The 144179-nt window shown below is 44.4% G+C and overlaps 2 protein-coding genes and 1 long non-coding RNA gene across 9 annotated transcripts in view; 1 reads left to right on the top strand and 2 right to left on the bottom strand.

Annotated features, from left to right (window-relative positions):
• Positions 1-3624, bottom strand: part of ARID1A (AT-rich interaction domain 1A) — a 78791-nt gene extending 75167 nt beyond the window's left edge. Inside the window, exon 1 of the mRNA XM_073317971.1 lies at positions 1904-3624. Within this exon, the coding sequence (XP_073174072.1) occupies positions 1904-3037 (1134 nt within the window). The 5' untranslated portion in view covers positions 3038-3624. The remainder of the gene's footprint in view (positions 1-1903) is intronic.
• Positions 3625-64904: 61280 nt separating this feature from the next.
• RPS6KA1 (ribosomal protein S6 kinase A1) lies at positions 64905-134990 on the bottom strand. Of its 7 annotated transcripts, XM_073317374.1 has the most exons (23): positions 134781-134990; positions 124413-124457; positions 90895-90948; positions 82919-83035; positions 79625-79706; positions 79223-79303; positions 78048-78127; positions 77352-77458; positions 76028-76065; positions 75761-75903; positions 75120-75190; positions 74607-74695; positions 74308-74372; positions 72991-73093; positions 72504-72631; positions 71345-71470; positions 70739-70828; positions 69819-69977; positions 69422-69583; positions 68574-68650; positions 68297-68414; positions 67759-67896; positions 64905-67363 (listed from the first exon to the last, which is right to left on the bottom strand). In XM_073317374.1, the coding sequence occupies exons 1-23, from the start codon at positions 134841-134843 to the stop codon at positions 67241-67243; spliced, it is 2259 nt and encodes a 752-aa protein (XP_073173475.1). In that variant the 5' UTR covers positions 134844-134990; the 3' UTR covers positions 64905-67240. The 7 variants fall into 7 exon arrangements, with proteins under 7 accessions (XP_073173475.1, XP_073173478.1, XP_073173476.1 ...); XM_073317377.1 differs by lacking the exon at positions 90895-90948; XM_073317375.1 differs by lacking the exon at positions 124413-124457.
• On the top strand, positions 134051-141003 carry LOC140900299 (uncharacterized). Its single transcript, XR_012155607.1, has 3 exons — positions 134051-134115; positions 139348-139482; positions 140308-141003. It is a non-coding gene; the product is annotated as an uncharacterized lncRNA (long non-coding RNA).
• Positions 141004-144179: the final 3176 nt, after the last annotated feature.

The following is a 144179-nucleotide window of genomic DNA, read 5'->3' as shown; positions in this document are numbered from 1 at the left end:
TTACACATTCAGATCTAAGACATGTAAACACAGCATAACAGATTATCTGCAAACTCTGATTAAGAACAGATATGAACAGAATGTTAGCATCACTGTCCCAATGTCCAAAATGTCTGACTTGCATGTAGCTGAAAGTGCAAGAGCACATTTGTATTGCTGGCATTAGTTACATTTCCAGCCAATTAACAAAAATATTCATTTACAGACTCTTTTATCCTGCTCCCACTTCTCTCCAAAAAGTAGGAATTTACAATATAGTCAGGCCCAACAGTTCCAGGCATTTGATGTTTAATGTCACTATAATAAACAAACAATTGTTCCTTCTGAACTTAAGTAAAATTAATATAGTGATTAAAAAAAATAAGTCTTGAAGCATAGGTAAGGAGTTAGGCCAGGCCTGTACTTTAAGAGAAAACTCAATATGAAAAAAAAAAGTGTTAATCAATAATTCACCATTTCTACTGCTGCAGCTACAAATGCTTTTTAAAAGGTTTCTAACATACCCCATAAAAGCTCCACATTTACTATCTGATAACGGACCCAGCCAATTTCAATTCTGAAATGGGTCAAAATTAGTCAGGAATAAATGCATCCTTAGATTCCATCAAAGAAATCCTTTATACCAATGGGAAAGTCACATAACCAAAACAAACAGCACGTCCATTGTACAGAGAACCCCTGCTACTGTTCCGACAACACTGAATCTATTCCAGGCTGTATAAAACATAACAAGCAAAATAAAATCCAAGGTACAAACAAAATGCCATTCCCCTTCTCTTTTGTTTCAGGCACAATGCAACAAGGGCAGCCTGTCTGGAACTCTGCTCCTGCTGATACAGTATTGCTACTGAACTTCCTCAAGGTCACAGCCAATTTCAGCTGTGGAATAAAAAGGCAGATAGTGGCAGTGGTGGTTTGGGTTATGGATGGCAGAAAAGCAGAGTGTAAAAGTTTATGAGCTCATCAGGATTGTTGTACCATTACATCAGAGGCAATTATAAATGGCCAAGAGCAGGAGATGGGGAGCCAATCAGATCACAGATAGGATGTCAACCTAAGACCAACTGTCTCCTGGCTTTGACAGAAGGATTTTACCTCCATAATTCAAATCCCAAACCAAAGCAATCTGCACTTACTACTCCAATCACTGAACTGTTTACCAGCACTTCCAGGGAGAGGCCCAAGCCACTGGGCTAACCAAGAGACTGCTCAGGAAAATGGCCACAGCTAACCTGGGCAAGCTGCAGCTGCCCAAAACAGGTCACTTCCCACCTTCCTACCCCCAGGGAAGTGCAAAGGCCCCCTCACTTGGAGCAAGAAGAGGGAGGAAGAGCCTAATGGGGGCAAATGTGTAAGTGCTGCTCTGCAGAGCTCCCACTACCTCTACTGATCGCACCCCTTCCCATGCCCAACAACCAGGAGCTCAACTACCCACCTCCACCCCAGGCACACACGCACCATAGTGCCAGGCCCTTCCTCCACCCAGGGGCTCCCTCCAGCTCCCCCCTAGAGCCCCCACGGCAGGCAGGGGGAGTGGGAAGGAGAAGGCACCGCTCTGGAAGCCTCGCACAAAGGCTGGAAGGGGAGGAAGAGAAGGCAGAGAGGCAGCCATTTTAGAGAGAGAAAGACACAGACAATGGCAGCTCCCCAGCAGTGTGGGTCCAAGTGGGGGAGGGAACCCGCCGGAAATTCGCCCACCCCGTCACCCCCCTCCATCGCCCCACGTGCCCCCATCCCTGCCCCTCATGGGTACCCCTCTCCTGCCCTTGCCCCCATTGTCCCCGGCCCCCACAGCCACCCCACGTGCGCCCAGCCCCTGCCCCTAACCCCAGCCCCTGCCCCCCCACCCACCCACCGGCCCGCCCCTGCCCCCACACACATCCCCCCCATGCCAAGCGCTCACCTGCTGGGTCCTAGCGAGCGGCTGTCCCCCGCCAGCGCTGCTGCTCCCGGGGCTCATGGGCGCATGGTGGCTCCTTTGTTGGCCCCCTCCTGCGGCCGTGGCCCAGGCCTGGCTATTGCCCCCGCCGTACTGGGAGGCCATGTCCGCGGCCGGGCCCTTGGCGGCGGCTCCCCCGTCCTGGGGCCCGCTGCTGTAGTCGCCCCCGGGGTAGCCCTGGTAGCCGCGGGCTGAGCTGGGGGAGGTAAGCAGCTGGTTGAGGGTGGGGGTCGCGGTGGGCTGCGGGGTGGCGCCCCCTCCTCCTGCTGCCCCGCCGGCGGCCGAGGGCCCCATGGCCCCGAAGCGCTGCTGCTGCTGCTGGAAGGCGGCGGGGGATTTGGCCCCGGCGGCCGCTTGCGCGGGGCTCTGCGCGCTGCCCCGGGGGGAGCTCAGGGCGTAGGCCTGGGGGGGAGGCGGGTAGGCGCCGGCGCTGCGCCCGGCCGCCGCCGCCGTGTAGTAGGAGTTGTACTGGTGGTTGGGGAAGCCGTGCTCGGCGCCGCCATGCGAGTTCTGGGGAGGGGGCGGCCCCGGGGGGGCCCCCGCCGGCCCCGGGTAGGGCTGCTCCAGGCCCCCGCTCTGCAGCGCTGCCATGCCAGTGCTTTGTTGTCCGCCATGTTGGTGGAAGGCAGCCGCGGCGGCGGCAGCGACGGCAGCCGCCTGGGCTCCCCGGCCGTAGGGCGGCCCGAAGCCGTAGGCTGGCGGGGCCAAGGCGGCCGGGTGGGAAGGGGGAGGCTGCTGCGGCGGCGGCGGCTGCGGCGCCCCCACCCCGTCGCTGCTGCCGCCGCCGCCGGGCGGCTCCGGGAGGTTATTGTTCAGGGTGGCGGCGGCAGCGGCGGGCCTGGGGCCCGCGTTCCCGTTCGAGCTCTTCAGGTCGGGCTCGGCCCCGGCGTCCCCTCCGTTGCTCTCGGCCCCGTCCTGCAGCTCCTTCCCCGGGGGGCCCTCGCTCTCCGCCTGCTTCTCGCCGCCGCGCTCCGCCACCGCCTCGCCCCCCGCCTCCTCCGGGGGACAATCCCGCTGCTGCGCCTCCGCTTTCTTCAGCTCGGCTGGAGCCGGGGCGCCCAGGCTGCTGGCGGCGGCGGGGGCGACCTGAGCAGCCATGATCCCCCCTCCCCACCTAGCCACCCTCCCCGGACCCCTGCCCCCGAGCTGCTCCCCTGCCTGGCCGGCCGGCGGGAGGCCTCGCTGCTCTGCTGCTCCCCGCTCAGGCGGCGGCGGGCTCTTCAGGGCAGCGGGGGCTCATTCCCCCCGGCCTGGCTGGCGAGGCGGGGAGGGCTCCGCTGGGCTGGGCTCCCCGGGGCCTGGCCCCGCTGTGCCTCCTCGGTTGCAGCCGGCGGAGAAAGGGGAGGAGGGATCGGGGGGAGAGGAGGAGGAGGGGGTGGGGGGGACCCGGGACGGGGCTCCCGGCGTGGGAGAGGCAAGAGGGAGGGGGGTACGGCGGGCGAGCGGACCCCGTCCCTGGAGCCGGGCGGTGCGGCGGCGGGGCCGGACTAGGCGAGCCGAGCAGCAGCTCCCGACTCTCGTCCGCCGAGTCCTGCTCACTCCGACACGAGGCTCAGCACTGCCATTTTACCCAGCGCCGCGGCGGCCTGCCAAACCCGGAGCGGAGCCCGGCCCGGACTGGAGCCTCCCCCCTTCACAAAGGAGGAGCAGGCAGGCCCCGGACGCTTGCAACTCAGCAAGGCTGAGGCCGCTGCCGCACGGAAAATCCGCAGCGGATCCCGCGGAGCCGAGCCCAACCTTCAGCCACAAAAGGAAGCTCCCCTGCTGGGAAACACGGAGCGGATTTCAGCCTGGGCGAAGCGGACTGCCGGCTCGTTCTTCAGAAGACCCGCACCAGAGTGCTCCTCTCCCCCCCTGCACTACTGCCCGGCGCATAAAAAGATACCCGCAACCACCAGAAGCTGATATCCATCCATGCTAAAGGAGAACAAGTAGAAGTTCACTAAGCATAGGTCTGGGAGCTAGGACTCCTGGGTTCTTTTCTAACTGTGGAAGGCAGGAGGGCTGGGTTTGCTCCCAGAACTGGGATATTATGCTGGCCACAGGACCAGGCATGGATCTGAGAGCCTGGAATACAGGAACATGCAGGCTGGTTCTGTCCAGTGGCCCGTTCCATCCAAGATCCTGTCTGCAACACTGGCTAGTTCCAGATGCTTTAGTGGAAGGTACAAGAACTCTAAATTGGATAATTATGGAATAAGCTGCCCTGAGGGAAGTGTCTTCCTTACCCTCTGGGAGTGTGGGCTAAAGAAAGGTTCGGCAAATGACTCTAGCTACCAAGCAGTATAATGCACTGCAATTTTTATAGGGGAACATGGAAAGAGACCCTTATTACTTAGGATGCCTAATACTATCCATTTTAAGTGTCTTTCAACTTTTTGGGGAAATTTTTACACTGCATTGTTTGCAGCAGGCCTGTGAAGTTTAGCTAGGAGAAAGTCCCTGGGGCTATATAAATGCCTTTTCTTGGTCCCAGGATTTTCCATTCAAATTTACCTGTTGTAAACTGTTAAAAATTGCCATTTCCTGGCTGTTGTCTGTGTTCCTCTGGAAAATGTTGGCTATATGCCAAAATAATAACTGAACATAAACATGCTAAACTCAGGGGCTCACACTATTGCCAAAGCAGCAGGCAGTGCACTGGGAACAGCTGGGAGCTGCTAGGGGATTGGGCAGGGAGAGAGAGAGAGAGAGAGCCAAGCCAAGCTCACCACCTGACTACATACCCTTCAGTCCAAACACATGGTTCTAGTGTCCTGCCTCATTCCCATCACCTTCTCTGGGGGCATCACCCAGAGCAGGACTCCCCCAACTCCCAAGAGATGGGTTGAAACCTGGTCAGGCTCCCCTCATAACTACACTAGACCCAGTATGGGTCTGAGCAGCATATGTCCCCTGCTCCAGAGGACCACAGGGAGTAAGGGTCCTTCTGGTGATGACGGGAGAAGAGAGAGAGCTGAGTCAGGCCAGGCTCCCTGTAAATGCAGCATATTGTACCAGCAGGCCATCAGCATAGTTAGTCCTGTAACTCAAGTGATATAAATCTGTACTATGGTCCAAAAGTTCTCTCCTCCCCCCTTAAAAAACCCTTAGGAGTCATGCAAAAATATATTAAAAGAAAGTTATTTACATTGCAACGTCAAGCAGTTGGAAGTTAGGAAATGTCAGATTTGGAGTTGCTCATTCATGGAGTTGCTGTTCTGCCTCCTGGTATGTATGCATTGATACACTCCAATTATATGATCACAATATTTTTTCCACAGGATCCCTACCTCATTCAGACAACAGGCTGGATAGACAAGGAATTGAATTAAGATTGCAGGGATTACTGTAAATCTAACACTTCCTATATTTCAATTGCTTGACTTTGCAACCTAAATAACTTTCTTTTAATATAGGTTTTGTGTGTGTAATACATATAAAATTATGCAATTTTCTTCTTGGCTTTAAGTGGTGCAAGTTACACTATTTTATATCACAATCCTTCCCATCAGCATCCTTTGTCTTTATGTGATCTACTTTATAACCTGCTACCATTGATGATTAACTGGAGTAAAAAAGGCCCTTGTATTGGAAACCCTTTAGGACAGGGCCCATCTCTTTGAAGCACCATGTACACCTACAACAAATGCAGAAATAGGTAACAGACCATCACATGACACTGGGCAAATCATAACCTGTTTCCCCCATCTGTGAAACAGGAATACTACTAAATGTGCCCAACATCTGTGTGAGAAAAATAATGTTTGCAAAGGACTCTGAAGCCTCTTTAATGTGAGGATCTCAACAGTGCAAAATATTATGGCTAACTAATTAGTCTCACTTTATATTAGTGCTTGCTACACTATTTTTCAGTTTGGATCTTGATTCCACACATTGGGCCTGGAGAGAGCAAGAAGTACAGAGGGCTACCCATTGTTCTAATAGTGTAGTTAGCTAAGAAGCCCAGAGGTGGAGAAGGCACTGGACTTTTTACTTCTGCTGTAACTTATCTTTCATTATGTGAATGTTGCATCTACTGTTTTCTGATATCATCAAGTTCTATAACCCAGTCACCATCCTGTCAGTATATTAGGCAGAAGTTTCCTCCTTCTTCCCCCACTGACACAATTTTTTTTTGGTAAAGGGGAAGATTTACGAAATATATAGAACTTTATATATAAACACTACCATAAGAAAACCATGTCTATAGAATGCTTGAAGGAGCAGAGGGAAGGTGATGAGATACAGTCTTTCAATGCTAGAACATCAGTTCAAAACAAGTACAGGGCAGTAATGACCCATAGAGATTACCAGCTGTTATGCTTTGAGGGTGTCTATGAAATGGATTGGTGGTCTCAACCATTTCTTAAGGGTCCACTTCACAAAAAACGCTATCACAGTTAGCATCCTTGATAGCAATGAGATAGGGAGGCCAAGTTTAGGACCGTGAGCAGAGCAGCACCTGAAAAACTGGTCACTGCTAGTACTGTGTATGTTTTACAAGAAACAGAAAATTTCAGTGTACAATACCATCAATCCAGGAATAAAATTCAATACAAAAATTAGAATCTATATGTTTAAATTCTAAACAACATAATATGCACAGCAGGTGCTAAAAAACAGAAGGGACTCCAAAGTAATAAGCTGGAGTAGAAGTTAGCACAAGTCAATGTGTAGCTAAATTCAGAATGTATTCCAGAGCAACAAATGGCATTACAGGCTCTCTAACCAAGGCAGCGTTGCCATTTTTCAGTAGAATGTATAACACAGAGTAGATTCTACCTCAGCAAATTGGCCTAGAAAAAGAGAGGTTTTTTCCCCCTCTCTCTCTAGAATTGTACTGAGAGTTGTAATAGGATCATACATAATGATAGCTACATTTAGTATTTGTTTAGTAGTAGCCTCCGAAAAGCCCCTCTCAGGATTGGGGCCTCAACATGCTAGGTGCTACACAAACATATAGGAAGACACAATCCTTGCTAAAACTTTATAATCCAGCCTGAAACAAAAATGGTCATATTCTAGAGCCAGAAACTGGATTGGAGTCACAGTCACAAGATGCAGTTTACCAACTGCCACACAGTTCTGAAGCAATTTCTGAGGCCTTAATTTGGGCTGGATTCCAAAAATCCCCAGTATTTCCCCCCTGCCCACTCAGAGGCCTATCACAAAATGTTTCCTCCAGCAGAGAGGGGTTGGGCATGTCTTTATATGTTTGCCCTATGAACATCACTTTACAAAAACTGTACAAAAAGAGTAAAGGAAACCAACAGAAATACCTGGGTTGTTGAGTACACTACATGGTAGTGTACTCAACACAAGAGACCTTTGTAGTGCTCAATAAAATGCAGTGGGCTTTAAAAACTATGGAAAATTCTAGATTAGAAAATTGATCTGAGTGCTCTTCACAAAGAACCCCCTGTTACTTGATCAAGCACTGTTGTCCAGAAGGAGACTTGGTTTTGGAGCAGATTCTCCTTCAGCAAACCAAGCTAGATTCTCACACAAAGGCGACCCCGAGGTTTTACCAAGCTCTATGGTGGGCTGTAAAATCCAAAAAAGATTAAAGAGCAGCAAAACAGACAGGATATCCCTTTCAAAGATGTTAAAGTGGGGGAAGCGAGAATCTAACAAATTCTGAATTGTTTGGGCACCTAGAAAAATAGAATGGAAAAGGCGCTACCATTTTATCCAAAACCCTCTTGGGCTACAAAATCCTGAGTGTTATAATCTCCCAGAAACCAGATTAGAGTCTGCCTCATGAAATTAAACCTTGACATCTCATTGGACCCCTTTAGAGGCTATCAAATATAGTCCAGGAGCCTAAATGTCAGTCTAGAGGCTCCCCCATCCAAATTTGTCCTACAGTTTTTCACCCTGTTGGAATCTTCTTCAAAGAATACTGTGGCACACTGAAACCTGGAGCTGATTGGAATGTGGAAACTAGAATGGATTCCGTTTACAATAAGGAGATACTCATTTTACCAAGAAGTTTGTGAAACCTGAAGCAATTCCAGAATCTGTCTCTCAGAAAAGAGGCCCTGTGGTTTTATTAAATACTGAAGCACTCTATGAAACCCAAACTATTAGATTTGGAAAATAGAGAGCAGAATTCTTCCAACATTTCTACCCAAGACCTAAGAATCCTTGTGGTTCTGTGTTGTGACTCTCAGCCAAAGAGAACTGGATAAGACTTTCTTTGAAACATGTCAACTCTCCTCCTTTATTGACCTGAGGGATCATTGCTATGTTATGTGAGGCACTTTTTTCCCTGCCCCCCTACCTTCTGTGCTGAGCATATTTCCTCCACTGCCATACCAGCTCCTAGCAGCTCAGATAGTGAGATACCACAGGATGGGAATCCAACTCAGGTCTCCCACATGGTAGTGCAGGCCACCACCACTAGGCTGGCTCTTATTAAGTAAAGTCTCCTTCATGAAGGTGGCCTTGCCATTTAACCTAGTACCAAGGCAGTTTAGGAAACCTGGTATAGATTAGAATGCTAGAAACAGGAGTAGTCTCCCTAATAAAAGAGGCTCTGCCAACTGTGTGATGGCAAATATGGACTGAATTGTTGACATAGAAACCGAACTAAAGTGTCTCCCTCTCTCTCTCTCTTATACACACACACACACACACACTTACTTTTCTTATTATCCCTGGCCCCTTAAACAAGCTATAAACATGGACTGGATTATTACTTCAGGGACTGGATAGAGTTTCTGCAATAAAGTGTTAACTACTGCATCCAAGCTGGAATGAAAGAGCTGAGCAGAAACATACAAATTGGAGAATGAAGATGCTCTTCCATTTTACTGGGATGCACAATATACTGAGATATCTGGACTGGACCAAAAATAAGAAACCAATCTATTCTAATTCATACAGTACATTTCAAAATATGGAACGGAAATAGCAAAAGTGATCTACTGTACATTAGAGTGCCTATGTGGTTACTGACCAATTTTTCTAAAGAAATGTTAAGTTTTCTGGAAACACATTTCCATTTATTAGCTCCACTATAATGTTGTATAGTCTATCTAGCTTCAGCATACTTACTGCAGTTTCATAGCAGCTAAGTATGAATATTATTTATGGATTATTATTTATTTTGTGTATGTGAACAATCTACTGGGTACTGTACAAGACAAAGACTTTTGCAATCCTTGTTTAGGTTCTTTAAATGTAATATCAAGATATTGTATTAGTCCCACTCAAACACTGCCACAATGGCAAAGAGGCACACAGTGAGAGATCACTACAGAAAAAACTGAAGTGGAGTTTGAGCATAAGGTAACTCTGTCAATTTACTGAGCACACCAGCAAAGTTCAAACGCAGGAGTGGATTTTTAAATTGGATTTGCTATTTCTTTAAAAGTTAGCAAGAAGAAAGGAAGAAAGGAAGAGGAAAGGTAGTGAGTTAAGGTTTCAGACACACTGCTGAAGTCTGGTGTTAAGGTTTGACAGACCTGAAAAAACTTTAGGATGCCTTTTAAGAGAGGAAAGTGGACTCAAGTCTGAGTCAAGGAAATCCATTATTTTACCAGCCCTAACCAGGAGCTGTAAAATATGAACTGGAGTTTCATACACGAAGGGGGAATGGAGCCTACACTATAGTCAAGAGATCTTTTCCCTGGCAAACCTCTCAACCTGATGGGGCTCAAAACAGGAGGAAAATATGAAGTGGAGTAGAAAAATAAGAGCTTTAAACAATGTAGAATTTGTTTAAGCTAAACAAACAACATTGTCTTTGCCCTCTATTTCACACATTTGTGATTTTAGAGTAGTAAGATAATAGCAAGTTTCTGTGTGCATCTGACACAGAGATATTTAGGCCTAAAATGAGGACAAAGTGGGGAAAGCACCTCTGTCTTCTTATTCAATGTATGAGTAACGTTAAAAAGATTAGCGGATTGGAACTATGAATACGTAACTCCAGACCAGAATTGGTAGATGATCAGATGCTGGACAGAATTCTGGTCAGCATCTAACAGTTAAGTGCTATAAAAGAACAAATGCATCTATTTTATACACACTTATATATTTACAAACACAGAGACTACAGCCTCTTCAACGTACCAGTTTCTCGTGCTGAATATTCTTTTAGAGAAGGAAGTGTAAAGCTTTTAATAAAAAAACATGGACTGGAGTTTCATAAAACCACTGCACTGGATCAGGAACATAACTGTATCATTTCTGCTGAGTCCCACTAGAAATTTGTAGCCAACTCTAGTTGACAGAAGCAAAAAACATATTACAATAGAAACCCACTTACAAATAGTTTAGAAATCCTTTTAAAACTCCAAGACAGAGAAGAACTTTGGGCCTGTATTCTCCTATTTAAGCAAAACTATTATTGGATTTCAAGCACTTGGAACCGCAATGTTACACACAAACACAAATGAGATCACAAATTAGTTAGCCTTCATAAGAAAAGCTACTGGCGGTGAACAAGTCTGTTCATCTGTGTTTCTTTTACTGATGTTCTCCTTTTTCAGTGGGGTGTAAAAAATATGTTTACACTTTTGAGCAGCAAAGTGTATTTTTGGGGAAGTTTGAGTGGTGGAGTCACGACTGCAGTAAAGGATTTTGCAGAAAGAAAGAAAGACACTCAGAAAAAGGGTTTTATACCCCTTCATGAAGCTCTTGCACTGCCATTTTACTGAGATAGGGAGGGAGAGAGGACAGACAGCGCTTGCTATGAAGTTTCTCACAGCAATTCTGGAATGGATCTGGAATGGAGTCTTTTGTTCAAACGCAAGTTCAGTATGAGAGAGAGTTGGAGTGAGATGAAAAACAGAGAGAGAGGGAAAGAGAGAGAGATGAGAAATAAAATGGAGGGAAGCAAGCAGATAGGAGACACAGATTATGTAGAAATGGGGTTACTTAAAAAAAACAACCCAGTAAGTTTGATCACTCCACTGTACTCCACAGAACAGCATTTATAGAAAAAGTTAAAAGTCCCTATCCTCAGGCACAAAATCCACCAATGGGAATAAGTGAGAGACCCAAGGAAAAGTATTAGTACACCGGAAGTGGAATTTTTCAAGGGGTTCATGCCCTTTAGTGTTCTGATTGTCAAGATTGTAGTCACTTGCTCAGAAAAGAGTGCCTCCTACAGTCACCAGGAAAAGTGGCCTAAAAAGTAAAGTAAGAATAGCTGCTACAGAAGATCAGTCACACTCCACTAAGCAAACTAATGACAAGACAGAAAATCTTCTATGAAGAGTTATAGTAGTTCCCCAGATTATCACTTTCTCTCCTAAAGTTTAATATGAACTGAAGACCAGATTAAAATGTATGGAGTTGGGCTAACTCTGGTTCCCATCCCCCAAACAACTGTTGAAGCATCCTGTATTAAATAGCTATGACCCCAGGTTGAATGGGGAGATCAGGAGACAATGAGAGAATAAACATCACACACACACACACTTAATGCTTAGACTCCCACAACACATACTGTACTAACATAAGCAAATCTTTTGCATTCCAATATACATTCTTCACTCACACAACACACATGCTGTTTACATGTATACTCAGAATGCCAAAAACCATTACAGTGAAACTTGCCTTAATTAACCCTCAAAAGACTGACAAAAATTGATCATTTAAGGGAGGTGGTCTAATAAAGTTCAAGCAGAACTGTACTCAGCTTATTATGGGATACTTTGAAGCAGATTCTTAAAACAGAAGGTTGTCTGATGTATGTGGCCTCTTGCACAAGTTTCAAAGTATATAATATGCCCTAAAAATATCAATACTGTGTTACTTGAATAAAATGAAAAGGATAGAAGACATCCATCCTTTACCGTCTCTCAACAAAAACTAGGGGGGCGGGGCATGAACATACTACATACATATTTATAAAATGGACAGGATTTGTTGGCAACAAGAAGAAAGCCAAGGAAAGTGTGGGCCCCTGACTGAATGAGGGAGGCAACCTAGTGACAGAGGATGTGGAAAAAGCTAATGTACTCAATGCTTTTTTTGCCTCTGTTTTCACTAACAAGGTCAGCTCCCAGACTGCTGCGCTGGGCATCACAAAATGGGGAAGAGATGGCCAGCCCTCTGTGGAGATAGAGGTGGTTAGGGACTATTTAGAAAAGCTGGACGTGCACAAGTCCATGGGGCCAGACGAGTTGCATCCGAGAGTGCTGAAGGAATTGGCGGCTGTGATTGCAGAGCCATTGGCCATTATCTTTGAAAACTCGTGGCGAACCGGGGAAGTCCCGGATGACTGGAAAAAGGCTAATGTAGTGCCAATCTTTAAAAAAGGGAAGGAGGATCCTGGGAACTACAGGCCAGTCAGCCTCACCTCAGTCCCTGGAAAAATCATGGAGCAGGTCCTCAAAGAATCAATCCTGAAGCACTTGCATGAGAGGAAAGTGATCAGGAACAGCCAGCATGGTTTCACCAAGGGAAGGTCATGCCTGACTAATCTAATTGCCTTTTATGATGAGATTACTGGTTCTGTGGATGAAGGGAAAGCAGTGGATGTATTGTTTCTTGACTTTAGCAAAGCTTTTGACACGGTCTCCCACAGTATTCTTGTCAGCAAGTTAAGGAAGTATGGGCTGGATGAATGCACTATAAGGTGGGTAGAAAGCTGGCTAGATTGTCGGGCTCAACGGGTAGTGATCAATGGCTCCATGTCTAGTTGGCAGCCGGTATCAAGTGGAGTGCCCCAGGGGTCGGTCCTGGGGCCGGTTTTGTTCAATATCTTCATAAATGATCTGGAGGATGGTGTGGATTGCACTCTCAGCAAATTTGCGGATGATACTAAACTGGGAGGAGTGGTAGATATGCTGGAGGGGAGGGATAGGATACAGAAGGACCTAGACAAATTGGAGGATTGGGCCAAAAGAAATCTGATGAGGTTCAATAAGGATAAGTGCAGGGTCCTGCACTTAGGACGGAAGAACCCAATGCACAGCTACAGACTAGGGACCGAATGGCTAGGCAGCAGTTCTGCGGAAAAGGACCTAGGGGTGACAGTGGACGAGAAGCTGGATATGAGTCAGCAGTGTGCCCTTGTTGCCAAGAAGGCCAATGGCATTTTGGGATGTATAAGTAGGGGCATAGCGAGCAGATCGAGGGACGTGATCATTCCCCTCTATTCGACATTGGTGAGGCCTCATCTGGAGTACTGTGTCCAGTTTTGGGCCCCACACTACAAGAAGGATGCGGAAAAATTGGAGAGAGTCCAGCGAAGGGCAACAAAAATGATTAGGGGTCTGGAACACATGACTTATGAGGAGAGGCTGAGGGAGCTGGGATTGTTTAGCCTGTAGAAGAGAAGAATGAGGGAGGATTTGATAGCTGCTTTCAACTACCTGAAAGGGGGTTCCAAAGAGGATGGCTCTAGACTGTTCTCAATGGTAGCAGATGACAGAACGAGGAGTAATGGTCTCAAGTTGCAGTGGGGGAGGTTTAGATTGGATATTAGGAAAAACTTTTTCACTAAGAGGGTGGTGAAACACTGGAATGCGTTACCTAGGGAGGTGGTAGAATCTCCTTCCTTAGAGGTTTTTAAGGTCAGGCTTGACAAAGCCCTGGCTGGGATGATTTAACTGGGAATTGGTCCTGCTTCGAGCAGGGGGTTGGACTAGATGACCTTCTGGGGTCCCTTCCAACCCTGATATTCTATGATTCTATGATTGCCACACTGACAGTTCAACAGGATACAATGTGGGGGATCCAAGTTAAATATTTAAACTTGCTCTTCCACTCAGGCCATCAGAAACTAAAAGCCCTAGTTGGGAGAGAATGCTTCATACTGCTCAGACTTCTGATACAACCTCTATGCGTGTTTCAGTAGTGAAGTCCAATGGGTCCTCAGCTGAAGGAACAAGTCAGTTGCTGCCCTACAATGGCTTGTGGGTTGGGAAATAAAAAGCAAAATGGAAGAAGAAAAATCATCAGGGAAATCGGAGTGGCTAGTGAGAATTATTCTGAACTGAATAGTTAGGAGTCATACCCACAGTGTTTGGATCCTATTATAAAATGGCTATTTTAAAGTTTGGAAAAACATACTACTCTGTAGGATGTGCAATTATAGTATCATACGCACAATTTTCAGGTGCTGGAGAAATCTAAGTCTGGATTTTCAAAAGACCTCAGCGTACAACATACTGAATTTTTCTGAAAATCTGTTTATTCTGGTGTCTAAGTGGGAGCTGAGTTCTTTTGAACATCTGTCCCCTAGTTTTCAACGTCATACTTCTCACCTGAGGCATGTATAGTGCTTCTGCTAACAAGTTTATAATCCTTATCAGCTATTTAGATTTGTCTTAATACATAACAATTAAATAATAAAATTACTTGTGTTGAGGGAACATTCAACAATCAATATTTAGGTTCCCACCATTTCATCTTCACTGCTTTGTCTTCTGGAATATTTAATACAACTGCGTTGCCATTGGGGGCCTCTAAAAATGCCTGTTACATTTGATAGGAAAATGGCATGAGGCATCAAATAGGAATTTTTATTCTCTGTCACAGTTTTATATTAGCATTACTTCTTACATGCTTGTGGGTAATTAATAGCTTAAGAGGGTGTTAAATGAAGATTAAAAATAAAATCTCTTCTTCATATTCAGTTTCTCTATTCTAAAACACTGTTCATCTCTGACACAACAGTTTTCAATAAATAAAAGGTTGTTACAAGGAGGAGGGAGAAAAATTGTTCTTATTAACCTCTGAGGCTAGGACAAGAAGCAATGGGCTTAAATTGCAGCAAGGGCGGTTTAGGTTGGACATTAGCAAAAACTTCCTAACTGTCGGAGTGGTTAAGCACTGGACTAAATTGCCCAGGGAGATTGTGGAATCTCCATCATTGGGGATTTTTAAGAGGAGGTTGGACAAACACCTGTCAGGGATGGTCCAGATAATACTTAGTCCTGCCTTGAGTGCAGGGGACTGGACTAGATGACCTCTCGAGGTCCCTTCCAGTTCTATGATTCTATGATCATGTGTGTTAGTATGGGGATAAATGTGATGTCAAAAACCAAAAATTCTGACTGGTTTACATGAACAGGAGAAAAATATTCTTAGAAACTAGACATGTTCATTAACATGTCACTTAATATAATCCTTATTTAATGATGGTGAATTAAAAATATCTTTTTTACTTTAATAATTTAAAGTATAAAGTATATATAATATTAGTGCTGCCTTGAGTTAATACTTAGTCCTGCCTTGAGTGCAGGGGACTGGACTAGATGACCTCTCGTGGTCCCTTCCAGTTCTATGAAAGTATATACAGAAGCCCTGACTTGCTGTAGAGGCTTTTTTTTTAAAAAGGGGCCCAGATGCTGGTCAGGATTAAGGTTACACCAAACATTGTATACTGCCATTTTTTAATCAGAATGAAGCAGACAGAAAATATGGACAAGGAACTAGGAGGAATGGAGTATGATTGATTGTGAACTGCACACCCTGCATTAACCCTCTAGGGGAGAGTGCTTGGATTAGGTGAAAGAAAGAAAGAAAGCAGTCACAACTTTACATAGAAAATTCTCTAAATTTTAATTATAATTATTTTAATTAAATATCTGTCAGAGTTTCTGTTTTAAACCCTGTTTTTCAAAAGGGATAAAATTCAGCTGTAAAAATTCGCTGTGGATTCACAGGTCTCAATTCTGCAAGGCACAGAACACACTGGCCCAATTCAGTATCGCACATAAGTACATATTTAATTTTATGCAAGAAAGTCCCATTGCTGTTAAAAGACTCATACTTAATATTAAGCACGCACTTTGTTGGACTGAGGCCAGCTTGCTCAGCACTTTCCAAGATCGAATCCATAGCAAAAGTATACAAGTTCCCAGCTGGGAAGAGAATAAAAATCTGTGCATCCACAAACATACACAGAGAGAAATTAACATCAAATACCTTCTGTGGGGAAGGGGACAGAAGTCTTTTGAAAAGTCTTATCTTTAACAGACATCCAGTTCACATATATGGGTAAAGTGGAACCATTTTAAAGTAAAGTCACTCTATATGGTGCATAACTATCCTCAGGTACAATCTGTATATTGCAACAAATAATTAGGAACTTTTATGCTCATATTCTATATAGGATTCTACTATACCCATGGTCATTGAGAGTAGAATATACTGTTACACTACCTGTATCATGGTCTTTGTACTATGAAAGACTTTTATTAAAAGGTTGATTAAAAAAAATTAAGATAATAATCCAGATGTACTTCCTAAAACATAGGAAGAACACAAATAAATTGTTGAATATCTATTCTACTTCCAGAAAACTCAAGAGCTGTAATATTGTAAATAATGTTTCTGAGTTTCAAAGAGTAAAAGGAAAGTAAAAGTGATTATTGTGTGGTTTATTAATACAAAATTGAGATATGAAATATTTCAGATCAGTAAAAGAACAGGTGTGTAGATCAGCCTTGCAAAACCCTCAGTAAAAAGGAATCCGTTCAGGTACAAAAATTTACTTTCTCACCTTTTAATATAATGATGATTGCAATGAAATATATATATATATGATCCTTAACTCATCTACACAAAATATTTTTTTTAAAGAAGCATTTTAAAGCCTTGATCCTATAATCTAATGCATGTGGGTAGCCCCATAAGGAGCCATGGGAATAAAACCGAGCTATGCAGAGCTTGGGACAGCTGATGTTCCCACATTGCCACCAGGAGGTCATCCAAAACCATCTTGAAGGAGCACTGTGGAGCTTAGGTACCACAGGAAGTACTGCCCAAATGGTGGGAAGTGACAGCACTCTGTGGCCTTCTGATTGCCCCGTGCTCACTATTTAACCCTGGAGGGTGCCGCAGGGTGTTGTCTGGGCAATCACACAGACTTCTGGCCTACTACAATGCCTCGCCTTGCCTCCTGCTCTCCAGCCTCTGACCCAAGCCTGACTTTAACCCTTAATTGTGCCTCCTGGTTCCTGCCAGGTAACTACCTCTAATCTCTGACTCTGGCCTAACCTGGACTCTTGCCTATTGATCCCGGCTCTAGTGATTACTCTGATCCCAGCTTGATGACTATTGTAGACACCAATCCACCTGTGACTGCTAGGACAGACTGCCTATGCCCTGGTCCTTTACAGGACCTTTACACCTGTGTGGAGTCCCAATGAAGTTTTTGGGACTCTGCATAGGGGTCAACTTGCAGAGATTTGATTGCAGGATAGGAACCCTAAAAGCATAAGGACATTTTTAAACTTTAGTGCCTAAAGTTAGATCCTGACTTTATCCTAACCTACATAAAAATTGCTTGATTCTCAAACGTTCTAAAAACCTACAGCTCCCATTGACTTTATTGGGACTGTTCAAACTCAGCACTTTTAAAAACCAAGCCATTTGTATGCAGCTGCCTAAATATGAATGTTAGGAGTCTCACTGTACAATTTTGACAGAAGTGTTTCTCTGCGGGAACTGATAACATTGCAAGCACCTGCAGCAAAGCAAAGCTACTGGTTAGAGATATCAGCTTTTCAGGAAAAGTAGAACCCTGAACTCAAGATTTGCTGAATAAATAGGAAGAATTGATTTTCAAATATTTTGTTTTTTTAAGAGAGAAAATATTTTATATACTGTATCCAGTAAAAAATTATCAAACCTTTTGCTTAAAAAAACCCTTGAAGCTAAATGTATTTATATTTGCAGTCTATATAGATACCCTTGCTGGTTTGCAACTTGAATCCCTTTTCAACCAATTTACTTCTAAACAATGATTGAATATGGGGGAGAAGTGAAGTTGCTACATTCCAACTTTCACTAAATATCTATATCTATATATTCTTTCAACTGGCAACAGTGAAAAGTGGGAGGAAGGCATAACCACCTATACTCCACCCCTCACTTTAAGCACTGCTTTTAAAAGATAACACTAACCCTCCTAACCATTGTCTCTCAATGCCAGGAAGTCCTTTGAAAAAGCAACTGACAGTAATATAGTTCCTCTCAGTAACACACACTGTGGGTCACTGCCATAGTAATATTTGGTTCTACCATTCATAGCCTCTCATTGCTGCAAGTGTCTGGCAGGGCAATGCTAGATTAGTTTATTTACCATTGATGATTTTGCTCCTGAAATGCTTCTACAGGGTCTTCTTCAAATTCAGGGCTGTCAGAATTACCTATATTATAGTCAGTAACAATGTTCTCTAACCCAGTAATATCCAGAACTGGACAGATGATAAAGAAAATACAGCCACTGACTAGTAAAAAAAGTCACATTTAAATTAATTTCACTGAACTCCTCCAAATGGAATGATTATGCTAGATCAAAATACAGTATATTCTTCTGGCTATCTTCTTTGTTGAAGAACAAGGATATGACCTTTTTAAACAGTGTTTTGGGGGTTTCAGAATTAAAGGCCTAAGAAGATCCAGAATGACCAACAGTATTTCACCCTCGTCCTGCTTTCTCTTCACTAAGCATGCCATCATATTGTTCTTCCTTGGTACAGAGTCATACTTTCTTTATTTTGCGCTTCCTTTCCCAGGTGTGCAGCCACCTTGTTCTCTCATACACAAAATCTCTCTCTCTCTCTCTGCAACTCAGAAAGCATAAATCAGTAGATTTACTTAGAAGTAAACTTCAGTGCTATATTATACATATACACAGTTTTAAGATTCATGGTGTATTTAGACAAAGTTTACAAGTACATACAGTTAAAAAAAGCTAAGATATTTTAAAATCATTTCCACTTTTTTCTTTCCTACAAAGACCAGAGTTCAAGATTCTGGATTTCCACTGATACACTTAATGACATCACTGACATAAACACTTATTGATGTAAATCTCATCCTCCCATTCCCCTACCCTCCTATTGTCTATTTGCTTATTATGTTTTTGTCTGTTCTTAGACTGTAAATTCTTCAGGATATATACTATATTTTTTATATATTCTGTAAAGAATCTAGGATACTTTTACAATGTATAACAAATAATAGTAAATAATGCCTGAATCAGCATGAGGAATAAGAGCTCCTTAGGGGTCAGTGATCAGCTGTTGCAGTGTGTTGTAATGATTCACTGCTAGTTATCAGCAGTTACAGAAGAAAAACAAAACCCAATCTCAGCTATTGGCAGGTAAAAGGCTTCTCAATAAAACCTTTAAAAAGAGGATTTCATGCTGGATCAAAATTGAATGATACAGTATGCTTTTTTCACAAACAGCTTTGATCATTAACAAATAGGGGCAGAACATGTTTGTAAAACATGCAAAGTGAAGAGACAGAATTGTGTTGAGACAAAAGAAAGTCCCCCCCCCATACTTACTATAAAAGTCCAATCATAAGGAACAGAGTCACCTAACATTAGCTCTCCTTCAGTATGCATCCACAATCATGATGGACAATTCATCACAGTGATATTTCAAGATTAGTTTTCTGGGACAAGTCATACCTATATAATAAGATTCCTCTTTGTATCACTCTGAAGCCTAAAATGTCTGTTGAATCAGTGTGTAGCAATGAAAGCAACTACAAGCATGACTGAGAGCTCTTTTTGTTCAGAATATCACAAGGATGAATCATCACTCGGTTTCATGGTTTGTTACCATCCAATTTTTAAGTTCTCAACCATTTTGAATTTACACCCATGCAGTATATAGCAATAGCAAGGCATGTATTGATGCCATGCCAAGAGTCCTAGATCATTGTGATATCATTGATATCAGAGATAACTCAAACACCACTCTAACTCTACAGTTAATTTGTATGCACCAATTTCATTGGTTGTATGAGAAAGTGCACAAACGGTGGATTATGCAGCCCAACTGTCACCCACACAATTTGTAAGGGACTGGGGCATAGGCAGCCTGGCCTAGCAGTCACTGCTGGGCTGGTGTCCACTAATCAAGGACAGCCACAAGGCAGTAGTCAGTGACCAGGAATCAGTGTAAGTCACTGGAGCCAGGCTTGATAGGCAAGTATCAGGGCCAGAGAAAGGCTGGTATCAGAGCTGGAGATCAGAGTTAGTTACCAGGCTGGAATCAGGAGGCAAGAATCAGGGTCAGAGTCAGACTCAGGACAGAGACTGGAGGTGCAGAGAGCAAGGTGAAGTCTGGAGTTGCAACAAGACAGAAGTCTGCATGTTGCTCAGAAAACTTCATGGGGCACTCTCTGGAGTTAAACAGTGAGCATGTGCCAATCAGAAGGCCACAGGGTCGTGTCGCTATGGTCCCTTTGAGCAGTACCTCTTGGGGCACCTAGTCTCCACAGTGCTCCTTGGATATGGCGCTGCATGGCCTCCTGGTGGTGATGTGGGAACAGCTGCTATCCCATTCTCCACAAACCAGAGTTCTAGTCCTATGGATTCTTACATTACTCAACCCCTTCAGGTGGCATCCTTCCTCTGGGTTGGCACTGGGCCTGGTTTGTCTGGATGGTCTTGATGAAAGCTTTTTACCAGGTCAGAGGCATAGCAGGTTCCCAGGAGTGCTCTTCCAGACCATAGCCCTCACAATCTTTGAGGTAGTACAGTCTCTCCCTCTGCAGTTTAGAGTCAAGGACAGCATCGACTATGTATTCCTTATGCCATTGGACCTGGACCAGCAGGGGCAGCTGTTGGGACCACTCAGGAAAGGGGTCTTCCTTGTAAGGCTTCAGAAGGGATAGAATGAAATGAATGAAAGACAGGATGTATCTTAAGGGATCTGAGGGAGCTACAATTTGAAGGTGATGGTTGATTTCCTGACAAATCTGGAATGGTCTGAGGAACTGGTGGTCTAGCTTTTAGGATGGTCTGTTCATACAGAGGTGTTCTGCGGCAAGCCAGACTTTTTTGCCTACTGTTAGAGCTGGGTCTTCCTCGCGTTGACAGTCTGTGTAGTGCTTGTAGTCCTTTTTCATATCTTCAAGGAGATCCTTAAGCTCCTTATGGATATGATGAATTCACTGGATCCAGTCAGTGGCTGCTGGGTTTAGGGAGACTGCCAGCAAGGCCAGGTCTAAAGTGAGGGTGGTACCCGTAATTTGCAAAAATTTGCAAAAAAAAGTGACTCTGCCCCATGGAGGCATGGCTGGTGTTGTTGTATGAGAGCTCGGCATAAGGCAGGAGGGACAACGAGTTATCTTGATGATAGCTGACAAAACATCTTCAGTTTTGCTCTAGTACTTAGTTCACCTTCTCTGTCTGCCCATCTGTCTGGGGGTGGTATGTGGAGGAGGTAAAAGCACAAACATCCAGTAACCAGAGAGTTTCATGCCCAAAGCGTGAGACAAACTGTGGGCCTTGGTCCAAGGTGATATGGTTGGAAGTCCATGAAGACTGATAATATGCACCAGCAGATGAGCTGTTGTTTCAGCATAGGGCAGGCAATCACAGGGATGAAGTGTGATATTTTGGTCATTTGGTCTACAACTGTCAAGACCACTGTGTGGCTGTCAGATTTGAGAACTTCACTATGAAATCAAGGTGATTGAGGCCCAGGGTCTAGGGTGGGGTACTAGAGTTCTGAGGGACTTAGCACAGGGAATCCTGGTGCATAAACACAGGTCAGAAGTGTCAACGTAGTGCTGGACTTTGGTTCATATATGGGGTCACCAGAAGAAACAGGAAACCGTGCAGAATGTCTGAAGGTGGCCATAATGGTCCGCCAATGGGCTGTCATGGCAGAGGTGAAGCACTTCTAAACAGGGGTACCCCGGCGGAACATATATGTGCCCATCAAGTTATATGGCCTTGTCTTGTGTGGAGCTTTGCATTTTGGTTCTGGCTCTTAATTCCTTGGTCTGTTCTGTCACCTCCTAGGCTAACAGATTACCCATGAAGCAGATCGGATTAGCTCAATCTGATCTTGGTGTATTGTGGCACTAAGGAAGTTGCGAGATTTTAGGAGACAGGATGATTCTTGGTGAGGTTCCTCACCCTCTTGGTAGTATTCTCCCTTCCAGCATAAGGCATTGGCTTCCTCATTACCAAGCAATACATGATGATGAAATAGAACTAAGAGAAGAATATTGCCTACCTGAGCTGTCTTTGGTTCAAGGCGCAAGCCTTACGCAGATATTAGAGGTTCTTACGATCAGAGAATACTTGCATCTGATTTCAGGCTCCCTTGAGGTGAAGGCACCACTTTTCAAAGGCTGATTTAATTGTAAGCAGTTCTCTATCTAATATTTCACAATTCCATTCAGCAGGGGTGAGTACTGGGGAGTAGTAAGCGGAGGGGTGCAGCACTTCCTGTGGCCCATGACTCAGAGAGTCTGAATCCAATGCAGGCATTTCCACTATAAATGCCTGGACCGAGTCAGGATGTGCTAAATCAGGAGCAGTGGTGAAAGTGGCCTTGAGCTGTTTGAAGGCAAGGTGAAAGCTTCAGGCACCCAAACAAATTCAACACCCTTACTGAGGAAGTTTGTCATGGGGACTATTTGCACTGAGAAGCCTGAAATGAACCATTGGGAAAAATCTGTAAAGCCCAGGAAGAGCTGCAAGTCCTGGGGGGACCTGGGCACTGCACAGCTGGAGATGGCATCCACCTTCTGGAGGGTCCATCTTAATGTCCTCTTGGGAAAGGCTATAACCCAATAATTCTGTAGAGGATTGGTCAAAGGTACATTTTTCATATTCAGTTTCACATACAGGCTGTGCTTCCAGTCTTTCCAGGATGGAACAAACCCCATAACAATGCTGCTTGGGGTTCTCTGAAAACAAGGTGCTTTGCCAAGATAGATGACTATGTTGGTCCAGGATGCCTCTAAATACATCATTCTTGAAGTGTTAAAGGGTTGCGGAAGCACTGGTCAAACCAAATGGCATTACTAAAAATTCTAAGTGCACATAGAGGGGTTTGAAAGACAGACAGTCTTCCATTTATCTCCTACCCTAATGTGCACTAGGTTGTGAGCCCCTGCCAGCAGTCTGTTTTGGTGAAAATTCTGGCAGACCGCACTTGAGCTAGCAACTCCAAGATTAGGGGTAGAAGACACCGGTTTTGGACTCTCACTTGGTTTAGGGCACAATAGGCTATTCAGAGAGTAGCATTCCATCCTTTTTCTTAACAATAAGAACCAGAGCTTCTGCTGGGGAGGTGGAGCACTGGATGAAGATCTTGGCCAGATTTTCTTGGATGTACACACAAAGGGCTGCTGATTCTGGCTTGGACATTACACAGATCCATCCATATAGGGCTTTTGCCTCGAGTTGTAGGTCTATAGAGTAGTTGTAGTCTCAGTGCAGAGGTAGCATGTCTGCTTTTTTCTTTTCAAAATCCTCAAAATCTACTTATCAGGTAGATGGGGACTCAAGTTTGGGAGTGGTTCCTTTTGATTAGCCACTGCTACCTGGGTTTCTCCTGATCAGCGGCAGGAGCCAGGGACAGAGGGTGGGGGCCACCAGTATGCAGACCCTTCATCAATGTTCAGAGGGGAAACTGATCCTCTCCTCTCACCAGGAGATGCAAGGATTGTGCTGCACCAGCCAGGTGACACCTAGAATCGGGGAAGCATGGAGAATGAATTTCACAGAATTGTAGCACCTTGTGATGCCCCTGGAGTACGGGCTCTACAGTTAATATTTCCTGTATTACGGTTCTGAGGACCAGAGTGACCCATCTATCATTTCTATGAAAACTGATGTAGACTTTAACAATAGGGGGATTTGTAGGGCTTGAGCAGCTTTAGCACCTCTGAAATTACTGGTGGCCCCGGAATCAATCAGGGCCCACTGAGGGGGAATTGGCTTGGCCCCATTCACAATACGCAACTGTATCTGTACTTGGAAGGGGAGGACTTACATGTCCCGGATAAGGTTTCCGTCAAGGGCTGAGGGGTAATTCTGGAGCAGAGCGACCTGGTAGTGTTCAGACTGGCCCACTCTATATGGGTTCACTTGTTTCCAACTCCTTGTTGGTCAAGGTCCATGATAGGCAGGAGGTGCGGGCATGTCCTGGCACTCCATAATAAAAGCATAAATTATTGCCCCATCACCATTCCTTCTCTTACAGGATCAAGTGTCAGTGCGCCAAGTAAACTGGCATCAGTACATGGTTGGACCCTGAGGTTTTCAGCATGGCATACAGGCAAGGTGGCGATGACATGGTTCCCCTTCTCCTTTTGCTCACGCAGCAGTTGTCAATACGGAGAGAGAGTTCAAGAAAACATCCATCCTGGTTAGGATCTCAACATGGGTTAGCTTATCCCTTACCTCCTCACTAAGTCCATACTAAAATCGGTGCAGTTTAGGCTGCCTCGTTCCACTTGTCAGTTGCAAGTCACTGGAACTGGGCAGGGTATGAGGCAGCTGGTTCTCTCTCTTGCTGGAGCCTTTGTAGTGGAACTTCCACTGAGTGGGCAGAATAAGGGTCATCTTGTGGGGAAAAGAAAAAAAAAATCACAGAAAGACATTTTAGTTTGTTAACATCAGGATGTCCTGCTTCAGCAGGAGGAAGGCCCAATTTAGCACTTTTCCAGCTAGCAAATCGATCACTATTCCCACCCTCACCTGGTCAGTGGGATACATTCCTGCTCTGCCCTTGAAAATGAAACTGCATTGATTCAAGAACCCCCTGAACTTCTGGCGGTTCTCATCAAAACATTCATGTAGCAGTACTGTCGGACCCTGTTTGGAGGGCAGTGGCCCAACATGAACCTGCAGCATGGCCTTCTCTTCCTGGGATCATGCTAGCTGCATGCAAAGTGTCTGATTTTCTGCTAGGAGCTGTGCCACTTGGGACCACAGCACATAGTTCTTGGTTTGGAGTTGAACAAGCAGCTCCTACAGATCTGGTACCCCAGTGAGTCATGATAGACATGCCCCTTCCATATCCCTACTAAGGGGCTTCTGCAGAAGGGGTCAAAAGTGGTCTGGGGAAACTACAACAGGACCAGGGTGTAAGAAATCTTACTTAGCAGTCACAGCTGGTCTGGCAGCCACAAGTCAAGGGCAGCCACAAGGCGGTAGTCAGCAAGCAGGGATCAGAGTAATTGCTAGAGCCAGGATCAACAGGCACAAGTCAGGGTCAGAGTCAGGCTGGGGTCACACCAGAGATCAGAAAGCGAGGTGAGGGGTAGAGTCACAGCAAGCCAGAAGTCTGCCTGGTTACCGAGACAACTTCCTGGGCCACCCTCCAGGGTTAAATAGAGAGCATGAGCCAATCAGAAAGCCACAGGAGCTGTTGCCATAGTCCCTTTGGATCTACATCCTGCAACTCCTAATCTTCACAGTGCTCCTTAGAGGTAGCTCTGCATAACTTCCCAGTGGCAATGTTGGAACAGCAGCTGTCCCAGGCTCTGCAAACCTGGGTTCTAGTTCTGTGGATTGTTACACAAATAACACAACAGACCCAGAAGTGAAAGTAAGGCAGTATAGCATACCGGTAAGAAAGTGGTCACCAGCACAGGTCGGTACACAGCCGACATTAAAAGCACTTTAAGCTCCATACCAGCAGGGCCACTGATGTGGGGCGGGGAGGGGGCAAAAGGGGCAGCTGCCCCGGCAATTTAAAAGGGCCTGGGGCTCCTGGCAGTTGCCGGAGCCCCGTGCCCTTTAAATCGTAGCTGGAGCCCAGGGTGGTGTGAGCTGGGCAGCGCTAAAGGGCTGCCTGGGAGAATGTGGCCCCAGCCCCGCCCCTTCTTCCCAAGGCCCTGCCCTTCCAGGGGCCCAGAGCCACCCCCCCACCTTGCCCAGGAGTCCAGCCGCACTGCGTACTGGTAAATCCTTTAAATTACTTTCACCCCTGAACAGACCCCCTCGTTTGCCACCAGCATACACGATAATCCCAAGCATCACTCTGAATCCTAGAATGTGAGTTAGCGTGAAGCAATGGGAACAACTACAAGAGGTTTTTGTTTAGAATATCACCACGTTCAATCATAACTGGGGTTCACAGTTTTATACCATCCAATATTTTTAAGGCCTCAATCATTTTTAGATTATTTGTTTGTTTGTTTTGGTCACACATTACTTTACAAATTATACCCGTGCAATAGCACAGGCTTTTAGCTACTAGTTTGTTATCACTGTCACTGGAATGTTTGATAATGGATTCTGTTGAAGACAACAGATTCCTGCATTGTCAGGGAGACAGTCTGGATACATTAAATCAGTCTTTTCCATCTCTAATTTCTGATAACATGGCCATTTCCTTCCACTATAAAACCTGGAGCTACCCTGTCTATTAAAAAATATAGTCAATAAAGCCAACAACAACTGTAGAACCTTCCTCTTTGTTTTTCACATTGTTTTAGATACGAAACCTCTGCTGTGATAATTTCCTGGAGAAGCAGAATGGTCTAGTGACAGGGTACTGGATTGGCAATTAGCATTACAGGGTTCTACTCCTGGCTCAGACTATGCTTTTTTTTTGCTCTCCCATCTTTATCTTGTCTTGTCTATTTAGAAGATTGTAAACTCTCCATCTTTTACAATGCGTTTGTAGCGTCCTAGTGCCTACCACAATGGGGCCCCAAATTTCAGGTGAGACCCTCTAGGGCTAGGTGATTCTGTAATTATAGGTGAAGGTGCCAGCTTCACCTATAATTAAGGTTACCTAACATTTCCATTATAAGACCCTGTTTTCAGTTGCTTATAATTTTGCCAAACTTCAACTGCTGAGGCTGAAATTTTCCATGCAAAGTGGTTGCCTCAGGCTGATTATTATTATTACTAAGTTTCAGTAAAAATGATTCAGTCATTTGCAAGATCGAGAATCAGGTAAAATACACTGTTTTGCCCATGTTAAATTCTTACAGATGTTTGCTGAAAAGTTCTAGCACCTCCACATTTTGAGCAGAAGGGTTGCCTTGGGGGCGGAGATGTACTTTTTGCTATTCTTGTGAAAATCCATCTAAATTTGGCTGAATTAAAAGCTTCTGAAAATTGCCATTTGCACATGCTTAGCAAAGGTTTGTTAGTGACTGGCTGCAAAATTATCTGAATGTTTCATATACCCTGAGCATGGCCCACCTCCATACTTGTGGGGGACAATACTGTTCCACATGATTAAGTTTATGTTTTTTCAGTTTTCTTTATTAAAACATATAAATTATATAGAATAAAACTCTGTGATAAGACATTAAGGTTGTAAAATCAAGCACAAGATGGATGGTGCACAGAGAATGAGGCTGTTGTCTGTAGGAACTCTGCTTCATTTGCCCAGAAGTCAGATGTGTAGTGAAGAAAGCACGGGACTGAATGAAGAGAAGGGATAGTCTTGTGGTTAAGGCAACTGAATATCCCACTGGGCAAGTGGATCCTATCCATGCCTCTGCCACAGAATTACTCTGGGATGTTGGACACGCACATCTCGGACATCAGGAGCCTGATATGCAGAAGTGCTGAGCACTGACAACTGCAACTGAAGTAAAAAAGAACTGTGCTTTGAATATATAAAGTGGTGTAAAAATGCTATTATGAAAAATCGGTCCCTACGTTTTTCAAATTTGGCAGCCAAAAATTAGTGGACACTTTTGTCCTTAATCTCTTTCTGAATTCCTCCTCTGTAAAATGAGGATAATACCTCACAGGCCTATTGTGAAGATAAATTTAATTAACATTTGTAAAGGAGTCAGATGCTATAGTGATGAGAACCACAAAAAGTCCTTGAGGAAATTCGTAATTCTAGATTCACTGCAGGGTTTGAATTGTGTACAACAAATAAAGTATGGGGCCCCACATTAAATCAAGAAGATAAAATAAAATATTTAATAACGACTGATTTGGTGCAATGAACAAGGCAGGGTCCTATGGAAAAAATAATATGTGACAATGTAATGTATCACAAGGGGCTGAATTAAGATTGCATGACCAAAACTCAAAGAATCCCATACAAGAAAACAGTGCACTACTCCATTCCCTGCAAAATTCATCCAGGTCACAAGAGTGTAAAGAAGCATGAAATACACAGGGTGAGTAGTTGACCTGGCCCGGAATGCAAGCTCAGCAAATTCTCTGTGTCAGACTGTACTTGGAGAACTAAACAGTGATCCTTGCTCTAGTCAAATCTGTGCGCATTCAACGTCACATAAAGAATCCCACACTTCTATATAGAAGTGCTGGAAGAAAAATCTTGTTCTAGTGTAAGGTTTTCCAAACTGTCTCATAGAAAACAAAATATTAGGACTCCCTAATGAACATATAAAAGGTGTGTGGAGTTTCCCATCATCATATTTTCTTGGGGTAAGTGGGGTGTGAAGGAAATTGGTGAGTGTAAGAGGATAGTCCAGTTTTAAAGAATATTTCAACAGCAAAACTTGCTTGCTTGGTATTTTTCACTTCATGTTCAGCAAAAGTAGAATTGTGTCTTGAATATTCAGAGGAGACTATTTTTATTTTAGAGATTAAAGTGAGAATCAACACAGAAAGGAAAAGAAGGGGGAATTCTTTTGTTGTATTTCCCTCCACTGTGTTTTCTTGTATCACTCAGAAAAGACAGTGGGATGTCCTAAGGAATCCACTTTGCCCAGTTTGAGAAACACAGTTTTAGGAGAAGACTTTCGTGCAGATCTAGACTATGCAATAAGATCTCTGTGAAGGTATGAGATTGAGAGAAGACAAAAGATTGATCACTATCAAAATAAAGACACAACAGTATATGAGCAGGATCCAGAAGCTGGGAAGCCCACTGGTTATCAGCTGTAGGGAAAGGGCTTGATGTGTTTTGAACTGGCTGTGTTCATGCATGGAGGTCACACCTTAATTATTGTTTGTGAGAAAAAATGGAAAATCTACTTTCCTCTATTCTGCTAATTGTAGCTGTGACCTCAGTGGTTCTAAACCTATTTACCATTGTGGGGCACATATGCAGCTCTCTCTGTTTTATGTGGGCCACAGCCACACAATATTTTGTATATATATATCTATATATATCTATATATATATCTACACACAAACGCTACCTGCATGCCCTGAGGATGTCACATAGGCTGCAGCTGTGTGCTCATTGGACCACAGGTTGAGAAAACCACTGTCTCAAACCCTCACACCACATTTCTTAACTATCTAATTTCTGTGGAGGCATAAATGGTTTTGGGAAAGGGTGATTATCTATAGTACTAACTGCAGACTTAGAGAAACAAAAATGTACTCAATACAAAAATGTATAGGGTTTATATATATACTGCTGATCTTACACATTTTCAGAGGATATGCCAGAATGGTTTAGGGAAGATTGGAAGTGGATGAATGCCAGTTTTTGCTAATCCCCAGTACCCACTTCTCTTCTCCCACAAATGATGTTCACCAGAAGAGTGACCTTCCCACCAGGCATATGCATAAATTCCTTTCCACCATAAGGTTATACATCACAGTTAACTCTCAGTTTTATAAATATTTTATTATTTGTATTGCAGAAGTCCCAAAACCCACAGTCAAAATCAGTGTCCTATTGTGCTAACTGCTAAACAAATACATAGGAGGGCACCATCTCTGCCTTGAAACCCCTCCCAAAATATTTGTTTCATTATTACTCATCTGTCTTTTCCTGGTAGCAGCTGCACTTCTCATAGAATTCCACTCCCACTAACAGCAGTTTGACCACTAACAGAGCCCTTGATGATGGCAGAGCGGGTTGCTTCATATGGGGACAGTACTGCTCCATTGTGCCTGTCACCTCATCTATACATTTTCCCTGCCTGCTCACTTCTGTCCTACTCAAGGTGGTCCAGCTGCTGTCACTGCTGTGTCTTCAGACCTTTCCTTCTCCTCCTCCTAGCTGCCACTTCCAAACTCCAAAGACTCTGTTCTTTCTCATTTTTTAAAAAAAGGATATCACCAGAGTCATTTTGCTACTGTTTGAACAACAACAGAGTGGAAAAGATTATTGCTCTATTGCTGAATTCTGTAAGACCACTTATATTGTAATTCTGGTCTCTCACAGCTGCAGGTAAAAACTTGCACCTTATTTTATATTAGTATTTTTACCAAATTAAAATGTTTTCAAACAAGAAGTAAATCAATGCATATTACAACCTCCATGCCTTATTCAAAATGACCAATAGTTGCCAGTTTCTCTCTTGTATTCCCTTCAAAGGACTTGGCTCTGAGACCCATTTGGAAGTTCTCCAAATGTAGTATGTTGTGATCTACCCAGAGCCATCTCTTTCTTCTCTTTTCCAACCATGACATTTTCAGTAGGGTTTCTTGAAGCCAACAGCCCATACACCAGTTCTACACAAAACGCCTCTTTCAATTTGTATTCTGCTACAGTTAACCCAGACAACAACTTTGGAGTGCTTTTTCATTGAGTTTTCTGTTAAACACATTTTGAATAGGTTCCTGTGTAGCACTCGCTCAATACCCTCCCCTATCCCTGGCCTTACCATATATACATGTTTTAGAGTTTGGCTGCTTGATCTCTGCATAAAGCTTTGCTTTCCATTTACTTGCCAATTTTCCTGCTTTCTTATTACCGCCATATTACTAAGCCACCAAGATGAGATACAGTCAGGCTATGCTTTCATCTCCAAACGTGTTTCCTTGCCTTTGTAACACACACTTCAAGTATTACATGTTTTTTGGAACCTGCAGCGCTTCACTCAGGTTCTTTTAGAACATCATGGAACATCTTACAGTATGACTCTCCAAGACAATGAGAATCATGTGACTAAGGCTCTCTTCCACTTTTGTTTAATATTTGCTCCAGTTCACTCAGTATTCTCAAGTAACTTTTCTTACATTTTCTTCTATAAAGTGTGTAGGTACCAGCTCTACTCTGCTGCAGCTAATTCATGTTCTCTCCTGCTTTTCCTGTTTTAACTTTATTAGCTTTGTACTTTGCAGAATTTGTCAATACCTGCAACCAAACAGATACAAGCCTTTGCCATACCTGCTTCCACCTACTTGCAAATCTGTTCCTGTACTTTTCTTGCTTTTCTTTAGCGCTTCTTTTATGACCCTTGTAGTCTCTTTTTGAAGTTTCAGTTTTTACTATAATATTTTTGCCTTTTCAGCAGCTTTCCAGAACACTTGTTCACCCAGCCTTAGACTGGAGCTACAAGAAATCTGCCTCCGTATCATACTTCTGGCAGATAAGACTAATATTGTACTTATTCTCTCTATGACTACGCAAAAGTTACTTACCTACCTCAGTCTCGTCATCTGTAAAATGGGAACAATTATACTTTTTTGTGGGCAATAAGACTGTTCTCTTTCAGATATTCCGACAACATGATATGAATGAACAATAAACTAAGTCAAAACCTAAAGTTGTTTGGGACCCGCAGGTTGTCCTAAAGTACCTCCCTGGTTTGTCTTGGAATGAGCTTTCCCTAATACAAAAGGACCATTTGAAACTCTTTATGAAATTGTTCCCTGGATGATTAAGAATCCACCCTTTCCTAGATAGACAAGGATTTTAATCCACTTTGTTCTGATAGAAAAAAAACATTAAAATGAAAGAAAATATTGCAGGGAAAAGTCTTATGTCACTGAGAGTATTGTTGCTACATTTCAGATATGAACAAAGGAGGAAATAGGAGATGGTCTGAAGAGGATAGGTGTGAAAACATAAATACTGGGGAAGCTAACATGATTAAGACAGTAAGGCAGAGTAGAAAGAGTCTGCAAAATTCCTGGAAGAACACAGTGGAATCAAGAAGCAACTGAGCTGAAATAAATCAGACTTTCTCATGGAGAAATGAGCATGGCTGGAATGGTCTAGGTTAGCAGAGAGAGAGAGAGAGACTTGGAGTGTCCCAGTGGTGAGTCAAGTTAGTCTTGGAAGACCTGAAAACAGAGAGAAAGCAACATAATGTGGATATTGAATTAGTGGACGAGGCCAGAAGAGGGAGGAACAATTAAAAGATACTCACAATGTTAGGGAAGGGAAGTTGAAAAAGCTCATTGAAATCATTGTGTTGTGGGGAGCTGAGAGGTTCACCAGAACTCCAAGTTAACTTGCTCTGTATATTGATTTCCTTGACTTGATGGTACTATTCCCAAAACTTTATCTGCACTAGTCCTTTTTTAAAAAGCAAAAAAGAGGCATGATTTAGTCACATGGTCTCCGCTCACGACTAGAAGCCAGGGAGGCTGATTTCTAATGTGAATTTTCACAGATGTTCTCTGTGGCTGTGGAAAAGTTATTTAATTTCTCTTTTTCTGATTCATCATCTGTAAAATGGGAACAATTACAGTTATCCTCCAGATGTGTTAGGGTAAATTAAATGTCTGTAAAGAACTTTAAATAGGTAAAATGTTATATAAGTGCTAAGATTATATATATACTTTCTTAAAAAAATTAAAAAACCTTCTTGTGGTCTCTCCATAGGGTTACAGAAGGCTGGTGCATGCATGCTAATAGTTTACTTGGTGCAGAATCCACCCTTTTACTTTAATTTCTACTCATATCAGGACATTGAGTGAAGAGCAAAGAGGGTTATCAATAACAGGATAACAATGTTAAATGGAAGACTCAAAGAATTATGTTAATGGAGAGGTTATTTAGGGGTTTGGGAAGGTTGGCTGGAGAGGTTGGCTTCGTTCAGAACTGCAGTTTGAATGATAATAGCAGCTCACTTTCACATTTCTACACAAGCATCCCTTGGAACATGGTAACAATTACTGTTTCTAAAAATTCACATTTCATATAGCTTTGAGAAATTAAACAAAACGAGAATCAGCAGTTTTCCCTTTTTGGTTCCTGCAAGTGTAGCTCTGATCAATGGAGGTCTATGAAGTAAGTCTGCTACCCTACAAAATAGCTTGAAGTTATCCCAATTAATACTCTACCAAAGCGTTTGTGGTGTGGGGGGTTGGCAAGGAGGAAGAAAAGCAGTGACCCTATGTTAAGAAGGAAAGAACTCAGATCAATGCATCAGTGGCTGGACAGTCTTTTCTTTGCTTATTTTCACCAACAATACTACCATCTGTACACACCACTTCCTCTGCCTCCTGCCTTTTATAGAACAGCTCACAGAGAAAATTAACCTTAGTGCTACTGACATGGTTAAAAATATTGTGGAAAGATAAAACACCACACAAGTAGTAAAATGTATGTCATTCAAGGTGGTCAAACAATGAATGCACAAAATAAATGCAAAAACTTAGTTAAGCTCTGTGCTCTCAAAGTTGGAAAATTAAAAGAAAGTAACTGTTACAATTGAACAAGTCCAATAGATACTATGGAGCTGTGGGAAAATACAGACAGGATTGTATCTTGATTGGATGAAGCACTTTCACAATGGCAAACAGTTTAAAATCAAACAAAAAGACTAAGCCTGGATGAGGGGCCTATCAAGTGTGTCCTAAAGACTTTCTATCTTTAAGTATCTTGATTTAGGTGTGTTCATCTGTCTTGGTTGTAAGTAGGAAAATGGACAAATTTGCAAGATTTCATTTACATTATGGCAACAAGAATTTTAAAACATGAACAAATTTCCCTGGCCATCACAGACAATTTTTGCTAAGAGACATGTTAGTTATTTATGCCCTGTACTATAGGAGGCAGAAATAATGGCTCTCAGGGAACAAAAATCCTTGTTCCATCTTCCAACCTCTAGCATCAGTAAAAGCTGATACCCTAATTAAAAGAGAGATGAAGAAAAGGAACTACTAGGGGTATCCCCCTTCCTCATTTTCTTTGCTGGTAGTGAAGAACAGAGCTGGAATGGCAGAACACAAGAAGCCCAAGCAACACCTTTACAGTGGCCCAGATTTGTGTGTTGTAAAATTGGGCCCCTCTGTAAAACCATTCAATTGGGGTCACTCACATGCTTAAAATATAATCACTATACTATATATATGTTTTTATTAATGTTTTGTAACAACTTATTTAAAATATATTCATTATTTTTTGTAATGTTTTATAAAAATAACACCTTTCCCTTGCTTTTGTTCTCTCTTCTCAGTTACTTCCATTTTTAACTTTCACTCCACCATTGGTGTCTTTTTCCTTTATCTTTTCCAGTGTCTGCATTTGTTCAGTCTAACTTTTCTGCAGTGTTTAATAATGGCTCCCTCCCCCTTTAAATTCCCCCTCCAACCAGTTTGTGCCTCCCTCCTTCTCTTTTTTCCCTTTCACACTCCTCTCTTCCTCCTTTGCTTTCTATTCCACATGATCTCATAAAAGTCTCTCAAATTCTCCTTCCTTTTCTCTATTTCCTCATCCTCAATCTTTTGTTCCAGCCTCTCTATTTCTTTTCTGTACAACCCCAACAAGGGTGAAACTGGAAACAAATGTAATCGTATTCTCCAAAGTTCCCTCACAAACTGAGATTTATCCAAATGAGACTTTACTTACAGTATATCTTCAGAATATGATTGTCCCTCTTCTTTCTAGCAAGCCTTGATCAGCAGTGAAATAATTAACAATGCTGACATTTAATTTGTCATTGTACTTCAGAGATAATAACCACTTTAAATTAATAGAAGTAATTCATACCTCTCTCAGAGCCATTGTTTCAGGCTGCATGCAGACTCAGGCAAACATCCTCCTCAGGCCACATTTTTAAGTTGATTGGTGTAATCATAAGAGTTAAAGTTTATATTCTGGAGCACAAGATGATAGCCTTCAGGGAAAAAAAAGTATTGTTTTGCCAAACTGCAGTGAACTGGATCAATTCAATCCCTGACACCCAGCATCCACTCTCACTCCCCACACACACATGGCCATCGGACCTGTCGTTCTACAGATACCCCTTTGTGACTAGCCTTCCACCCCTGCATATCTTGGAAGACAGGGAAAGTGAAATAATTGGGAAGGAGGCAAGGCACTGGTGGAAGCAAGCAGAATGGGAAGCCAATGGGTGTGATGAAATAGAAGAGATGTTGGGATGTGATGGAGGTAGGTAGAGCTGCTGGGCTAAGGCTGATGACTCCCAGGAAGCACAAAGAATGAATTGCTATGCTGCAAGCTGCCTGTACATACATTGTGCTGCCAGCTACATGTTGAAAAGCTAGTACAACTAGCAGGACCTGGGGCAAACAGGAGCTGCTGCTCCCTGGCCACTCAACTGCTCAGAAGAGCAGCACCATCTCATTTGGTAGCGCAGAAGAACCTGAAGAAGCAGTCCTATCCTATGGACCAAGGAAGAGACCATCACACCATGAAAGTGCCCAGTTGTGTAATGGCCAACAAAGGACAGAGAAGGAGATTCCTTCTCTTCTGAGCAGTCAGGTTGCAGAGGAAAGAACGAGATATACTGCATTGTGTATAGAAGACAACATTTTAAAAAAATTCAAGGAACAATTCTCCAAATAAGGTAGAAGTCCGTGGACCCTGGTGGAGCTACTGTCTTGGTGTTCCTCCATTATGGAGAGGTATTTGACATCAGATGAGTCCTTCAGCTCATCTGAGTCTAAACAGAAATTATTTTTACTATGATCCTCTTCCTGCCTCCAGTTGCACTTGTCTAGTTGATGGGAATCTTAAGTGTTTCACGAAGTACTAACTCTGACTGTACTGGAGTCTTCAATACAAAAGCCCCCTCTCCTCTTAAAGGAAGGGTCAGTTCAGATAAGACACAATCTCCTTCTCTAACAAAGGAAAAAGGCTTTGGACTTGACAGCCAAATTTACGATGGTATTTTTGATACAACCAGGTCAGACCAAGCTGATCTCCTATCACAAACATACAGAACTGGGGTTATTAGGGATTATGGGACAAAAAGTTTTGCAAATAGTCCAATAACCTACCTTAAGCTAATAATACAATAAGAGATACAATTTTCCAAAAGAGGAGTACCCATATCTCTCAGCATGTCAAAGGATGCAGTCAGTACCTTGTAAGCTTTCAGTTAATTTGCAATAAATAACTCTAATAAATTCCACTGGAGAGATTTACAAATTGAGACAAAACAATGCACAGGAGTTCTTAAAAGGCAATGAAATCAGAGAATAAAGATTTTGTTAAAGCATAAGAATCATTAAGTCATCCAAGCCCATTTACAATTACTGATGGTAAATCTGTCTAGTCCAGATGAGAAGTCTTCTTTTTCCAGAGCAAGTTTATGAATAATATGAGTGATTTAAAGCTCAAAGCAGGTGTGAAAGTGACTAAGACTAGTAAGAAAGATGGGAAAGAAACCATACACACAAGAAAATAGTCAACTTTGATTCTGAAATCACAAAAATGATTTACTCTAATCAGTTTTCAATACATATCATCTTAGTTTACACACAAACAGAAAAAAAAATTAAACTCTTGAAAAAAAAATGAAAACTCCCCCACCCACCAAAAAATTATTTTTACTTTTAGCTCTCTATTTCCCCCCTTCCACCATGGATGACCTAAATTTCTAGCTGAAGTATCTGGTAAACTCCTTGCTTGGAAAAAGAATGCTAAGCTGCAAAAAGGCAAACTAAAAGGAGGGAAAAATTAATATGAAGGGCTCACTGGGCCAGGATGCCATAAATGTCGCAGAAAGGAGAAGACGCTGAAGTAATACTTCCCAGCAACATTAAAGTGATTGCGTTTGCAGAGAGATAGCAGAGGGCAGGTGTTGCCAACCGTGTTGAGAATACCAAAAAAAAAACAAAAAAAACCCTCAATTTTGCCCTCATTGCATTCATTATTTGTACAAAAATAAGTTAGAGAGAGGGACAAGCCATCAAACCAACATCCCAATCTTTCCTACTACAGAATGAACATTTACAAGGAAAATACTTGATCAAAGTAAGACAGGGACCCAGAAGGATGGAGGACCATGTTCTATTATGAGCAAAATCTAGAGGACACCCACTCAGAAGCAGGTAATCCAGTTTTATGGCCTACCAAACATACATTCAGTTCATAATTTTAAAATTCAATAGTTACTTAGATACATACCCTTGACCTCTTTCAATTTCAACTGAAGTCATAGCAAAATTAAATAAGATTAGATTATAGTCAGTGTCTTACTTCTTTTAATTATTATTCCACTCAGTAGATGTTCATAAACAGACTACCTGAGCCAAATTGCAGTTTCCAGCATTGATATTTCAGACAGAGACTTTTTTCATATGGTTGAAGAGTTCCTAATTTATTGCTTAAAGTTAAAAAAAAATCCTCACTTACTCCAAGGCAAACTCTCTTAATACAAAGCTTTCTCTAGCATAAAACGTGTTTCTGACTTCCATGCCTATAGTATAGCTTTCCAACAATATATAGCATCCATGTTCTTAGTGTTAGATTCCCCCCCTTCACTCCAAGATACAGTAGTTCCCTTTGTTATATAAAGATTTCCCCCAATATAAAGTGATTTTTTCAATTACAAGGCTCCATTCTCTCTGTTTTATAAAGATGACAAAACACCATTGATACAATATTTATCCACCATATTGAAAGAAGAATTTAACATTTTAATAGAAACTTACAGAAAAATGTTAGAAAAAGGCAGAGGAAAATAAAACCTTTGGTCTTCTGGTTTAGATTTACCATTACAGTATTTCCTGTTGAGGATTAGATATAGTTTATTTTTAAAAGTAATTTCTACAATTATAGGTATTTCTAAATCACTGATTGCTTTGGTATCTAAGCATTGTACAAACTTAAATAGTATCAGAGTACATAATGAAAGTGGTGTTACTTCTCTTTGTTCCCTGGTGAAGTGGGATGTATGAATTGAGGGGGGTTTGTTTTTGTTTTGTTTACTAGCACTGTTCCAGGACCTTTTGTTGAAAGGCACATCTTACATTTGGACCTAAACACAGCCAGGCTTGGCCTTGATCTGATTTCTTCTGGCACGGAGTTCCTTAGGCAAAAAGTTCCATAGCTAGGATGTTGCCACCAAGAAGACTGGCCCCAGCAGCTGAGAATCTGATAAACAGAATTGATCTATTAATATAAATCCGGAAAACTGTTCGTACAGAAAAAATCAAGTTATTTTAAAATGAAGCCTGACTCAGTAAATAATACTTTGTAGTTTTATAACACCTTTCCTCTAACCTTCTTAAAGTGCTTCACAAGTATTAATTAAGCCTTAATTAAGCCAGAAAAAAAGTGTATATAAACTTAAAGGTACTCTAAAAACGATAGCATGTGAAATGAGTGAGCATCCACCTGTACAGGACTCTTTTGCTGCAGCATTCCACACACACACACACATCCAATCCACCTTGTGGTTACAGCTTACAAGTTTGTGGTATGTAGAGGGAACGGCAGAGCTGGTTAAAGATTCTCTTTTGCTTCGCATACCATGCAAACCTCTCATTAACTCATACATTACTTTCATTAGTGCTGAAGCACTCTACCTCAGTGTGCTTCATGACTGGTTTGAAAAAAATTCATTAACTAAAATGAGATATCACAACCATAAATGAAAAGTCATCCTTCTGAACCGATTTCTGATTTAAAAATGGAAGGGGTTAAACTGACCTTCACTGATCCAGAAGAGGTGACGAGATAGAACTTTTTAAAAGACCAACATGGAGAATTTCAAGGGGTTATTATGAAGGGGTATCTACAAGATTATTTAAAACAAAATGTTGTTCTAAAAGCATGCTGCAGCCTCCAAAACAGAACAGATCACACATTTTAAAAAACTACCATTTGTGAATAAGCAAAATGTGGGGAATCACCAGTTTTTCCTGCAGGGCTGTGGAGCTTGGATAGAGAGTTGGGGGAAGGGCAGTTGGGTTGGTGTATATGAAAACAGAGCTGGCTGCGGGGTTTGCACTTAAAAAGGGCTGTAGAGCTGGGTACTGGTTGGTAGAAGGGAGAGAACAGAATAAGCCTGAGAAAAACCCATCAGAGCTCCTGTCCTCCCCTTTCAGTGTTAATGGAAGAGATGCAAGTCTATGGAAGCTGCAGTGGGGGATGGGGATAGTGATGATGGAGGGGGTGGGGAGAAGCCGAGCAAGGCCTGAGAATCATCAGCAGCTCTTGTCCTACTCTCCTTTCAACATTAACAGGAGGATGTGAAGCCTGCTTAGCTGGGAATGGGATGAGGGAAGCAGGGCAAGAGCATAGTTTAGCTTTTGTCCTCTCTCCTCAGGGTTAATGGGAGGACATGAAGCCTGTGTACCTGGGAAGGGGGAGGGTGTTGGTGGAAAGCAGGACCTTAGAAGGATCACAATTTTTTCCCCTCCTCTCCCTGCAGGGTTAATGGAAGGATGTGAAGCCATTGTGAATGGGCAGCTTTAGGATTTGTGGGGTCCTGTGTGAAGTAAAATATGCAGGGGCCTCAAGCAAACTTCCACAAACATCATGGTACATTTGGGTTTGTTGTAGCTTTGCTTATTCGGAAAAGGAAACTAAACCAGTAAGTTACTCAGTGTTGGGGAGTAACAGTCAGCGGGGTGGGGTAGTGGTGAATTGGGGTCCTTATCTCTGGAAGACAGGAGACTTTGGTTCCCAAGTTCATTTTTGAGGGCAGAAGGCAGTTCCAGCAGAAGGGGGGGGGTCCCACAAAAGAACAAAAACAACTTGCCCTGCGTGGCTGGGCCGTGTCCAAGGCCACCCTTGATGGTGTGACTTGAATTGGGGGGAAGGGGGAAAAGGAGGTGAGCACAAAGCTGAGAACTGCCATGTCTTTTTACCCTGCAAGATCAATTGGGGTGGGGGGGTCATTCATGTGGTGGTGGTTACTGTACCCGGCAGCCCCACTTTTTTAGTCACCTTATTTTGTTGCACCAAATCTCCAGACCGGCTGGGGCTTTACAAAGCATCACTAACACAAATCCGACCCATGTCCTGCTTTTGTCTGCCCCACTGGTGTCTCCTCCAGGCCTGCCCTTCCTGCACCCCCTATCTGACCCTACACACAGCCCCTGTCCCAGAGCCCACCAGCCCTAAGGCGCCTGCTCCGACCCCCCTGCCCCACACCACTCGTCCCCCTTTGCCTCCCCCTGTCTCTGAGGGGGGCGCTCGCTGCTGTGGGGAAGGAGAAGCCCCGTCCCTGGGGATCCCGAGGCCCCTGCCTGTGTCTGGTGAAGTTAGGGGCCCGGCTGCTGGGGCAGGAGCCCCTGAGCCTGAGGGGCGGGGTGGAGCGTCGCTCTGCGCGGACAGGGCCCCTCATACGGGAATGAGACGTGGGAAGCCCCCAACTGTGGGGCGAGATTGGGGGTGGAGGCTGTTCCCGGCTCCATCCGCGCCGGGTTTTCCCGCTCACTTCCCTCCCTCGCTGAGAGAGCACCCGGCTGCCTTTCACTCTCTTCGCCTTCGGATCCCTCCGCGGCGGCCGGGACTCCTTCCCCCCACCTCACAGTCTTCCCTCCCCAAACTCTCACTTTAGCCCCAGGCTGGGCCAGCTCCTTTTTAGTTCGGTCCCCCCCGGCCCCCGGCTGGGTGCGTCCCACTCTGGGCCCAGGCTGGGGGAAGTCTGGTTTGGGTCGGGACGGGGACTATTTGACGTTACTGCCACGGTCTCAGCGGAGGCGGGGGAGTTGAGCCTGCGCGGTGAAACGGCTCCTCTCAGCGCTGCTTCCTGGAAACTCCCGGTTTGGGGGGGCGGGGGAGAGAGTCCCAGCTCCGACAGAGGAACCGAGCGAGCCCCTAGCTGGGGGGAGTAGGGGTCCCCTAAGCCCGAGGGGAGTGGGGCATACACAGCCCAGCCTGATGGAGGGTCGCCCCCCAAATCAGGAGGGGCGCAGCCCCCCTTACTGTATATGAGGGCGAAAGGAGAACCCCAGCCAGATTAGGGCAAGGGGGGGGGGAGACGTTTAGTGCCTCCCATGCAGTACACAGGGAGAGCAAACCCAGTGGGGGGGCAGAGACCCCTCCTCATGCTCATCACCATGGCGGGAGCCAGCCAGGATTGGGAGAGACAGCAGCTCAAATGCCCCATACGTGGGGGGCAGGGAGGGAAAGCCTGCTGGTGGGGGACAGTGGGACACAGAGTCTTTCAGTCCCATCCTGGACGAGGGGAAACCTGGGTGACCAGGGGGTTCCCATAGCCTCTCTAGCCCTTACAGTATACTCAGGGAGCGCAGAGAACCTCCGTGCCTCCACCCCCATCATGCTGTATGGGAGGTGGAACAGGCTGCAGCCGCACAGAGTTAATGGTAGAGAAACTGAGAGGGGGAGGGGGGAGGGGAGGCAGAGTTTGTAAATGGAAACACTGGCATATAAGCATTTAGCACAATCAAGCTGAAAAGCTCCAACTGCAAAGGGCTGAAAACAAAAAATCTCCCTTTGCTGCCCCCTGGCAGTCAGCACCTGCCATTTCTCTCAGCAAAAAGAAAGAAAATCTATACATACATCCAGAGCCCCTAACAAAGTTTAAGTTTCTGCCGACTTGCAACTGTGTGTAAAAGATACTGTGCACACATTCTTAGAGTACAAGTCAGGGTTGGCCCAAGGTCATATGAATATTGGTACTAGACCCATTTATATATGTCCCTTTCTCACTTGAATCTCAACAGGGTCCCACTTGCACTCAAGGCTCTCCCCACTTCACATGTCAAAACCAGAAACTCACACCCATGTGTCTTCCCTTCCATGATGAATGTCAAACAGTGAAACCCATCACATTTATAGGTAGCCTTCCTCACTTTGAATACAATGGATTCCCCTCTTCCACACAGATGAATTGCACCCTTTCCCTCCAACCCCAAACAGTAACACTCCCCTTGAGATGCTAAAGTATTAAGACTAGCATCTACATTGGTTATGAAGTATGGTTATTCTGCCAACAGTCCAAAAATAAAGATCTTATTTTCTCAAAGTCCTCCAGCTTATTGCTTTTGTAAGTCACTCTCTCCAGAGAGGCTAACTCCCACAGCTCACTGCACCACTCCTTTAAAAATGGAGCTGTTGATCATTTCCAGTGTTGCAATGCCATTTCCCCAACCATTAAAGAAACGTTTTCTTCATTGAAACCCCCAGATTCAGCAATTTTGGGATTGCACCCAATTAAAAAAAAACAGATAAAAGGTAATGAATTACTTGGAAGAGTAAGGCTATGTCAACACTACACAGCTTTTAGCGACATGGCTGTGTTGCTACAGCCGTGCCGCTAAAAGTCGTGCAGTATAGCCGCTGTTTGTCGGCTCTCCTGCCGACAAAAGCTTCCACCCACAACAAACGGCGTTTGCGATGTTGGTAGGAGAGCACTTTTGAGGGGTGGGGGTTTAACACCTCTGAAAGACAAAAGTTTTGTCGTTCAATTGCCAGTGTAGACATAGCCTAAGATTAATTCTTGCAAGTAGATCCTCCCAAAACCGATGTGACCAAGCATTTCCACAAGACTTGTATGATGCTTAACATCCTCAACAAGCACCCATTTCCATAATGCTAATGCTGTGCATTTTTATGGGATCCAATATAATCTAAATGTAAGTTTCTGTTATATGAGTTGGTGGTGGAAATTTAATGAGACTCAATTGTACTAGAACTGCTGATCTATTTGAAGTTACTGGCCCACAAATCTTTCTGTAGTTCTAATTTGACCTCCCATGAGGGAGGAAAGGAAGGTTGGAAGCTGGTCTCATAGAGGACCCTATGTCTTTAAGAAATGTTGATGCAGGTAATCTCAGGAGTTGCTATCAAGGCCAAGCCAGAAATGTCCTGAAACAGCTTATATACAGTGTATTGTAGCTGTGTCAGTCCCAGGATACCTCACAGTGGGTGAGGTAATATCTTTTATTGGACCAACTTCTGTTGGTGAGAGACACAAGCTTTTGAAGTCTGGGATATATGCCATAACACACTTAAAACCGCCTTCACCAAATAAGGACACTCCACTGAAGTAGTAGATCTCATCATGGAGGAGGCCACCCAAATACTCCAAGAAAAGCTTCAATACAGAAGAAAACCCCCTCTGACCGCACATCCCTAGCTGTCACCTGCCACCCCATACTAGAACCCATATGGGGTATCATCAAACCACCACAACCCATACTCAATAGGGACTGCATCCCAAAAGAAAATTTTCCTGATTCCCCCACTTCCGGCTTTCAAACAACCCCCCAACCTCTCCAAGCTCATCATCAGAAGCAAACTCCCACAGACCAGGACCCACCAACTCAAAGCAGCACTCGACTCTGCCAGAGCAACAGATGCAAAACATGCAGACATATTTCCATTGCTACACTGATCAACACCCCCCACAACACAGCTTTCAAGATCCATGGATCCTACACATGCCTATCACAACACGTGGTGTACCTCATCAAGTGCACTAAATGCCCCCAACAACAATTATGTGCATGAAACGGAACAACCACTAAGCTCTCGAATTAGTTTACACAGGAAAGTGATAAAAGTCAAAACCATCCTATCACCTGTGGGTGAACACTTTTCAGAAAGCGATCACTTTATATCTGACCTAGCAGTCCTCCTCCTCAAAGGAAACCTGCTCAATACTTTCAAAAGACTAGCCTGGGAGTTTAAATTCATTACTTTGCTACACAACAAGAGCATAGGCTGAACAGAGACAATTTTGCAACAATCTGTAACACACTGTGAATATTCCACTCCCCTGAGCGACATAAGTTACGCTGACATAAGCTTTAGTGTGCACAGCGCTATGTCGGAGGGAGAGCTTCTCCCATCGATATAGCTTATGCTGCTCGCGGGGGGTGGTGAGTGGGGTTATGCCAACAGGAGAGCTGTCTCCCATCGGCATAGAATGTCTTTGCCACACGTGCTGCAGCAGCGCAGCTGTACCGGTACAGTAAGTGTAGACATGCCCAGAGATCCCTATGCATTAGCATGACAGGGAGCAAATGTATCAAATAGTTTTAATAAATGCACATAGATTCAGTAAAACAGAATGATTTATTAGACCAGTGGCTCCATCATTTCAACCACACTCCCAAATCCACGTTTAAAAACCTTTGTGAACTTTGTAATGAGAAAAGCTTAGTGCACATTCTTTAAAACAATATTATTATTTGTATTACAGTAGCACCGAGGGGCAAATGAGTAATTCCAAAATACACAAAATTTCTAAACCATCTTATGCACTAGTTGTCTGTAACACATTAAGAAAAAGGACTCACTTTTTAAATAACAATATTTTCAAATTTTTGTATCAAAATAAATTTACTTTGGGACAGATATTGTGCACCACATTCACTGATAATTTTTTACAGCCAAGTTATAAATTCCTGAAAATAAGGGGTTTATAACTCAATTGCTGACAGACCCTTAAAGAGTGACACTAAAAGCAACACTATAATGATATATTATTATCCCCACCATAACTTTATTTAGTCCACTGCAGAGTGAGGACCCAAGCTGGTGTCCCCCAGCCTCCTTGACATGCAAGTTCTTGCTAATGCTCCTTGTTTATCTCTTCACACCTCCATTGCCCTTACATTGCATGGTCTCCATTCCGTGACCTGGGCTGAGCATCTGACTCTAATTTTTTTTCAAACTATCAGCCTTCTGCTGCTTTCCTTTTATTATGAAAATATTAAAAGATAAAAAGCTTATACACCAATAGTTGATCATCTGTACACATGAGTAACTTTCTTTGGAGAAAGCTAGCAACTAAAAACATCCTACCCAAAGAACTTTGGCTAAGGAACCTAGTTTGATTTTGCCCAGGGCCTTTCTTCCCCAATCTTATAAACAAACAGGTAGGGGAAAACTACCAAATAACCACTACCAAGAAGCCACTGATGCACCAGGTCCTGGTGCTGATTCTCTTGGAATAATTGTAATTTGCTGTTTAAATAGCAGGAGACAGGAAAATAATATCACTCCATCTGCATGCCATGTTACAGTAATTTTTCCTGAATGATTTCAATTCTAGGGTCTTTGAGGGGATAAAGGCCCAGATTTTGAAAGGTTTTTAGGTGTTGCTGCACTCAGCATTACAACGTCTAACTCATTTAAGAGCCTACATCTCATTTTCAAAAGGGGTTTAGGCACTTGGGATTTAGGCTCTTAAGTGACTAAATTCCTTTTGAAAAAGAGACTCATACTTCTAAATGAGTTAGACATTGCAACACTGATTGCAGTGACACCTAAATACTTTTACAAGGGCCAAAGTGTCTATCAATGAGGAATTTATAGAATATCCTTGTCCAGGGGTTGGAATCCTTTTCATTGCCCATTGAACAATTCACATTTAGCAGTGGGATGTCCCATTGCAGAGGGAAGTTTTTCACAAGGTTAAAAATTAAAAAAAAAAAAAAAATCAAGCATAGCTAAATAAATAATTTTTTAAATCCAAAACTACACTGGAAATATAGCTGTAAGAGAAGAGAGAGAACACATAGCTTGTTGAGTTTATGAATCCTGAATTTACATAACTCCTTTTAATCTTAAATTCCGTTTTTGTGTCCTGCAGCCTGTGTGTATGTCATTGTTTGTCACCTTGATTTTACAAATCTCCACTTTCAATTAATATTTCTGGTGCCACCTGAAAACTTCATACATTTCTGGGTCCTACTGTACTTCCAAGTATTTTGATAAAGGAATTCTCTTCATAATGGATATTTGAAGTACAGTTATATTTGGAAAAGTGATTAAAAATGGCACTCTGGGGTTCCATGTGTATTGGTTATCAATTATTCTCGATAACATTTTCTCAATTTACAACTTTTTCTTCCCTTCACTGCCAGGCCTGCAGGTGCAACCTAGGATCTGCAAATCCAGCAGTGTTTTCTGGCTTGCATTACATCACCAATAAATAAAGATTCTGTAATTGAACTTAATTAACAATTCTGTTGAGAATGAGTGGCTCAGAATAGAATCCAGCTCCCTTTCCCATGGGCACTGCACAGCTAATGCAGCTAACAGGAATAGAGTAAAGTCTAGTTTGGTAAAGAGAATGAAGTGATTGAAATATCTGTTTGATTTTGTAATTTGCCAGTACCTCCAGCTAATGTGGTTTCCATGAAAATGTAGGCCATTACTAGGTTACCAGTGGTATCTTAAAGGAGAGTACATGCTTAACCATATTATTTCTTGCTGGATGTATACAGAGTTGAACTGACTAGTCAAATTTGGGGCAAAAAGAGAATTTCATTAACTTGGGTCCGACCACAATTGCCTTGGACACTGAGGTTCTTTCATTTTTGCACCTTTCACAAGAGTACTGACAGCTTTCCCCTACAATTGCAGGAGAAGGACATCAGTCTTTTCCATCTGTATTTTGCTTCTTTGTTAAAGATAATTTTAAATACTTACAACCCTTTTGTGGGGAAAAATAAGCTCCTCTGTATCACCTATAGAGATGATAAAAGAGTAAATATGGACAGGAGTGGCTAATCACATCCTGTAGTAACTCTTCAGGTGACATCAAGTTACCCTCTCTACAGGTTTGTTCAAAGTCAACCTAGAGTCAGCAGCTTTAGCATATAATTTGAATAAATGTTAATCCAAATGTTCAATAACTAGAAGGTGATGAAAGTGAATAATAGAAAGCATAATGCAACAGATAAAAAAAAGACTGTATTGCATAGAAGTGGTAGCAAGTGGAACAAGTGAGGGTACAATGTGAGATCTAGTATACATGTGAGTGTGCAACCATGCACAAGACCCTTTGTGTGTGTTTAAAAGAGAAAGACTGTGAAAGGACTGAAGATTTTCCACACACATTTAAGGCAATATATGGTTATGCATTTATGATTTGTTGAGCATGTAATTATCCAGCACAGTATGTACATGGTATAAAATAAGCATGACTGTGAGTGGGACAGTAAGAAAGGGAGAAAATGTCTGCATGTGGGTGGATAGGTTTGTCTGTTTATGTTGTTGATTGCTTCAGAGATACAAATGGTGAATGCAATGTAGGGTAAAGCCTTATCTGGGAAGAGAAGGAGAAAACATCCTGGCTTTTGTGCTGCTACCAATTACAGTCTACTTGCTTACTCTGAAGTGAGATCCACAGCACCTAGCCATATCTCCTATCTCCAGGTAGATTGGATGATAAAAGATAAAAGTTTTAGAGTTTCACAGCTCTCAGAGTTGTGGGTGTTACATTTCTCACTAAGTGTCCTTGCTGTAAATGCAAGGTAAATTATTCTCTCTCTCTGTTTTTAGTTCCCTTTTTCTCTTCATGCTTTAATCGTTTTGACACCAGGCTGTACAAAAGTAATTTAAAATTAACATGACTGACAGTTGGTAGATAGAAGGGCCCAGTTCAGAACTCCGCCTCCTTCTCAGGACTACTGAAAGAGCTCTTCTGATTGGCTGCAGGACCTGAGGCAGCTGACAGGGTTATAGGAAAAACATAGCAAACAATTAATTTGTTAATTTAGTTTTCTGTTTAATTTGAAACCAGAAAATTGTCAATCACTCATCATCCTATGAACTTAGCTGCATGGTTTCATTGCAGTGGCTGCAGCTCTTGCTAGCCAAGAGGGGACATGTTTGAAAGACAGGGAACTGTTCTGTGGAGGTATCCAATGCCATTTAATAGTCCTGGGAGAAGTTGTTAGCCTTTGAGTTCTGTAGTGCTGTTTTTTAATGTCACATTTATTAAACACAAACACTCTCACATTTAGACTGGAAAATATGTAATATACACACATGTATACCAGCTTTATAAAATTGTTGTGGAAACTTACTGGTCTAGGCTCAAAATTTACTAGTCCATCATTAGCATGATAATAAAAACAAAGTTTTATTTATTTATAAATAACTTGTCTTGGACAATCAGAATGCTTACAAGGCTAAATGGTACACACTAGTTAGAAGGTTTGTGAAGCATAATGGCCCTGGGAGTCTTGTGGTATGTCAGGGCTAATATCCTTTGATGGAAGAGGAAATTCAATTTTCTCCTATTCAGCTGTGAATGGGAGTGTGTAATTTTGAATCAATTTAGGGGGAGGGCTTCTTGAATTTGTAAGTGTTCTATAATAAATTCTGTACATACGTTTGAGGTAATAAACTGAATTGTAACAATATTTTTATTTGTGAATCTGTTATTTATGCTTTGTCTGAGTGCACCTGCTTACAGAAAGAAAGTGTCATTTGTATTCAAACTGAGAAGTCATCTCAGCCCTAAGGTAAATTAATTTAATCTCAGACTGTAGCTTTTGTGGAGTGCCTTGATGAGGATCTGATTTTGCTTAGGGGGAAAAAAGTTGTAAACACACATTTAACAAATGAGTTCTTTGCCACAAAGGGAAGCCTTTGTGGCAAGTTTGTAGATGACACTAAACTGGGAGGAGTGGTAGATACGCTGGAGGGTAGGGACAGGATACAGAGGGACCTAGACAAATTAGAGGATTGGGCCATAAGAAATCTGATGAGGTTCAACAAGGACAAGTGCAGAGTCCTGCACTTTGGACAGAAGAATCCCATGCACTACTACAGACTAGGGACCGAATGGCTAGGCAGTAGTTCTGCAGAAAAGGACCTAGGGGTTACAGTGGATGAGAAGCTGGATATAAGTCAACAGTGTGCCCTTGTTGCCAAGAAGGTGAACAGAATTTTGAGCTGTATCAGTAGGGGCATTGCCAGCAGATCAAAGGATGTGATCATTCCCCTCTATTCAACATTGGTGAGGCCTCATCTAGAGTAGTGTGTCCAGTTTTGGGCCCCACACTATAAGAAGGATGTGGAAAAATTAGAAAGAGTCCAGCAGAGGGCAACAAAAATGATTAGCTAAAAGAAAAGGAGTATTTGTGGCACCTTAGAGACTAACCAATTTATTTGAGCATAAGCTTTCGTGAGCTATAGCTTCACTCCGATGAAGTGAGCTGTAGCTCACGAAAGCTTATGCTCAAATAAATTGGTTAGTCTCTAAGGTGCCACAAGTCCTCCTTTTCTTTTTGCGAATACAGACTAACACTGCTGTTACCCTGAAACCTGTCAAAAATTATTAGGGGGCCAGAGCACATGACTTATGAGGAGAGGCTGAGGGAACTGGGGTTGTTTAGTCTGCAGAAGAGAAGAATGAGGGGGGATTTGATAGCTGCTTTCAACTGCCTGAAAAGGGGGTTCCAAAGAGGATGGATCTAGACTGTTCTCAGTGGTAGCGGATGACAAAACGAGAAGTAATGGTCTCATGTTGCAGTGGTGGAGGTTTTAGGTTGGATATTAGGAAAAACTTTTTCACTAGGAGGGTGGTGAAGCACTGGAATGGGTTACCTAGGGAGGTGGTGGAATCTCCTTCCTTAGAAGTTTTTAAGGTCAGGCTTGATAAAGCCCTGGCTGGGATGATTTAGTTGGGGATTGGTCCTGCTTTGAGCAGGGGGTTGGACGAGATGACCTCCTGAGGTCCCTTCCAACCCTGATGTTCTATGATTCTATAAGCCAGGACTGGGTTAGGACATCACCACACACTAAAAGCAATGGACAGTTGCAACTAAGAAGTGCTATCCATCCCAGTCTTTTATATTGCAGTAAAATAGAGGGGTAGATTTGCAGGTAACTGCTCGGGGATTCCACATGAACTCAGCAACTCTTGGAGCGATCCAGTCTTTGCATCTGGTGACACCTGACTGTCCAGTTACTGTTTAGGTCGTCCATAAATCATGAAGCCAAACTTACTAGCTAGTAGTGCCATTCTTAACATTAGCACCCTTGTACCCAGGCCTACACAGGTCTTGGGGGGTGGAGGGGGGAAGAGTGTCCCACCATGTGTGCCCAAGTATGTGTGAGATAGCTAGATCAGCCTACAATTTATCAGGTACATGCAAGCACGCGGCCCCAAACCATCAAAAGGCAGAGGGGAAAGTGGGATGAATTTACCTCAGATGGTCCTCTTGTCAGAGAGAGTGGTGGGAAGCTGTCTTGCCTTCCAGTCCTGCTGCCCAAGAGGGTGACAGGGTCACTGCATGAATTGCAGGCTTGTATGGTACAAATGACCCCAATCACCATTTACTTTGCGCTTACGGTGAGCTGGGCTGATGGCAACTGCATCTCAACAATAAGGGCCTTATCCTGCACCAGCAATGTTGATAGAATCTTTGCTACTGACTTCAGTGGACACAGGATTGGGCCCTACTATTAGGCTAAAACCATAGCTGTGATAATGAGCATCCGGCTACAAAGCAGGGGAGGATTACACCTCATTTAAAGATCAGAGTCAGTCCAAGGTGGGTGCACAGTTCCACAGATCTTTTAATCAGTCACATCTACCCACTCTCCCAAGCTTTCAGATGACACCAGCAAGAGATTGTGGTCACTATTAGAGGGCCATTGACCTTTCCACTCTGATTCATAGAGGATGATACTAACAGGTAATTGTGTCATACTCTACATCAAGTTCCAGCCATCCCATCTGCAGAACCAGCTGAACTGTCATTCACTCAACCATCAGCAGCAGCTATTTGGAGACACTTTACCTGGTCAGGCAGTCTGTGGAGAGCTGCCTAGTGCCGTGTCTCCAGTTAGGTTTCTATCTGAGGGGAGAGTCATGCCAATTAAATCAGGCAGCATTGAATCTCTAATTGACACAAATGAGACAGACAGACAGCTGGAAGGGTGGGGGAGGGAAAGGGAGCAGGTGTTGTGGGTGAGAGAGAGAGAGAGAAATCTACTCTCATAGTGCTGCAGTCTCTTTATGCTATAGATGTATGCTAGTTAGAAACATTAAAACATATTTAAAAGTGTCAAGGGCTTTCAACTGGCGATAAAAGTAATCAGTGAAGTTAATACATTTATGAGTGTTCTATGGCTGACTGGAAGATTTTTAGAAATCTTCCACCCCAGCATTTTCTTAGTTTCCCCTCTTATTTTTATTCATCTATATAAATAAAAACATTAAAATGTCCTTCCCCTCTACACTTGAAAGTCACAGAATTGCTGTTGAACAGTTACAGTTGAGAGGATTTTAGATGTGTACATCTTTATGTTACTTTTTCTGCATTTAACAGTAGTTGATTTAGAAACAGTATTTTTTCTCCCTTTCTTTCGTTAGCAGAAGTTATTTTTAGCTTAAATGCCTTTTAAACTTTAATTTACAAATAAAATGTAATAGTTCTGTCAATTCATAGATCTCAAACTTCAAAGCACCTCAGAGAGAAAGTGACTTGCCAAAGGTTACAGAGAAAGTCAGCAAGAGAGCCAGTAATAGAAGCTAGGTTGCTCGACTCCCAGGCAGTGCCTTGTTGTGAGTAGAGATTGCTGCCTCATCCTTAATACTGCTTTTAAGGAAATAAACCCTCTCTCTAGCATTCTTGAAAAGTAAAACACTTTTTTTTTGGTTGTGTTTCTGGAGCTTCTAAAAGGGACTAGAAACTTTTATCTTAAGAGCATTCTTTGCTTTTCATTTGGGCACAGATAGCGAGCCAGCCAAATTCCACTTTGGAACACTAGTGTAAATTTTGAAGTAGCAGCTGTGAAGTCAATAGTCACTCTGTTTTATACTCTTGTAACTGGGATGAGAACCTGAACCACTACATGCATCTCCATTTGCATGCATCTCACAGATTTGTGGGTTGCGGTGCAATTACACCAAGAACATTTTTCTTTTCCACCCGCCAAAACTTTTGGAATCTCTTCCAGAATGTGTTGAACAATTTTCCTTCAACATTTTCCCTGCTGGGATCATCTCCTCCAGTAAAGACAATTCTTTGTGGTATCCATGGGAATTGCTTTCGTAATTAGAAGCGTACCCAGCACGGATCAGAGAGTGTTCAAACCTGGGAGCTGGAACTAGTAGGCGGGTCTGGTTAAATCTGCCCTGCCACAAGAAGAGAAACCCAGTTATTGTTTAAACATCCTTGCCCCATCCTTTAAATAGCATTTGGGAGTAGGGGAAAGAGGTGGGGGGGAAGGGGACATTTTGATTTTATTTTACTTCAGAGTGGATTTTTTAAATCTCCTTAAACTTCATTGGACAGAGAGAGTAGAATCTTAGGCTTGAAATCAGTAATAAATCCAGTTCAGGATATCAACTCTCCAGCAACAACAGCTACTACTGTTTAAACAAAGTAGCATTCAAAGTATTTCTTCAAAGTTGCAATAAAGATTAGGAACATCTAAGCAAAGGATGATTACAAGAGACAAGCCACAATTCTGCTCTCATTTGGACCCCTGCAAATCTGAACTAGCTCTACTAACGTCAACAAAGATGCATTGGTGTTAACCACTGTGAGATCAGATTGAAGCTGGATGGTTATGTAACTCCCTTATAGGAAAACTGCTTGTGTGTGAGATTCTTACTTGGATGCAGGAGGAATTATTTGTATCCATCCAAGCATAGCCAGAAGAATATAGCCATTTTGGAATCTAAAACTAGTCAACTTAACTTTACCTGGTTTTGTTGGTGCAAAATAAATAAACCAACCTCAAAAATTGATCAACTGATGACTTAAGTCTACCAAATATTAGAAATATATACACAGTCCTGGACTATTATTAGTAAATATTTATATTATGTAGCAAACACCTAAATCTGTTTTACCCATCCCATCTCTATTCCAGTGATGCTAACAGAGAATTACCTTAGCTGGGTTCTTTCCATTATAATCAGAATGATTCAAGCCAAAATTGCTTTCATTCATCCTAATATGTGTGGCTCAAAAGCTGTTTTCTGCCTTTTTTCTTCTGTTGCAAATATTCAAGTAGATGACCAACCTGCTGTTTGCCTAATGAATGAACCTACCCTGGGGAAAAGAGAAATTTCTGTTACTTCTGATCTCTAATATTAAGCTGAAGAATTTCCACCTGTTGTAGGTTTGCAACACCATCTGCTGTTTAAAAGCAAGACAGCATTTGAGGTACACATCACACAAGCATTTGGGTTTGTTTAATAAGATACAAATGTGGAAGGGCTTTGTGTAATTAGCACTCTCCCTCACTTCTACTTTTTCAAGCTCCTGAATATATTTCATCTTGGTCTTGTTTATGGTGAGTAGTGTTGTGCTTTCTCCACTGGGAAACCTAGAAGGCATGTTGGCCAACTAGAGATGGTTAATAAAATCTAATGGCCACAGGCTGCAAAACAGGGATCTTAATCCACATCCAAACCATCCCAAAAGATGCTCAGATCCAGGGTTTGGGTTTGTATTTTGGGATAATCTTTGGCCACCATGAGAGGATGTGGATGATTTGACTTTTCTTTTGCGCAGCCCTGTCTGCCCCACCCTACCAGCATAGCAGATTTCTAAGTAGGACTGTTCTGTTCCCAAACAAACCTCATCCAAAAGGAGCTTGTTAAGAACTCATTCTTGGAGAAGAGCGATCTACTTCCTGGAGAACTATTGATTCATAAATGAACCCTCTTGCTCTTCAAATCAAGATGTTTCCCTGAGTTATGACACTGCCAGGGTGATGCAGAGTGAATACACTAACCAGGTCCCCTGCTGTGAAGGTTAGATATTGACCTTGTAATATAAACCAAAGGCCCCAGTCAGGATTGCGTGACAAGCCTTCCCAGTCTCTACTGAGATTCTTTGACTCTTCACCCAAGAACCTCTCACTGACGTTCCCCCCACTGGAAGCTAGTCTAACAAACAGGTATATTTTTGCAGTGTCATTCCAGGTGCTAGCAGACTGGTTCACTTTGTGAAGAACCTTTTGACAGAAGAGAGAGGCTGAGAAAGCCAGAAGGCTTATGAGTGGAGGCAATGCCAAGGAGCTGAACACCTTCCTTTGATTGGTGCGTCAGACCTGAGCTGAAGGGATATCTCCTTTAGTACATCTATCAATCTCCTTACTTCTTGGAGAAGTTAGTCCTGTCTTCTGTAAAAATATTTGCTTAGAGTTGGGATGATTACAATTAGGCCTGTCAAGTGATTAAAAAAATTCATTGCAATTAAAAAATTAATCGCAATTGCACAATTAATTGCACTGTTAAACAACAATAGAATACCATTTATTTAAAGATTTTTGGATGTTTTCTACATTTTCAAATATATTGATTTCAATTACAACACAAAATACAAAGTGTACAGTACTCACTTTAACTTTATTTTTGATTACAAATATTTGCACTGTAAAAAACAAAAGAAATAGTATTTTCAATTCACCTAATAAGTACTGTAGCACAATCTCTATCATGAAAGTTGAACGTACGAATGTGGAATTATTTACAAAAAAATAACTGCATTCAAAAATAAAACAATGTAAAACTTTAGTGCCTACAAGTCCACTCAGTCCTACTTCAGCAAATTGCTCAGACAAACAAGTTTGTTTACATTTGCAGGAGATAATGCTGCCTGCTTCTTGTTTACAATGTCACCTGCAAGCAAGAACAGGCATTCGCATGGCACTGTTGTAACCGGTGTGGCAAGATATTTACATGCCAGATGCACTAAAGATTCATATGTCCCTTCATGCTTCAACCACCATTCCAGAGGATATGCATCCATGCTGACGACAGGTTCTGCTCGATAACAATCCAAAGCCGAGTGGACTGATGCACGTTCATTTTCATTATCTGAGTCAGATGCCACCAGCAGAAGGTTGATTTTCTTTTTTGGTAGTTCGGGTTCTGTAGTTTCCGCATCTGAGTGTTGCTCTTTTAAGACTTCTGAAAGCATAGAATCATAGAATATCAGGGTTGGAAGGGACCTCAGGAGGTCATCTCGTCCAACCCCCTGCTCAAAGCAGGACCGATCCCCAATTAAATCATCCCAGCAAGGGCTTTGTCAAGCCTGACCTTAAAAATATCTAAGGAAGGAGATTCCAGCACCTCCCTAGGTAACGCATTCCAGTGTTTCACCACCCTCCTAGTGAAAAAGTTTTTACTAATATCCAACCTAAATCTCCCCCACTGCAACTTGAGACCATTACTCCTTGTTCTGTCATCTGCTACCACTGAGAACAGTCTAGAGCCATCTTCTTTGGAACCCCCTTTCAGGTAGTTAAAAGCAGCTATCAAATCCCCCCTCATTCTTCTCTTCCGTATACTAAACATCCCCAGTTCCCTCAGCCTCTCCTCATAACTCATGTGTTCCAGTTCCCTAATCGTTTTTGCCTTCAGCTGGACTCATTCCAATTTTTCCACATCCTTCTTGTAGTGTGGGGCCCAAAACTGGACACAATACTCCAGATGAGGCCTCACCAATGTTGAATAGAGGGGAACGATCACGTCCCTCGATCTGCTGGCAATGCCCCTACTTATACATCCCAAAATGCCATTGGCCTTCTTGGCAACAAGGTACACTGTTGACTCATAACCAGCTTCTTGTCCACCGTAACCCCTAGGTCCTTTTCTGCAGAACTGCTGCTGAGCCATTCTGTCCCTAGTCTGTAGCGGTGCATTGGATTCTTCCATCCTAAGTGCAGACTCTGCACTTGTCCTTGTTGAACCTCATCAGATTTCTTTTGGCCCAATCCTCCAATTTGTCTAGGTCCCTCTGTATCCTATCCCTACCTTGCAGCATATCTACCTCTCCTCCCAGTTTAGTGTCATCTGCAAACTTGCTGAGGGTGCAATCCACACCATCTTCCAGATCATTTATGAAGATATTGAACAAAACCGGCCCCAGGACTGACCCTTGGGGCACTCCACTTGATACTGGCTGCCAATTAGACATGGAGCCATTGATCACTACCCGTTGATCACTAGCCCGACAGTCTAGCCAGCTTTCTATCCACCTTATAGTCCATGCTCCACATCTCATCCCTCTTAGATTCTGGACAGCACTTCAGATCCTTGGGTCAAGTGCTATATAGCATTTTTAGAAATCTCATATGGGCACCTTCTTTGCATTTTGTCAAATCTGCAGTGACAGTGTTTGTAAATCAAACAACATGTGCTGGGTCATCGTCCGAGACTGCTATAACATGAAATATACAGCAGAATGCAGGTTAAACAGAGCAGGGGACATACAATTCTCCCCCAAAGACTTCAGACACAAATTTAATTAATGCACTATTTTTTTAACGATCATCATCAGCATGGAAGCATGTCCTCCGGAATGGTGGCTGAAGCATGAAGGGGCATACGAATGTTTAGCATATCTCGCATGTAAATACCTTGCAACACCGGCTACAAAAGTGCCATGCGAACGCCTGTTCTCACTTTCAGGTGGCATTGTAAATAAGAAGCTGGCAGCAGTATCTCCCGTAAATGTAAACAAACTTGTTTGTCTTCGCAATTGGCTAAACAAGAAGTAGGACTGAGTGGATTTGTAGGCTCTAAAGTTTTACATTGTTTTGTTTTTGAGTGCAGTTATGCAACAACAAAAAAATCTACATTTGTAAGTTGCACTTTCACAATAGAGATTGCACTACAGTAGGGGGTCTCAAACTGGGGGTCATGACCCCTCAGGAGGTCGCACGGTTATGTGGGGGGGTCGCGAGCGGTTAGCCTCCACCCCAAATCCCGCTTCGCCTCCAGCATTTATAATAGTGTTAAATATTAAAAAAAAGTGTTTTTAATTTATAAGGGGGGGGTCTCACACAGAGGCTTGCTGTGTGAAAGGGGTCACCAGAACAAAAGTTTGAGAACCACTGTACTACAGTACTTGTATAAGGTGAATTGAAAAATACTATTTCTTTTATCATTTTTACAGTGCAAATATTTAATACAAAATAAGTGAGCACTGTATACTTCGTATTCTGTGTTGTAATAGAAATCAATATATTTGAAAATGTAGAAAAACATCAAAAATATTTAATAAATTTCAATTGGTATTCTATTTTTTAACAGTGTGATTAATCGCGATTAATTTTTTTAATTGCATTTAATTTTTTCAAGTTAATCGCGTGAGTTAATGGCGATTAATTGATAGCCCTGCTTTTTACATGACCATTTATCTTCAAAACATTTTTAGAGGTGGAGGGAATCTCTTCCCAGAATGGAGTTAGCATTAATAGCTGCTGTTCCAATGTAACGGAAGGAGGAAGGCAACAAGTTAGCTATGGTCATTAATCAAGACATCTTGGTATTTTAATAACCAGAGGCAAGAAATAGCAGCTCCAGCTTTAGAAGGGTGAAGGAAGGTTTTATTCAGAATTCACTGAAGCTAGAACTCATTGTCCTATAGAAATGTAGGCATCATCTAGTTCCCATACACCCCTGATGGAGAAATCTGTTAAAATTCTATTAAAACATTTGTTTTAAAAGGAAAGAATCAAATTGGAAAGAATCAAATTACATCTAGGCAATACAGTAATCCACACACAAAATCAAACATGTCCCTGAACTAAAAGGACTCTCTCTATTCCCTGAAAAAGAGCGTAATATACTGGATATTTTGTCCACAAGAGGGTGCTGGTACACACAAGTCAGACATACTTCTTCTGATTTGTTATTTGTTTTATTTTGAAATACAAGTACATGGTGAGAAAACTAGAAAGTTGTTGATAAATGTAAAATAGGTGAGAATGGTCTTGTGCAATTCAAACTCTGTGATTGGAGGGGACACTCCAGTAAATCAAATTGTGGTAAATTTAGAAGGAAAAAAATGAAAAAAATTTACAGTTAGCCTCTGAAATTCACTGAACTCATGAGACTGCTGAAAAAATGACTTTTTAAAACTAATAATTTTGGCTGGATAATTATGAACATTAACCTTTGCAGGCATAGACAATTAAATACATTTCTAGTCTGGTTTCCTGTTTGACTAGGTGCAGTACCATATCCTTAAGAGGAAGGCATAAGGAATCCTATATATAGTGCAGTTATAAAATAATCTACCCAGTGGGGAAGTTTCTTCCCAATCACAGACAGTTAGTGGCTGATTTATGCCCTGAAATAGGAGGGTTTAATCTCGTTTCAAGGGCTTATCCTGGCTTTTGCTGCCAGAGCAAAGTGAGGTCTTATACTCGATGGCATATGCTTGTCTGTAACATGATAACTTTTGAACACTGCCTCCAGCAATTCCAAAATGTCAGGGAATGATCTACATGTGAATGAATGGTCAGAACCCTATTGATTTTGGTGAAATCTGGAAAACTGGCAGGTGGCAAATGAAGGAAATATGGAGCTCCTAGCACTTGTTGTGTAGACCCAGCGACTTCAGCCACCTCTAATTGTCTCCAGATCAAAGATTACTCCTGCCACCCTTCTTAGCTCTGATGATCCTTCCAATCGTTTTAAAATGTTGATACCCTGAATAACTTATCTCCAAGAGAGAAAGAAAAGAAATGGGGGGGGGGGGGAGGGAGGCAAAGCAACAGAGCCCCTGGTATAGGGGAAAGGGTGTTGCAGGGAGTCCTTGAAATAGAGGGGGATGGAAGACAGAAAGCTTGTGTGGAGAAAAACAAGGAGCCCCGGTATGTGCAATGCGCTCAGCCAACAGCAGCAACAAACAGTGTGTCCTCATGGTAACAGTAATGTTACCTGTTGAAGTGTCTAGTCCTTTTTTTTAGGTTAAGGTTAATCATGTTAAATGACTAAGAAAGCAACCACCCACCTCCCTCACAAGTAAGCATTTGTCATTCATCACTATCAGAGCGCTTTACGAAAGGAAGGAAAGTATTGCCCGCTCGTATTTAAGGAGAGAGAAACTTGTCTGCAGTGGTTAAGTGACTTTTCCAAGGCCACCTGAAGCCAATGGCAGTCAGGAAGAAAATGTCTACCCCCCAGCTCCAAACCCCTGGCTTTCTGCCTTTTCTGTGAAAGAGCAGGTGCCTAACCCCGGCCAGAGGCAGGATTCTGGACTAGATCGACTAACTGATCCAGTACAAATACATCTTATGAAAAAAAAGCAGCTCACTAACATTCTTTCCAGTTTAGTTGTTTATGGATTTGCACAATACTGCTGCACAGGGTCATTCCAGCTGGACCCAGATATAAGAGACAAGAGGCTGCGACTTCTAAAGCCCTCCTCCCTCACACACTGACAACAGAAGCAAATTTTAAACACCACTGGGTTGCAACTAAGCATATAAAATCATAGAGCAAGAAGTCTCCAGGGAGACATTTCCTCATGTGTGAAGAAATTAAATGCACCATTTGATCATCTAGGAGATCAGCCCCAATCTCTTGTGGCATTAACACCCACGGAAGGATAGGTACAAGTGCAGTCACAGACCCTTGTAGAAACCTACAGCTGGATCTTCTGCAAGTAAGCTCAGAGCTCACCATCCTGAACTTAAGGGAACCAGTATAGACTTAACCTTTCACCAGGAACCATGTAATAAAGGGAAAAATCACTTCAACCTTTCCCTGCTTTTGGTCAAGATAATTAAGACTTGATCAGCCTGTCCAATGTAAACTAAATGAAAGTTACTTACCTGTAGCCAAGGTTCTTTGAGACAGACTATATATTCACACTCTTGGGATATGCACTGACCCGTTCAGCCTTCTATTAGCAAAACCTAATCAGTTGCTCACTCATCCCTCTCGTCCCCAACCCTCAGGGTTGGAGCACATCCTGAAGGCACAGCTACAAAAGGGGGCACAGCAGTGGTTGCTGCCTCAGTTCCCTCCCCACTAATGCAGAACCATGAGTAGACTGGACTCCACTGAAGAGGGGAAGGAGGGGGAGGCCTGTGAATATGCAAAGTCCATTTTGAAGAACCTCAGTTACAGGTAAGTAACCTTCATTTCTTCTTCAACTGTCCTCTCCATATTCCCATGCTTGGGATAGGTTAGTCAGAAGTATGTAAGAAGACTGGATGGCAGGTAAGGAGTCCTAACTGAGCAAAGACTGCTGAACCAATCTGTCAAGCAGAGCAGCTGCCTTCGCTGCAGTATCTAACACATAAGAGTCAGTACAAGTCTGACGTGCACACTTGGTAGCAAAATGGGATTCCCTTTGCCGTTACCCACATATGAGAAAGAATGTGTGTGATAATCTCAAATCCTTCGTTCTGTCTAAACAGAATGATAACACTCTTTCAGCATGCAAACAATGTGATTTTGCTTAATGCCTATTTGAATGCTGTTTGGAAAAAAAATACACTGGCAGACTAACAGGTTGGTTAACATGAAATTTCAAAATTACATTTGGTATAAACAGTGAGTGAGGATAAAGAACTACTTTGTCTTTATGGAAAACTATAAATGGGGGAGGGGGCAGTCAGCCATCAAGGCATGAAATTCATTAACCCTCCTTGTGGATATTATTGGTGGCTCAAATGGGTGGCTCAAATGGGGGTGAAACACATTGTAAAAACACTAAGTTTAACTTCCAGGAAGGAACAGCATTTTTCAGCTGCAGGATACAGATTGAGTGCACCTTTCATAGATCTCTTAACAGGCTGATGGGAGGCTACTGATTTACCATCTATAGGTGTATGAACCGTTGCTATTGTGGCTAAATATACCCTCCGTGACACCACAAACTTTTGTCCTTCAATAACAAGTACTCTAAAACGGATTGTAGAAAAGCTAACGGAGCTACAATCCTTATAACCACCACCTAGAGACAAATCTTTTCCATTTCAACTTCTAACATTTTCTAGTAAACTGTCTTCTTGCCGTTAGTAATACATGTTGTACATCCTCCGAGAAAGATTTCTCTATTTCCGGCAAAGACCTATTGCCCAGGCTCTAGGTGTAGTGAAGATGGATCCTGGTCATCCATCCTCCTCTGCTGCTGTCAGAGCAGGTCAGGGGCAGTGGGAATACTTTGATGTTTTCTTTGACAGAAGGAGTAAGTCGGTGTACCAATGCTGTCTCAACCACGCAGAAGCAATCAGAATCAGCCTGTCTGACCTTCCTTATATCTGTCCAAATTAAGGGACGAAGGTGGGAAGGCAAGATACATCAGATCTATACCCCAGTTGAGGAGGAAAGCATCCATCAAAGTGTATAGGTCCCCACCTGCCCTTGAATAAAAAATAAAATTAAGAAAAAGAGGACATTTTGTGTTGAATATTGTGGCAAAGAGATCTGTATTTGGAATGTCCCAGAGAGCAAAAATTTCCCTGATTACAGTGACTTTCAAGGATCATTTGTGCATTTGATCTGTTATCTGATTGAGGGATCCTGTTATATGAAGACCAATTGCATAAACTTGGTGAGTAATACACCACTCCCAGAGTCTCATTGCCTCCCTGTAAAGCTGGAAAAAGCATGCTCCTTGTTTGTTTATATAATATATTGCCGTCATATTGTCTGTTGCCATCTGCACCACACATTCCTTGAGGTAGGAAAGATTTTAGTGCTAACCATATTGCTCTTAACTCCAGGATGTTGCTACACAGATGACACTCATGCTGGTTCCACAAACCTTGTTACCAGATGTGCACCTTGGTGCACCATGATTTGAAAGATCCAGTGAGTCCCCTGAATAAGAGAGAATGCCAGGCCCAGAAAGATGCTTGGTCTTGTCTTTCTTCTTCTTGGAACTAAAGGCCTCAGTTCTATAGAGGATTCAGACATAGTTCAAGAATTGTTCATACACCTTTCCTTCAACAACAGATCCCTTCTTGGAATAGGGTCAGATGTGTTTGTAATCAGATATCTCTGATCTCAACTTTGGTGTCAATGCTGAAGACTTTGACGAGGACGACTTCTTGGAACCGAAAGGTTTCTGAGCCAAACCAGCTCTTTTGTTTTTCTTGTCTGGAGTCTTATAGCTCTTGGTTCTGGGGTGTTTTTTTTTTTTTGCCAACAATGATTCTTGTAAAAGGAGGGCCTGAAGTTAGTTCTGCCTCTCCTTCTTAGCTCGAAGTGTAAATGTCCCAGAGAGAGTGCATCGAGAAAAGATTTTTATAGAGGGACACTCTAAGCATGAAGCTGGAAAAACTGCAAGACACGATGCACATCACTTGAATCTGTGCTGCTTGCTCTTTAGATCTGCCATTCCCTTAACAGCTAAACCTAACACTATAATAATCTATTTACAGACAGAAGCAAGGCACTTATGTCAATCAATAAGGATCTTGAATCCTGAAGGCTCTCATCTGTCTGTGGTAGCTGCTGGAAACAACTGAGGCGGCCACACCTGCTGTACCACCTTTTATAACCACTCCCTCAGAACACGTTCAGGCACAGAGTTGGGGGAAGAGAGGGGCATGCAAGCAATGGATCAGGCACTACTAGTAGAAGGCTGCATCATTCAACAACAATGGTCAGCACATGTCCCAAGAGTGGGAATATGCAGAGGAAACTCGAAGAAGAATCTAAGTTTCAAGGGGTATGGAGCTGAGAAATCTGATGAGGTTCAATAAGGATAAGTGCAGGGTCCTGCACTTAGGATGGAAGAACCCAATGCACAGCTACAGACTAGGGACCGAATGGCTAGGCAGCAGTTCTGCGGAAAAGGACCTAGGGGTGACAGTGGACGAGAAGCTGGATATGAGTCAGCAGTGTGCCCTTGTTGCCAAGGCCAATGGCATTTTGGGATGTATAAGTAGGGGCATAGCGAGCAGATTGAGGGACGTGATCGTCCCCCTCTATTCGACATTGGTGAGGCCTCATCTGGAGTACTGTGTCCAGTTTTGGGCCCCACACTACAAGAAGGATGTGGATAAATTGGAGAGAGTCCAGCGAAGGGAAACAAAAATGATTAGGGGTCTGGAACACATGACTTATGAGGAGAGGCTGAGGGAACTGGGATTGTTTAGTCTGCAGAAGAGAAGAATGAGGGGGGATTTGATAGCTGCTTTCAACTACCTGAGAGGTGGTTCCAGAGAGGATGGTTCTAGACTATTCTCAGTGGTAGAAGAGGACAGGACAAGGAGTAATGGTCTCAAGTTGCAGTGGGGGAGGTTTAGGTTGGATATTAGGAAAAACTTTTTCACTAGGAGGGTGGTGAAACACTGGAATGCGTTAGCTAGGGAGGTGGTAGAATCTCCTTCCTTAGAAGTTTTTAAGGTCAGGCTTGACAAAGCCCTGGCTGGGATGATTTAATTGGGGATTGGTCCTGCTTTGAGCAGGGGGTTGGACTAGATGACCTCCTGAGGTCCCTTCCAACCCTGATATTCTATGATTCTATGAGATATACAAAAAGTACTTTGGAATCAAGTTAGCAAGGCAGTTAAGTAAATTCAGTATTATTGTGGAGGATTTGCATATGCAAGTTAGGCAGTGCATAGTAGAGTATCCTCAGCTACCTTAAGTGATACTCCTTGCACATACTGAATACCCATTGCTGTATATACCATTATCCCAAAATTGGTGGGATACCACTACTTTTGAGCCATCAGGCCAATAGGATTGACTCGAGTACTGTTGTGACAATTGGGCCTACAAATTTTCTGTAATTGAAAGCTCAATTGTAAGACGTTTATAAGATGGTAGGATAACTTTAACAAGTGTTGATGGAAAGTAGGTCAAGTTGTTTTCAGTAATGAATGTTATAAACGGGTGCAAAAGAAACAGACAGGGACTAAATCATTGCAAACAAGAGAGGCCATGTTGATATAACTCCAGGACTATGCTGAAATCATGCTGGGTAAAAACAAGATGTGGGGCTGAACCAAATTAATGAACCAAAAGTGGGGTGTTGGATATTAGGCTTATTTGATGACAAAATAATGAGGCAATGGGCTATTCTACCCACCATTTCCTTTGTAGGTCCTTATAGAAAGATTTTGGGGCACAATACAGAAGAACAGATGGAGGAAAGTAAAATGAGCTTCTCCATCATGCTGTCACTCCCACCATCTCCTGGGACCCCGGACCTTCGTCATCCTAATCCTGAGCGGTTCTGACCAGACCAGAGAGAGGGACCCAGATATAGCATTGCCAGCCTTACAAGGTCCAGCTAGATCCCAGCACCAGCTGGGAGGAAATGGGATTGGACTTCAAGAACTGTTCCAGCTCATCTGAACTAATTTCTTCTCTTTTTTCCCCAAAAGGACAGTTATTACCATCTTTAATAAGTCTAAGAGGCTGTCAGACAAAGGGGGTTGTCCTTCTAAAATTCTCTCCAGCTAAAGGGAAAAGGAATGGGAACAAGAAATGTTGTCAAAATTGAAAGCCTTACTTAATACTTCACATTTCAAATGCGGTTTTTCCTTTTCTGTATCTTTCCATGTCTAAAGGTGGCTGATGTCTCTGTATACCAAACCCTGAACCTTGTTTAACACTATTTAAATGTTGGACAGCGAATGGGTTATGTTAACACCTTTAGCCCCCATATTCCATCTAAATGAATACAACAGTACCTCTGTGGGGAGGATTCTGTGAGGCCTTAGGTGTCCATCCTGCTTAAATAACTATTGTATCAGAGTGCATATGTGATGACCTTATGAAATTGTGATTGTTAGACCACCTTTCAAGCAGGACAAATATTGGTTTCTAGACCTGCTCCAGACCCTCCATGTTGTTCTGAGGCTCACTGCAAGTGGTGAATATGAGCAGCATTTCAAACACGTTCAAGCTGGTTAGAATGGAAAGTTTCAACCCCAAAGTTGGCTGGGAAGTATCCTCTACATTCCAAGAACATTTATGCTTCAATCTCTTGTTGTCAATAAATTGATACGGTCTACAGCTAACAGTTTGGGCAACATACCAAAAGTTCAAGGTGAGCGGCCCCATGCGCCAAACAGTTTATCTGATTCCTAACTCTGAACACATTTGTATTGACACAGACGCTGATGCACAGAGGAGGAGGAGTAGTAACATAAGACAGCCTTGTTGGCATGGATACAAGAGACACCATACCAGCGTGTGCCAGACCTGAGACAAACCAGAAGGGAAAAGAATTTTTAAAGAAGCCGTTACATGCAAAGGACCCAAACCACCCGCCACTAAACTATGGATCAAGGCCAGATTCAAGCAGGCACAACTCCATTGACCTCACTGCTTAAGTCTTCTGATGTCCCTGAGGAAAGTCAGTTCTGTTTACGCAGGGAAATTGACCAGCATAGCTAGAGCAGAATGACTATTTCACTGTAGTCATGCCATTGTAAAACTCTTACTCCAGATTAATTACTCTGCTTCCAACTTCCAAAGTATGGGGGAGTTAAAATGACATAGCAATGGAAGAATAATTATTTTACTATAGCTATGCTGGTCAATTTCCCCATGTAGGCATACCCTAATAGATGGACCTGTGTTGCTGGGAATAGCGAGTGGACATCTCAACAGCAAGGCTTCAGAGTAGATGGCAAGTGGGAGGGGCTATTCAGAGTAACTGAAGGGAGAAAGATACTTGTGCTGTTGGATTGCTGCAAGGAAAAGGAAACTTTTAAATTGGAGGACTCCCATTAGAGAGTCTACTGGGGCAAACCAAGGAAAGTTGACACTTCTCTGCTCTCAAGAGCAGTAAATACAGCTGAGATTCACACACTGAAGAGAAAAGGAGGACTTGTGGCACCTTAGAGACTAACAAATTTATTTGAGCATAAGCTTTCGTGAGCTACAGCTCACTTCATCAGATGCATCTGATGAAGTGAGCTGTAGCTCACGAAAGCTTATGCTCAAATAAATTTGTTAGTCTCTAAGGTACCACAAGTACTCCTTTTCTTTTTGCGAATACAGACTAACACGGCTGCTACTCTGAAACCTGTCACACTGAAGAGAGTTGCTCAGTTCAGTCCTGGAAGCCATCCTTATACAGTTATTTCAAGATTTCCCCAGTTCCTCTCACTGAAGATCCACACAGACACACGGGAGGGAGGCACCCAGGATATACAAGGCAGCTAGGAATCTAGGTCTCAATACTACAATATCTAAGGGTTCAGAAGGACTCAAAAAGTTCAGATGAACAGGGCTAGAAGTACAGTAACTCCACACTTAACGTCCTCCCGCTTAATGTTGTTTCAAAGTTACATCACTGCTCAATTAGGGAACATGCTCGTTTAAAGTTGTACAGTGCTCCCTTATAATGTCATTTGGCTGCCTGCTCTGTCCATTGCTTGTAAGATTTTGTGGAAGAGCAGCAACTTTACAAGGGAGTATCACACTATTTCCTTTTCTCTGCCTCCTCCCCCTCCCTCTCAGTGCTTCCCCCACCGCCAAACAGCTGTTTGGCAGCGCTTAGGACTTTCTGGGAGGGAGGGGGAGGAGTGTGGAAGTGCTGCATCTCCACTCCTCCCCCTCCCTCTCAGAAAGTCCTAAGTGCCACCAAACAGCTGTTTGGAGGCGCTTAGGACTTTCGGGGGCAAGGAGGGGGGGAAGGAGTGGGGATGCAGCGTGCTCCAGAGAGGAGGTGGAGTGGGGGTGGGAAGAGGCGGGCCTGGAGCATCCTCCGGCAAAGTCGGTGCCTGTTCTTCTCCGGGTAAGCTGCCATTGTTGCTGCGAAGGTGCTTCCTAGTGTCCTTGCCTGCAGCAGGCTGTGCCTGTGTGGGATAAGCCAGGGGCACTTCCCACACACAGTACAGTACAATACAGAATGCCTTTTGTCTTCCCCCCAAAAATTTCTTTGGAACCTAACCCCCCGCATTTACATTAAATCTTATGGGAAAATTGGATTCATTTAACATTATTTCACTTAACGTTGTAGTTATATTCCCGAAAAATGCAACTTTAAGTGAGGAGTTACTGTAGTCTCTGAGGGCTGATTTCTATTAAGATTGTGATATTTAGTTCCTGTAAATAAGAGTTTCCCCTCTACAGGCCAGATTCTGCCATCCTTAAATCTTGATTAGTGCCTTATTCCACAATTAATCCTAACGATTTCAGTTGCAGAGTGAGTTCTAAACTTGAGTGAAGATGGCATAATTTAGCTATTAGCAGCACTGAGTTCCCCCACCACTGAGACACCTGGGGAGAAGAAATGCATTTATACACACATCTTTTCATCTGTAGATGTCAAAACGCTTTACAAAAGGCAGGCAAATACCATCATCCCCATTTTAAAAGAGAGGAGCGGTGACTAGCATAGCTTATTCTGTAGCTAAAGGGATGGGTGAACATTCAGCCAGTAAAATAACTTCAACTGAATGACATGTTTATTATAAAGTTCAGACAGAAACCCTGAGTTACCAGCCATAGAACAAAATTAAATTAAAAAATAAAAAAGAAAAAGATTTTGCTTTGCATCATGGATTCCTGGATGGTGCTAAGTGAAACAGGAATAAAAAAGAAAGAAACCAAAGCCAACCCAGAAAGACTTGACTTCACAAAAGAGAATATTTCTTCCCCATCAGCATCTGTTCATCCAACAGAATCCTGAATGAATGCTGGGGGAAAGAGAAGGAATGGTCCAGACCCTGCAGGTATCTGGGACAGTTTAACCAAGTAGGTGCTTAAAATGGCTTATGCTCTCTTACAGCAGCCATGTGGGGGAAACCAAAACCTACAGGTTGAAATTTAAGAACTGGTTTTACAAACTGTACACAAAAATGCCGCGACTTCTCTAATAGGTGGAAAGAACAGCTGCTAGTTTGACATTGGGGAGGGTACAAAAAGTTTGAGGGGGGGGGGAGAAAAAAAAAGGGTCAGACTTCCAGCTGCACCAGCTCTGAACCCCAAATCAGCCATGAAAGGTGATGTGTCTAGAACCAAGGTCTGGCCCTTCACAGGAAAAGACAAATCAGATTTGCTCTTTCGTGACATCATTACACAGATTATATATTCTAGTCCTCATATACACAAATGGATCCCTTTAAAAATTGTATCAATTTACACTTTTTAAAAAAAGGTTTTACAGTGAACTTCTATCAGGACAGGCGAGTCCACAAAGAGAAGAGCTAGTCTTTCAGAAGGAAAAAGGCACTTGGCCTTGACATGGTTTGGAGGAAGACAGTTTGCAAATGGGCTTCCTTTCACACGTTGTTTTCCTGCCTGTTTCCCTGCTTCCCATCTTCAGCAGCTTGTGCAATGTCAGGAGTGACAGCACTGCACAGCGATGGCATGGACTGCCCAGGCTTCCTACTACAGTGAGGTGGAGGGGAGCTTCTTCACCCGCCTCTGTGCCAGAATGGATGACTCAATGGGCTTCAGCTGGGGGCTTGGCTTGGAGCGGTTTAATGCAGAGTATGTTGCAACCATGGCTCCCTTGGAGAAAAGAATGAAAAAAAGAAGTCACTGAATTGTCACGGGACTGCATCCACCAATAATAGCTGGGAGGCAGAAATATCTTTGTACCCTACTGAAAATTACTTCATGGTAGGCTGGCCATCATATGAGAAACTGGTTTCTTTTTAGGAGAGAGATTATCAGAAGTCTTTCTGTGGCCTGCAGGAGTCAGTTTCTGCCTTGTACTTACTTACCATTCCCCTCCCACTGCAACTTCCCCCAGATCATTCCTTTGCCCTGGCAGCAGATGTTCTGTCCTGATCACCCTACCCCCCACACCTTGAGTCTGCTTTACCTGCTACCCAGAGGTGGTGATGGAGCAAGAGGGCACTGCTGAATGCACCACAGGCCAGGCACAGCCCCACAATGCGTACCTTTACAAGCTGTACATCCTGGTGACTCAGCTGGCTCTGGGGTAACCTATCCTTCTGCGTTATCCAGGGATGCTGCAGAACTTGTTTGGCTGTCAGGCGCTGGTGAGGGTCAATATGGAGCATCTTTGTTACCAGATCCTGGAGCAAGCATTCAGAGAATTAGACTTCAGAAAGGTGGTGCAAACCCATCAGAGAGAGGTTCATCTCATTCAAAGGCCAGACTTAGAAATTCGTTATCCTGGGGAATAGCAGCTATCAGCCTGGCCACAAAAGATGGGGCTGAGCCTCAATGGCCACGGATGGGCCACTATAGATTGGTATTGCATGCCAGCACTAATTGCAAAATGCTGAAGTGCCCTACAGAGGCACCGCTGCCCCTGTTTTGGAAGGAAACGTGCATGTGAGATGGGAGCTACTGAACCCAAATGGTGCGGGAAGAAAAAGTGAAAGCAGTAGGGAGGTTTATTTTAAACAGGCTGCACAGCAGCTGTCCTTACTTGACCTGAGCTACAGACTTAATGCAGGTACCAGACCCTACCTTGGCTGCCTCAGAAACCGTGTCCCAATTTCCTCCTTTGAGAGTGAACTTCCCCCCGCCTATTCGGCTCAAGATGTCCTCTGGGGTGTCACTGGGCCCATTTGCAAAAGGAGTGTATCTGAAAAACAAAAAATTTGCAGGTTCCTCTTCTAACCGAGCAGAACTGAAATCTGAGTGAGTGATAGCCAAGAAGGGCAATACGGCCTCTGCAGCAGGGCACACCCATGAGCAATATACCCACAGATGCCGTCAGTGGGTAAACGCAGCAGGTACTTACCCTGCCAGCATCGTATAGAGGAGTATCCCTAAACTCCAGATGTCACATCCCTCATCGTAGCCTTGACGTTTTAGTACCTATGCAGAATAAGCCAAGGGAAAGATGTCAGTTTCTCTCAGAGTTCCTGCTCTGTGAGGCAATGAGCATCGGTTTGACCCCTTTGCCTGCGTGCCGGACTTTTCTACGGCTCTGTCAGGGTCAGGGGCTGAAGGCTGGGACTCAGCTTGGCTTTGGTTCCATGGCTGAAGAGGAAACATCTCAGGCATGTCAAAATAGCCATGGAAAAGAATCAAGCACGAACAGAATCACACTCTGCATATTAATTCTACTGGGAAGCCAGTTCTCTGACACCTAGATATACTCATTGAATTAGGTGGCCAGTACACTGGCTTTTCAGCCCCCTAAATGAGGGGCTTGTTTGCAAGCCAGCGACCCACCCAGTCCTGAAATGGAGGGTCACTGCTTCTAAAGCCCCACCAATAGAGCAAGTTTGTTAAGGAACCCAGAGATTGCAGGAGACAGAAATAAATCAGGGGGCAACTTCTAGACTAGGAAAGGGAGTTGACAGAATCATTTGGGTTTGAATTGTGCCAATACTTCACGAGGAGGCAATAGATAGAGGGTAGGAAAGAAAAGAAGCAGGAGGGTATGAAACCTAGTCCCAGAACTTGCCTCAGTTAGTTTCATACTGGGAGAGTATTTCCACTTTTGCCTGCTCCCCAAAGCGGGCCCTGCTGGCAGAGTGTACCAGAGCTAGCCCTGGCCAACATTTCAGCAGGTAACTAATGTTGGCAGAGAACCACAGCCTGATGGAGGACAGCGAGAGTTTCAGGTCATGAGCCGCTTACCTCAGGGGCCACGAAGTTTGCAGTGTAGCAAGGGGTCATGAGAAGGCCATTCTCAGCTCTCAGCTGCTTGGCAAAGCCAAAGTCACAAATGCGAATGCTCTCTGGGTTTCCAGACTCATCCACGTAGAGAATGTTGCTGGGTTTCAAGTCTCGATGAACTACCTGTGAAGTAAACAACAGCAGGTGCTGCTGTCACACACCTCTGGCAGCTGCACTCAAGGCTGCAGGTGAAGCGAATGGCACAGTCTTAGATTTCATGCCTGGCCTGTCTCAAGACTGAAATGTATCCGAACAGGCAGCTACTTCCTGGAGAAGGGGCAGGATAGTAGCCCTGTGCCCGCCTGCTTTCCACTTGATTGCGCAGGGACCGGTCAGCATCTCAGCCTCCCGTACTCACCCCTTGAGAATGCAGATACTCTACAGTTTTACAGATCGTGTGCAGCACAGAACTGGCCTCCCGCTCAGAGAAACACTTCTGTCTGAGGATCCTGTCCAGCAGCTCCCCTCCTCTCATCAGCTCAGTCACCAGGAAGACATGCTTCCCGTCATCATACACCTGCCAAAGCAGTCATGCTGGGGTTAGTCCCTAAAACAATAATGCTCTCTCTCTCTCTCACACACACACACACGTACGTTCTGGGGGCAGAGTTACCTACAGCCACGCACCCTGTGGCCATATTAAAGTCATTTCCTGCATGTATTATGTGCTGTTTAGTCGCATGCAGATCTAGTTGGAGGGGACTTTCACAAGCTCTTTAAAAAGCTGAAGCAGAGCCAAGTTTTGATTCACAAGTGGAGGGACTCCTCTACGCAGCCTTTGTTACCAGGCAGTGCTGGGGGAACAGGCTGGTTTAATGCTGTGTGCACTCTGCCTGGGATCAGGTAAGGAATGGAGCATGGACCAAAGAAGCGCTGCTCACTGCTGGAAGACCTGATGACACCACAGCCGCTGGGCGCACTAAGAAATTCAGTGATACTTCAAGGGAAAGTAGCTGTGTATGGTGAAGCAAGCTATGGCTTGAGAGAGACAGCCGCTCTGAGCTAGGACTTGTAGCAATCAGGTGGTATCAGAAACCCACAGTGCACATCCAATGGGATGTTTCCAAAGCAGGCCGCTAGTACTTCTACCACAAGCTCTACAGAAACCCTCCATCTCCCCCAGCACATTGCTGGGGAGCTCTGACACCTCCCCAGACCTGCCACCATTCTACTGGGGGGTTCTCAGGAGCAACAGCTTCAGCCTCAGCAGGCAGGCCTGCCTGTGCTTTCAGAGACAACATCTCTGCTTCGGTGCACGTTCAACACGGTTACACTCACATCTTTCAGTGTGATGATGTTTGGGTGCTGCCCGTACCGCAGGAGGATCTCCATCTCCTCAGAAGGGTCTCGTTTACTCTTATCAATGATCTGCAGGAGAACACAGGTCAGTGTTAGCCAGGACTGGGGTCCTTCTGCAAGGCAGGTAGGACAGAGCCGTGTGCATGGAGAAACTACAGGCGGAGCGCGGCAGAATTTAGCCAGGTTTGAGATTCTAAAATTATCTCCACTCCCCACCTCCTGCTGTCTTGATTTCCAGAACAACTCATTTTACGGTCAGTTGTACATCCCCATGATCACATGGGGCACCACATCAGCCTTTGTTCAGGCCAAGAAGCACTCGATGGAATCCCTAAAGCCCAACACACAAGTGCAATTACTGAGAAGTCAGGTATGGTACCAAACTTCCCTCTCCTGGAACAGAAGGTCACTTCTGTTGGACCCAGGACCCCCAGCCCAGAAATCCAGCCTGGCTTCTTGCAGGATTGTACAGAGCCGCAGGGACAACGGCACTTCACTCCGTTTTATTTTCAGAGGCTGTTACTAGAGTAAAAAGGAAACCTGAGTGTGGGAGTGCACATGAGCAAGAGATGGCAGACTGCAAACCTTGACGGCATATTCCATGTTGGTGGATTTATGAATGCAGCGTTTACACACTGAATAGGAGCCCACACCGATCGTCTCCCTCACTACGTAGCCTTCATTAAACTGGAGGCTCTTGCCATGCAGCTGCTACAGTGGGATGAATGGAGACACGAAACAAGGAAAAAAAAGTGTTAGTTTAGGGAAACACCACAGTATCTGTACACCAACAAAATGGAGGATGGACTGACTGACTGCTACCCGCTGTATCACACAGCTTCTTACTCTCCCTGTCCTTGGCAGGGAGAATAAGAAAGAAGGGCAAATGCAAACCACATTTCTAGAGTGCCTTTCAGCCCAGAGCTACCACCCATTGAAATGCAACCACCTCTAAGGTGGGGGACAGCAGCCACATGGCACAGAGTTGGGGCAGGGCCCTGGTGTTCTTGGCTGAACAGTTCACCAGCCCGGGGAAGTTACGGAAAGAGTCACAGGATCTTCAGCATTCAAGCAAAGCTGAAAGGACCTTGGTCTTTAAGGCTGTAATTTTCAAAGGTCCCTAAGGGAGCTAGGCATCTAAATCCTATTTAATTTCAATGAAATCTGGGCACATAACTGCCTTAAACCCTTTGAAAAATCATAGGCCATTTCATCCGAAAGACCCACATATGGCAAGCTGCATCGACTCAACTGACTTGCCGCTGCAGGATGAAGGGTTGAGCTTGCCCCAGCAGGATATGAATCCTCTGGTCCTGTGCGTAAACATGCACGATTGGGTCAAACCTTTCAGGATTTTTGATCTTGTAGCATGTTGAAGTCTGATCTCTAGTAATCTTGCCACAGGAGGTTATGTGGTGACTTTACCTTGGCCCACTATAGGCTAGGTCTCTTCATTTGTAATAGGTGATCAAGAGCTGCCTTTTCTCCCCTGCCCTTCCTCTTGTTCACATCCACAGCCTGGCTAAGCTATTGAACAAATTCATACACGTATCTGGAATCCACCGGGGAACTGCTCAGGGAGTTTGCAAGAGGAAATCCCTCCTTTTCCACAGGAAAAAGCCTTGCCCTCAGGCTTCAGCCAGGCTGTCACTTATCAGCCCTCATTGTCTGGCTGAGCCATGCCAGGCTTCTGGAATTACCACTGCAGTTTAAGATAGGTCTTTCCTTGGTCTGGTCCCCTTACCTGTACCACAGAATGCAGAGGTGCCTGGGTAGGTTTGACCATGCCGTCCTCCATCAATCCAGTTGCCACAAAACTGAACCCTCGGAAGAGCTGATGGGCCCCCGCGCTTGGGGGAATTCCGGGGGAGTCTGGAATAAGTCAGGAAAAAGAGTGGTCCTGCAGCAGCCTGCCAGTAGCTGACAATTTACCCCTCGCATACTAAGAGTTATGGTTACTCCATAGTACTAGACAGTAGCCATACCGCATATTATTCCACAGCTGAATAGACCATTTACCCATGAGAGCCCCCTGCAGATTTTACTTCTGCGCCACCTACTCCTTGTCGAGAGCTGTAACCCTCTGAAGTCAGTGTTCCTCATTTTACAGTGAGGACAGGCCTAGTCCTGCTGGAATAGGAGTCAGTGTAATACGCCTCACCCCAGTACTGTGTGTTTATACAGCCAGAGCATCCAGTACCAATTTCCTGTTTACTGGGGTGCACACAAACCTTTCGGCGTACGAGAGGTGAACTCTGTGTCAAAATAAAAGGTGTCATCTGGTCGTGCCACTGCAGGCTTGAAAGGTGGTTTGATCTCCCTGCGATATAGCTTCTGCAAAACAGAACGCCAAGGATGCCATTCAGCAAACCATCCCTGACAGGGAGGTGTCCCAATTGGCAGACATTCCCAAACACCCTAAGGGGATGGATTTACCAGGAACGAGAAGTCATGAGGAGGAAACTTTACAAGCTGGAAATTGCTTGGTAGCGTAGTGAAGAATTATAGCTCAGTCAGAGTTTAAGTCTCTCATTGGAAGGCCCTTCCATGGAGCTGTTGAGTCACTTCTGTGGCAGAAGCTTGCAGTATTTCTCCTCCCTAGGCATCTGCTACCCAAGAGCCAAAACACCTTGTATCTGCAGGGAGCCAAGAAGCCAGCTATCCAGGAACTAGTTTATGCCACCAGGGTCTGCTGTGTCTTCTCTGCTCACTCTGGCATCAGATGCTGGGCCTGAAACCTACATCTAGGAACAGCTAGAGGAATTCCTGGCAGGGAGTTTTTTCCTTCCCACAGCCTTTCTGAATTGCTACTTGAAGATAGTTTGAGAGGTTCCCTATCCCAGCATCATGGGAGGTCTGTTCTAAAGCATTTCTAGGTCTTCTATAGCCTCCATCACCACAGTATCCGAATGCCTCAAGCACTAACTGGCCAGTCCTCAGATGACCTCTCCAAGGTACAGGAGTAGAGATGGGGAACACAGGTGCCAAGAGATCACGTGACTTGCTCAAAGTTACACAGGAAGCCTGTGGTAAAGCAGGAAACTGAGTTCCAGTCTTAGTCACCAAACCATCCTGGCCCAATCGCTTCAGCCAGATATTATTCTATTAGGACAGTTTCTGTCTTTCCAACTGTAGATCCATTCCTTCCAAAGATTCCTGTCCCTCAAGGATATTTTCCAATACCTCCGAGGCCATCCCTCTCCTGCTAAATCCCAGATTAGCTTCCACTGCAAGAGACGGATGATCTCATTTTGATCTGAATTCACACATGTAGGGTATTTGCCGTGACAAACATGATTTCTGTTCAGTTTCCTACTTCAGCCATCCAGGTGACTCCCGTTCCTTTTGTGCAAACACTGGTTTGGGGAAGGACTCTGACAGCTGATGAACAATAGGACACAGCCTGTTGACTGCCGGTCACTCTATAAGCATCTGTATTATTGCAGAGCTAAGTCAGTCAAGTGACTCATGCCTCTCCCCTTCATTGGTATGCAAGTTTGAGAGCATGTAGAATCCAATATCTAAGCAAAGAAAGGTTCAATACTCACATTCCAGTCAATGGTGGAGTAGAAAGGGTGACGCTTTATCTCTTCTGCCCCATCTGTACCAGAACCTGGAAGACAGACATCACTCTGGATTTAGTGCTATATACCCACTCCACTGCTAACAAAATAAGCAAGGCAAAAATCCACTGTGCAATGTGACTGGGTATTAGTGGGAATCAAGCTGTACTGAGATATGCGGGAGAACCTAGCCAAAATCCAAATGTATCTGACCTACTTGGACAACAGGAGCCAAGATGTTGCACCTGGTGCTCCCAGAAACAATGTAATACCAGATGTCTTACCTAATCTGTTGGCTGGATTTCTTTTGAAAAGGGCTCGCAGGAGACTCTGTGCTTCGGAGCTCAGGAACTGAGGCATGCCCAGCTTTGCTCTGGAAAGAAGAGAAATTGTGCAATTAACTATGAGTAAGTAAAACAAACAAACAGGCGCTGACTGCAGCTCCTCTGCCACCTAGCTTCCCACGTCTTCCCTTGACGTATGAGAGATAGTCAGTTTTTCGCTCAGTATTTTAACACTGTGCCCTCTGTAAGTCTGTTTATAGAAATTCTTGCAAATTAATGCCATTAAACTGTTATAACCCCCAGGATGCAAAATTCCGGACATCCTAGCATAGGGTGACCAGATACCAAGTATGAAAAATCAGGACAGAGGTGAGAAGTAATAGGAGCCTATATAAGACAAAGCCCTGAATATTGGGACTGTCCCTATACAATTAGGACATCTGGTCACCCTATCCTAGGAGCAGAGCAGCAAGCTTTGCCCCTGTAGAGACACTGAAGAATAACTCCTCTTACTTGAGAATGAAGGTCATTGTCTCCTTACGGTCTTTTCCCTGGAATGGCAGAGAGCCAGTGAGCATCTCAAACTGGAAAGAAGAGCAAGAGAGAAGGTTAAATGATTGAGTGAGAGTTTCGAGGAGCAGCAGATCCTAATATGCTTTAGGCAGAGAGCCCTGTAACACTGACCCTTAATAGGGTTAATGGTAATTTACATAGTCTTTCAAAGAACTCCTTAGAGCTGAAAGGGTCATGGATTGAATCGCCACCAGGTGGCAGCTCTAGATCCAAACAAGGAACACTAGCATCACTTCCAGTCTGAAATGAAAGTATCTTAACAAGAAACTTAAGTGGTCTTAATGAGACAAAATGTGACAGTCTTGAGAGATTGTCAGAAACCATCTAAATTCTACATGGAACAGCTATGAATGTAGCTGATCCCTGTGAAATTCGTTGCACTTCACTACTGATCGCTTTGGGCAGAGTAACTTATATGGGAGCTTGGAAACATCGGAGTGATTATTAGATCTTTCCCAGTTCAATAGTTCTCTGTTAGAGATACAGTATAACGCACAGAGATATTGCACCATCTCTCCAGAGCTGCCATTTAAAGAGCCACCATAAAATTAGGCTTCAAACATGCTAGTTAGCTACCATACCATTAATACACCATATGACCACCAGTCAGCGCTGTGGGTGTGGCCCTGACGATTCACAACTTCTGGTGCCATATATTCCACTGTCCCACAGAAGGAATATGCTTTCTTCTCATGGTCAATGGCTTCTTTACTCAAACCAAAATCTACACAAAAGAGAAAAACCATGAACACATGCCCACTTTCTACAAATAGAGGACAGGCATGGAAGAATGTCTGTATCTCAAGCTGCAAGTCTGCTGTAGTGCAAGATTTTTGGAGTCACCTTACCTGTGAGTTTGATGTGTCCTTCTTCATCCAAGAGGATGCTGTGAGAGTGAGAAGAGAGACAGGCATGTAAACACCAATGATCATTACCGTAACAGAGATATTAACAAGCGATCCAGCACTTTTTTCTGCTCCTGAGAGGCTAGTTAAAAAGCTTTAAGAACCCCAGAAACAGATCTTAACTCCACCACTTTCAGCCCCGATGGTTTAAACCCTTTCATCAAGATGTATGATGCAAAGAGAATGGCCCCACTTTCCTCCAGCCACTTACACTCTCCCTCCTAACAGGGATGCTTTGTGCAAGGACTCCATTATTTAAAATACCGTAGCATCTTGGAGCTCCAGTCCTGGATCAGGAACCCACTGTGCTAGGCATTATACAAACACAGAACAAAAAGACACTCCTGCCCCAAAGAGCTTACAATACAAGTATAAAGACAAGAGACAACAGATGGACAGACAGAGGACTACATGGAATCAATGAGACAACACTGGTCAGCAGGACATGCAGCTGCCTCAGCACACCCACGGCCTAACTGTTAAGCTTTTTGTAGGCACTATAGCAGAGGAGATTTGAAGAACCCCTACTTTTCCTTTGATGGCTCTACAGGGGGGTTTGATGCCTGAGCCTTTATACAGTCTCTTTGGAGTACTCCTAGTATTTGCTATTATAAGCAAGCCAGCATTTTAGTCAGCTAGAATACAGAATCTGAGTCCTTGGGTCAACAAGAAAAAGCAAAGCTTAAAAAGAAGTCTGCTATTGTCAGAAACAACTGCCCTACTATTCCATACTCCCCTGGAATCCATTCTCTCTCTCTCTGACTGTGTCTAGGTCATCTGATGTGATGTGCAAGATTCTGAGCCCAACCCTCAGGCTTCATGTGAACTGGGTCCCAAACGATTTCTGTGCAAGGACTATTCAGTTGCACAAGTGATGTGTATCTCTACAGAGGTCCTGCTTTTTGCATAGCCCCTCCCCTGGGGGACTGTTCATTGCTCACTATATAGCCCACTACTGCCAGAGTCAGCTGGGAGCTGTAGACTAGCACGAGTGCTCTCCTAGCCCAGAAGAGGGCAAGCATGCTGCGCCAGTGTTCCCAGCCCGGCTGCCTAGGAAGGGAAGGAGAAAGCTGGAGCCTTCTTCTCCTTCTCTCTTTCCACACAAGAGATTTAGGCTACTGCTACTCCTTCGTCCAGCCTACTTTCTCAGCTTAACAGGACGATGCTTTGGCATTTAAAGACTACAGACGTGAGATTGAGCTGCAGAAGAGCTGGCCCAGTGCTTTGTCATTAAATCAGAGGCATCGTAAAGTTCTGCTATACATACTTCTCTGGTTTGAGGTCTCGGTATAGGATTCCCAGGCTGTGTAAATGATCAAGCCCCAGAGCCAGCTCAGCTAGGTAGAACTTCACATCTTCCTCAGTGAACATTACCTGAGGGACAGAGGAGACAGACACCTGAGTTATAAGAAATCAGCCTCCCAAGAACATACCATGAAGTTGTTTCCCATCCCAAACATCCCCTCACCAACATACCCAGCCACTTGCTCCCTCTCACCCCTTCAGACTTGTATTTCCTGCTATCCTGAGATTAAACAGCACAATTAGATGTTGCTAAGCAGTGAGCTGATGTTAATTTAGGATCTTCATTTACATCAGCTATTGTTCTCAATTATCTTTACCTGTCACTTCAATTTGCAGATCAACTTCCCATCCCTAGACGCCTTCCTTGCCCCCTCCTCCATAGGAGCAAATCAGTTCAATTAAGCAGCTACACTGCAGCAGGACAGAGAAAGGGAGTCACTGGTTCCCATCTCTGTCACTTTACACAGCAAGAGACACAGCTCTAGCCAGTCAGGGCTCACCTCATCTATGTAGCCACTGTTTTCTTTTCCGATGAGCTGGAGAACAGTGCTCCAAATACCAGTGGTCCTCTGCAATAGGCACCCACTGTTGCCTACACTGGTAGAGCTGAACATGCACGCACCGTGAACAGCCCAGCAAGATCCCAAGGCATGCTCACCTCTTTGGAAAGCCGAGTAAAGAGATCTCCTCCTCTCAAGAAATCCAAGATGAGATAGAGTTTGCCCTCTGTCTGGAATGCTGAAACATAGGCCAGAGCAGGAATCAGTGCCCTTCTACTCATTGACTGCTTGGCAATGTCAGATACCACCCAAAGATGGGTGGCTTTAGGTTTTTAGATGCCCCACATTCCCACTAGGCTCAATACAGATATGGCTAGTGACTGGGTGTCAAAATGAGATCACCTGCAAAGTCAGCACTGGGATGGGAGAGGACCAAGAACACTAAGGCGCTGCAGGAATTGGCACTGGTGATTGAGTAGGTGATTGAGTATTTCTTCCCTTGAAATCGGTGCCTAATCAATGCATGCATGCTGCGAGGCAGTGACTTACTGGAAGTGCTGTTTTTGCAAAGGAGAAATAAGAGGTGCCGACCACTGTAGTGCACAAATCTCCCACGATACCTTTCCTAGGAGTAGGAGTGTTAACCCTGGGAACAAATTCTAGTACAAGGAGTTATTCTGCCTTCTTAAATCTCCCCTGCTGTTTTGGTAACTGCAGCACCAGCTGCCTCTGGAGCCACGCACAATGGAGAGCTCAGCCCCCTAGAATTCTGAACTTAGGAGGGAGGGTGGGGAATGGAAGGGAGGGGAGACCAGATCCCGGAAAAGACACGGAAAAGACAAAACTAAGCTTTCAAAAGGGAACAGATTCAGGTGCATCTGCTACGCCTGCTCTTCTGTGCTTAGATAGAACTGCACTGAACACACAAAGCCCAAGGGTTTAAAATTCATCCTCCTGTGTTGTTCTATTTTCCTATTCAATAACCAGGCAGGGCATGGGACCAAGATCCTATCGGAGGAAGAGTTCATTTTTAGGGGGAATTGTGCTTAGAAAGACAACAGGGCAATCTAGGCAGTAAGAGGGACAGGGGCTACTTGACAGATAAAGGCTCCTCCCATATTACTGCTATTGGCATAACCCTTCCAGACAGTATTTGAGAAAAATGCTTTGAGCACATTCAACAAGAATCTGTTGCTGGACACCTAGGGAACACCTCACCCCAGCAACGCCCTGCACCTGCAGTAGTGCATAGTGGACTGTTAGAAACTATTCAGGGCTGTTGCCACACACTGGCTCTGCCGTTCTTCTGGCCCAAGGCTAGCTGTGTACTCACCATAGTGCAGTTTCACCACAAAGGGATGGTTCACATCAGCTAAGATGTCCCTTTCCATTTTTGTCCTTACGCGATCGCGCACTGTGGAGAGAGATGCACAGTTCAGACCCTTCGGAACGGCACAGTGCCCCTGACACCAGCTATAGGGCTCTGCCTGCAGCCCCATGGCTTCTCTAGCTCTTGCCAAACTGTGTCTGAGCTAGACGGTTCCCCAGTCCCAGCTCTGAAGTGACTTTCCTTCTTGGAGCACCATTGAATTACTCTCTCCCACCTCAGTCAGTCAGCTAGCTGTGGGGAGATATGGGTGCATCACGACGGAATGGTGCGGAGTTTTCCCAGCACGACTTCTCATTCCATTTTGGGGATGTAGATGTGGATCAGCACGCGGAAAGCCCTTCTCACCTTTCAAGGTTGCTTTCTTCAGGACCTTCATGGCATAGAGTTGGCCATTGTCAGGTGGGGTGATTTTTCTTACTAAAAAGACCTGCATGCACAGGAGGAGAGATCAACTTGTGACTCAAGTTGTCTGGATAGAATTTTACCGCATACTAGCAAATAAACCCCCATGCGACTTCAGAACAGCGGCGAACTGCAGGGTCAGCAAGTTCAACGCTTTGAGCTCCGCAAGCAAAAGCCTACAGGTTTCCAGAGAGTCCTGGGGAGGGTATTTTAATGCTTCACCCTTCCTGCTCCCCATCTCCAAAGGAAGCTTGCCCTTAGAGCACTCCTGCCTCTGCTCGTCACACCTTTTTTCCTCCAACTGTCAAAACTGAAAGCAATATCTATTAAGAAGAAGAAAAAAAAAAAGCCAATCCCCAATACCGGTCATGACCCTTGGTACCGTGTCAGACTATATCAGCCTCAGGAGTACCCAAGCAGTCACAATAGTGTCCCGCTGTACTAGGAGATTTCCTGCTGACATGTGGATTTGGCAGCAAGACGGACTCCCAGGCATTCATGATTAATGCCATCCCTGACAGCTTCCCCTCCTTTCCAAGTCCTCATATACAACAGTGGCTGGATCCAGACAGGGAAATGGGGCCTCATTATCGGAGAGTGGCCATTTCTTTTGGCAGCATGAGAAATAGAGCTCAGAATCCTAGTCAGATCCTCAGTGACCCATGGAGATATCTGGGCTATTGACCAATGCAATATTGGCCAGTCTCAAGACTGTATGCAGCAGATTGATTTTAGATATGGATTATTCATGGGTTGAAAGAGAAGAGAGAGTTTAGGTGCCACTTTCTTCCCCCTCCATAAAGGGTAAAAAAAGATCATGAGTACAAGTGAGTGGAGGCCTTGGATAGTCACCCATATATAGAGTAATCTGAGAGAGGAGGGTGGGCAGAGTAACATGTGCTGGGTCATCATCTGAGACTGCTATAACATGAAATATACGGCAGAATGCAGGTAAAACAGAGCAGGGGACACACAGTTCTTCCCCCAAGGAGTTCAGTTACAAATTTAATTAACGCATTTTTTTTTTTTTTAAATGAGCATCATCAGCATGGAAGCATGTCCTCTGGGATGGTGAATCCCTAAATTCTCTTTATCCTGCCACATGGTTAGAGAGCCAATCGGAGAGCAGCTGGATGTTGCTTTGCCACATGGAATACCTACATTTTAGGGCTGTTGATTAATCACAGTTTTAATCGCACTGTTAAACAATAGAATACCAATTGAAATGTATTAAATATTTTGGATATTTTTCTACATTTTCATATATATTTTGTATTCTGCATTGTAATTGAAATCAAAGTGTATATTATTTTCAATTACAAATATTTGCATTGTAAAAAGATAAACAAAAGAAATAGTATTTTTCAATTCACCTCAGACAAGTACTGTAGTGCAATCTTTTTGTCGTGAAAGTGCAACTTACAAAAGTAGATTTGTGTTTTGTTACATAACTGCACTCCAAAAACAAAACAATGTAAAACTTCAGAGCCTACAAGTCCACTCAGTCCTACTTCTTGTTCAGCCAATTGTTAAGACAAACAAGTTAGTTTACATTTACAGGAGATAATGCTGCCCTCTTCTTACTTACAATGTCACCAGAAAGTGAGAACAGGCATTTGCATGGCACTTTTTTGGCTGGCATGCAAGGTATTTACGTGCCAGATATGCTAAACATTCATATGCCCCTTCATGCTTCAGCCACCATCCCAGAGGACATGCTTCCATGCTGATGACGCTCATTAAAAAAAAAAATGCATTAATTAAATTTGTAACTGAACTCCTTGGGGGAAGAACTGTGTGTCCCCTGCTCTGTTTTACCTGCATTCTGCCGTATATTTCATGTTCTAGCAGTCTCAGATGATGACCCAGCACATTTTCATTTTAAGAACACTTTCACTGCAGATTTCACAAAATGCAAAGAAGGTGCCAATGTGAGATTTCTAAAAATAGCTACTAACGCAAGATTTAAAAATCTGAAGCGCCATTCAAAATCTGAGAGGGACGAGGTGTGTAGCATGCTTTCAGAAGTCTTAAAAGAGAAACTCTCTCATGCAGAAACTACAGAACCCAAACCACCAAAAAAGAAAATCAGTCTTCTGCTGGTGGCATGAGACTTAGATAATGATAATGAACATGCTTTGGTCCGCACTGATGTGGATTGTTATTGAGCAAAACCCGTCATCAGCATGGACGCATGTTCTCTGGACTGGTGGCTGAAGAATGAAGGGACATATGAATCTTTAGCACATCTGGCACGTAAATATCTTGCGACACCGGCTACAACAGTGCCATGAGAACGCCTGTTCTCACTTTCAGGTGACTTTGTAAACAAGAAGCGAGCAGCATTATTGCCTGCAAATGTAAACAAACTTGTTTGTCTGCACAAGTGGCTGAACAAGAAGTAAAAAGAAAAGGAGTACTTGTGGCACCTTAGAGACTAACCAATTTATTTGAGCATGAGCTTTCGTGAGCTACAGCTCGCTGTAGCTCACGAAAGCTCATGCTCAAATAAATTGGTTAGTCTCTAAGGTGCCACAAGTACTCCTTTTCTTTTTGCGAATACAGACTAACACAGCTGTTACTCTGAAACCTGAACAAGAAGTAGGACTGAGTGGATTTGCAGGCTCTAAAATTTTACAGTGTTTTATTTTTGAATGCAGATTTTTTTTTTGTACATAATTCGACATTTGTAAGTTCAACTTTCATGATAAAGCGACTGCACTACAGTACTTGTATTAGGTGAATTGAAAAATACTATTTCTTTGTTTTTTTACAGTGCAAATACTTGTAATAAAAAATATAAAGTGAGCATTGTACATTTTGTGTTCTGTGTTGTAACTGAAATCAATATACTTGAAAATGTAGAAAACATCAAAAATATTTAAATAAAAGGTATTCTATTATTGACAGTGCGACTAATTGCAATTCATTTTTTTAATTGCTTGACAGCCCTAGTACATTTATTAGCAAAGATCTCTCCTTCCTCCCTCTTCTAATGAGAGCTTGTCAGAGCTCTCATTAGAGCCCACTGGAGCACTGTATGCACAAGGACTGCAAGAGTGGACCTCCAGGAGCAGACTGCTCCTGCAGCAGCACCTGGTCTCAGAAGAAACTCAGTCAAATTGTTATTCCAGCTATGAGCTGGTGGGAATCGTGAAGCCAGGTGCACTTCTCCCATCTCCTGGCCCCAAAATAGATTTAAATGACATATAAAGATACAGTAAGAAGCAAACTCACTTTGCCAAAAGAGCCTTGGCCCAGAACTTTGAGAAGTTCAAACTGCGAAGGATCAGCCTTCTCAGAGCCCTCCTTCACATGGTGTGTGATGTTAATTTCTTTCACGATACCTTCATCCTGAAATAAAAAACACATGGATGAGGAAGACTAAACCTCCAGAGCAGAGGAAAAGCCTCATCTGTTCAAATACAACTACAAGCTCTTGGGAAGCAGGACTGATCCCATAACACAAGCATCTCCTGCTTGCAACTTCTAGGGCAAAATCACTAGAAGGACTTCAGCAAATACCCTAGCACCTTACAAATATTTCACTCTTACCAAACGCCACACTCCATGGAGGAGCACAGCATGGGGAGGTGGTGACCAGCCCTCTGTGGAGAAAGAAGTGGTTCGGGACTATTTAGAAAAGCTGGACGTGCACAAGTCCATGGGGCCGGATGTGTTGCATCCGAGAGTGCTAAAGGAGTTGGCGGATGTGATTGCAGAGCCATAGGCCATTATCTTTGAAAACTCATGGCGATCGGGGGAAGTCCCGGACAACTGGAAAAAGGCTAATGTAGTGCCCATCTTTAAAAAAGGGAAGAAGGAGGATCCTGGGAGCTACAGGCCAGTCCGCCTCACCTCAGTCCCTGGAAAAAATCATGGAGCAGGTCCTCAAGGAATCAATTCTGAAGCACTTAGAGGAGAGGAAAGTGATCAGGAACAGTCAGCATGGATTCACCAAGGGCAAGTCATGCCTAACTAATCTAATTGCCTTCTATGACCAGATAACTGGCTCTGTGGATGAAGGGAAAGCAGTGGACATGTTGTTCCTTGACTTTAGCAAAGCTTTTGACACTGTCTCCCACAGTATTCTTGCCAGCAAGTTAAAGTAGTATGGGCTGGATGAATGGACTATATGGTGGATAGAAAGCTGGCTAGATTGTCGGGCTCAACGGGTAGTGATCAATGGCTCCATGTCTAGTTGGCAGCCGGTATCAAGTGGAGTGCCCCAAGGGTCGGTCCTGGGGCCGGTTTTGTTCAATATCTTCATAAATGATCTCGAGGATGGTGTGGATTGCACCCTCAGCAAGTTTGCAGAGGACACTAAACTGGGAGGAGATGTAGATACGCTGGAGGGTAGGGATAGGATACAGAGGGCCCTAGATAAATTGGAGGATTGGGCCAAAAGAAATCTGATGAGGTTCAACAAGGACAAGTGCAGAGTCCTGCACTTAGGACGGAAGAATCCAATGCACTGCTACAGACTAGGGACAGAATGGCTTGGCAGCAGTTCTGCAGAAAAGGACCTAGGGGTTACAGTGGACGAGAAGCTGGATATGAGTCAACAGTGTGCCCTTGTTGCCAAGAAGGCCAATGGCATTTTGGGATGTATAAGTAGGGGCATTGCCAGCAGATCGAGGGATGTGATCGTTCCCCTCTATTCGACACTGGTGAGGCCTCATCTGGAGTACTGTGTCCAGTTTTGGGCCCCGCACTACAAGAAGGATGTGGAAAAATTGGAAAGAGTCCAGCGGAGGGCAACAAAAATGATTAGGGGACTGGAACACGAGTTATGAGGAGAGGCTGAGGGAACTGGGGATGTTTAGTATACGGAAGAGAAGAATGAGGGGGGATTTGATAGCTGCTTTCAACTACCTGAAAGGGGGTTCCAAAGAGGATGGCTCTAGACTGTTCCAGTGGTAGCAGATGACAGAACGAGGAGTAATGGTCTCAAGTTGCAGTGGGGGAGATTTAGGTTGGATATTAGGAAAAAAACTTTTTCACTAAGAGGGTGGTGAAACACTGGAATGCGTTACCTAGGGAGGTGGTGGAATCTCCTTCCTTAGATATTTTTAAGGTCAGGCTTGACAAAGCCCTGACTGGGATGATTTAATTGGGGATCAGTCCTGCTTTGAGCAGGGGGTTGGACTAGATGACCTCCTGAGGTCCCTTCCAACCCTGATATTCTATGATTCCTTTGCGTCTAGCTAAAGAAAAGAGTTCAGTTTCTTTGAACTGCATTTCATAAGAGTTTTGAAAGCAGTTTTTTTAAAGCAATAGTGGCAATAATGTTTATACTGCTAAAAATCCCAACACACGGCATTGTAGTCATACAACAAGGATGTGGCTGGCAAGTCAGACACACACAACCCCATCTGCTCAGCAATCTGAGTAGCCCTGTCACAGGAGCCTTAGTGCATCTTCAGCACACAGGGATCCTTTTCTACAGCCTCAGCTCTTCTGGGAGATAGAGAAGCCAATGTCTGTATCTGACACGTGGTTTGTTTAAACACATTCTTTTACAGAGCTCGAGAGCAGACATGATCAGAAAATAATGAAAGGTGGAAGGAAGGTAAGTCACTACCTTCCATCTACATTTTCTTCAAAAGACTAGAACACAGGGCAACAAAGGACATTAAAAAGACAACATTTAACATGTCCCTCCCCACCTCTCAAACAAAATGTCCTGTGGAACTCCCTGCTACAAGACTATGAGGCCAAGAGTTTAGCTCAGTTAAAAAATCCCTAGACATTTATATGAATCAGAACATCTCCAAAGATTAAAAGAGGGGCATAAGCATTCATGCTTCAAAGCAGCTGGTCATTAACTACCTCGTGAACAGGAAGGAGTTTTACTTATAGTCAAATTACTTCATAATTGTAATTTTTTTAAATTAAACGAAGCACCCAATACTAGACCCAGGCAAAATTTGACTAAAACCATCTTTTTGGGGACCCAAAAAAAAAAAAAAACCAAACAGATTTGGCCACACCAAAATATTTTATGATGTTTTTTCCAGAATTGTTCCAGTCAAAGAAGCCTTTAAAAATGTCAAAACCTGCCCTCCGAAACATTGTTTTGACATTTTCTAAACAAAACAGCTCAATTTGGTTTTGAAATGACTTTCAAAATTTCCATTAATTTTAACGTAAAAAATGCTTAAAATTTCTCAAAATCTAAACAAAAAAATATTATTTGATGCCCCATTTGTTTTTGATTTTTCAGCACTGCCAGTGAACCAGAAAATCTGTATTTGCATGGCTCCATCTGAAATTCACCAGCATATGGAAACTCAATGAGCTGGACCTCTGGTCTGGGAATTACGTTCTGGAGCACACTGAAGACCCAATCTACAGCAGGGCTCAGAGACACTGGGTTTAAAAGTGTCCCTGACTTCCTAATACTTTTTAGTTGACTGTTAACATCTTGACTAAGTCAGGCTTAGAAACAACAATTCTACCCTATATACAAACCCAGTTTTGTACGGTTTAGTCCCTACAGGTTTTAAATAGAACAGTATTTAAATCAAGTTTAACCACCACCCGAGAGGATGGAGCTGCCGTGTAGTTTGGGCACTAGCTTGCTTTCCTTACCAGAGCTGCCTCCACCCTCTCTGAAAAGGTTCTCCGGAAGCGGGGAGATGCACACAAGGATGTGGTTGCCTACCTAAGTAGTGCAGCCTTTTCTTTCTAGCTGATGAGCTTTGTTCTCTCTAGACTAGGAAGTGCCTTTGTTTTCATATTATTGGGCAGCTCTGTTCTCTCAAAAACAGACAGTAGACACTGAATTCTGGTACCAACTGAAGCCTTTACACACACACACACACACCAGGTCCAGCAAGAGCAGCAGCAGGGCCAACTTCCCTGACATTCTCCTGCCTGTCTCATCCTTCTTCTGGAGGGATCAAACTAGAGGCAAGAAAGGTATTGTCTCCAAAACTCAGTCCTAAGCTTCTATGCAGAGACTGTCCATCAAATGGTCAACAGAGTTTGTGGGTTTTCCATTGCTGGCAGCTGTCCACGAGGGACTCAATCACCAACTCCTTTCCCATGCCAATGAAAAGCCATTCTCTAGGAACAGCTTTCCATCATCAAGCTGGTTTGGACTGAAATGAGCAAGGGGCCCTATGACACTATCTCCCAGTTGCTAAAGCATGGCACCCAAACCACCTGAAAAAGGACCCGGAAACACCAAGCTATTTGGGGAATGTCATGAAAGGTACTGGAGAAAACCTTCAGTCTAGGAGTACAAGCCTCAGCATTAGGACTGAACACACGCTGTTCTGACAAGTCTATTTTGTCAGACTGTAGAGAGTTTCATTTCCAGCACACTACTTTTGTGGCCAGAGTCACTTTTCTGGACCTCAGCAGTACTATTTGCTGCTCATAATCAAAGGAAAAAGATATAGCAAACAGAGTTCCCATTAACACGAAAGAACAAAGAAATAGTCAGACTTCTGGACAGCTTAATGACCCAGTTCAACAACAAGGAAGCAGTATTAATGTTAGGCTCAACTGTAGAATAGAGAAACAAAACTGGAGTTTCATGAAAACAGTAAGGAGAGAAAAATATGGACACTGATTGGGTTAGGTTAAGTTTACTACCAAGTTATATTGTCTGCCTCGTAGATCAATTTTAAATGAATATTTCCTTTACACACAGGCATTTATGCTCCTCTATATTCCTTCATTAAAACTGAGGGACTCACTATGGTAGGTACAGTTCCATGAACACCCAATAGCTGCTGTTCCAAGTCCTTCCAAAGGAGGTACAGTACAATTGTGCGAATGATCTTAACTTCAGTATATCTAGCCAACAATAAGCCCCAACTTGTTTAGTCCTAGATGGGTTTTCACCTCTATAGTTGTCTCTCAAGGCTGTCAGGCAGGGAAAGATTTGCATAGAGAGCCTGGCAACTAAAGCAGCTCAGTGAATATAGGAACTCCGGGAAAAATTGACATTTGCAAGGAGACCGAAATTGATCACATTTCGAGATGAAGCTTCAGAGATCAGCTAACAGCTCCCCTATAAAAAGGGGTGTTTTTAAAATGTTTTTGCCTGTCTAGTCCATTAAACCTACAAAACTACTGCAAGGCAGACAACATCATGACTGTTTAGAGCGTTAGTCAGAAGATCAGATTCCATAACTTGGTCAGTTGCAAGCCAGACAAGCAGCGGGTATAATAAGCAAGTCACAACACTGGCCAGTAGGAACAATCGCAGCAGCCAGACGAGAATAAGTGCATTATCACCGCACTGATCAGTAGCATTAACCGGCTTTATACCTGGGTGAAGGAACTTTCCTTCTCCAATGCTATTAAGCCAAAGTTACCCTGCAGGAAAGGAAAGAGGGAAGACCCAGAAGGCTGCATCCACAAATTGCAGCGACTGTTAACCCAACCAACACCAGTCCAATTGAAGTGAGCAGTTACAAACACAAGCTGAAGCCACAGCATCCTCCAGCAAGCTAGCTGCAGTACTAACCGAGCTGGAGAGCTGGCCTGGGGCAGGCAGTTGCAGGCTGCAGGGTTTTGCTCGGTGTTTCCTGTGCCACAGTGTGAGAAAGGCACAGATGCGAGGAAGCTTGGGGTCCCTCTCCATGGTCCATCCCGTTCAGCATGACACATCCCCAGTTACCAGGGGCTCTAGGGGAGCATGGCAGGCTGCTGGAATACACACTGCTTCATGGAGGACTTGAGACAGGCTTCAGGTTTTAGAGTCACAGGCTGGAGGAGCTGCAGGTGGTTAAAGCCCCACTGGCAGATGCGCAGTGAAGGCAGCGGTCTCCGATTCTCACAGCTAAGCAGGTTAACACTCCCACTCCCCAGCCGAAGCACTTGCAGCTGGTTTTTACACCTCTCAGCTTCTTGCTCAGATCTGACTCCTCTCTATTCAGAGAAGACTCACTCTCTCTGCTGGACCCTGCGGGGTCTACTCTAGGTAGTCTGAGTTTATGTGGGAATTCCCACAAAGGGGGAATATTTTGAGGTGTTCTTTACATTTTGAACAAGAGATAAAAGCCCCACATTAAGAAGAGCCTGTACAGTGATAACAATACTGCCTACAAGATCTGCAAATGCATCTTTGCCCCTCTGACTGGGCATGGAGAAGAGGATTTAGTATCAGATCCATCCTGGGGGTTACTCTCCTTATATAACCACACTGAATTCAGTGATAAATTTGGTCCGTAGATTTCCACACATACAACTCTTGCACAGCCAAGAGAAGGATGCCTTCTATCAAAGGGGAGGAGGCTTTGCCTAATCCCTTCCCGGAATCCTATCCATGATATTTAGAAGGCACCTCTGAAGATTATAAGTAAGCAACTAGCCATGGTTCTGCAGAGGCCAGGGCTCAAGGAGCTGCAAACAGGGACAGAACGGAGGTTAAAAGAATGTTGTGGCAGACAGAGTAGCCCTTTCGTCCCATCATTGTCCCAATTTACTTACAGGATGGGAGCGATTGTTCGGATTTAAAAAAAAAAATACAAAAAAACCATACCAGCCTCCTTTCATAGATACTAAGGTCAGAAGGGACTATTATGATCATCTAGTCTGACCTCCTGTACAACGCAGGCCACAGAATCTCACCCACCCACTCCTGCGAAAAACCTCACCTATGTCTGAGCTTCAAGGAGCAGAGACTCCTCCAGCAAGTGACCCATGCCCCATGCTACAGAGCAAGGCGAAAAACCTCCAGGGCCTCTTCCAATCTGCCCTGGAGGAAAATTCCTTCCCGACCCCAAATATGGCGATCAGCTAAACCCTGAGCATATGGGCAAGATTCACCAGCCAGATACTACAGAAAATTCTTTCCTGGGTAATTCAGATCCCACCCCATCTAACATTCCCACTCCCTCTTCTCCATGTTCCCTTTTCATAGCCCCGCATGCTGGGCTAAGTGGGCATGTTGCTCCCCATGTGAGCATAGAGTTATTCCCTCCAGTTATGTTTCTCTGTTCCAAGCTATTTTTTTTTTTTTTTTGCTTTAAAACTAGCCTAGCTTTCAAGAAGACATGAGCCTTTCTCCGTTCACTTCTGGAAATACCCCAAGGCTCTGGAGGTGTTTGGAGTTGGGATTTTAGTCTGAGTCTATGACCACTTCTGACCTTTCTCCTCCTCACCACGCACACACCACGCTCTTTGGTAACCGATAATGAAAGGAGGAAATGACTGTTATTTATGTTGCATTAACACCAGTCAGGGATGAGGGCCCCATTGTGCCAACACCGTACAATTGAGTTAGACCAAGACGGGCTTTGCTCCGAAGACACAACAGGTAGAGAAGTCAGGGGTCCGGGACAGCAGGTTCAGTAGGAAAGATCCCGAGCAACGGGCCATAGCAAATCCTTGCTACAGTCCAGATGCTGTCAGTTGTCACTGGAAAGAGTAAAGTCTAGGTGCCTGATTCTGATTTACACTACTTTATTCAGCCAGGGCCCCAGTGTGAGCGGCAATCAAGGCCAGAGTTTGCACTCAACATCTGTAAAACGAAGTTAATGACACTGACCTCCTTCGTAAAGAGCTCTGAGGTCTACTAGATCTACGAGTTAGGTAATTATAAAGAAAGTGTCAAGAATGACTAAAGGTTGCATTGGGTCAATTATTTCTGGTGGACACAGTAGCCATCGCTTTGCTCAAGAACTGAATGTGAACAGTTACTGCTAAACTGTTAGCATGGATACAAATGCAATCCTCTTCCCTCCCAGGGCAGCAAGCTTATTGGAGAATAGTACATCACGCAGAGGCAGAGATGGGCAGAGTGCCTTAACAACCACACAAAATGGTGCCTTCTGCCCCAAAGACAATGTAAGAGCACATCAGTTGATGACTACAACATGGGGTGGGCTGGGGGAGGGTGAAGACATGATCACAAGGTCACATGAGCGAGTGACTCATGTCTGTCGCCTTCCATATCAGCAACTCTATCATTTGGCCAAAAAACATGTGCCATAAAAGACTTTTCAGAGAGGGACTTGTGCACGTTGCTAACACCTGGTTGTATGTCCGATTTTGCTGAAGTTCACAAGTACAGTTCAGACAGTGTTAAAGGTGTGCAAAGCCAGCACAGGCATCAGAGAATGATTCACAACTCAAATATGAGCTCAAATCCTATACTGTAATAAACAGTCAGAGAATCTCATCATACGATAAAGTGTGAATGAAAAGACACAAGTCTCTTCAAGCCGTGTGTTTGCAACGGGCTCTCTTACCTTATCTGCTGAGTCTACAACGTCTTTCTCTATCCAAGATATGTCCGATTTTGCCTGTGGAACAGCAAATGAGTGTCAGCACAAAGGGTCTGTGATGCTCAGTTAACATTTTCCTCATGCATTTATTTAATAGAAGCAGGCAAGCTATTTACAAAGTCACAAGATAGTGCTCCCAGTAACATTCCTCCCAAGAGGCAATTCAGAGCTGTGTTGGTACTCCAGGAAAGAAGGGTCCAGTAGGTTTAAGAGTTCTTTACAGACTCATTTGCGTAGCAGGTGGGAGAGGGGTGTGAGAACGTCAGAAGCGAATCCTGCATACCTCCCAAGGTCACAGGATCACTGCGGCTATGGAGAAAGAAAATTAAGCTCCTAGGTCTTCACAGGACGACTGGCCTCTTTAAAGGAAAATGGGACCAGCCTCACCCATGCCATAGTTAGTCCCCCCCGCTTAGGCTGGGGGACAGCTAATTATGGCACAGGTGGGGCTGGTTCTGCTTTCCCTTAAAGGGGCCGGTTGCCCAGGGCCAAATGCTGCTCTCAGTCACACCTGGTGTAACTCCACAGCAGCTCTCTGCTTTGGTAGAGTTACACTCATGGACATTCAGAAGAACAGCAGAAATTGGGACCTGTACTCTTGCTCAGCTCTTACCAGCTGAGAAATGGATTCTCATCTGAGTGGGAATCAGTGCTCCTAAACCAGCTAGTAGGAATACAAACAAGTGCATCACATCTTGCAGGAAGAGAGTAGGTCTGGCCCTGGGCTCATGGTCTGTTTCCAGACCAGCTATTAGATCTCATCTCAAAGGGCGACGTGAGAAGCACTCATCCAATTGCCTTTTAACCTGATGCTGATCCAGTTCTAGGCAGCCTTCTTTTGATGAGAGATAGAGTAACTGTTTGAGGAAGGTTTAACCATGCCCTGGTTCAAAAGCTGTTCCTTCTGCTTTGCCCCCACAGAAACACTGGCAGACAGATTTCAGACAAGAAGGTTACATTTGAAGAGCCTGAGTTTTGGAAGGTTAGAGATCAGATCCCAAAGCCTGTTGTATCTCCAAGAGATTAACTCATGTACATATAGATTCATTATCACAGCTGGGTGCTTTTTCAGCCAGCTTTGAGAGGATGAGCTGAAGTTTAAATAAAAATAAAAAAAATCCCCCAGATGTGATGCATTTCCCTCCAAGGGGCTTAATGCACAAGTTGCAGAGTAGGGGTGGAGCCTCCTGTAGCATGGCCACATAATGTGTTTTTTAAAGAAAAACACTCGAATGCTACTTCTGCTTTCTCTTGATGCGGTTAGGTAGTGTCACAGGGTGGGGTGTGGGAGCTTGTGGCCCAGCATTTTGGATAATCGGAGCTACAGTTTCAAGGTCCTCTGACCACAGGTCGAAAGGAGAAACCTCCCCAACTCTGCACCCATAAACAGGATTACTGTCCAAAAAATCTGAAGTAAGTAATAGCTGTGAAGGGAAAATGAGAGGAAAAAAAAAAAAAGCCTTGGGAGAGCATCACGAAAAAGAGATCCTTAACATTTTTAATAAGGGAGACATTTGAAGCCTGGGAAGAAGCTGAATACAGGGTGCGGGGGCCTTGTTTTCACCTCTCCTCCCACGTGACCCCATTACTGCAGCTGCTTGGCACAGCAGCAGGAAGGCTGAGCTCCCTAGCTCCTCCTGCCACCCGTGCCGTTGCAGCCACGCTGTTTTCCACATACTAGCGCTCACTGATCTGGCACAAGTAGATCTCCTTGAAGTGGGATTTACACGTCCAGCCTGAAGTGCAGATGTACCCGTAGCGAAGAGACTGACTGGCCCAGCCTCTGCCATGATGGCGCAAATTCTGTGCCCCGGCCAAGAGTTGCCATTCACAGCTGAAGAAAAACAATCGCCACCAGAGCCTTTCACTAACTTCCAGCAGGTGCTTCAAAATCTCACACAGACAAACATTGTCCCCCATTTACAAATAAGGAAAGATGCAGAGGTTAAAGTCACACACGTCAGTGATGGAACAGTTCTTTTACAACTCTTCTCCCGATACCCTATCCTTTGCTCTGACCACTTTCCTTAAGCAGTGTGTTCATTGGGTGCACTTTTTTTTAAACCAAGTCTCCCTTAGTAGAGTGGAGCCCCTGCAAACTATGCACACTAGCTCACATAAGCAGCAGGTTGCATTATCATGGGACTGCAGTGGAATTAAGGTTGCCAACCCTCCAGGATTGTCCTGAAGTCTCCAGGAATTAAAGATTATGTCAAGCGATGAGATCTCCAGGAATAGGTCCAACCAAAATTGGCAACCCGAGGCAGAATATTTTGCAGCCCTCTGCAAATTCAGGAGAAGTCATTTACAGAGATCCCCTGTGTGAGTGGGAGATTAGCATTTGCTGCTACTCCCACAATACTCCTCTTCACCCCAGTCAGGTTTGAAACCAGGAAGTTACTGCAAGTCTGAGAGGAGAAGACTGAGTTTCTTTTGAACTGAAACATCTTAGAGCTGCTTTAGTACTAAGCAGATCACTTACTCAAGCCTAAAAGAGTTTGTACTGCAAGGGTCTCAGGATATAATTTGTCGTCTCTTCCCACAATACCAGTTCAAAATGCACTCTCCTGACTCCTCTCTCTCTCCCCTTCTTTATATAAAGAGCTTTAGAAACAAAAGTGGCAAAAGACCACGTGTGTGTCTGATAACCTTGGTAGCTGATATATTTGAGTCTGAATGTTGGAAACAGGCGGTGAGAACTAGATGCTATTTCGTGTTATGTTTTCTGCATCCTGCTTTCATGCATCAAGGACCATAATCTGAGGGATCTTTTTGTTCCACCGTTGCTTCAGTCATGCTCATGTTCCAAGCCACTCCCAAACTCTGCCAGTACAGAGAAGAGAGTCCTCAGGAGAGGACACCATGGCTTTTATCATCAGAAAGGCCCTTTCAAAAGAGAATACATAATACAGTAAATTAAATGCAGCCTGGCTGGCTCTAGAGTCTTGCAAGTCTCTGACTTCCGCCTTTGATCCTGTGAAATAGAAAACACGATACTGAACACAGAACTGATAAAGAGACCACGGCACTTGCCTCCTGGATCCTTGGTTTGGTGCGAAAGAGCAGCCTCAGCATCTCCAAAGCTCCAGATGGCTACTCTCCCATAGTTTGCAAGGGAGCTTCTGATCTAGCGCTCTCCCCAGCACGGACACCAGCACAAGAACCCCCAGTAGTAGCTATGTCACTTGGATGTATTTTGGGAGTTTCAGCACAAAAGGAAACTGTGGTTTTCTATGGGGAAATTACAGTGATGCTCACTGCACAACACCAGCAGCCAAATGAAAGCACTAGTCAAGGCACATGACCCCTAATGGGATGCTGATTTGTGAAGCCCAATTCAGAGAATCCAAATGATGTGCTGCCCATGTGCATGCAGGTTTAATTTACACAGTGGATTGTATCTCCATTGGACAGGGCGAGGGTGTGGCAGCATTCAGGATACCCGTGACTGAATCACCTATTTACACCCCCCACCCCCAGCGAGAAGGAGGCTTGCTTGTGGTAGCTGGGTGTCAGCCTGTCAGCCGCTCAAGCACTCCCCTCCGGGCTCTGTCAGCCTGTCTTTGCCTGGCAGGTGAACAAAAGGAGTACCTCAGTCCCCAAGTCCCCTTGAAGCATTTGCCTGTGATACCCAGCCCCCAACACTGGCTACTCACAGGAATCTCAGATCCTCTGCCCTCAAAGGAGCTGGCTACCCCAGTTTACCACTCCTGTGTAAGGCACAGCGCTTGTTAGCACTTACAATAAAACAAAAAGAAGGTTTACGAAAGAATAGAGACTTCACTAGAAACCAGAGAGTAACAGAAACAAAATGGTTACAATACAAACCAAAATCATAATACTAGGGTGGATAAGCGATTAAAAATATTAATCATGATTAATCGCACTGTTAAACAATTAAAAAAATACCATTTCTTTAAATATTTTTGGATATTAAAAAATAACTGCATTCAAAAATAAAACAAAGTCCACTCAGTCCTACTTCAGCCAGTTGTTCAGACAAACAAGTTTGTTTACATTTGAAGGAAATAATGCTGCCCATTTCTTGTTTACAATGTCACCTGACAGTCAGAACAGGCGTTCGCATGGCCTGGATGTAGCCGGCGTTGCAAGATATTTACATGCCAGATATGAATCTTTAGCACATGTCCCTTCATGCTTCAACCACCATTCCAGGGGACATGAATCCATGCGGACGATGGGTTTTGCTCGATAACAATCGGAGAGCAGAGCAGACCAACGCATGTTCGTTTTCATTATCTGAGTCAGATGCCACTAGCAGAAGGTTGATTTTCTTTTTTTGGTGGTTTGGGTTCTGTAGTTTCCGCATCAGAGTGTTGCTCTTTTAAGACTTCTGAAAGCATGCTCCACACCTCATCCCTCTCAGATTTTGGAAGTCACTTCAGATTCTTAAGCCTTGGGTCGAGTGCTGTAGCTATTTTTAGAAGTCTCTCAGTGGTGCCTTCTTTGCGTTTTGTCAAATCTGCTGTGAAAGTGTTCTTAAAATGAACATGTGCTGGGTCATCATCCAAGACTGCTAAAACATGAAATATACGGCAGAATGCAGGTAAAACAGAGCAGGGGACACACAGTTCTTCCCCCAAGGAGTTTGGTCACAAATTTAATTAACACATTTTTTTAAACAATAGTCATCAGCATGGAAGCATGTCCTCTGGAATGGTGGCCGAAGCATGAAGGAGCATACGAATGTTTAGCATATCTGGCATGTAAATACCTTATAACGCCAGCTACAAAAAAGTGCCATGCGAACACCTTTTCTCACTTTCTGGTGACACTGTAAATAAGAAGAGGGCAGCATTCTCTCCTGTAATTGTAAACAAACTTATTTGTCTTAACAATTGGCTGAACAAGAAGTAGGACTGAGTGGACTTGTAGGCTCTAAAGTTTTACATTGTTTTAGTTTTGTGTGCAGTTATGTAACAAAAACAAAAATCTACATTTGTAAGTTGCACTTTCACAACAAAGAGATTGCACTACAGTGTTTGTCTGAGGTGAATTGAAAAATACTATTTCTTTTGTTTATCATTTTTACAGTGCAAATATTTGTAATTAAATATACACGTTGATTTCAATTACAACTCAGAAAACAATATATATGAAAATGTAGAAAAGCATCCAAAATATTTAATACATTTCAATTAGTATTCACATTGTTAAACAATAGATTAAAACTACAATTAATCATGATTAACTTTTTTTTTAAAATCGCGATTAATTTTTTTGAGTTAATCGCGTGAGTTAACTGCGAATAATTGATAGTCCTATATAATAGACAAACTAGGGCCTACACTTTATTAATAGTTGCCTTTCTTATCTAATAAAGTAGGTTTTCCTCCCCAAAGTTCAGTCTGTTGCGTTGCTGGCTGGCCTCACATGAACCAGGATCCACTCTTTCATGAAACACCTCCCGCTCCAGAAGATGTCTCCTCACTGAATGGATCCAGAGGGGTTCTCTCTACTCTCTCATATACTGAACCAGGCTTGTGTCTTTATTCACAGATCACACAATCCCCTGTCTGCTATAATGTTTCTTTTACCTCCAAGTGGTTTTGGTTGTTTGCCGTTGTCTTTGATGGTTTTCCATTGACTCTTCTGGAATAGGGCAAGGGTAGACAGTTGAACCTTGCATTATGTCACCGGCTGACCAGGAAAGAGTGACAATTCCCTCCCACCTTAATGGGCTTATCACCGAGACATGTGATTCCCTAGTGCCTAACTTTTACTCTAAGACCATAAAGCATAATTTTCAATATAGTTACATTATTCCTTCAATATTACCCATACACACATCTCACAAGGATTATGAGTATTGATAAGTTACAAGATTTCAGTAGAGACCTCACAGGCTACCCCTCATGGATAAATACAGTGAAAGCGGTGCATTAGGTGTACTGAGTTTGTCAGGTCTGGGACAGGAATTGCCTGTAAAGAACAGGAAACCCTTTGCCCATTGGCACCAATGGGCCTCCGTCAGAGGGGGAGAGATTATTTTTCTGAACATAGTATAGTACTTTGAAAGGAACAAGAGTTGCAGGCGGTCCACACCTCTCAAGATCGGGCCCTTTGGGCTCCCGTAAGTGGATCTGTTAAGAGGTGAGTGTGAAGTTTTTCCTGTCACAGAAGGCATTTTCAGAATCCCGCAGATCTCTCCTCACACGCTTATGGGCCAAATTACACACTATGATATTGCAGGTTGGGGGAGGGATAGCTCAGTGGTTTGAGCATTGGCCTGCTAAAACCAGGGTTGTGAGTTCAATCCTTGAGGGGGCCATTTAGGGAACTGGGGCAAAAATTGGGGATTGGTCCTGCTTTGAGCAGGGGGTTGGACTAGATGACCTCCTGAGGTCCCTTCCAACCCCGATATTCTATGATTCTATGAGGTTATTATGGATCATATGCATTCACTAATATTGATCACATCCAGGCTTGCTCAAATTCACTGCAAAGAATGGTGACCACTTGTGCATGACTTGTGTCACATGCTCACTTCTAGCTCCCAAGTGTGGAGCCTTCTGTATTTCAGATGTGCAAAAACACTGACAGGAGACTATCTGGGGTAGAGAGTTACACAGTAGTTTTGCTAATATCAGTGCAATGTATCTCACAAATGATACCATCAGCAGCCCTGTGGCTTGCTCATGCCACACTCCGATAAACAAAACTTTGTAAGGCAGAGCTCTCTTGGGTGGGGGGGGGGGGGGATCGGTTCCATTTAGCCATCTTTCCAAAAGCAGACAGCACCGGCTTGACTTCTAGTGAGGTACACCCAACTCCATGGTGGTTAAGTCACCTAGCACTATCATTCCTTATATAACAATTCACCTAGTACCAAGAACAAATCGGACTCGGGCCAAAGTCCAAGTCTGAGCACCCAAATCTCACACCAGTGGGAAAGGCAGCTCTTGAGGGGTTACTGTGATGGCCCGGAGGTAGATGATGGGTACCCGGTTTGAAGATTGTTTCATCAAACCTCTTCAAGTCAGTTTTCTACCTTGTGCATTAGTTATTAATCCCCTTCACACACAAGGCTAGCAAGTGGGCAGTTTGCTTCTCCCTTCTACCAAGGCAGCAGAGAGGTTGCTGGCACCTCAATTCAAGGACAATTACATGCATTATTTCTCCTTGCTAACAGACAGAGGAGACAAGCATGGCTGCCCTTCTCCCTTTTCTTGTAAATGGCAGTTTCTGAATTTTTGACAGGGATTTCAATATTTGCACTAGCAGGAAACAAGCCTATTTGTGCAAAACCTAATGACTAGAATCGTCTTAGCAGAGTCAGAAATATTAACTATGATCAAGCGTTTCTGTCCAGATAGAACTGGTAGCAAGAGAGGACAAGCGTTGCCTGAAAGTGCAACATGCAATTTCCCACTGCTTTAATTTAATTAAATAATGGGAGTCTGTTTTTAAGTGAAGGCAGATGTTAATTACCACCAACATTTAGCAATTCAAGTCTAATTCTACAAGTACTATTTAAGGCACATCAAACTGCAAGACTGAAGTTAGAACACGCGGCACAGAACCATCCATAACTACTAGGGGAATTCTGCTTCTGCTATTGCCCTCACCCCAGCCCAGGAGTAGTAAAGACGACAGTCCACAGCACACAGTTTAAAGTTACTGCAAATTAGATTTCGTCAGCTGATCATGATTCTAACGTCAGCTCTGTAAATTGTTGGGAAAAAAAAAAAAAAAGAGGCACCATGCGTGCTCTAATTTTAATCAGAATAACTGGAACTGCCTTTGTCTGCTGTTGAGATCTGCTCACACATCCTGTAGAGTGCTGGCAACAGAGCATCAGTTACAGCAAGAGAGAGTGAGGAAGGATCAGAGTTTCATAAACAGGAAACTGATAGTGTGAAAAGCTGCTGTTTGAAGAGAGACAGCAGCTGTCATTTCAGCATGCTCTTAAAGTGGGATTCTTGCCCCTTACCCAAGAAGCCACATTTCAGCAGTGGGTTATGCCACAAGCCAGACAATGTGCAACTGAAGGTTTGCGGTAGTTGTTGGGAAAAGGAATCATACCATGTGCAGTCTGGGCACTGAGTGTAGACAGTGTCTTTATTCGGGGGCTGCAGTTTTTAAGAAGAGCCCTAGATGTTCAATGTTTTCACTAGGAGCAACAGGAACTCAAGTGCATTCAGGCCTTGCACTCTGGAGCATCTCTGGCACTAGGAAGGAGTTTGAAGCAGTTTCCAGTAAGAGTATAGAATTATGCTCATGTGATCTACTTCAGATCAGTAGGTGGCAAGAGGAAGTGACCAGAAAGCAATGCTTCCTAAAGAGTTGTTTTAAATAAAGCTGAGGTTGACTGGTCTTCTAATAAACCTTTGCATGTTTTCTACAGGAAAGAACAAGTATGCTACTGTGAAGATACAGGGGCAGACCAACCCATGTTTTACTCCTCTTAGCCCCAAATAGCAATTTTAGAGCATGATTCCACACTTAAGATAGATAAAACATGTGTCTGTTATAGCCTGCATGTGATTTGTGGGAACAGTTTCAATTTATGATCAAGGGAATTAAAAAAAAAAATTAAGAGTGGAAGATGTCCATGTACACTGACCAACTGACCCCCAGTCTGCAGGATCAGGCTAGAGAATTATCAGAAGAGAACTGGACTAAAGGAAGAGAATTTTTGCAACAAGGGGTGTTAGCTCTTGATAGAGAAACCATTAGTGAGGTAAGAGGAAGTAGCAATCCTAAGTACTGCCCACAGCAACAGCAGATTTTACGTTTTTGAAATTTGGGGAACAGGGAAGAGAGTTCAAAGTAAGGTCAGTAGTAGAGCCATGGAAATCGCAGGCAGGCACCATGAGACTAAACCTGCACAGAACTCTGCCACACCAGCCCTGGGCCGCCTAGCAGAAGGATGCTCTATAGGAGAAGCAAGGAGTCTGCTTAATCCTGGTTTTCATTAATGCCTTCCACAGAGGGAGGAATTAGGGCATTAATTCACTGCTGGCTGGGCTGTCCATACAGCCTGAGACCCACAGTCACAGAAACCCTATTGTGGACAAGGCAATTGTTTTCACACATTAGCTGGCCAAGGTAAGTCCTATGCTCCCCTCTAGTGTTTACCTGAATCTGTTAACGCTGTAGTTTTCACACAACTTCTTCGTCCACACTAGAATTTTGCCATGTGTTGTCACATGATTAAAAACGACACCTCTTTTTCTCCTAGTGTGGATCACCCCAAGTGGGGGAGACTCTTCCTGCCTCACATAGTGGGCAGTTATGAGATTGCTTAATCAGAAATACTCTCTTAAAGAGCCAATTTCTGAAATAAAACACAGTAGAAGCTAAGAACAAACAAATGAAGTCATCTAGGCAGAAAAACTCTCCCATATTCTTTATGGATGGGAAGAAAAAGAATTCAGGTGCACAGAATGTCAAAAAGAAAGTCCAGCTGAATACAAAAGTAGATTACAAAAAGAAAAGGAGTACTTGTGGCACTTCTGAGCTGTAGCTCACGAAAGCTTGTGCTCAAATAAATTTGTTAGTCTCTAAGGTGCCACAAGTACTCCTTTTCTTTTTGCGGATACAGACGAACACAGCTGCTACTCTGAAAAGTAGATTAGAACTTCTTATTGTGAAGGGAAAAGAAATGACTCAACATGCATGTGTTTGATCACTACAGATCTATACCTATAGAACACCCCGTCTACAAAGCTCAAAGGTTCTACCTATTCCCTAGAGGGTATTTATAAAAGCCTGCAGTATCTGGATTTGCCACTCAAATGTTATCCTAAACTGTATGCTATACAATTAACAACCTCCGTCAGAACACCATCTTCACCGCCATGGATGTCACTCACACCAACGTCTCTCGTAATGACGGCATTGCTGCCTACCTCAAATATTTACAAGACAATGGGCAACTCTCAGATATCCACCTCCAACACAAATCGCCAAACTCATTAATTTCATCCTCACCCATAATGATTTTATAGTCAACAACAAACATGTTGTCAAAATCATGGGAACAGCTTTGGGTACTAAGATGGCTCCCCAATATGCCAACTTCTTCATGGGCCCCCTTGAACATAAGAATGGCCATACTGGGTCAGACCAATGGTCCATCTAGCCCTGTGTCCTGTCTTCCGACAGTGGCCAATTCCAGGTGCTTCAGAGGGAATGAACAGAACAGAGAATCATCAAGTGATCCATCCCCTGTCGCCCACTCTCAGCTTCTGGCAAACAGGCTAGGGACACCATCCCTGCCCAGCCTGGCTAATATCCATCAATGGACCTGTCCTCCATTAATTTATCTAGTTCTTTTTTGAACCCTGTTATAGTCTTGGCCTTCACAACATCTTCTGGCAAAGAGTTCCACAGGTTGACTGTGCATTGTTTGAAGAAATATTTCCTTTTGTTTGTTTTAAACCTGCTGTCTATTAATTTTATTTGATGACCCCTAGCTCTTGTGTGTTATGAGAAGGAGTGAATAACACTTCCTTATTTACTTTCTCCACACCAGTCATGATTTTAGAGACCTCTATCACAGCCCTCTTAGAAGAATTTCTGGACAAATGGACCATTAAATCAATGATATACCCGAGGTACATCAATGATATTTCTATCCTCTGGACAGATGGTTTAAACTCCCTCAAAGATTTCCACTACAACTTCATCAGCCACCACCCGTTCATTAAAAACTCTCTGGAACACTCCCACACTAGCATCAACTTCCTGGACACCATGACCATCATCACCAATTGAACCATAGAGACAACCATATACAAGAAGCACATGGATCACCACACCTACCTTTATAGGTCCAGTAACCACCCCAAACACACCAAGAAATCTGGTATCTACAGTTAGGCACTCAGATACCACAGAATACACTCAGAGGAGAAAGTTAGGGATAGACACCTTAGCACACTTTAAAACTGCCTTCACCAAACAAAGACACTTCACTAGAGAAGTAGATCGCATCATGGAATAGGCCACCCAAATAGCCCAAGAGATACAGAAATAACCCCCACTCCAACGGCACACCTCTAGTTGTTACCTACTACCCCACATTGGAATCCATATGGGGTATCAAACAACGACAACCCATATTTGATGGGGACCCCATTCTGAAAGAAGTCTTTCCTGAGCCTCCATTTCTGGCCTTCAAACAATCCCCAACTTCGTCATTGGAAGCAAGCTCCCCACAGACCAGGCCCCACCAACTCAAAGTGGCACCAGACCCTGCCAGAACAGATGCAAAACCTGCAAACATATCTCCACTGCTACCATGATCAACACCCCCCCACAGCACACCTTTCAAGATCCATGGATCCTACGCATGCCTATCATAACACGTGGTGTACCTCATCCAGTGCACTAAATGCCCCCAACAACAATTATGTGCCTGAAACCAAACAAATCACTAAACTCTGGAATGAACTCACACTGGAAAACGATGAAAAACAAAAACACCCTATCACCTCTAGGGGAACACTTTCCACAAAGCGATCCCTTTATATCTGACCTAGCAGTCCTCCTCCTCAAAGGAAACCTGCTCAACACTTTCAAAAGAGGAGCCTGGGAGCTTAAATTTATTGCTCTGCTACACACTAACAATCACAGACTGAACATAAATCAGAGACACTGGATTTATGGCTTTTATTACAACAATCTCTAACTTACCAACCCGGTCTTTTCCTCCTATGACTGCAGAGGTTCTTAATGAGCCACTCTACCTTGAATGGTCCCTAACAATATGTGCTAACTAGTTACACTAAACTATCTGTTCCGCCTTACATTTTGCTGTGACTTGGGAGAACCTTTCCCAGATCTAAAGAGCAGCTCTGTGTAATTCGAAAGCTTGTCTCTCTCACCAACAGAAGTTGGTCCAATAAAAGATATTCGCTCACCCACCATGTCTCTCTAATATGGTTTCAACATCACAGCCTGTTCTAATTTAAGTTCTTGCTACATCTCCATCCCCTTGAATAACCAGGGATGCAGCACTCCAGAGGTTCTTTAAACCAGAGTGTACAGTTCCAGCAGGCGCACACCTCCATGAGCCAGAACAAGCTCCTGGGGCCGGGGAGGGCGTTGCATGCATGTGGGGGTGGTTTTGAAGATATAACTAGCATACAATGTCAATAAACTGTGTGTATAAGGAGCAGTGCTGAAGACATTGGCAACCAGAACTTCCTGACAGATGGATAATAAAGAAGGGGTGGATTCTTTGGGATTAGCTCAGGTAAAGCACTAATGTTTGCAAGTACAATAGGGAAGGATTTGTTTACAGTGGGAATGCTACTGCTACAGATTGGTCACCTTCCATCTCACATGGCCTCTCTCCCCCACTCCCACTTTTTTCTTTTTTTAAGAGTAGGAATAGTTTGATGACCGAATTAGAAGAAAAATAGGCATGAATCTTATAGCAAAGTCCGCATGCAAAAGCAAGAAGCTCTCTTTCCTTAAGGGCGGTGGGGGGGGGGGGCACATTTCAATCTCATTTACATCAACAGAGCCAATGAATGAGAGTTCATTTACTCTGGATTTATACCAGGTCAGAATCTGGTTTACGGTCATCTTTCCGCAAGTTTTTAGTAATACAGGCTTCTTAGGCTATTCCTTCATGGCAAATAAGTGATTTGACAATTTTATAGTAATTAAAATGCGACGTGCCTGCGATCTGTATGGAAACCTGACATTGGGTCAAAAGCATCCCGGTTGCCATTCCATTGAATTCAGTTGAACTGTAGCGGTGATGAACTTGGCATCCCAGAAAAGGATAAAGTTACTCTATGGTTGTACTATTAAAAAAAAATTGTGTTATTTTGCTAGAGGCTGGAAGCAGCAATGATTAGATGGAAATAGCCCTGTTCTACACAGTCCATGTCAAAAGTATGCCCTGAAGTTTCTGCTTGAAGTCAGTATGCCAAGTTAATCCCCTGGTAACATCACAGAACTCAGTGGAATTGTGCACCAGAGGTCCTTTTGGCTCAGCATGTTAGGGCTTTCAGGCAGTGTTCCTCATGGAAGTATTTCTTCCCACAAACAAAAAAAAGGCTCTGGCATTAATAGCAAAAATTAAAGAGGAAACCAGACTTCACTCCCCTGGAAGGACTTTTCTGCCAGTGCAGTTCGAACGACCTTCTGCCAGAGCAGCTAGAATGACCTCTCTGATCAGGGCTGCAAGTGAAGCCTAGGAAAGCAGGCCAATTTCAGCCCTTGTGCCTGGTGCTGGGGCAGTCTCTTCCCCACTGAGCTGGTTTGCCAGTGGAAAGTTGGCTATTTTTGTGACTGAGAAAATGCCCACTCTCTCAGTACATGAAAGGCTGATTGTACTTTCTGAAAGTTCACTCCCTTCCTGTGACAGTTCTAAGTCCAGAGGCTACAAACCGATGCCAACAGCCTCTTTAGCAACAGGCAGAGAAGTCCTTGCAGGGGAAGACAGTCTGAAGTCGGCATTGGGATAGAACTGACAGATACTAATATTAGCAGTTATAGGGACAAATACATACCTGGTTTCACCGACTTACACGCTACTGAAGCCAACTGAGGGACATCCACCCCCACGAGGTAAGACCCTAATGTTACACTGGCCAATATCAATTGTTCACTCCACCAGGTGTGCTGACAGCTTGTGCCTCACGCTCTCAAAGAAACTGCGGAATCACCTGATCAAGATCCTCTACAGCAAACAGGGAAAGATTAAGAATGAGCTCTCAAACATGGATACTCTCATAAAGAACCAACCTTCCACACAAACTTCCTCGTGGCTGGATTTTACTAAAACTAGACAAGCCATTTACAACGCACACTTTGCTTCTCTACAAAAGAAAAAAGACACTAAACTTTCTAAACTACTACATGCTACAAGGGGCCACAGCAATGGTTCCCTCACCCCACCTAGCAATATTGTTAACCTATCCAACTATACTCTCAGCCCAGCAGAAGCAGCTGTTCTATCTCGGGGCCTCTCCTTCTGCCCCTCCACCCCCACGAACATGATACAGTTCTGTGGTGACCTAGAATCCTATTTTCGACGTCTCCGTCTCAAGGAATATTTCCAAAATACCTCTGAACAACATACTAATCCACAGAGGTCTCCCTGCCAACACTACAGAAAGAGGGATTCTAGATGGACTCCTCCTGAAGGTCGAAACAGCAGACTGGACTTCTACATAGAGTGCTTCCGCCGACGTGCACGGGCTGAAATTGTGGAAAAGCAGCATCACTTGCCCCATAACCTCAGCCATGCGGAACGCAATGCCATCCACAGCCTCAGAAACAACTCTGACATCATAATCAAAAAGGCTGACAAAGGAGGTGCTGTTGTCATCATGAATAGGTCGGAATATGAACAAGAGGCTGCTCGGCAGCTCTCCAACACGAGTTTCTACAAGCCATTACCCTATGATCCCACTGAGAGTTACCAAAAGCAACTACAGCATTTGCTCAAGAAACTTCCTGAAAAAGCACAAGATCAAATCCGCACAGACACACCCCTGGAACCCCGACCTGGGATATTCTATCTACTACCCAAGATCCATAAACCTGGAAATCCTGGGCGCCCCATCATCTCAGGCATTGGCACCCTGACAGCAGGATTGTCTGGCTATGTAGACTCCCTCCTCAGGCCCTACGCTACCAGCACTCCCAGCTACCTTCGAGACACCACTGACTTCCTGAGGAAACTTCAATCCATCGGTGATCTTCCTGATAACACCATCCTGGCTACTATGGATGTAGAAGCCCTCTACACCAACATTCCACACAAAGATGGACTACAAGCCGTCAAGAACACTATCCCCGATAATGTCACGGCTAACCTGGTGGCTGAACTTTGTGACTTTGTCCTTACCCATAACTATTTCACATTTGGGGACAATGTATACCTTCAGATCAGCGGCACTGCTATGGGTACCCGCATGGCCCCACAGTATGCCAACATTTTTATGGCTGATTTAGAACAACGCTTCCTCAGCTCTCGTCCCCTAAAGCCCCTACTCTACTTGCGCTATATTGATGACATCTTCATCATCTGGACCCATGGAAAAGAAGCCCTTGAGGAATTCCACCATGATTTCAACAATTTCCATCCCACCACCAACCTCAGCCTGGTCCAGTCCACACAAGAGATCCACTTCCTGGACACTACAGTGCTAATAAACAATGGCCACATAAACACCACCCTATACCGTAAACCTACTGACCGCTATTCCTACCTGCATGCCTCCAGCTTTCACCCTGACCACACCACACGATCCATCGTCTACAGCCAAGCTCTGCGATACAACCGCATTTGCTCCAACCCCTCAGACAGAGACAAACACCTACAAGATCTCTGTCAAGCTTTCTTACAACTACAATACCCACCTGCAGAAGTAAAGAAACAGATTGATAGAGCCAGAAGAGTTCCCAGAAGTTACCTACTACAGGACAGGCCTAACAAAGAAAATAACAGAACGCCACTAGCCGTCACCTTCAGCCCCCAACTAAAACCCCTCCAACGCATTATTAAGGATCTACAACCTATCCTAAAGGATGACCCAACACTCTCACAAGTCTTGGGAGACAGGCCAGTCCTTGCCTACAGACAGCCCCGCAACCTGAAGCAAATACTCACCAACAACCACATACCACACAACAGAACCACTAACCCAGGAACTTATCCTTGCAACAAAGCCCGTTGCCAATTGTGCCCACATATCTATTCAGGGGACACCATCACAGGGCCTAATAACATCAGCCACACTATCAGAGGCTCGTTCACCTGCACATCCACCAATGTGATCTATGCCATCATGTGCCAGCAATGCCCCTCTGCCATGTACATTGGTCAAACTGGACAGTCTCTACGTAAAAGAATAAATGGACACAAATCAGATGTCAAGAATTATAACATTCATAAACCAGTCGGAGAACACTTCAATCTCTCTGGTCACGCAATCACAGACATGAAGGTCGCTATCTTAAAACAAAAAAACTTCAAATCCAGACTCCAGCGAGAAACTGCTGAATTGGAATTCATTTGCAAATTGGATACTATTAATTTAGGCTTAAATAGAGACTGGGAGTGGCTAAGTCATTATGCAAGGTAGCCTGTTTCCTCTTGTTTTTTCCTACCCCCCCCCCCAGATGTTCTGGTTTAACTTGGATTTAAACCTGGAGAATGGTCAGTTTAGATGAGCTATTACCAGCAGGAGAGTGAGTTTGTGTGTGTATGGGGGTGGGGGGGATGTGAGAAAACCTTGATCTATGCAGGAAATAGCCCGACTTGATTATGTAAAGAGTTGTCACTTTGGATGGGCTAGCACCAGCAGGAGAGTGAATTTGTGTGGGGGGGTGGAGGGTGAGAAAACCTGGATTTGTGCTGGAAATGGCCCACCTGTTGATCACTTTAGATAAGCTATTACCAGCAGGACAGTGGGGTGGGAGGAGGTATTGTTTCATGATTTCTGTGTGTATATAAAGTCTGCTGCAGTTTCCACGGTAAACATCTGATGAAGTGAGCTGTAGCTCACGAAAGCTCATGCTCAAATAAATTGGTTAGTCTCTAAGGTGCCACAAGTACTCCTTTTCTTTTTGCGAATACAGACTAACACGGCTGTTCCTCTGAATCCACCAGGTGGCACTCTTAAAGTAGATTTAAAGTAACAGAAATGTTTCTACATCTGATAAACAAACCAGCCAAGAGGACCCATTTTATGATGGGCTCAGAGCTAGATTCAGCGTCTTTGAAAATAGTTTTCTTAAATCCCCTCTTCAGCAAATCAGTACTGCCTAAGTAACAGCTTTAGTCAGAGGCTAAAGGGAACAGGATATAGCCCAGCTTGACATCACAGGACAGAATTTCCAGGTCAAGCCAAGTTTCTTACACATTTAGAACAGCCCTTCTGGCCTGGCCAGATGCACCACGTGGCTACCACAGCAAGAATACCAGAATGTCCAGTTTTAACAGAGGACATTACCTCTAGATACTGATCTAGGAACTCATGGATAATGGGAATCTGGTGTCACTTGGAAACGTAATCACGCTACAGAATTAGCAAGGATCTTTCTATTTGAGTCAAGGACACATGGACTAGATAAAGCAGCTTATTTTATTGCCAGGCCTTGGTTCCTTAGAAAGCAAGAAGAGTTTGGCATTTGAGCCTGCAAATTTCTAGTGACTCTCCATCCTTTCAAGGCACTAAAAGCCACACCTGTCTGAGATCAGCTGACAGCGGAGTTCTGTCTGAAGATACATGCTCAGACAAAGATTCTTTGTAAATTGTGTGTTAACAGCTCACTTGTGCTACACCAGACTGTCTCCAGAGCAGTAAACAGAGCAGCAGCCATGCTAAGCCGGGCTTTGCATCTAGTGAAATGATGTACCACAGTGGAAAGTATCCCACAACACCTTTCACGTAAGAGTCTGGATGCAGAAGTACCTAGTGTGCAACTTTTAAAGAACAAGAAGTCTCTAGAGAAAGTGCAAAGGAAACTGCTGGTCTTGTCTGACATTTCTGAAAATTCTATTAAAGGCAAGAAGGTAGGGATGTCTCCAGTTTTACCCCCAAATAAAATGCACAGCAACCTTGGATGCTTGATAAAGCAAATCTAGTTCTTGTCGTTGAGAAATATTAAGAAATTCTTAAAAACCCTGTACATCAATGCTATGCTCACTCTAGACATTACGTAGCTCTTGTTATTTTTACACTCTTGGTAGAGGAACGACAGACTCCTTTTCACTGCCTAAGAGGATCTAACACTAGTTCCACAAATAGAGCTGATACTTGTTTGCAATATTAAGTGAAGTGCCTCTGGAATTGCTGTGGGATGTGGAATGTATTTGCCATCATGAGGATGTGGGAATTCCATACTCCTCCCACACCAACACAGAAGACACGTTTCCTTGTAGGACGCTCAAGGCCTCTGTGGTCCCGACAAAGCTTTTTTTTTTTAAATGGGTTACATTTGTGGGGGTGGGGGTGTACAAAGCAACAGCCATGCAGTGGCAGCCTTCCTCCCCCCACCAGCCTGCAGTTTGGAAAGCTACCGCAGCAGGTGTATGAATAAATCATGGCAGGAAATTAAGCAAGGAAGCATTGTTTCCATCAGTTCAGATAATGGCATCTTAGAATACAAATTACTGTTTTTTGGATTCTGTGAATCCTTAAAGCTGAGCTATCTGATAGCAGAGCTGTACTAAGAGCAGTACAAGTTGGCACACACTTGCCTGGCTGTGACATGACAGAATGTCATTTCCTTCCATGCCTGTAAAAGCCATGCTGTGAAACCAAACTGATACCAGGAGGGATCACCACTGCTTAGAGACTAGAGCTAGATATGTTCACCTGGGCTGGGTGCTTAGTCTAGGATACTATGCAGGACTTTGGGTGGGGATAGGAGAAGAAAAGGTGGCTCTCTGTATGCTCTACACCTGTGATCTTTGAATAGTGATAGGGGCTGGTGTTTTGCCCTCTTCACCAAGAATGGTGTCGTTTCCATTTGAGAGTTTCGGACCAACTCCCCTCCCTTCTCCCTGCCAGTGTGAAGGGAACTGGGACTTGCTTTCCAGCACTTCATTTGCACAGCAAACTCTACCCGTTGCGTCCAAGAGGGTGACACTTCTCTGTACATTCAGCAGTGATGTTGTAGAGGGTTGGATTGAGCTGCTGGAGGCCTAGCATATTCATTCAGCCCCCCCCCCCCCCGCTGTTCAACACAGAGCAGCAAAGAAAGCCCTTCTGGTGCGACGACATGAACGTTACAGAAAGTGAAAGGAGGGAGTAATTAGAAACACATCGAAAATATGCAGTAACTGGATCAACCTGTGCTAAAGCATTTCAGCTGATGCATCACTTCTCTCCTCACCCCAGTGAATCACTGACACTACTAGATCACAAAGCCTCTTTAACAGAGTCCTTTTATGTGCCTCTAACTGCTGATTTCTATTCCTGACTCCAAGTCCAAAGCTATAGCGCTGTCATTTCCAGTGGAGAACTGCAGAGGAACCAGCCAGAGGCTCGAGCTGGTAGGAAGAGACATCAGAGCAAGGACTGCTGCACTGGGAGGAGGGGGTGAATTAAGGCCCTGCTGGTGCCCTCCATCCCTCCAGAACCACCCCCAGACCTAGAACTGTGCAGGGGAAAAGCCGCCCAAACAGAGAGCACCAGAAGCCAAAGTTCTCCCCCGCCAGCCTTGGGGAAAGGATAAAGGAGGGAACAAGTAGGAGACTCCAGCCGGCCATTGCAGACATGGCTGGCCTACGCAGGGAATTCGAACATGCAGAGAACTTCCTACAGTTATGACTGGACTCTCTGCTATGTGTTGACTGGCTGCTTGCGCCAACCCGCTCCCTCCCTCCGTCTGTTCATCCTTGCCTCATGCCACACCTACCCCACCTTACTCTCTTCTCCTTGGCCCTGCCCCTCACCTCTTCTCTGTTCTTTCCATTTAGCTGATCTCCTCCTAACTAAATGCCCTGCTCCCCACCCTCCAAAGTAAGGGAATTAACATGGTTGCCAATATCTTCACATTGTTCACTCTGCTTGGGTGTGTTATACCCCTTCCCCCACCTTGTGTGTTTAGACTGTACCATTGGGCAGGGACTGCTACTCAAATAGCACCTTTTACAACGGAGCCTCATTCATGGTTGGTCCTTAACACCACCGTAATTAACATGACTGATTAATAAGTTATGCGACAGCGCTCTCTTCAGATACAGCTCCTGCTACAGAGTGGGAATCCTTCTCCATGAGACACAGCTGCAGCGAGCAGGAGTTTTGGTGAGGCCAATTTAAAACAAACAAAAAACAAAACAAAAAACCCACCACCACTAAACTGACACCTTCTTCATAACAAAATATGCGCCCATCATTCCGCTGGGGAAGGGCATGGATATTGCAACACCTGCCATTAGCATCCAAACCCAGAAGAGTGGCTGAAGGCAGGACCACGCAAATTTCAACGGCAAGTTTGTACGCCACGTTGAGCTAGACCCATACAAGCAAAGATTTCATGGTCCGGCTGAAGAAAACCCCTTTGCCTTTGAGTATCATTATGACAAGAGGCAGGGGGGGTTGTTATTTTTTAAATCCTAATAAGTGGACCGTGTGGTCTCCAGGGCTCATGCTGCAGAAAGGCTAATGGATTTTACCAGAAAAGAAGAGAAGGAAGCGGCTAGCCACCTTTCTGGGCCAGACAGCCTTTGATAAACAACTTCAGAGCCGCCCCATACTCGTGTCGCGAGAAGAGCTATTAATACAGAGTTCAAGATTGTTTGATCACCGCCCTGTTTACACAGTGCAAGCAGGTCCCGCCTGGCATTTCCTTCCGTGCCGCTCCACGGCGGCGAACCCTCAGAAGAGCCACCATTGTTTGTGCCGCACTTATCTGCGTGGCCTTTGACAGCCAGCAGCAAGGGGAGGAAAAAAGGGATTCTGCAGTTTCACCTGAAGCTACAGAAGAATTTGACTGCTTCTGTAAAATTACTTTTAGCCCCCACATAAAGTCGACACTTGTAAAGCTGTTAAAAAAACAAAAAAAAACCAACAACCCACAAACTTCACTGAGATCGTTAATCTCTACATGGGGGAAAACCTTGGCTTTAAGTTTAAACCAGCCTTAAAGCTAAATTACCTTCTGTCAAGTTAAGCATGCAGGGCTCAAAGCTAAGATTTTAAATCTGTTAAACATTATAAACTCTCTCTAGCTTCCCAAAATAATGAATTACAAAGTCCTAGCATCATGAGGTCTGCAGTTCTCGGCGTTCCAGGACTCGGAACTGCCATTTGTCTCACGCACCTTACAAGTGCTTTGCACCATGGTGGTGAAGAATCACGGATGTAGAACAGTTAGGGCTACTCTATGCTGGCAGCGCTTTAACGGGCCTTGTGTGGTCACGGCGCAGCACTGGGAGAGCGCTCTCCCAGCACTCTCAAAAAGCCCACCTCAACAGGGGGCGTAGCTCCCAGCGCTGGGGCACTCTTTACACTGGTGCTTTACAGCGCTGCAACTTGCTGCGCTCAAGGGGGTGTTTTTTCACACCCCTTAGCGAGACAGTTGCAGCGCTGTTAATTGCCAGTGTAGACAAGCCCTTAGAATAAAGAACGGTATTATCCCTAAAGATAACCCCTTCTGCTTGGAACATTCCCCAGCCCTTCGCTCCCTGCTATAGATGAAGTAACAGAACACATCTCCTCACATGGAGGGAGGCGGGAGGATGGGAGTAGCAGCTTATTTAGCCCTGCTGGGAGAAATGCAGGCAGAGTTTTTGTCAGGTTTTGTTGCGTTTCCTTCCTAGTCTGAATGCTACTATAAATTACTCCCTAGGATCACAGTCAGTTCCCCTTTGAAATTGCGATCCCAGTCTGTCCTCAAAGCCAGAGCAGTGCCAGCAAAGTTTATCAGGTCAAGAGAACGCAGAAGATGAAGGGCTGAAAGGAGGGGCCTTGCTTTATAGCTCTCTTCTGAGTCTTGCTATGAAGGGAGACAGAGAGAGATGGATGGCTTCTGCGCTGAAACATAGCGCAGGTTTGCGCCAGTGGATAGCTATCAGATAAAGGGAATTTCTTTGGAACACAAAGAGCCAGAGGTGGTTTTTATTTGAATTCATAATTAAAAAGGGAGAGGTTTCAGAATCAGCAATGCCAAGCTAGTTCTGCAAGCAAAATTGCTACAAACACAAGCCTCGCTGGCTGCTGCTAACGTCACTGCATTCCTCATGTGCAAGTCCTGTAAACTGACCCCTATTCAATTATTCATTAAAGTCTGCAGCTCATCTGAGGCCAGCCTTCTCGAGCAGGGATTTTTTTCTTTTTTAATAGCTTTGAGAAACTTCCCATTAAGCAGAGGCCGATCCTTTCAGAGGATGACAGCAAGAGCGCTGGCAGGAATACAGCCAGGCGCCTGTCAGGCACTACAGTTACATTAAATTTAAGACCACTGGATTACTTGGCTGACAAGTAGGGAACAGCCAGTTTAAACAGCAGGCTTTAACTGTGACAGGCTGAAAAAGCAGTGACTAATTAAGAGTCAGGGCACCAATCAGCTCTTGGGCTGGAGTGGCGGGGGCAGATTTCCCGGTAGCAGTGCAGTCAAGGAGATGAGTGTCAGTAAACTACTCCAGTACAGATTACACCCACCCACAGCAGATGCCTTCTGCAGTTCACTCATGTTGGCCCATCTTTGAGCAACTTTTGCCATCCGTCTGCTCTCCATGCCCCAGATCAGCAGCAGACCTTTGCAATTCTTAGAGAAAGCTGCTGCAGCTGTGTCAACAGATTGGGCCTCTGCTTCACGGGGGAGCCTTTAGATTTATTTATTTTTAAAGCCCTCATTTTCAGAGGCCAAGACCAGAGCAGCTATCCAATCTTGGCAAGGATCACACTGCTGGGCATTCCTTGTCAGCAGGATTTATGCTTAGACTGAATTAAAAACCACTTACAATGACAGCATGTTCAGTAGACAAGACTGGGCTTCACTGGCTCAGGTACAGCAGGCCCCTGCCACCTGGGCACCTCTGTATTAGGGATACAGGCCACACCTGTGTTTTTGCCTGATCTTTCAAGTCATGGCCGCCTTGGTGAATTGAGTACCAGTCTGGATTAGGCAACTGATCCTTTACTCTGATGACTAGAAACAGGTGTTTTCTTAATACTCTTAACCTGTATTTTGAAGGAACCTGGCCTAGTCCAACTACAGACCAGTTTTCAGGGGCAACCCCATTTGATGTTCCTGCCATGCAACCACTCTGCATGAGAGGCCGGCCATCTCCAGATAGATGGGCAGCACCAAGCTTGGATTCAGGAGACAAGTGACCATAAAGGGATAGGTGGAGCAGGCTGATTTAAGAAGCATCCTTGGCACTGGTTTAGATGCGCCATCATGGGGCCCAGTGCATGAAGACGTACCCAGGCTGTAATGGAGATGACTGTGAACATAGGCAGCTCCTTGATTCGCGATCAGAGGCTACAAGAGGAACCCCCTTCTGGTTGACCTTGCAGAGCATCAAGCTTGTCCCAGGAGAGACTAGTGCCTGGGAGAAAGAGGCCCATGCAGCACTTGGTTGCTGGATTCAAAGGGAGACAGCACACAGCTCATGGTCAGGATCTCTCTGTCTTTTGTCTGCATCAGCCAGTCACCCAGGTGTGGGTGCACAAAGAGACAGCATTGTTTATAGCATTAGAGACAACCCCCTTTGCCAGGAGCTGTGAAACTCATTCGATCAGATGGGGCATCACAGCTACCAAATGGCTTGTAGTTTATAAGTTGAAAGAGTTACTGGGACACAGTTTAGAGAGGTCTACGCCATAAAGACCAACTGAAACCTCACCCGTAACAGCAGCCTGTCACCCCTGCCCCATGTCCAAAGGGAGGAGCCATGAGACACTGCCATATGTCCTTCTAACATAGGCGAGTGTCTAGGAGTTACTGAAACTTATGGGCCAAACCCTACCTTGAGATATAGCTATGCAGTCCCTCTGACATCAGTGGGGCATCTTGTGCCACAGGCATAAGTGAGGGCAGGGAGTGTCCACAGGACCTCGTCATTTCCATTCCCCTGCATTTCCACCTTGTTCTCCCTCTCATCTATGGGTCTAATCTCTCATCTCTTTCTGCTCCACTGAGACTAGTAAATGAGCCAGAGCAGCATTCCCTGTGTTCTCTCCCCTCCTCTTTAGGCAACTCCCTGTTCCCTCCCTTGAGTAAACCAACTTGCATTCCTGGTCCCTGCAGGGTGGACTGCAGCCTGTGCTCCACCGGACAGCTCGCCTGGACCACCCAGACAACAGGAATTGAGCCCAGCCCTTCTCACTTATTAGATTGGGGAAAGAGGGTCATAATCATCCATCTGAATCTCATTTCAAGGAGCTACAGAGCAGAGCTGGATAGTACCAAGCACAAAGGTTTACACTTGAAATAAAGCCTCTGACTACGCTGGCTTTATCACAAGAGATGCTGCTTCTCCAGAAACCTGGGGTGAACTGATTTTGCTGCAAGGGACGATGCGTTTAGTTAAATGCCTCCTTTATAACGTAAGTCACTCAGCTTGGTGCATCCGGCCCCAAATGGCACTCCACTGCTCAGGGCTGGCCAGCACGAGGTGGCAGTGGTGATGCAGATAAATTAGAAAGCTTTGTGGTATCAGAGAAAAAAGATTTGTGGGGGTGCTGCAATTGTAGACAGAGAATGAATGGGACCTGCAGCTGGGAAAGGGAACACGTAGGCCGAGAGCAGTAACGGTCTTACTGGGCTTATAAGCGGATGGCATTCCCACCCTGCTCTGAACACACACACACTGGTCCAAACACAGCTCTTTCCTGCGGCTTGGTTTTACGAAGGTGGTAAGACAAAGTTCCGCCTAAGCTTTCCCCAGGAATTTTCCCTGCAGGATACCGCTGCCTTCGACAGCCCTTTTTAATGACTCCTACAACGCTGCATCTCTGTGCCAGGTCCACTTCTTCCACCCCACTGCATGCCACCTACTGCTCATTACATCCACTGCTTAAAACAATCCAAGAACAAGATTCAGCTCAAGCACGGAATGAGGTGTGCATACCACAGGAGTGTGGAGGCAGGAACCTAGGCACTTCCAAAGGTCTCTTTTATGGTGTTGAACTAGAACCCCGAGAGGTGTTTACTCATTCACTTCCCGCCTCGTTTTCATGAGGAGCTATCATTATAACCCCGGGATATGCAGATCACCGGCTCAGCTGTAATTCCAGCAGTGGGTATTAGTTTTACTGTCACAGAAGAAGAGTGGGCACAACTTCAGCACTGTAAATCAGCTCTGTTCATTGTGAAATGATTTCACTGATTGGGTCTTGTCGTTAACAGCAAGGCATTATGCATTAATTCTTTAAGAGTATGCAACCTGCCCTTAAGGTGAGCTAGTTAATCAGCGTTTTAATGTATATTCCATCAAAGAAGTTCCATTTTTCCTGTTGAATTTGTTACTTTCTATTCCTGTTAATCAGCTGTGGAATCAGCAGCCGAGCAAGGCAGCTCATTTCTCTGCTCTTTAGATTTTGGAACGGTCAGTTTAGCTGAGAAGTAACAGGATTTACGACCCACGAGGCTAATGCAGACACTGCCAGTCAGTCTAATCCAGTGGCTCTCAACCTTTCCAGACTCCTGTACCCCTTTCAGGAGTCTGATTTGTCTTGTGTATCCCCAAGTTTCACCTCACTTAAAAACTACTTGCTTACAAAATCACACATAAAAATACAGAAGTGTCATACCCACACGATTACCGAAAAATTGCTGACTCTCTCATTCTGTCTGCATGAAATTTCAGTTTACGCTCACTTTGTTAGTGCTTTTTACATAGCCTGTTGTAAAACTAGGCAAATCTCTAGACGAGTTGATGTCCCCCTGGAAGACCCCTGCGTACCGCAAGGGGTACACGTCCCCCTGGTCTATTTAATAAGCCAATAGGGCCCCCAAACCAGCACAACTTTTCTGAGCAAGTTCCTAAGTTCCCTTCTGACATCACAGACGGCTTCTATGCAAGGCAGCCAGTGAGTCATTGTGAGTAGAGATGTTACAAACTCCCTCCTGGTTTAGTCTAGATCAGAGCCCGAGTATCTGCTGTGCACTACACTCCAGCGCCAATACAGAGCCAGTTGGGATTAACCCTTTGTCTGCTTCCCAGAGACCATCACTGGAAAGAGTTCTCTCAATGGGTGGGGGAGGGGAGGGGAGGGGAAGGATGGCGCGGGGGGGGGAGAATGGAGATTACTTATCTGTAACTGGAGGTTCTTTGAGATGCATGGTCCCTAGCTATATTCTGCACATGGGATATGCATGTGTCTCATGCACCCAAGTCCTGAATTTTCTTGCGAACAGCATCCGTTGGCCCACACATATGCCACAGCTCTCCTTGGGCTCCCAAATAAGGGCATAAATCGAGGTCCAAGCTGACGCCTCCCCAGTTTCCCATTCTTACTGTAGTGAAATGAATCCGCAGCAGAGGGGATGGAGCAAGGGTAGTGGAATACAGATCAGGACCACACATCTCGAAGAACCTCCATTTCTTCTTCAAGTGATGGTCCCTCTGTGTATTCCACGCATGGAGATTAGTAAGCAGTAGTCAAACAGATCGGTGCGAGGGCGTAGAAGAGAGAACTGACTGTAGTAGTGTTGTCCCCACATCCATAGGTGCTGACTCCGGGGGTGCTCCAGCACCCACCTGCAGCCAAGCTGCCCCCCTCCCCCCAGCGCTTCCCGCCCGCAACTCCGCTGATCAACTCCTCCCTCTCCCCTCCCAGGGCCTCCTGCACACTGCGGAACAGGAGAGGGAGGAGCAGGGACGGGGTGTGCGGCTGGGAGCGGGAAGAGGTGGGATGGGGGCTTGGGAGAAGGGGTGGAGTGGGGACATAGCCTGGGGTGGAGTGGGGATGGGAAGAGGCGGGGCAGGGGTGGGGGCTTGGAGGAAGGGGTGGAGTTGGGCCGGGCCTGCGGCGGAGGGGAGGGTTGAGCACCCCCCAGGTAGAGAGGAAGTTGGTACCTATGCCCACAGCCAAGAACTGTATCAAGGCGTAATCTCTTGTGAATGTCTGCAAAGTCCTCCAAGTAGCTGCCCTACATATCTCTAGTGTGGGTGTCTCAGAGATGCAGCTGAAGTAGCTTGCCCCCAGTGGAATGAGCCCTTACCTCTTTCTGGGTGGAGGATGCCAGCTAGTTGGTACCAAAAGATAATACAACCAGAGATCCATTTTGAAAATCAGTGTTAATATAGGTTGGCCTCTTGATCACTCTGCTATTAAAACAAATAGTTTAGGTGTCTTTTTAACATCTTTTGTTCTTTGCAGTTAAAAGGCTGAAGCCCTCCGGATGGCCAGAGAATGGAATCTTCTCTCCTCTTCCAAGGCACATGGTTTAGGAAAAAATACAGGTATGTAGATGACCTTACTCATATGAAACTCAAACTACCTTGGGTATGAATCTGGGGTGGGAACTTAGAGAGACTTTTTCTTTATAGAAGGCAGCATATAGTGAGCCTGCCCTATGTGCTCCCCGTTCACTGACTTTTCTGGCCGATGTTATAGCTATCAGAAAAGACACCTTCATGGACAGAGGGGTCAGAGTGCGTGACCAGTGGCTCAAAACAAGAGTCTTAGTGAGAGAAGAGGGGGAAAAAAATGGAGATCCCACTGAAGTGTGAACTTCACCACTGGTGGAAAGGATCTGAGAATCCCCTTCAAAAATCTAGTTGTGACAAAATGCGTGACGAATGTATGGTTATTCATTGGAGGATGGCAAGAGCTGATTGCTACAAAATGTACCCACAGAGAATAAGTAGATACTCCCAGGGATTCCAGTAAAGTTCTGAGACAAATTCCTCTGAGGAACCCAAGCAGAGAAACATTTCCATTTAGCTGAGTAACAGCTTCTCGTACAATCTTTTCTACTTTGGTTAAGGATGGATTGCACCCCCTTGGAACATGAATGTTCTAGATGGGGTTGTGTGACCTTGCCACTGGGTTACATTAGAAATCCAGTAACACTGGGATGTTCATGGGTGGTCACACAGAACTTCAACAGATCTGAGAACCAGAAATGTCTCTGCCAGTTGGGCACAATGAGGATGACTCAAGCTCTGTCTGGGTGGATCTTCCCTAAAACCTGTGGTATCAAAGGAATTGGAGGGGAAAATATATCCCAGGCAACACTTCCACAACGTCAGGAGAACATCTCCCAATGAGTCTTTGCCTGGGGCTGCTCTGGAGCAGTACTGAGGAAGCTTTCTGTTCACCTGTGAGGCAAAAAGCTCCCAAGCAGTTATTCTCCATTGACGGAAGACATCACTGAGAACTGAATCATAAATCTCCCATTCTAGATTTGTGGAAAAGTGTCTGGTCAGGTAGTCCCCTGGGGACCTTTGCGTCCCTGGCAAGTATGCTGCTGACAGGGCTGTGTGACGTTTGATGCACCACTTCCAGAGGATGACTGCCTCTGCACAAAGAGATCTCATTCCCCCTAGCTTGCTTATATAAAATACTGTTGTTGTATCGTCTGGCATTATCTGAACATGTTTGGACTGGATGGGACTGCAGGCCCAATGACTCCCCTAAATTCTAGTAAGTTGATATGCATTCTGGACTCCTGGGGTCCAAATGCCCTGAGCCATATGATTGGCCATGTGCGCACCCCAACCCAAGAGGAAGGCATCGGTAATGATGTTTACCTTCTTCATTGCCTTCTCCATTCTCTTCATTGCCTTCTCAGGGAGGCTGCTGGTGGCTCTTGACCCAGCCTGACTGGCTGGGGAGGAGGGCCATCAGGGGTGGAGTTGCGGTGGCCTGGCCCAGTACTTGGGGGGCGGGGCAGGCAGGCCCCCTCAGAGCTTTTCCTTTCGGGGGTGGGTTCACCTGCCACTCATGGGCGCATGTGGAATACACATAGGGACCATCACTCGAATAAGAACCATAGTTCCAGCCCATGTTGTGTCAAAGGAAATGAAGAGAAAGGAAAAACGGAGGCCTCTCAAATGGCTTTGAAAATACATGTTAACAGGCTGTTAGGGGGTGGTGTTTCATATTCTCTGTGTATATATAAAGTCTGCTGCAGTTTCCACGGTCTGCATCCGATGAAGTGAGCTGTAGCTCACGAAAGCTCATGCTCCAATAAATGGGTTCGTCTCTAAGGTGCCCCAAGTCCTCCTTTTCTTTTTGCGAAGACAGACTAACACGGCTGCTACTCTGAAACCTGCTAGATGTGAGCGTTACTGACCTCATTCCATAAGCAATGAAAGGTCTGTGCCACTGATACAGAACAAGAAAGAAAAAGGTTCCTTCATTCAGCAACCCGTAGGAGTCCTAGACAGTTTATAGAACTCCTTTGCCAGGGCAGCGTTCCATACGTCCATCCTAAAGGTCAACAACAAACGCAGTGGAGCTGAGCAGGAATAGCAATACCAACCGTTTAAGCTTTTACCTACATAATTTCCTTTTTATAAAACTTGCTTGGTTTAGGGTTGGATCCATCTTCTGGCATTGTGGATCTGAACTAATGTTGTCTAACAATTAGACTGCAAGCTTCTTGGAGCCAGGGCAGTTCAAGTCTGTACAGTATCGGGCATGCCAACAGCACTCTGGTAAGCATGACTCTGCTTTGGGCTCATGCTCATTTATACTGTATGGGGTTTGTCATCTGCAGCCTGTGGGTTCCTTATAAGGAGGATCTGAAAGGTTGGACTATTAGTTCAGATTTCATTGCTTCTCCTGAAGAGAGTCACGCTACCTTTCCCCAAGACTATTACTGAGTGCGAAGCAGGTCTGGACTTAGAAGTCAATAGACGTAACTCCTCCCATCCCCAGCGTAGTTGCAGGCGCTGCCAAGGTGCTCACAGAGCAGGAGTGAGGAACAATGCTTGCACAGACTTGTGACGGCAAGACTTTACGGAGTCCCACCTTCAAGAACACAAGAGTCATCATAATATGGTTCTTTTCAGAATGTAGGGCTCAATGCCAAGGACAGTGGTGTTACAATTACACTCACACTCATACAGTTAATCATTCCAACTGCATCTATCTGTGTCCCACTGAAAGAGACTGACCCACACCAGAGAGTGTCGAGACTGGTCCCAATAAGGCTGTCAAGCGTACTCTCAGAATGCACATTGCCCTACAACATCCACAATGCCGCTGTTGTACATAGCGGCAGTTCTTAGCATAATGCTTTCATACAAGGATCACAAGAAACTTTGCAAGCAGTAACACCCCCCCACACACACGAATTATCCCCATTTTACAGATGGGGAACTAAGGCACAGTGACTTGCCCAAGACCACGTGGCAAGTCAGTGCCAGAGCTGAGACTAGAACCCAGCAGTTCTGACTCCCAGCCTTGTCCACTAGCTTTTACCGTGCTTCATGTCTGACAGCGAAGAGGTAGCACGTGCAACATCACACCACCACCACAGTCCCTTATGGGAGTGGGAGGAAAACTACCTACTGGTAGCATAAGATTTAGAGAGAATCCAGCGAGGTCCCTAGCTGGTTCTTTTAGATGGACATCAACGGGTTCCTAGAGCGCGAACCTTCACTCACTGCACAACAAAAAGTACATTTTGGCTAACATGTGGGGATAGAGGGAGTGGAGGGCTGCACTACATGTGGGTGCTGAGTAATGCTCGTTATCTGCTGATCTCACTGATGAAGGCTATTTTTAGGTGAGATGGCAGAATTAGGCTATGTCTACAATACCACTTTTGTTGGTATAACTTCTGTCACAAGGGATGCAAAAAACTACACCCATGAGCAACGTAAGTTACACCGATAGAAGCACCAGTGTGGACAGTGCTATGTCGGTGGGAGACGCTCTCCTGCTGAGCCACTCCTCGGGGGGTGGTTTAGGTCGGTGGGAGCACTGCCTCGGTACAGCTGTGCTGCTGTAGCTGTCTGGTGTAGCCTTGACCTTAGTTGTAAGAGGGTAGTGAATAAACCCCACAAACAAAAATGATGGGGGGGAGGGATAGCTCAGTGGTTTGAGCATTGGCCTGCTAAACCCAGGGTTGTGAGTTCAATCCTTGAGGGGGCCATTTAGGGATCTGGGGCAAAAATTGGGGATTGGTCCTGCTTTGAGCAGGGAGTTGGACTAGATGACCTCCTGAGGTTCCTTCCAACCCTGATAGTCTATGATTCTATGAACAAGGGGTTTACTCTTACAACTATTCCAAACACGGCCATAGCAGATCAGAAAGCCATGCAACAGAGGCAAAGAGGAATTTTTCTTAACTTAATTTTTCTTTCTGACTGTAAAGGTGCAACCACCAGTTCTACAAATGCAGCAAGCAACTGCTGACAATCTGACCTCAAACTAACCGGTTCAGTGATCTGAAAACATGAAGCAAGATAGCCTTGGAGATTTTTCTGCTGATATCCAGGCCTGCCAGAATTGGTTGAGCTGGTTACAGGGTATTTCAGAGTTAGCCGTTCCATTTCAGAGAAAAGGAGTTTAAGCAGGGACTTCCTTTGCATGTACTTCTGCTTGAAAACATCAGTTGTTCTACTTTTTTACAAGACAAATAAGGGGTTATTATTCCAAACAGATATTTCACAAATTATGTTACTGAAGCCCTGGATAGGGATGGGAAGGCTTTTGTTAGCCATGTGTAGTAGTTTATTGTCAGTGTAACTGACACGGAGGCCATGGCAAATTTAGAAAGGCTCAAAGAATAGTCACTCAGTGGCTCAAACAAGACACTAGCCTTCAGGACTCCTGGGCTCCCTTCCCAGCTGCCACCAACTTGCTGTGAGCACTTGGGCAAGACACTTAATTTTACTCTGCCTCAGAGTTCCCCACTTGTAAAGTGGTAGCCACCTCTTAGCCTCATGAAGGGGAAGGAGATTTAATGACGAGGTGCTTGCACAGCCTGTAGAGAAAATGTTAGCTAGCCTCTCTCAGACTGGAACAGAAGTCCCACCGCATCACTTTCTATAGAGCTGAGTCTCAAGCAGGATCAGCTGGGCTGTCTTCCCACGTAAGATCACCGTATTAAAAGGAATCCCAGATTTTTAAAGACTACTTGAGGTAGCAAGTGCTGCTGTGTACCTCAGGAGAAGAGCTCAGCAAAGTGCTTGAAGATCAAAGAGGCAAGTCCCACAATGAGCCTCAGCGAGACAGTGGGAATCCAGCCAGGGGAGGCAGCACGTCTGGCAGGGAAGGAAGGGCCAGCTGTATTCTCAATGCAGAGAGGTGCACATCATCACTGATCTTGAGATGCCTGGTCCTGTGTCAGCATCAGGCTCTACATGCTACTTTTATACCACTAAGATGACACCCCTAAAATCAGACTGGCAAGTTGAAGATCAGAGACCCAAAATAGTCAGGAATAGGTCAATATACTAATGTGAATAATCTAAGCACTATACCCAGATGTACAGACACTCTTTTCTCAGCCTATGTATTATATAATTTAACATTAGCGTTATTAAAAGCCAGGGCACAAGTCTGGAGAAGAGAATTGGCTTACAAGAATTGGTTCTTTTGGCATCAACCCCTAGACAGGCAAGACAATTGCTATTCCATTCAAACTTCTTTAAATGGCACAAAATTAAATCTAAGGAAGTGGGAAACTAACTTGCTGGAACACAATCAAAATCAACCTCCAGGGCCAACAGAAAGGAAAGAAAAATCCATGGAGCTGCAGGCTAAAATGCGGTGTCAGACTGAAGACTCCTTCCAGGATACACATCAGATACCAAGGGTAACTCCTGATTAGGAGAGAATGTGTTGAATGAACTCTGATGAACAATCCATTCATCATGACTTGTGATAGGTGTTGCATATTCCACAGGGCCTTTCTCCACAGCCATAATATTAGCATATTGGAAAACTACATTTTAAATACTCATCTACCCATACTGAAGGGCTTATGCCTTCAGGGTCCCAATCAGACAGCCATTATTCCCCACTCCTCAGCATGACCATCCTTGTGCAGCAGGTAGAGAAACAAGGCAGAAGCACTAGTGCAGGTTAGGGTTAGATTAACAGCAAGTTGCAAGATGTTCCTGTAGGCTAAGAGGCAGACCTTCAGTTTGAATTTCATTTCTCCTACTAGATGCTAGTTCATCTCAGGGAAAACACATCCCTGAAATCAAATTCTTCAACACTATACAGCTCACATTTAGACTAGAAAGCGCATTAGGCCTCCAGAGCAGAAGGATGAGCCCATGGTTAGGGTGCTAGCCTAAGAGGAGGTAAAATTCCCTCCTCTGTCCCTGACTTCCTGTGTGACCTTGGGCAAATCCTAGCCTGTCTGTGCCTCAGTTCCCCATTTGTACAATGGGGACAATAGCACCTACCTTAGCCCCGCCTTGCAGGGGTAGGAAAGGGGATGTAGAAATCACTAGTATGTTGCAAGGATAAATAAACTAAAAACTGTGAAGCACCCAGGTACTATGGTAACAGAGGCCATATACCCAAGAGATAAAGACTAGGTGTAGGGGGAAATACTTTGCACCTGCAACCCCTTTTTTTGGAGAACCTCAAGACAGTTGCACTGACAGTCAAGTCTCACAATATGCTGTGGATTTCTATTAACCTTTCCAGAGATGGGGAAATGGAAGCAGAAAGGTAAAGAGACTTGCCTAAGGTCACAGGGCAAGTCAGTATCAGAGCCACCAACCAATCCCAGGAGTCCAGACTGCTAGTCCTCTGCTCTAACCAGTGAGCCCACTTCCAGTGCATTTTGCAGCACCTCCATTGGGAGGAGAGTGATTGAGGAGATTCAAGATGCTGGTTTGGTGAAATTGTCTATGCAAATCTAGGGGAAAGTGAGAAGGCAAGGATGGGGCATGACACAGACATTCAACCCTTCCCCTCCCTCCCTCCTTCTACCTGCAGTTAGCAACAGAGCAGCTGATTTTAAACCATCCCCTCTCCACGCCCCATAAAATGAAGGATTACTCAGTTGGCTCTGGACGAAAGGTCAGACATAGCAGTGTAATGTACAGCTTTGATGAATGTTTCCGAGACTTGAAGATGCTACATTTGTTTTTGTTTTTTTACCTTTGATGGATGTCTCCCACCTTCTTCTGGTGCAACCTGCCCATTCTGCAAAATGCAAAGAAGAATCCACTGTTAGCAAAACGCCAGGCACTATGAAAATGCCATTTTGGAGAGGGGCAGTCAAGTTTCCTGAATAGACTTTTTATACTAGGCTAGAAGGTGATGAAACCTCCAGAAGTTGTTTGGGCCAGATTTATAAAAGACACAGCACAATTGATTTATAAGACACACATCAGATATACAAGGCAAGTGGAGATGGTCAAAAACCCCTGACATTTCAACTGAAAGAGACCTGGTATAATCAGCACCATTTTGGAACTCAGCCAGGTGCGCCAAGGGAGTGTGATTTATGCACGCTTGCTGTTCTGTGAACATTGGCTGGTGGGGGCGTAGGTTAAAGGAGAGGGAGAGCTGCGTCAGCTTCACACTCTTGTATTAGCAGGAAAAGCTACACGCTGAGATGGATGTGTATGTTACACTTTGCATTGAATGAATCCCAGATCGGAAGTTACAATTTTACTACCAATACCCATTTTAAGATGGGCTTATACTTGATATCATTTACATCACTGCTGACAGTGCCCCAGGACCTTCTGCATCAACTGCTTGGCTTGAGGTTGCATTTGGCCCTTTGTATTCAATAAATACTATCTTGCTAGCCAAACTTCTATTGCTGGAATAGGCAGTGAAGTCCTGAAAGCAGTGTCAAATTCAGCAAGATGGCAGCCCAGAAGGAGCAAGCAGACTTGGAGGTAAAGATAGGTGGGAGATATTTGCTTAGATATAGATATCTGATATTTAGCAGAGTTGCAAGAACACTCCGTAAAAATCCTTCCCCTGTAAAACCAATTTACCTGTGTTTATTAATAAACTTAGCTGAGAAGTGAGGTGAAAGAATTTGAGAAATCTACTTGCCTCATCTCTGTTTATGCTCTTTATTTTTTTTTGCATCTCAACTTGAGCAACGAAAGACAATAAAATTAAAACAATGAGGAGTCTGGTGGCACTTTAAAGACTAACAGATTAATTTGGGCATAAACTTTCATGGGTAAAAACCCACTTCACCCGCATGTTCTAAGCACTGTAATGTCGGAGTTATAAACATTGTAGAGTGGGAGGGGCTTAGATCAACTTTTGTTAGGATTAAGTGTTTTTGTTTTTCCGAGACTGGTGTCAAGCTTTCATAACACTTTTAACAAGAAATGATGTTTTGGCCCTGTTTAATCCATGCCCTTTTAAAACAAGGCAGAGAAAACTTGCATTTATTGACCCCGGTATGACAGCTTTTGGAGTGTGACACTAACAAAGTCTCACTTTAACATTACAGGGATTCAGTTTCTACCATAGCTTACTGGTGCTCCACATTTGTCTTGAAGAATACACACACAATTAAATATATTTCTGAACTTCATGCGTACCACCTGGTGGCTAACTCATGATAAAGAGTTTAGCATAGGGAGGAGTTGGCAGACTCAGCTCTTCACATACAAGTTTATTCTTCAAAGATAAGCACAGTGGAAAACAGCTGGTAGTCTCCAAGGTTTTTTTTAAGATGAAAATTTTTATTCATATCCTTAACAGAACAACAAAAGTTTATGATCTTGGTCTCTCCTTCTTGCCTTTGTACAAAGCTAAGAGGGAAACACTGGCTACTTTGACAACCTTGAAAACTCCAGGAATATCACCAACAGGGGATCCCCCTTTCTCTGAGAGCTATGCCCCAAGCAATACATTGCATGTGTGAATTTAGAGCTACTACAATTCACAGCATGGCCACATCAGTTACAGAAGAGAGCGAACCCCTGCCTGCTAGACTGACATTAGCCCCGCAATATTTACACCTATAGGGCACAATTCTGATCTCACACCAGTGTAGTTCCAGTTGCTTCCAGTTTACCCTAGAGAGAGATCAGTCTCAACCTGTAGTACAACCAGTTGCTTCTCTAAAGTGTGGACTTAAGCGCATGCTTAAAGCTATTGACTTCAATGGGGAAAATCAAGCATGTACCTAAGAGCTTCCGGGAATAGGGATTACTCAGTTTGGGTTTGTGGAAGTGACCTTGGCACCCTTGCCACATTCCTTGGCCTGAGCAGCTCAGGTAAGCAACGTAAGAGAACACAAGAGCTGCCATACTGGGTCAGACCATACTCCATCTTGCCCACTATCCTGCGTGGGACAGTGGCCAGTTCCAGGGTTTCAGGGAGTATTCAGAACAGGGCAATTACAGAGTGATCCACCCATCTTCCGCTCCTGGTTTCTGGCAGTCAGAGGCGTAGGGTTGCCCTGAGCATGGGGTTGTGTCCCCAGCCATTGATGGGCCTATCCACCATGAACTTATCTAATTCTTTTTTGAACCCAGTTATACTTTTGGCCATCACAACACCCCATGGTAATGAGTTCCACGGGTTAGTTGTGCATTGTGTGAAAAAGTACTACGAGTTTGCATTAAACCTGCTGCCTGCTAATTTCATCAGGTGACCCCTGGTTTTTGAATTGTGTGAAATACACCTCAGTCTGGCCCATGCAGTCCAGTCTGATAAAACTGGTTCCCCTAGGCCAGTGGTTCTTAACCTTTACTGCAGCCTTTACTGCGTGCACCCGAGGTTAAGAACCACTGCCCTAGGCTGAAGCCAGCTCATTTGTCCTAGACTGCTTCCTTCTGAATAGACAACCATCCAGATTAACGACTCCCGACTGCTTTAGACACAAGGATTTCTCTTGGCACCTCCTGGAATTCCAGTTCAAGATGGAGGTAAAACACAACATGACGGCCCAGCGCCATTTACAGTCAAAATGGCATTCACAAATGGAGTTTGTCGTTTGATACAGATTCATGCGGACATATACTCATCAGTCACATCCACCAGTTATCCATGCAGCACCCAAAAAAGCATGGTTAGAGGTGGTTTAAGGACTTAGGGCCAGATTCCCAAAGGTATCAGAGCTGCTTGTTCTAACTCAGCCACTTAGAAAGGACCAAACCACGTTGTGTTTCCTCTCATACACTTGCGCAATTTAAAGAATCAGAAGTATTTGCAACCATAAGCGGCCAGAGGAAAATAATGGTACCACTACAGAACCCAACCAGCAGAAGTGTTTCCAAGAGATCACAGACGTATTGTTTAGGAGAAGCTGTCAGTGGCTTTAGCCTACAAAGAATATTTAAGAAATGAAGTAAGATCCTTTCCTTGCATAGAGAAGGGTGCCTCCTTGCTCTCACTAGTGTGGAAGGGCTGGAAGCATGCTCATGTTTATTGGCTCAGCTGTTTCTGATAGACAATTCATACATCACTGCTCATTAAAAATGCAGCTTTGTAAGGGTCGTTTATGTATTTAAAAAATAAGTCTGACAAGAGGTGGAATGCCCATTTTAAGTTGAGGAAGTTCACATTTAAATTAGCAGCCACTCAGAGGCTACTAGAGACACATGCCAGGAGAGTGAACCGAGCTTCACGTGGGCCAAACTCTGCTTTCATTTGCACCCAGGCAATCCACAGAAACTGAAAACAGACTTTGGCCAATCTGAAACTCAGACGCCCTTAAATAGCCTCAGGAGGAGACACAAGGAGGTGAGGGGCAGTGGTTCTCAACCAGGGGTATGTGTACCCCTGGGGGTACGCAGAGGTCTTCCAGGGGGTACATCAACTCATCTAGATACTTGCCTACTTTTACAACAGGCTACATAAAAAGCAATAGCCAAGTCAGTACAAACTAAAATTTCATACAGAATGACTTGTTTATACTGCTCTATACACTGAAATGTAAGTACAAGATTTATATTCCAATTAAATTTGATAATTATATGGTAAAAGTGAGAAAGTCAGCAATTTTTCAGTAACAGTGTGCTGTGACTCTTGTATTTTTATGTCTGATTGCATAAGCAGGTAGTTAGGGGAGGTGAAACTTGGGGTACGCAAGACAAGTCAGACTCCCGAAAGGGGTACAGTAGCCTGGAAAGGTTGAGGGCCACTGACACAGGGCACACGCACTGCCCCCCCAGGTACTGGTATACCAAGTTGTCCACAAGCACACCTAAGTGGAACACACATCCACAACCACTTGGAGAAGAACATCTCTTTCTCGACCGCATAGAAGGAAGAAAGCAAGAGACTGTGGGTAAGGCACGTGACACCTGAGTCTGCTACAGCTTTCCTTGGGCTTTGAGATCTTTGGACGGAAGGGACTATTGAAGCACAAGATTTCAAAGCACCGAGTGAGCTGTAACTGTAACCAAAAGGGATCATCGTCTATCCCAGCAGCATCTCCCCCTTTCACCCTATTGCCTCTTCCCGCTTCCTAAGCATTTGGCACGTACCCTTAAGTGCCACATTTCACGGACTTCCTCCCGTGAAGGAGCACGTGTTCTGCTGAAAGCTCTTTGTGAGGGACTGTAATCCTGCCTGGGAGCGGTAGGGATGCTTGGAAAAATCAAAACAAAGCACGCATTCCAGGGGGTGCTTTGCCCACATATACGTGCTTCCACCGGGAACCAAATCCATCCAACCAATGAGTCACTTTTCGAACTGCTGTACAACTTAGCATTGCTGGAAGAAGCCTGCACACTTTGAGCCAAGACTCTTCCCCCCCCCTCCCCCCAAAGAAAAAACCCTTTACCGCCTCACCTGGTGGTTTCCGTTTAGATCTCTGTGACCCATCTGGAGTTATGTACATATCTCTGTCCTGACACGTAAAGCAGTCACCTCCCCAGGTAACATGCTGCGTTTAATGCTTTATAAATACACCTGAGCAAATCTGTGGGTTTTTCAGCTTCATCTTTTTGTCTTGTAAGAAGCCTTTCAAGGCTCCATCTTACATTCTTGTACGTACACAGCTAACCAGCTATACGTGGCACAACCAAAGAATCTATGGCAGCAAACTGTTCTCTTGCTTCCAAACATAAGGCTGCATGAGTGCCCCACCCCTACGGTGACTCAGAAGAGAGCAATGCTGATGAGAGTGCCATAGGTACTGACCAGGCAATGCCGGCTCCAAGCATGCCATTGTATGAGACTTGGCTGTAGAACCTGGAGCGTTGTATATTAACAAGGGGCTGACACTGACTGGCCAGGAAGAGCAGTTCAAGCTACAGAAACTGCAGCTCACAGGCATCTCTGTTGGGAGTCAGCAGTCTGTCCACTCAACTTTTCCAGCAAGCTTTGCTCTGTCTCTTTGCTCAGAGCTTTGCTCTGCCTTTTAGCTGTCACTTGCTCCAGAAATATCTGAGTGCATCACTTTCAGAAACAAGCTTTGCAACCTTTCATACACAGACTTTAACACCATAGGGATGTGTGTCCAATACAATCATCTATTAAGAAGGCAAATGTATATGGTTACATAACTCTCACCTAAGGCTGCACTTGGAGATGTTTATCTTAGGACATCTTGCTTTTTAAATACCTTTAATTCTACATAATCCTTATCACAGCCAGAAAGCAATTGCCAGAACTGAACACGGTAGCCATGGCTGCTCTGAATCAGAGAAGCAGGAAGAACTCCTCCCCCTTGGGTCATAAGAGAATGAGCTTCATTTTTACATTGCTACTAGGACACTCAAGACATATTTTCTAACGAGAGTGTTCAGCAAAAGTCGAGCCTTGGACTACTGATAGATCTGCTATTTAGATACCCTGGTGCTATTTCTAAAGCTTTAAATTGCAACTAGTCACTATTCAGATGGCCATAAAATATAACTAGACTAGGCAGAACTGGAAGTTTTAAAAATAATTTCAATGGATAATATTGATTCTTTTAAAGCATTTTTTCAGTTATTGATTTAAATTTTTACAGTTGCATCAAATTATGGGGTGGGGGAAGTCAGATGATAATTTGATGACAGTAGATGTTGAGATTCAAAAAGTTAGAGCTTTATAAGCAATAAAGCATAAATTGTCAATATCACATGTCAAAATATACCAAGTAAATATCCTTAAACTAAGTTCTCTAGAAGAATTTCTTATTTTGCCTAGCTGTAAATATAGATTACTATACTATTGATGGAAATATTTTTTCATCCGTTTATGTTTGTATGGTGAAATTAATGTTTATCGACATTTACCTATAAAAATCTAATCCTTCCATGCCTAAACATAACTAGAACATTGCATATCCAGAAAGAAGCTTCCCCACTCACTTCTATGAATGGTGAAACATTAAGTGCTGATGTACAAAATCCCAACATACTCTCTCTCTAATGAGAATCAAACCCTTCGTTCAAAAGTCTTTGGTACTTTGATATGCAAACTGTTTTGTTGCTAATTTTCTTTTAAATGGAACTTGAGCGTCTTTGCTGATTGTGGTTCCAGGAAGGAAAACGCCACAAAATAAAAAAACACCCCACACAACACTGCATAGCCCAGATGACAGACTGATGAATTGGCTGTGTGATGCTGGAGAAACGTATTAACATAGAATTGAGATCACATAGCTTCCTTCTTTATCTGATCACTGCTGTATGTAACGTTCAACTAAGATATTCACAAGAGACAAGTTAGCCATAGAGAACTTTTGCTAGTAGAAAGAGGATGACATATTTATAATGGGCAAAATAATTCCAGTTTGAAGTGACTGTCAGTTAGGTTGCTGTATATTTGCCTAATGAAACAAGAGTTTAGAGAAAAGCATTGCCTAGAAATTGCTTGTCATTACTATGACAATTAAGTCACTCAGATTCATTTTCTACTGCTTGCACTTTACTTCACCCACATTTGCTCATTATGTAAGCAACATTCTGATCAATGCAGAGAGCAGAAGAGGGACTGAAATATTTGTGAGGCTGAGTATTAGGTGCCCAGGACTCAAGTGTATCCCTTCTTGCCTCCTGCAGTGCATTGGTCTCACACACACTCCCATGCATGCCCCACCTTCTTCACTTGAGATTGCTGCGACAAACAGAGCCAACTATGACCAGTCTCAAAAAAAAAAAAAGAAAAAAAAAAAGAAAGATTACTAATGCTGATGGAGCATGAAAAAAACCAATAGGTTGGATTCCTCCATGCACACTGCGATAACCCCTCTGATCCATGACTCAGAAAGCAAAGGTTTATGGAAGCCCATTTAAGAGCTTTGTGGCAAGGATCCCAGAGTAATTTACGTAACTGACGTTCCAGAATCGTCTCGCTATGTTACCCTTCACAGGAAGGGCCAGCAGACTCTCACCACCCTTTAATAACCTTCGAAGCCATGAGGTGCTAATAACCTGCTGGTCTCACTGATTTTCTTTGGGGTTGTGGATGCTCAGCACCCCAAAGAGGGGAGGGAAAGGAAGGGGTGCGTGGGGGGGGAAGGTGACAGGAAAAAAGCCAGGCCTTTGAGACTTAAATCAGGCTGCTAATGAGGCAGTAGGTGAGAACACATTAGTTCATGATGACAGGTTTCAGAGGAGCAGCCGTGTTAGTCTGTATCCGCAAAAAGAACAGGAGGACTTGTGGCACCTTAGAGACTAACAAATTTATTTGAGCATAAGCTTTCGTGAGCTACAGCCCACTTCATTGGATGCATCTGATGAAGTGAGCTGTAGCTCATGAAAGCTTATGCTCAAATAAATTTGTTAGCCTCCAAGGTGCCACAAGTCCTCCTTTCCTATTAGTTCATTCATTTACTCATTCTCCTGATGTTAGAAACAAACTTCAGAGACAGGACTGATTTCCGAACATACTGGACACCTGAACTCCACCACAAACAAAAAAACCCCAAGACATCCGTTTCAGGTCAGCACGATATCTCTAGTAACGTTGACACCATCAGCAGACGGGCATGCAGCACACAAAAGCGCAGTTGGCCATAGGATTAGGCAGTAAATCCCAGTCCTGCCACCAGCATTTCATGTCATTGACACTGGCATTAATTTTTCCTCCTGTTAGAGTTTCCTTTTGGGTAATCAGGTGTTATGAGGTCTTCCGATTCAAAAAAAAAAAAGCAAACTTAAAGCACCGTGGTATCTTACTACAGCACTGTCATCTTCCAGATCTCAGTTACCTCACCGCAAGAGTCAGCCCTGAAAGCACGGCATGATACCAGGCCTCTTGATCAAATCACTGTGGAACAAGTAACGCCCTCCTCTCCCACCCCGTACACACACATGCGCCTTGATGACTCAAAACTTTACAACAGATGCTGTTAGTCCACTTCAAGATGAATCCTCTGCCTATCCATACACCCCAGATGTTCTAAGCCCACAGCAGATGGAGACCCTTAACACTGCTGCTAACCAGCATGGTGAAGTATTAACCCAAAGCTTTGCAGGGCTTGGCTGGCAAAGAGAAGGGGCAACTGTGACCAATGACATTCTCTCAACAGAACATTTGTTGTTATTGTCATTGCTCAGAGGTTTCAAGTCAAGTTTCTTTCTTTATCATGAAAGACCTATCAAGAGGCTAAGTGTTAGGGACTGGTCCGCTTTAGCAGGAGAACCTCAGCTTGTGCACCCGTGTGAGGTGGTGGGTAGGTAGAATAGTACACAAAGGGAAAGCCTCAGGGCCCGAGAAAAACACAAGCTGTAGAATAAAGGTACTGGGTCTAGTTACCATTAGTAGGAGCTCAGTTACATAGCACATGGCCATAGGTGATTCTTTAGTATTCAGTTTAAATGCTCCCCAAACTTGCACCCCAAAATTTGTAGCATAAGCCTGCAACAAGGCACGTTCATGGCACATGCAGAATCCCGGCCATCTAAACAAAGATTGAGTTACGGGGGGCTGGGGCGATTTAAGCAGGAAGGAAAGAAAAGTGTGTAGGCGAGAAAGAAGTCTTTATACTTGATAGAACACCTGGGCATTTTAAACGTAAGCCCTTCCTAGCAAACTGGATTAGGGAAGTGTCAGTGTGCACACTTTGAAGGGGAAGCAGCGTAGTGCTCTTATGGGGACGTTTTGACTTGGGACTTTGAAGCTGGAAACTGCGTTTTCATCCACGTTTGAAAAGACCCTAGCGTACTTGCGGCACTACTGCAATCTAAACAACAAGAGATTCGGAGAGAAGGTGAGAGTTCCGGACTTCATTCTGCACTTCAGAGCATTTGTTGGGTTTAATTAGGCCCTTAAATGTTGGATAGACTACAAGCTGGATAAAAAAAAATTAAGGGAAGGAGAGTATCTAGGGTCACATATAGCTTAAGGAGTGGTTAATACACTGATCTGACAGATCATTACAATGCACTCCGTCTAGCAAGCATACTGGTGGATGGTTTTCCTACAAATCCTCAGGAAATTTGATTAGTTGTGCGTGTGTAACATATGTATTACAAATAGGAGAGATACAGGCACAAGACACTTTTTGAAGAAGTTAATTCCTCTGCAATATTAAGAAAGTAATACAGGCAAAACACTTCTAAAATGTGGTTTAAAAGACAACAGTTGTACAATTTGTTGTTTTTATTTGAAACTTGTAGAACTCCCCCCCCCCCCCCAAGGACTTGGTACAAAAGATTGCTTGAGGACTGACGCTATTCAGCACTAAGTTTTAGCCCCGGACTGGTTTGTACAGCCCAGCAGTAAACCCACAAAGGGTCACCCCTAAGGGGCTCAGCAGCCTAAATATTGCAGCGTGATAGGCCAAATCAATGCAGTGGATTATGGATGGCAGCCTCAGGGCAGCACACAAAACTCACAGGATTACTGTGAATCTGCTTCTTTGCTTAAACAACATAACTAACTGCTGGCTGTTGGAACCCCTGCAACCTGCTTGCAGATATGTTGATTGGATCAGGTGAGAAGTCCCTGCCTTCCCCACCTCCCCAAAAATGAATTTCTCAATTCCTTTAGCGCAGGGTGAGGGCAGAGAGGTGATCCAGAGCAGCAATCTTGGGTGTAGAATCCCTAATTGCATTCATCTGATCATTTATGGGATTTTTATGCCTTTAATTAGTAGGCAAGCCTAAAGCGAGGCTTAGCTGCCATACTCCTCATCTGGGTGAGGTGGAGACCTGGGCACTTTCTTTGTTCAAAGGGAAACTTTGTGTGTGTCTCTGATTGGGGGGACACGGACCCGGACACACACTTACTTTCTCCTCAGCGCTGACCTCGGGGCTTTCAATGGGAGAGCGAAACATCCCTCTCCCAAAATCTCTGGGATCTCGCCCAGCCTGGCCCTCCTGCCCTGGCTCAGCCCCAGACCCGCCGTGGGGCGGGCAGGCTCCCTTCAGCCCCTTCCCCGCAGTGCGGGCAGGGGTCCCGCTCCCCTCTCTGCCCCGCGGGGGCTCGCATGGCTTCCCCAGACCCCACCAACAACAAGGGTGGGTTGGGGCTACCTCCACCCCAGCCGGGCCCCCAACACCCTAGGGCAAGCGGTCCGGGGAGGGTTGCATGCCCCTCCCCACAAAGGCCCCCCCAAAATCCCGCGCCCGCATGCCCTGCCCTGCGCCCCCTCCTCACCTCCGTGTCCAGCTGCACCAGCTCCATGTTGGGCCATGGATCTCCCAGCTGGGCGAGCGGCATCCTGGCGGCTTCTGGCCCCGGGAGCGGGGCTGGCTCCTTCCCCTGGCTGCAGGTGGGTCAGGCGGGACAGCGGCGGGGCTCCAGCCCGAGCTCCGCCGCCCTCCGCTCCCGAGCCAGCTCCGGAGCGCCGCTCGCTGCCCCCATTGGGCACCGGCCTCTAGCGCCGGCCCCCTCCGCCCCATTGGCTGAGTCTCTCCGCGGGGCGGGCGGGAGGTTCCGCCCGGGCCCGCGGCGCAGTCCCCGCCTGCTCCGAGAGGGACCCGGGCACGGAAAGAGGCCAACCCCCTGCCCAAGGGGGGCGCACTCAGTCCGCACCCCTCACGGATCCCCTCCTAGTGCTGGGGCAGGGCTGCACCCCAGAGCCTCCTCTTTAGGGGGTACAAATTCTCGCTCCTTTCCAGGAGCTCCCCGAATCCCACCTCTATACCCCTGCTTCGGGGGCAACCAAAGTCTCATTCTTTCAAGGGGGCACCTCAAAAACGGCCCCCCGTGGAAATGGTCACCCCTTCCCAGGTGCTAAAAGAGGCTGGTGTCAGTGCAAAGCAGTTCAGTTCAGTAAGTCTCATGCTGCTGCATCAGGAGTGGCTAAAAAATATCCAGTTCCTGAGCAAAAGATAGAACCTGACCCACCTCCTCTCTCCAATTCTCCAGCGGCAGTCCTTGACCCAGACAATGCAGGCATAGAGCTCTAGAGGGGCCAGAAGATGAAGCCAGAGCAAGTCTACACTTGAGATCTGTTGTGCTTTCCTCTCTCTCAACCATCCCCCTTCAGCCTCTCTGCCGCGCAGGGGCTTGCATGGCTTCCCCAGACCCCAGCAACAACTAGGATGGGGGGTACCTCCACCACAGCCGGACCCCCAACACCCTAGGGCAAGGGGTTCGGGGAGGGTTGCATGCCTCTCCCCACAAAAGCCCCCCCCAAATTCCCCGCCTGCATTCCATGCCCTGCGCCCCCTCCTCACCTCCGTGTCCAGCTGCACCAGCTCCATGTTGGGCCATGGATCTCCCAGCTGGGCGAGCGGCATCCTGGTGGCTTCTGGCCCCGGGAGCGGGGCTGGCTGGCTGGCTCCTTCCCCTGGCTGCAGGTGGGTCAGGCAGGACAGCGCTGGGGCTCCGATGAAGTGAGCTGTAGCTCACGAAAACTTATGCTCAAATACATTTGTTAGTCTCTAAGGTGCCACAAGTCCTCCTTTTCTTCAGCCTCTGTGACTCCTGATGTACCACAGTCTCCAGCATAGCCTGTTTCTAGCTGCATCTTCCCAGCTTGCGGGGTTGATGCTGAAAGTTTTCAAGTCCCTCCTGTGAACATCCCGGAACCTGAGCCTAGGTTGGCCCCGTGGCCTTGAAGCGTCCATACAGTACACCCTTTGGAATGTGGCCTTTGTCCACCTGGTGTGCAGATGAGAGTCTAATAGAGACATCTGAGTGTTTGAGAATAGCAACGCGACTTGGTAACTTTGTTTTCTCAAGTACTTTGGTGTCGTCAAGAACATTGGATTCCCACTTGCTTTTTAGAAGACAGTGATGACAGTGAGTATGAAAGGTATTTAGCCTTCTCTCATGCTTGCTGTAGATGGTCCAGGTCTCACCACAGTACAGCAGTGTGCTCCAAATGTAAGTCTGATAGAGCCGTATCTTGGTGTTTAGTGATGGCTGAACGTGGTTGCTGCCTTCCTGATACAAGAATTAAGCTTTTCATCTAGAAATAAGTTATCCGATACCTACCAGGAGAGCCAAACCAGTGGTGGTCAGGCTGGGAAATGTAAAGAGCAAATGTCTAGTGTGGACAAAGGCTATGTGGTTTACCCAAGACCACGCGGTGAGTGAGTGTCAGTTAGGATTTGCATGTAGGAACTTGTGGCTCCCATTACCAAAGTTGGTCCACTAGACTAAGCTGCTCTGTTTACCAAATTACAAAAGAGACTGAATAGTCCCTTTTTCATTTCCCCTTGACTTGCTTAATCAGAGGCTCCTCAAGGGGAAAACCGGGGAGAATGTTTTCCTATCTGAATTATTTTTAAATTATATCTGTTTTTAACCAAGGCTGGGCTAAGCAATTTTCTGATGTGGAGCCTGAGAACGAGTGATAATTGGAGATGAAGTCAGAGTGATTAAGTACTGGAACTTACCAAGGGATTTGGTAGATTCTCCATCACCTAAAGTCTTTACATCAAGACTGGATGTTTTAAAAACAAAAACATCCTTGATCACAAGATAAGGGCTTGATACAAGAATTCCTGGTTAAAAATCTATGGTCCGTGTTATACAGGTATCATCACTCTAGATGATCATAATGGTGTCTTCTGGCCTTAAGATCTATGACTTTACAGACTTAGATGTGGGAGGAAAAGGAGAAATCAAGGTCAAGGAATAAAGTTATTGAGAGTGGAGGTAAACAAAGGTCTAAATCAAGGAAGAAAATGGAGGATATATGAATATGCTTTCCCAGAAAATCACTTCTGTTGTCTTTCAAGCATTAAGCAAAAGGAAGTGGAGAGGAAGCCTCAAGATTTCTTGGCCAAAATAGGGAGAGGGAGGACAGATTGAATCAACCTGTCAGAAGATATTTACAGTTAAAGACATAAAACAGACCAGTATCTCAACGTATGGTAACATGTCTTTAAAGGCAAAGCTCAGTGGTTGTGCATAGGCATTTACATGCATTGTTTGAATAGTAACACTGGTCAGTGACAGGATCTTCCCTAATATATATATGAAAATAACTGAACACATACAGAAGGTACCATATTCACAGGCTTACATCAAAGAGCCACTCATGGTTTTGGATGATTTTAAGTACTGTTTGTACTTAAATATGTACAACTGTTATGTGTACATATTTCTACTGGTAAGGGAGATTTTCAAAGGCACAAAAGGCAGCTAGATGCCCACTCTCACTGCCCAATTGAAGTGAGGTGCCCAACTGCCATGTGTGCCGTGGAAAATCTCCCCCCTAAGCTTTAAGCTGAGTTGTATGCTGCCTTCATTGTATATATAACCCTGGAAAATAACCCCACAAGAAGGGCCCCCATGAAGCTGACCTTTGGCAATTCCACCATGGTGGCACTGGTCTTGATTCCGCCACACTTTAGGAATCATCCAGCCCTGGTGTCTAACTGAAGTGATATATTTAAGCCATTACTGGCAGAGAGGGCATTTCCCACCAGTTGGCATGCAGAATTCCTATTGACTTCAAACAGGAGATTTGCCTGGAAGTCTTGCAAGAGCAGGTCTTGAATAATCGTGTGGAGCAACTGAGGATATAACTTTGACCCAGCTGGCCATTAACTGCTGTGAATTTTCTGACCCAGAAATCATTATTGCTATTGTAAAGAGTGAAAATATGTTAAAAATAAAGTAGTTTCCTTTTGGTGTGTTAAAAAGTTGGCATGCACATGGCCCTGGATAGGGTGCTCTGTTTACAGCACTGGTATTTTTCTAGCACTTAACAGTAGTACAGTAATCAGTAAGAATGCAAGACAATTTTCAAAATTATTGTGGGAGGTTAATGGCCACTATCCAGAGGGATTCTATTTGAAACGCAGAGCAAAGTGTGTTGGAATTCAACTAGAGAGATAGGGAGAGAATCCACTGCTGACTCCATCCCCTGATGGCTCTACTGAGATGCTGAAATTTGCTCGTATTTCACAGAAGAAAGATTTGCACGTTGACCGCATGCTTGACAAAAGACAGGAAATATTGAGCTTTATAGAAACGATTTATTTAATTGGAAGGGAACAGAAAGATCCACGCCCAGGGATGCCGAAGAGTCTAGACAAAGTATCAAATCACACATGCCACAGTTTCACAGTAAAACTGTAAATTCAAGATTTTTTTTTTAACTGAAAAAAACACTTCACAAGTATTAGCACGATAGTGCTTGTGCTCTGTTTATTGTTTCATTTATACAAAGACTTCAAAGAACTTCTCAAAGGTGGCTACACAGTATCCCCAAATTAGATTAGATAACTCTCATAGCAATTCAGTGGCTGAGCTAGCCATAGAATGCAAGAATCCTGAATCCAAGTCTGCTGCTGTAACCAATAGGCAACACTGCCTCCCTTCTGAAGTTTGATTTCTGCACTAGACAACCCTGAAAGATACAGGTGACTGGTAACAGAATATGGAGCCTCATTATTAGGTTGCCAGGTAAGCTCAGGGCAATGGTGACTGAAAGTGTTTTCTTGATAGGTGAAATGAGATAGTGGTCTCAGCCCAATTTGTATTTCCCAGCTAAAAGGCTACCATACCAGGTGGCTCCAGTGTTGGCATCCAAGAGCGCACAATGGCTAAATGAAGCTAAACAACCTTCTTCCTTTCCAAATGTTCTCTTCAGGTAAGTGCAGAGGTCTTTGGGGCATCATTATGGCTTTGATGGAGACACAGAGGTCTCCAAAGCTCTTAAATGGCCCCTTTCACAGAATTAAATTCACTGAAAAACTCAAAATACTGCATTGCTGTTTGTTTTCTCCAGTTTCAAAATCCAAATCCTCTTCGTTTACAGCAGGAGACATTTTAGAATCTGAAGCTGGCTGACTTTTGGTTTATAAATGTGTTCCCATCCAGAGTGATTGTGATGTATGTGAAAGTAACAGCCATTGAAACAACAAACAACCAGCTTTCCCAGGCTTGGCCACAGGTACAGTTCTCCCTTTTGCATTAAAAGCTGTTTGATTTGCTGGCCCCTTTGTGTTCCCTGTATAAGAATGCACAGACCATAGCTACTCAGCATAGCTGCCTAGGAATAGTGATCCCCTGAGTCATCTTATCTGTCCGCTTCTCCTTTCTGGAGCCAAGATGCACAAGGAACATCTTTTTAACAGGTTTCAGAGTAACAGCCGTGTTAGGAGAGTGATCACTTTAGATAAGCTATTACCAGCAGGAGAGTGGGGTGAGAGGAGGTATTGTTTCATGGTCTCTGTGTATATAATGTCTTCTGCAGTTTCCACAGTATGCATCCGATGAAGTGAGCTGTAGCTCACGAAAGCTTATGCTCAAATAAATTGGTTAGTCTCTAAGGTGCCAAAAGTATTCCTTATCTTTTTAACAGTGTGTTGTACTAGATGATTGTATTGTAAGTTTGGAGGTGTACGGATAATGTCTCTCTCTTTATTCTCCTGTATATTTCTATATTTTCTGAGACTCAAAATTGTATCCCTGTCTTCCTATATAATGTTTATCAGGCAGCCTTAGATCATTTTACAAGCATCAGAACAAATCCCACCAGCCTTTACTCACACAAATAAATGTAATGGGATTCCAAGCACAAATTTGCAGGATGAGTCCCATTATCAAGGCTGTTATTTACTGAGCAAGATCAGTGTGGTCTGCACTCTACATGCATTCAGACATTGTTAATTAAGCCTTACAACAACCCTGTGCAGTAGGTATGTATGTATTTTTTTTTTAAATGCACTAATCTGAAATGATCTTCTAATACATTGCTGTTATTCCTGTTGTGCAGATGGGGAAACTGAGGACCATGTCACGGAGCAAAGCAGTGGCAGAGCCAGGATTAAAACTCAGGAGTCCCGTCATCCTCTCATAACAGCAGAACATAAGACCGGCCATACTGGGTCAGACCAAAGGTCCATCTAGCCCAGTATCCTGTCTTCTGACAGTGGCCAATGCCAGGTGCTTCAGAGGGAATGAATAGAACAGGTCATCATCAAGTGATCCATCCCCTGTTGCCCGGCCCATTCCCAGCTTCTGGCAAACAGAAGCTAGGGATACCACGCTGCCCATCCTGGCTAATAGCCACTGATGGACCTAGCCTTCATGAATTTATCTAGTTCTTTTTCTAACCCTGTTATCGTCTTGTCTTCCATAACATCCTCTGTCAATGAGTTCCACAGGTTGACTGTGCGTTGTGTGAAGAAATACTTCCTTTTGTTTGTTTTAAACTGCTGCCTATTCATTTCATTTGGTGACCCCTAATTCTTGTGTTATGAGGAGTAAATAACATTTCCTTATTTACTTTCTCCACACCACTCATGATTTTGTAGACCTCTATCATATCCCCCCCCTTAGTCGTCTCTTTTCCAAGCTGAAAACTCCCAGTCTCCCCTCCTCTTACCACCATAATGGGACAACATCGTTTTGATCACAGAGACGTTTTCCCTTTGTGTAGTGCAAGTGTCACTTTTTAGACATAAAACAGAAGCTCTGTAAATGAGAAACTTTGGCTGGCGTGTTTAATGACCGATTACTTTTTCCTTTTCTGGCGGATTTCTTTCCGTTGTTGTACTCATCACCATGTGTGATTACAGCTGCCTGAAATGCCACTGCTTTCTGAGGCAGGTCCAGGCAGCAGCCGGAATGCGGAAAATACATCACTGCAGATTATGGTACAGTGAGTTCCTTAGGGAACACAATCAGTTCTCTAACTCTTGTAGTGAGGGCCTATTAACAGGACAAATACCTGCATCTTCTGCAAACACAAACATGAGCCTCACAGTCCCTCCTGACATTGCTCATGTGGCCAGTTCTTGCAAGAATTAAGCCGTCTCATCTACTCAAACCAAGTTGAAAAGGAGTACTTGTGGCACCTTAGAGACTAACCAATTTATTTGAGCATAAGCTTTCGTGAAGCTCACGAAAGCTTATGCTCAAATAAATTGGTTAGTCGCTAAGGTGCCACAAGTCCTCCTTTTCTTTTTGCGAATACAGACTAACATGGCTGCTACTCTGAAACCTGTCAAACCAAGTTGTGTTTCTTATGGCACCATTTACTGTATTTTCCTTTGAAAAACGCTCCTAGTTCTATGAAGTGATTGTGGGATCACCGACCCCATCCAGTCCACTGCTTCCACATTAATTATTATGGTAAGTATCACAATAACACCTAGGAGCTCTAGTCATGGACCAGAGTTTTTGACTGGAGCCCCAGAAATCTGCAGGAGGATTGTTTAGCATGGGCACGTGCAGCCTAAAGTGGGTCTGGCTAAGAGAGAATGCATTGGTTAAACTGATGCCTAGGAGAGCCTCTTTTTATTTGGGAATTTGCCACCTGTGTCTCCAGAGCACCAAGTTGGAGACAATAGGTGTCCTGAGCAAAGGGACCCATTGAGGTTGGGAACACATCCTGGGAGGACATGGGAACCAATCAGGCACCAGCCATCTGGGCAGCAAGGCCATATCTGCTGGTTGTCATGGATACAATCTTTCCGTCGATATCAGTTACCTTCCGTTTCCTGGATGCAAAGAAACGAGCCATGAGTCTAGTCTAATTTCCATGAAGAGCAGAACACTTGACATCCAAACAAAAAGAAAAATTATTCTGTTCAAAGCTCAGACATCTCTTCCTAACACGAACTGAACCAGGAGCTGAAGCTGACTTGCTTTTTGGTATTTCAGCTATGTGAACCTGATAATGCTCTGAATAATTCCATTTTGATGCTGCTGTTACCTTCAAATATCTCATAGGACCTCAGAGGAGTTGTTTTCTCCGCCTGTTCATATTTTTCTCTTGTTTAGCCTTTTGGATCCAGGATAAGCCACTGTGGAGTCTCCTTATTGCCTGATTACTGCACAGACATGCAGTTTCATTTACTTCAGCTATGCATTAGGAAGTTCAAGCTAGTAACATCAGCTAACAAGAAACTGGCTCAGCCTTTCAGATCCTAGCTGCCTTCAGCTCCTTGTGTGGACGAGACAATGGTGGGTCAAATGTGGCTTCAACGTTTTATAGAAGAGAAGCCCTTACAAAACCTAAAGCCAATTCCAGGGGAAACAGCAGGTGGGGATAGCGACTTATTCACAGTGTATAGTTTATCTAATGAAGTTGGAAAATTTTGTTGAATCATTGGCACTCAGAGGTGTTCATCATACAGCCAGCTCTCACTGCAGCACCATGCCAGCCAGTGAGAATGTGAAAGGGAAAATGACTAGAAACTGTAAAAAAGAGTGAAACTGACAGATGTGCTTTCATTGTCCCCAGCTGGGGAGAATGCAGAGTAAACAGTACAAATCCAGGCACCTGGGTCATGAGGCAGGTTTGCCAGGGATATGGGGGAACCTGGCAACATAAAACAAAAGCACCCTCCAGCAGAAGCACAATTTGAATTAGCTGAAAATCTTAAATGAGCTATTAACAGTACAGTGCCTACAACACACAGCTGGGCAGTTCTCATCCCACTGTGTAGAGGGCAGTGGTGTGCATTACATCCACTCATTCCAAATTAAACAATTTTACACTTTGGGAAATGCCACCCACTTCAACAGGTGGGAAACTTGAGAAGGCGTGCAGCGATTGGGGAAGAGAACACATGCTGTGGGGGGATGCAGGGTGACCTCTCCTGCTCCTGAGTCTCTAGCCACTCACTGACCAGCTTGTGAAAGATGGCAGCTGATAAGTCCCTCATCCTCCTCTTTCATTTTAATTTAAACCCTAGCCCAGGTCATGTGGAGCTACTTTTTGCTGTTTCAACAGACGCAGAGAAGTTAAGTCAGTTGTTCAAAGTCATACAGTGAATCAGTTTCACAGCTGAGAAGAAAACCTAAAAGTCCTGACTCCCAGATTCTTGGCTCTAACCCCAAGCCACACAAAGCAAATAAACAACCCAGACTCATTGGAAATCCAGGCCCTTGGCAGCTATTCTTCTTTCTCTCTGGCCTTGTCTACACTACGAAATTAGGTCGAATTTATAGAAGTCAGTTTTGTAGAAAGCGTTTTTATACAGTCGATTGTGTGTGTCCCCACACAAATGCTCTAAGTGCATGTTGTCAGCGGAGTGTGTACCAAGGCAACCACAGTACCAAGGCAACCATCGACTTCCGGAGCATTGCACTGTGGGTAGCTATCCCACAGTTCCCGCAGTCTCCGCCGCCCATTTGAATTCTGGGTAGACATCCCAGTGCCTGATGGGACTAAAATATTGTCGCGGGTGGTTCTGGGTACATATTGTCAGGCCCCCCTTCCTTCCCTCCCTCCGTGAAAGCAGCAGCAGACAATCGTTTTGCGCCTTTTTTCTTGAGTTACCTGTGCAGACGCATACCATGGCAAGCATGGAGCCTGCTCAGCTAACCATCACCGTCTGTCTCCTGGCTGCTGGCAGACGTGGTACTGCATTGCTACACAGCAACAGTTTATTGCCTTTTGGCATCAGACAGTGCGGTATGACTGGTAGCCATCGTCGACGTAGTCCAGGGTGCTCTTTTAACCAACCTCGATGAGGTCAGGGGCGCCTGGGCAAACATGGGAGTGACTCAGCCAGGTCATTTCCCTTTTAAGTTTCGTCTCATGGCGATTCAGTCCTACCAGCAGTGCACTGTCTTTTAATCTGCAGCCAGCAGAAGACGATGGCCAGCCGTCATACTGCACTGTCTTCTGCCGAG

The sequence above is a fragment of the Lepidochelys kempii genome, chromosome 19, assembly GCF_965140265.1.
Source record: "Lepidochelys kempii isolate rLepKem1 chromosome 19, rLepKem1.hap2, whole genome shotgun sequence".
Taxonomy (NCBI): domain Eukaryota; kingdom Metazoa; phylum Chordata; order Testudines; family Cheloniidae; genus Lepidochelys; species Lepidochelys kempii.
The sequence above is the reverse complement of the archived record's forward strand: the minus strand, read 5'-3'. Positions and strand labels throughout refer to the sequence as shown.

Bases quoted from the DNA above. Each gene is read 5' to 3' on its own strand.
- RPS6KA1 (XM_073317373.1), bottom strand. From the start codon at position 121,879: ATGCAAAGGAAGTCCCTGCTTAAACTCCTTTTCTCTGAAATGGAACGG. The intron at 75,191-75,760 runs GTATGGTAGCTA...TCTTCTTTCCAG, and splicing joins GGTCATATGGTGTATTAATG to TTTGAGATGCTCACTGGCTC. The intron at 74,373-74,606 runs GTAAGACATCTG...TCTGTCTTCCAG, and splicing joins AAATCCAGCCAACAGATTAG to GTTCTGGTACAGATGGGGCA.